Genomic DNA, 144,179 nt, shown 5'->3' on the forward strand with positions numbered 1-144,179 from the left:
AGTTAGAGGTCTAGAATAAGCTGAACTGAATAACAGCCAACCAACAAAGAAAACCACTAGGTAAAAGACAGAAAACAAGCTCCAAAATAAACTAATCAAGAGAATCAGATGCCTAGACAACTTAAGATAACAAGCCATACCAGGAAACACGAAAACATGGACCAGCCAAAGAAACAAACTAATAGCTCAGCTGAGACACAGGAGTGGAGGCAACTAATGCTAAATAAATTTGATGAAATGAAGGAAGATATAGCAAAAGAGCTGAAGGATATAAAGAAGACACTGACTGACTATAAAGAAGAATTAATAAACTTAAAAAAAACAAATGGCAGAACTCATGGGAATGAAGGCCACAATGGAGGAGATGAAAAACACTATGGAGGGACACAACAGTAGATTTGAACAGGCAGAAGAAAGGATCAGTGAACTGGAAGACAGGTCATTCGAATTCATACACACAAAAGAACAGATGGTGAAAAAAATGGAAAAATATGAGCAGGGTCTTAGAGAGCTGAGTGACAACATGAAATGCACAAATATACGTGTTATGGGTATCCCAGAAGGAGAACAGAGGGGAAAGGGGGCATAAAGAGTAATAGACGACATATTCACTGAAAATTTCCCAACTCTTATAAAAGACAGAAAATTAGAGATTCAAGAAGTACAACATACCCCAAATAGAATAGATCTCAATAGACCTACTCCAAGACACTTACGGGTCAGATTGTCCAATGTCAAAGAGAAAGAGAGGATTCTGAAAGCAGCAAGAGAAAAGCAATCCATCACATACAAGGGAAAGTCAATAAGACTATATACAGATTTCTCTGCAGAAACCATGGAGGCAAGAAGACAGTGGCATGATATATTTAAGATACTGAAAGAGAAAAACTGCCAACCAAGAATTCTATATCCAGCAAAACTTTCCTTCAAAAATGAGGGAGAGATTAAAACATTCTCAGACAAACAGACACTGAGAGAGTTTGTGAATAAGAGACCGGGACTACAAGAAATACTAAAGGGAGTGCTACAGGCTGATAGGAAAAGACAAGAGAGAGAGAGTTGGAGAAGAGTGCAGAAATGAAGATTATCAGGAAAGGTAAAAGGAGAGGAAAAAATAAGATATGACATATAAATTCCAAAAAACAAAATGGTAGTAGAAAGTACTGCCCTTACAGTAACAACACTAAATGTAAATGGATTAAACTCCCCAATAAAAAGACACAGACTGGCAGAATGGATTAAAAAACAGGACCCATCTATATGCTGTCTTCAAGAAACTCACTTTAGACACAAGGACAAACATAGACTGAAAGTGAAAGATTGGAAAAATATATTTCATGCAAACAACAACCAGAAAAAAGCGGGAGTAGCTATATTAATATCAGACAACTTAGACTTCAAAATAGAAACAATTAAAAGAGACAAAGAAGGACACTATATATTAATAAAAGGGTCAATTTATCAAGAAAACATAACAGTCATAAATATTTATGCACCAAACCAGAATGCCCCAAAATTCATGAGGCAAACACTGCGATCACTGAAAGGAGAAATAGATACCTCTACAATAATAGTTGGAGACTTCAATACACCACTCTCATCAATGGATAGAACATCTAGACAGAGGATCACTAAAGAAACAGAGATGTTTAATTGTATGATAAATGAACTAGACTTGACAGACATTTATAGAACACTACATCCAACAACAGCAGGATACACTTTTTTCTCAAGTGCTCATGGAACATTCTCTAGGATAGACAACATGTTGGGTCACAAAGCAAGTCTCAACAAATTTAAAAATATTGATATTATACAAAACACTTTCTCAGACCACAATGGAATGAAGTTGAAAATAAATAAAAGGCAGAAGGTCATAAAATTCACAAACATATGGAGGCTAAACAACACCCTCTTAGAAAACCAGTGGGTAAAGGAAGAAATTACAAGAGAAATTAGTAAATACCTTGAGACAAATGACAATGAAAACACAACTTATCAAAACTTATGGGATGCAGCAAAGGCAGTGCTGAGAGGGAAATTTATTGCCCTAAATGCCTATATTAAAAGAGAAGAGAGAGCAAAAATTGAAGAGTTAACTGCTCACCTGGAGGAATTAGAGAAAGAACAGCAAACTAACCCCAAAGCAAGCAGAAGGGAAGAAATAACAAAGATTAGAGCAGAAATAAATGCAATTGAGAACAGGAAAACAATAGAGAGAATCAACAAAACCAGAAGTTGGTTCTTTGAGAAAATCAATAAAATCGATGGACCACTGGCTAGGCTAACAAAAAAAAAAAAAAAAAAAGAGAGAGCAGATGCAAATAAATGCAATCAGAAATGGGAAAGGAAATATTACTACCGACACTGCAGAAATTAAGGAGATAATGAGAAGATACTATGAGCAACTATATGCTAATAAACTAGACAACTTAGATGAAATGGACAACTTCCTAGAAAAGCATAAACAACCAACATTAACTCAAGAAGAAATAGATGACCTCAACAAACGAATCACAAGTAAAGAGATTGAGTCAGTCATCAAAAAGCTCCCAAAATGGAAAAGCCCAGGACCAGATGGTTTCACATGTGAATTCTACCAAGCATTCAAGAATGAATTAGTACCAATCCTGCTCAATCTCTTCAAAAAAATTGAAGAAGAGGGAAAGCTACCTACCTCTTCCTATGAAGCCATCATCACCGTAATACCAAAACCAGACAAAGATACTACAAAAAAAGAAAATTATAGACCAATTTCTTTAATGAATATAGACACAAAAATCCTCAACAAAATACTCGCAAATCGAATCCAGCAGCACATTAAAAGAATTATACTCCATGAGCAGGTGGGATTTATTCCAGGTATGCAAGGCTGGTTCAACACAAGAAAATCAATTAATGTAATACACCACATCAATAAATCAAAGCAGAAGAACCACATGATCATTTCGATTGATGCAGAAAAGGCATTTGACAAAATTCAACATCCTTTCCTGATGAAAACACTTCAAAGGATAGGAATAGAATTGAACTTTTTCAATATGATCAAGGCAATATATGAAAAATCCACAGCTAACATCACACTCAATGGGGAGAGACTGAAAGCTTTTCCTCTAAGATCAGGAACAAGACAGGGATGCCCACTATCACCATTGCTATTCAACATTGTGCTGGAAGTTCTAGCTAGAGCAATTAGGCAAGAAAAAGAAATAAAAGGCATCCAAATTGGAGAGGAAGAAGTAAAACTTTCACTATTTGCAGATGGCATGATTCTATATGTAGGAAATCCAGAAAAATCTACAGCAAAGCTACTAGAACTAGTCAATGAATACAGCAAAGTAGCAGGCTACAAGATCAACACGCAAAATTCTGTAGTGTTCCTATACACAAGTAATGTACAACAAGAGGAGGAAATCAAGAAAAAAATCCCATTTACAATAGCAACCAAAAGAATCAAGTATTTAGGAATAAACTTAACCAAGGACACAAAAGACCTTTACATAGAAAACTATAAGAAACTGCAAAAAGAAATTGAACAAGACCTGAAAAAATGGAAGAACATACCATGTTCATGGATTGGAAGACTAAATATAGTTAAGATGACAATTTTACCTAAACTGATTTACAGATTCAATGCAATACCAATTCATATCCCAACAACTTACTTTACAGAAATAGAAAAACCAATAACTAAATTTATTTGGAAGGGTAAGGTGCCCTGAATAGCCAAAAATGTCTTGAGAAAGAGGAGTGAAGTGGGAGGTCTCACACTACCTGACTTTGAAGCATATTACAAAGCTACAGTGCTCAAAACAGCATGGTACTGGCATAAGGACAGATATACTGATCAATGGAATCGAATTGAGTGTTCAGAAGTAGACCCTCACATCTATGGACAACTGATCTTTGATAAGACAGTGAAGCCAAAGCACCTGGGAAAGAGCAGCCTGTTCAATAAATGGTGTTTGGAGTACTGGATATCCATTTCCAAAAGAAAGAAAGAGGATGTCCATCTCACACCTTATACCAAAATTAACTCAAAGTGAATCAAAGACCTAAACATTAGCAACAAGACCATAAAACTCTTAGAAGAAAATATAGGGCAATATCTTAAAGATCTTGTGAAAGGAGGTGGTTTCTTTGACCTCACACTCAAGGCACGAGCAACCAAAGAACAAATAGACAAATGGGATCTCCTCAAAATTAAACACTTATTTACATCAAAGGACTTTGTCAGAAAAGTAAAAAGGCAACCTACACAATGGGAGATGATATTTGGAAACCACATATCAGATAAGAGTTTAATATCCCGAATATATAAAGGAATTCCACATCTCAATAACAGAAAGACAAACAATCCAATTAAAAAATGGGCAAAAGACATGAACAGACATTTTTTTGAAGAGGAAATACAAATGGCTCAAAAGCATATGAAAAAATGATCAACTTCACTGGCTATTAAGGAAATGCAAATCAAAACCACAATGAGATATCATCTCACACCTACCAGAATGCCCATTATCCAAAAAACAGAAAATGACAAGTGCTGGAGAGGATGTGGAGAAAGAGGCACACTTATTCATTGTTGGTGGGAATGTAGAATGGTGCAACCACTCTGGAAGACAGTACAGAGGTTCCTCAGGAAGCTAAATATAGATTTGCCCTATGACCCAGCTATTCCATTGCTGGCTATATACTCAGAGGAACTGAAACTTAATACACAAACAGACATTTGTAAACCAATGTTTATTGCAGCATTATTCACAATTGGCAAGAGATGGAAACAGCCCAAATGTCCATCAAAGGATGAGTGGATAAACAAACTGTGGTATATACACATGATGGAATATTATGCAGCTGTAAGACAGAACAAAGACATGGATCATGTAATAATGTGGATGAACCTTGAGGACATTATGTTGAGTGAAGTTAGCCAGAAACAAAAGGACAGATTCTGTGTGGTCTCACTAATATGAACAGACATTAATGAACAAATTTTGGGAGTTAAAAGCTGACAACACAGGCGACCAGGAGATAGAAAGAGGGCAGAGATCAGCCATTTGATGCTGAAGGACTACAGAATGTTTAGGATTGATTGCATAGATCCAGAAATAGACAGGATAATACTGTGTGATGGTAGCACGGTATTGTAAGTACACTGAACAAAAATGTCTGTGAGTAAAGCTGAAAGAGGTGGGATAGGAGAATGTATGACACCAGAGGTGAAGATAGATGATAAAGACTGGGACTGTATAATGTGGCAAAAACTGGAGTGGCCAATGACTGTTACTAAATATACAAATATAAAAATGTTTTTGCATGTGGGAAAGCAAATGAATATCAACCATGTAGAAATTTGAAAAAGGGATGGTATTCAGGAAAAAACATAATCAAAGCAAACTGGAGTCTATGGTCAACAGTAACATTGTAATATACCTCCATTAAATATAACAAAGGCAATACGCCAATGCTAAATTTATATGAGAAGGGGATATAGGGGAGTAATATGGGATTCTTGGTAGTGGTGTTATTTGCTGTCCTTAGTAGTATATTGTATTGTATGACATGTTATTTTTCTTTTTATCATTTTTTCTTATTGCTAAAAAAAAAACAAAAAACAATTTTTCTTGTACTAATAAGTATGTTCAAATGCTGATTGTGGTGACAAGTGTACAACTTTATGATGATACCATGAACAACTGATTGTACACTGTGGATAAATGTATGGTATGTGAATATAACTCTATAAAATTGTAGGAAAATATATATATAAGAGTAAAAGTGTTGGAGAAAACATGGTGAGAGGGATGATGCCTCACCAATATGGACTAACTACAATGTGTAAACTCAGAATTGAATCTTAGAACATAGCCTAACGTGGACACAATAATTGTAATAGTCCCTAGATTGTAAGCTCTTACAGCAGTTAACTCCATCCCTGAAGTGTAAGGCCTATCTCTAAACTTTGAGATGCTGATCCCCTAGCATATGTTGTCACAAACATTGGGACTGGTGGTTTGATGTGCTGAGCCCTCGAGCATGGGACTTGCCCTTATGAAGCTCATTACCACAAAGGAGATCCTGAAGTTGTATGTAATGGTGCCTAAGAGTCTCCCCCTGAGTACCTCTTTGTTGCTCAGATGTGGCCCTCTCTCTCTCTAACTGAGCCATCTCAACAGGTGAACTCGCTGCCCTCCCGCCTACGTGGGACCCGACTCCCAGGGGTGTAAATCTCCCTGGCAACGCAGAGTATGACTCCTGGGGATGAATGTGGACCCGGCATCGTGGGACTGAGAGTATCTTCTTGACCAAAAGGGGGATGCAAAATGAGACGAAATAGTTTCAGTGGCTGAGAGATTCCAAATGGAGTCGAGAGGTCACTCTGGTGGACATTCTTATGCACTATATAGATAACACCTCTTAGGCTTTAATGTATTGGAATAGCTAGAAGTAAATACCTGAAACTACCAAACTCCAACCCAGCAGTCTGGACTCCTGAAGACAGTTATATAATAATGTAGATTACAAGGGTTGACAGTGTGATTGTGAAGATCTTGTGGATCACACCCCCTTTATCTAGTGTATGGATGAGTGGAGGAATGGGGATAAAAACTAAAGGACAAATGGGGTGGGATGGGGGGATGATTTGGGTGTTTTTTTTCACTTTTATTTTTTATTCTTGTTCTGGTTCTTTCTGATGTAAGAAAAATGTTCAGAGACAGATTGTGGTGATGAACACATAACTATGTTATCATACTGTGGACAGTGGATTATATATCATGGATGATTGTATGGTGTGTGAATGTATTTCAATAAAACTGAATTTAATAAAAAAAAGAAATTAACAAAAAAAAATCACCATCTTATAACAAAACAAGACAAAGTTTAAGAAAAACAAATAACCTGAAATTATTCCTTTGCTTCCATCATGGTACAAGTATGCATTAATGTGGTAACTTAAATGCAGTTAAGTAATGGAGATTTCTAATATTATAATCTGAATTGTTTGTACATTCCATGTATTCTCATATGTGACCTGTGTATTACAGCACAGTCCTAGGTTTCTTATTAACCTCTCTTTTCACCTAGTTCAAAATACACTAATTCATTTCCCTAATACCCACTTTCAAATATAGACTTCTCTGCTGAACCTTATGTGCAGAAAGAGCTACGCTCCAAACCAAGTGTTACTGAAGCTTCCCCATTACTCCAAATAGAAATCCATGTACACAGGTGTGCCCAATATGCAGCAGACCATCCTGGCATAAGGAACCTTGGGAAAGAAATCTCATTGCAGCTGGAAAATATGGAGACAACAGGGTCAGCCTAGGTTCCCAATGCATCTAGAATTCCTGTGTGTGTTTGGAATGTGCATGCACAATTTGCACTGAGAAGCACTGCCTGAAAGTGAGCACCAGTTTGCTAAGGAAATGCCCTCTAGCACAATGGCTGTACCTGTGTTCTGTAAAGGTAAATGGCAACACAAGTGTGCAGGCGATGGTGGAGTTACTGCCCCAGCAGGCTGGTTAAATATATGCAGACCTTTCCACAGCACTCAGGATCACATGACCACCCTTTGGATGGTGAGATTTTGACTCTCCCAGGATGATCCTATCCCAGAAGACCCAGGGCAAAACTGATTTTTATTGGGTATGGGGGGTTTAAGGGTAGTGACCCTGGACTATCATGTGCCTGCCTACCATTTTCAAGGACATAGAAGTTACTGCTGTGTCAGAGACATGGGGTTTAGCATCCTGGCTGCCCAGTGTTACCAGAGCTCACTCTGAGGCATGCCCATGTGCCATCCAAAAAACCCCTTGAAATCAAGGAAGATTTGGACACCAGCGATGTTCCTGCCCTGTCCAGAGTTCTAGCTGACATTATGTTTGGTTCACAGTTGTCTTATTGGTGGGATTTTGTGCATTTTTTCTCAACAGAAGTCTCTCTTGGGGTCTAAATGCTGAGTGACTGCCAAGGGATTCAGGTGATGCACTGCCCATATGATGATGACTGCCTGTGGTGTTAGAGATGAGTGCATTGTAGGAATGATTGGGGACATGGATTTAGAAACCCAGAGGGCATGCATGATGGTGTCCACAGAATATTTTTGGTTCTTGGTCCAGGAATTACCATTAACTTAATGCAAATCCCTGTTAAGGGAGGCAGACTCCCCTGGCCCCAGGAAACTGAGAATGCCAACCCTAAATCCCGCTTAAACATGCTGCAGGCCTTGGGAGACATTAATCACAGATGTGGCACATATTTGGTTCAAGTGAAGAATTCAAGGTTATTAGAAAGGAAGAAGACTTACCCAACCTGTCTGATCCTGAATATGCTGATGCCCAAGGGTGTATGCCCAGGTGGGACTGAATTTGACCATTCATCTCATATTCCTTGAATGCCATCAGCATAATCTCACACTGATCTGACCCTCTGACTTCCTGAGGAGGGTGACCAAATCATCTGTTGTTGCTTTATTTTATTTTACTGTAATTTCTCACCAAGCTAAAATTAGTTTCTATTCTTTGTATTATAACTCTGGGTCCTTAACCATTGGAAATTAATGTGCAAACACAATGTCTTTCTCTAATTATTCATGTAGCATTTCATCTAAGAAAAGAGGAATTCTCTTGTGTATTTACAAGAATATTATCACAATCATTGAATTAAGTTTGATGTAGTACTAATCTCTTTACTAGAGGCCTTGTCTGCACCTCATCAATTACCCAAATGTGTCCTATAGACCAAGCAAATTATTAATGCTAATAATGATAGGAATGAAGAAAGAAAAATAAAATGACAGTGTCTAGTCTCATATCAAACATGGCATTTTTCTTTCAGGAGTATTTATTCTGTTTCATCTGAATATATAACATATCACTCCTTCATCTGGATATATTTGAAAAATGATGACCACCCTTTTAAAGAATGTTCCTCAATTTGTGTTTGTTCATGGATTTTTTCAGGATGAGATTGAGTTTCTGAATTTTTAGCAAGAATGTCATAAAATTATTCTGCCCTCGGGGTGATTATTTTCTAAATGTTTAACATTTATTATATATTTTCATCTTATTTTAAACCTTATCTATTTACTGAAACAACACACAAATATCAAAAATCACCACCTTATAACAAAAGAAAGCAAAGATTAAGAAAAGCAAATAACCTGAAATAACTCCTTGCTTCCATAATGGTCCAAGTGTGCATTAGTGTGGTATCATCAATGCAGTTAATTAAAGGAGATTTCTGATATTATAAACTGTCCTGTTCACACAGACCATGTATTCTCTTATGAGTCTTGTGTCTTGCTGTAGACCTATAGGTTTGTTATTTCCCTCTCTTTTCACCTAGTTCCAAATACACTTCTTCATTTCCCTCATGCCCTCTTTCAAAAATAGACTTCTCTGAACATTACGTGAAGAAACAGCTACACTCCAAACCAAGTGTTACTGAAGCTTCCCCATTACTTCAAATAGGAATCCATGTACCCAGGTGTGCCTAATATACAGCTGGAAATCCCATTGTAAGAATTCTTGGGAAAGAAATCTCTTTGCAGCTAGAACCTGTGGAGAGGACAGGGTCAGCCCAGGATCCCAAAGTGCCTAGAATTCTGTCACACCTTTGAAATTTGCATGCACAAATTATGCTGAGCTGCACCCACCTCGCAGTGAGCTCTAGGTTGCTAAGGGACAAGACTCTAGCACAATTGATGTGCCTGTGATCCAAAAAGTAAGGGGCACCCCATGTGTGCAGGCAATGGGTGAGTTTTTGTGACATCTGTAGGCTGGTTAGGTATATGAGGATCTTTCTGCAACACTGAGCATCACCTGCCACCCTTTCATTGATGAGAATTTGACTCTTCCAGGATGATCATAGACCAGAAGACCCAAGGCAAAATTCCTGGGTTTTGTGGCATATGGGGGACTTTAAGTGTAGCAACCCTCACTGTGCATGGACCCATCTACAATTTTCAAGGGCACAGAAGTTACTGCTATGTTGGGGACATGGAGCTTAGCATTGCAGATTCTCAGTGTTACCAGAGCTCACTGTGAGGCATGCCCATGTGCAGTCCAAGAAGCTCTTTGAAATAAAGGAAGATTTGGACACCTGGGATGTGCCTGTTCTGTCCAGAGTTCTAGCTGACATGAGGTTTCATGGCTGTCTTAGTGGTGGAATCTTTGGCTCTATTTGTGCTTGGCAGAAGTCTCTCTTGTGGTCTAAAAGCTGAATGGCTGCAAAGGGAGTCAAGTGATGGAGTGCCCACATGATGATCATAGGCTGTGATATTGGAGTTGAGTGCATGGGAGGAATGATTGGGGATATGAATGGAGACTCCCAGAGGGCAGGAATGATGGCACCCTCTGAATATTTTTTGGTTCTTGGTCCAGGAAATATCATTGCCATAAGGGAAATCCCTGCTCAGGGAGTCAGCCACTCCTGGTCCTGACAGAGTGTGTGTTCCCCAGGAAACTGTGAATGCCCACCCCAAGTCCCCATTTTACATGGTGCCAGCCTTGAGAGAGAGTAATCACAGATGTGGCACACATTTGGTTCAAGTGGTGAAGGCAAGGTTATTAGAAAGGAAGAAGACTTTCCTGACCAGTCTGTTCCTGAACGTGCTGATGCCCAAGAGTATATGTCCAGGTGGCATGAACTGTGGCCATTCTTCTAATATCCCATGAATACTGTCAGTGGAATCTCACTCTGATCTGACACTCTGCCTTCATTAGGAGGGCAACCAACTCATCTGATGTTGGTTTTTGGTGTTTTACTTTCTCACTGAGTTAACATTGGTTTGTATTCTTTGTATTACAACTCTGGGTCATTAATGATTGGAAATTAATGTGTAAACAAAATGACTCTTTAATTATTCATGAGCACTTCCTCTAAGAACAGAGCCATTCTCTTGTGTATTCACAAGAATATTATCACAATCATTAAATTAAACTTGATGTAGTACTAGTCTCTCTTCTAGAGACCTTGTCCACACCTCACCAATTAGTCAATAATATCCTATAGACCAAGCAAAATATCAATAGTAACAATGATAGAAATGAAGAAAGAAAAATAAAATGACCATGTCTAGTCTTATATCAAACATGGCATTTTGCTTTCAGGAGTATTTACTCTGTTTCATTTGAATATATAACATATATTTCCTTCATCTGAATATATTTGAAGACTGCTGAACCATCCTTTTAAAGAATGTTCCTTAATTTGTGTTTATTCAGTGTTTCTTCAGGATGAGATTAAGTTTATGGATTTTTAAGCAGGAATGGCATAAAATTATCATAAAGGGGAGCTTGATAAGCTATGTAAAGATTTCTCCACAGAAACCATGTAGGCAAGAAGACAGTGGACTGATATATTTAAGATACTGAAAGAGAACTGCCAACCAAAAACTCTATATCCCACAAAACTGTTCTTCAAAAATGAGGGAGAGATTAAAATATTTTCAGACAAACAGACACAGAGAGAGTTTGCAAATAAGAGATCAATGCTACAAGAAATACTAAAGAGAGTGCTATAAGCTGATAGGAAAAGAGAGGAGAAAAAGTTTTGGAGAAGAGTGTAGAAATGATTATCTGGAAGGGTAAAAAGAGAGACAGGAAAAAATATGATGTGACATATAAAATCCAAAAGACAAAATGATAGAAAAAATATATTGTCCTTACAGTAATAATAATAAATGTTAATGGATTGAAATACCCAGTAAAAAGACACAGACTGGCAGAATGGATTAAAAAAACAGGACCCAACTACATGCTGTCTAAAAGATACTAACTTTAGATACAAGGACTAAAATAGGCTGAAAATGAAAGGTTGGAAAAAGGCATTTCATGCAAACAGCAACCAGAAAAAAGTTGGAATAACTATACTAATAATTGACACAGTAGATTTCAGAAGGAAAACAATTTAAAAAGGCAAAGAAGGACACTATATATTGATAAAAGAATCAATTCTTCAAGAAAACATAACAATCATAAATATTTATGCACCAAGCCAGAGTGCCCCAAAATTCATAAGGCAAACACTGAGAACACTGAAAGAAGAAGTAGGTAATTCCACAAAAGCAGTTGGAGAATTTGATACACATCTATCATCAATGTGTAGAACATCTAGACAGAGGATCAACAAGGAAATGGAGTTCTTGAATTGTATGATAAATGAACTAGGCTTGACAGACATTTGTAGAACACTATAACTCACAACATCAGGATACATATTTTTCTCAAGTGCTCATGGAACATTCTCTAGGATATACCACATGCTGGGTCAGAAATAAAGTCTCAACAAATTTAGAAATATTGATATTATAAAAACAACAATCTTGGATCATCATGGAATGAAGTTGGAAATAAATAACAGGCAGAAGATTGTAAAATTCACAAACATATGGAAACTAAACAACACACTCTTAGAAAATCAGTGGGTAAAGGAAGAGATTACAAGAGAAATTAGTAAATACCTCAAAACAAATGACAGTGAAAACAGAACACATCAAAACTAATGGGATGCAGCAAAAGTTGTGCTGAGAGGGAAATTTATTGCTAAATGCCTATATTAAAAGAGAAGAGAGAACAAAAATGAGGTATTAACTGTCCACCTGGAGGAAATAGAGAAAGAATAGCAAACTAACACCAAAGCAAAAAGAAGGAAAGAAATAACAATGATTAGAACAGAAATAAATGAAACTGAAAGCAGGAAAACAATAGAGAGAATCAACAAATCCAGAAATTGTTTCTTCAAGAAAATCAACAAAATTGACAGAGAGAGAGAAAGAGAGAGAGAGAGAGAGAGAGAGAGAGAGAGAGAGAGAGAGAGAGAGAGAGAGAGAGAGAGAGAGAATGAAAATAAATGCAGTCAGAAACAGGAAAGGAAACATAACTACTGACCCTGCAGAAATAAAGGAGCTAATGAGAAGATACTATGAGCAAATATATGCTAATAATCTGGACAACTTATCTGAAATGGACAACTTCCTAGAAAAGCATAAACAACCAATATTGACCCAATATGATCCAAATGACTTCAGCAAACCAATCACAAGTAAAGAGATTCAGTCAGTCATCAAAAAGTTCCCCAAAAACGAAAGCTCAGGACCAGATTGCATCACATGTGAATTCTAGGAAGCATTCAAGAAAGAATTAATAACAAAATGGCTCAAACTCTTAAAATATTGAAGAGGAGTGAAAGCTACCCAACTCATTCTATGAAGCCAACAGCACCCTCATACCAAAATCAGACAAAGATACTACTAAAAAAGAAAATTATAAACCTACCACTTTAATGAATATAGATGAGAAAACCTCAACAAAACACTCACAAATCAAATCCAGCAGCACATTAGAAGAATTTTACACCACGACAAAGTGAGGTTTATTCCAGGTATCCAAAACTGGTTTAACAAAAGAAAATCAACTAATGTAATACATCACATCAATAAATCAAAGTGAAAGCACCACATGATCATGGTGATTGATGCAGAAAATGCATTTAACAAAATTAAACATCTTTTCTTGATGAAAACACTTGAAAGGATATGAATAGAAGGGAATTTTCTCAATATGATAAACTCAATATATGAAAAACCCACAGCTAACATTGTACTCAATGGGGAGAGACTGAAATCTTTCCCTCCAAAATCAATAACAAGATAGGGATGCCCACTGTCACCATTGCTATTCAACATTGTGCTGGAAATTATAGATAAAGCAATCAAGCAAGAAAAAGAAAGAAAAGGCATCCAAATTGGAGAGGAAGTAAAACTGCCACTGTTTGCAGATTACATGATTCTATATACAGAAAATCCAGAAAAATCTACAGCAAAGCTAGCAGAGCTAATCAATGAATAAAGCAAAGTGGCAGGCTACAAGATCAACACATAAAAATCTGTAGTGTTCTTATACACAAGTGATGTGCAACTAGAGGAAGAAATAAATATATTCCATTTACAATAGCAACCAAAAGAACCAAGTATTTTGGAATAAACTTAACAAAGGCCGCAAAACATATATTTAAAGAATACTACAAGAAACTACTAAAAGGAATCAAACAGGACCTTAAAAAATGGAAGAACATACTGTGTTCATGGATTGGAAGACTAAATATAATTAAGATGTCAACTCTACTTAAACTGATTTAGAGATTCAATGCAATACCAATTAAAATCCCAACAACTTACTTTGTAGAAATAGGAAACCCAATATCAAAATTTATTTGGAAGGGTACAGTGCCCTAAATAGTCAAAAATGTCTTGAGAAAGAGGAACAAAGTGGGAGGTCTCACCCTACCTGGCTTTGAAGCATATTACAAAGCTACAGTTCTCAAAACAGCATGGTACTGCCACAAGGACAGAGATACTGACCAATTGAATTGAATTGAGTGTTCAGAAATAGACTCTTGCATCTATGGACAACTGATCTTTGATAAGACTGTTGAGCCAAATCAACTGGGATGGAGCAGCCTCTTCAATAAATGGTGTTTGGAGAACTGAATATCCATTTCCAAAAGAATGAAAGAGGACTGCTACTTCACCCTTTATACAAAAATTATCTCCAATTGTTTCAAAGACCCAAACATAAGTACTAAGAACATAATACACTTAGAAGAAAATGTAGGGAAATATCTTAAAGATCTTGTGATAGGAGGTGTTTTCCTAGACCTTACACCCAAAGCACAAGCAACCAAAAACAAACAGACAAATGGAATCTCCTCAAACTCACACACTTTTGTAAATCAATGCACTTTGTTAGAAAAGTAAAAAGGCAACTTACACAATGGGAGATGATATTTGGAAACCACATACCACATGTGGGTTTAATATCCTGAATATATTAGATGATCCTACATCTCAACAGAAAAATGAACAACCCAATTAAAACATGGGAAAATGGCGTGGACACAATTTTATGAAGGGGAAATACAAATGGCTAAAAAACATATGAAAAAGTGTTCAACTTCACTGGCTATTAGGGAAATGCAAATCAAAACCACAGTGAGTTATCATCTCACACTTACCAGAAAGGCCATTATCCAAAAAAAATAGTAAATTACAAGTGCTGGAGAGGATATGAAGAAAGAGGCACACTTATTCATTGTTGGTGGGGATATAGAATGGTGTAACTGCTCTGGAAGATAGTATGGAGGTTCCTCAGGAAGCTTAGTGTAGACATGCCATATGACCCAGATATTCCATTGCTAGGTATATACTCAATGTACTGAAAGTTAAGACAAAAATAGACATTTGTAAACCAGTGTAATTGCAGCATCATTCACAATTGCCAAGAGATGGAAGCAGCATAATTGTCCATCAAAGGATGAGTGAATAAACAAGCTGTGGTATATAAACATGATGGAATATTATGGAGATGGAAGACAGAACAAAGACATGGAATGTATAAAAACAAGGATGAACCTTGAGGACTTTATGTTGAGTGAAGTTAGCCAGAAACAAAAAGGACAAATACTTTATAGTCTCCCTAATATGAACTAACATTAATGAGTAAACTTTGAGAGTTAAAAGCTGATAACACATGCTACCAGGAGTTAGAAAGAGGGTAGAGATTAGGCATTTGATGCTGAAGGACTACAGAATGTTCAGGAAGATTGTATAGATTCAGAATTCAGTAGCATAATACAGTGTGAAGGTTGCACAATATTCTAAGTACCCTGAAGAAAGATGTCTGCGAGTAAAGCTGAAAGAGGTGCGATAGGGGAATGTATGACACCAGAGGTAAAGATAGATGAGAAAGACAGACTGTATAACTTGGTAAAAACTGGAGTGGACAATGACTGTTGCTAAATGTACAAATATAAAAGTGTTTTCACATGTGGAAGAAAAAATGAAGGTAAACCATGCAGAGTGTTGAAAAAGGGATGGTATTTTGGAAAAAAAATAATCAAAGCAAACTGGAGTCTATGGTCAACAGTAACATTAAAATATGCTTCCACTAAATGTAACAAAGGCAACATACCAAAAGTTAAATATGTATGAGAGGGGGATATAAGGGAGGAATATGGGATTACTGTTAGTGCTGATATTTTCTGTCCTTACTCTTATATTGCATTGTATATTTTATTTTTCTTTTTATTATCTTTGTTATTTGCCCAAAAAACATTTACCTAGTAATCAATATGTGCAAGTGCTGACTGTGGTGATAAATGTATAACTATATGATGATACCATGAACAACTTATTGTACACTCTGGGTAATTGTATGGTATGTGAATGTATCTCTATAAAATTGTATAAAAACTATAAATAGGTATAAAAGAGCTGGTGAAAACATGGAGAGAAGGATGTACCTATTTATTGGTGATGAAGAGGCAGAATGGTGTGTCATTTCTGGAGGTCATTGTGGTGGTTCCACAAGAACCTATGTATGTGGAGGCCATAGGATCCAGCAACCTCATTATATGGTATGCACTTGGAAGGCCTGAGAGCAGAGACATGAATGGAGAATTTCATACCTGTTTATGGAGGCAGCATCCATGATTTGCAATGGCTGGATTTGGCCTAATGGTACATCGACTAAGGATCAGAATGGTGAACGGTGGTGTATACATAAAATGGAATATGCAGCAACTACCAGAAGTGAAGCTGTGAGTCATGCAACACATTGAATGGATCCAGTAGACAGTATTTTGAGTGATATACACCAGAAACAAAGGCAAACACTATAATGCCTCACCAATATGGATTAACTACAATGTGTAAACTCAGAATTGAATCTTAGAGCACAGCATAACAGGGAAACTGTTATTGTAATGGTCCCCAGATTGCAAGCTCTTACAGCAGTCAAATCTATTCCTGAATTTTAATGGCTAGCTCCAAACTCTGTGATGCTAATCCCTTTGTTTATAACCTGATTGGTCTCCGGAACATTGGGTGTATGTGTGACACCTGAAACTCAGTGCTGGAGCTTCTCAGATATGAATGTCAGTATTAATGCATATAGCAACTGTTTAAGAATAAAAGCTGATAAAGAGTCCAAATTTCAATTAAAGATATATGCAGCAGATCTGGTTAAAAATAAGGCAGATCTGGCCAAAGGGTAAAGGTTGAAACTGACTGAGTGTTAAAACTTCAAATTCCTTTGGAGTCCAAGGGAAGAGATGTTTATTTGGTGTAAGAACTGTATTTTATAAACAATATAACATATATAGTCAGCTTGTTCAAACACCACAATTACACTGAAGTTTGAATAAGAAGTGAGATATCATAATAGGTTTGCATAGGTTAGAGTCAAACCTAACCTTACCAAAAGTAATTTGGGCAGACAATATAAACATATACGTAGGGCTCCCCTGTGGATCTGGAGGAAAATGTGGTTGTGTTGGACTTTCTCACCTGGATTGCTGCTGATGTTCTCACACACATTGAAGACCGATGGCTTGGTATGCTGAGCCCTCTGTCTTGGGGCTTGCTCTAACAAAACTTGTTACTTCAAAGGGGAGGCTAAACCTACTTGTAATTGTGCCCAAGATTCTCCCCTTGAGTACCTTTGTTGCTCAGATGTGGCCTTCTCCCTCTAACTAAGCCACCTTGGCAGGTGTTCTCTCCACTACATGGGACCTTACTCCCAGGGGTGTAAATCTCCCTGGCAATACAGGATCTGACTCCTGGGGATGAATCTGGACTCAGCATCATAGGATTGACAACACCTTCTTGACAAAAAGAGGGATGTGAAATAAAATAAAATAAACATCAGTGGCTGAGAGATTTCAAATGGATTTGAGAGGGCACTCTGGTGGACATTCTTATTCACCATACACATAACATATTTTAGATTTTCACATATTGGAATAGCTAGAAGTAAATACTTGAAACTGTCAAGCTCCAACCCAGTAGCCTTGACTCTTGAAGACAATTGTATAACAATGTGGCTTACAAGGGGTGACCATGTGATTCTTAAACCTTTTGGTTTGCACTGCCTTCATCCAGTGTATGGATGGATGAGTAGAAAAATGGGGACCAAAACTAAATGAAAATTAGAGTTGGATGGGGGGTGATTTCAATGTTCTTTTTTACTCTCATTTCTTATTCTGATTATGATTATTTCTGGTGTAAGGAAAATGTACAAATATAGATAGGGATGATGGCTGTATAACTATATGATGGTAATCTGAATAGTGGATTGTACTCCATAGATGATTGTATGGTATGTGACCATAGCTCAATAAAATTAAATTTAATTACAAAAAAAGGACAATGTACAAAGTCCTTGGCCACAATTGTAGAAATTTGGGGATGCTTGCTCCAACTCACTGATGTCACCTCCATCATTCCAATTTTTAAATCCTGGGTCAAGCAAAAAAATACAAACCAAAAAATAGCAAAAAAACAATTAAAAACCAAATGAAGCCATGCCCATCTCACCTCATTTAATGTGCAAGTTATGCTTGAACAAAGGGTGTACAACAAGTAATAATATTAGAAGTAATTCCTTTCCACAATGGAAGGGCCAAACTCATATTCCCCCTTACTGATCAACATCTGCTGGAATGTGGACAGTGAGGCCAGTATGGATCCACAAATACACACAGAGTACTTGTGCTCAAAGGGGCAATGACCTTTGTCTTCATTGTGCTGGGTCCAAGCACAGTGATCTCCTTCTGCATTCTGTCAGTAATGCCCAGAAACCTAGTGGTCCCACCCAACAGCAACACATTGGCATAGAGATCCTTGTGGATGGCCACATCACACTTCATTATGGAGTTGAAGGTAGTTTCATGGATGCCACAGGATTCCATTCCCAGGAAGGAAGGCTGGAAGAGGGCTTCAGGACAGCAGAACTGCTCACTGCCAATGGAGATGAACTTCCCATCAGAAAGCTCATATCTCTTTTCCATGGAGGTGGGCAAGGCAGTGGTGGGCATATCCTGCTTGAAGTCCAGGCAACAGCAGAGTTTCTTCTTTTATATCACACACAATATCCTTCTTGGCCATGGTGGTGAAACTGTAGCCATGCTCCATGAGGATCCTCATCAGGTAATCTGTCAGATGACAGCTGGCCAAGCTCAGACACAGGATGGCATGGGGCAGGGCATAGTCCTCATAGATTGGCACAGTGTGGTTGACTCCATAACCAGAGTTTATGATAATGCCTGTGGTGTGGCCAGAAGCATACAGGGACAGCATGGCCTGGTTGGCCACACACACAGCAAGGGTGTTGAAGGTCTCAAACATGAACTGGGTCACCTTCTCACAGTTGGCCTTCAGGTCCAGGGGGCCTTTGTCAGCAGTAGTGGGTACAACTCTGGGTCAAGATGCAGCTTGTAGTAGGTATGGTGCCAGATCATTTCCATGTCATCCCAGTTGGTGATGATGCCTTGCTTAATGGGGCACTTGAGGGTCAGTATACATCTTTTCCTCTGGGCCTCATCACCCACATAGAAGTCCTCCTGGCCCATGCCCATCCTTACATACTGGGGCCAGAGATGCCCTAATATGGATGGAAAGATGGCCCAGGGTGAATCATGACCTGCAAAGCCAGCCTTGCTCATGCTGGAGCCATTGTCAGCAATGAGAGCAGTGATATATTTATCCATGGTGAGCAATGTGGTTACAGATCTAAACCAGTGGTGGTGGTGGAGCAGTAAGAGACCTGTGTTCATGGAGTGGACACAACATCAGTGGTCTAACAAGGTGTTTTTTCTGTCATGTGACATTTAACATTTTGAAATATGGAAGCATCTTTTAAATACACTTAAGGCATTTATTTATTAAAACATTCTTTGCCAAGATTTCACATTAGCTTAAAATTCAATTCAGAGTTTCCATTTCTTTACTGAGGTCTCCACCTCAATGAATTACATAGACACCTTCTCCAGCAATCAACATTTCCAGCAACAACATGGTGAGCCCCAGAGACAGCTTCTTTGTTTCCTAGGTGGACCAACTAGATGTTAATGCTGCTCTGCTACAAGATGAAAACTCCGAACTCATATTTAATGGAAAAGGAGTGAAACTTCTGCAAAGTGCACTTTGTAAGAAGAGGTACTTTTTGCTTATGAAAAGAAACCAGTGAGTCCTCTAAGAATAATAAAACGGAGTATTTTACAGTTAAGCGCATGATTTGGAGTGAAGAATTTGGATGTTGTTCTGCTGGTCCAGGCTGTTAATACTTTTCTTGTTCCTCCTGGGGACCACCTTCATCAGGTATCACAAGTCTTCTTCTGTGGCTTAAAGAATGTCCACAATCCTCTGCAATATAGGATCATTTTCCCCCTTGTTCTCCTGACAAATCAATTCAATGTTCCTTAGTTTTCCAATGTAGAAATCTCTCTCCTTCTCCAAGTCTTCAACAGTAAGTTTCAATACATTGACCTGCTTCATCAATTCAGCTGCTTCATCATCCCCATTGCCCACACCAGGATTCTTTCTCACCACACCTGGGCCAGCCTTAGGCATTGCAGTAGTTCTCCGTGTTGAAATGGGCCTCTGTGGAGCTGCACTGTTAGAGCTGAGAGGGTTCTTTGGTTTATTGAGAGCTGGAGCAACAAGAGAGGGAGGCACTTCCATTTTTTTGACCTTTTCTAGCAGCTAGAGGATCACAGTCTTTTCTGTCATAGTTTACATCAAAAAACTTCTTGAACCACTGAACAATTCAAAATTGTCCTGAAACTTTCCTTTCACTAATTTGTCCACAGGAATTATTTTGTCAGTACTCATTCTCTTAAAACCTGCTTGCAGTATTTTGAAGTTCTGGATGTATTCATTTTCTAACTTAGCTTGGAATTTAACTTTCTTTAAAGCAATGGAGCCAGGGAACAGCATGTCCATAAACTGACAATAGGCAGCTCCTGAGCACAACTGTTCAATTTTTGTCAAATTAAACTGCAGAGACTTGTTGATCCAAGCCAGCATTGCATGTCAACTTAAGTTATCACTGGTCACTGATGTCAAGTATACATTCACTGCAACCTTCAGCTCTCAGTAGGACTGCATCCACTGCCTGTGCCCAGCTCCAGTTCCATCTCTGTCTCATTCAAACTTAATAAGGTTTTAATACCCAGAATAAATAGACATCCTACAAATCAAATACAAACAAAAAAAGAAAAAGAGAATGCAATTAAAAATGGGCAAAAGACATGGGCAGACAGTTTTCCAAACACAAAAAAGAAATGGCTAAGAAACATATGAAAAGTTGCTAAACTTCACTACCCATTAAGGAAATGAAAACCAAAACCAGAATGAGATACCATTTCACACCTATGAGAATGGTTGTTTTAATAAAAATACATGTAGAAAAAATGTATATATAAGAGTAAAAGTGTTGGAGAAAACATGGTAAGAGGGATGTACCTATCTACTGTTGATAAGCAGGTAGAATGGTGTAGCCTTTCTGAAGGTCAGTGTGGTGCATCCACAAAAATATGTGGGGACCATAAGGTCCTGAAACCTCATTATGGGGTATGTCATTTGAAGATCTGAGAGCAGAAACATGAACGGACATTTGCAAACTGTTGTTCATGGAGACAGTAATCATGATTTGTAATGGGTGGAGGTGACCTAAGGGTACATAGACTGAGGAATAGAATGGTGAACTGTGGTATGTGCATACGATGGAATATTGAGCAACTATGAGAAGGAGTGAAGCTGTTGACACACAATGAGGTGAATGGATCCTGTACACAGTTTTTGAGTGAAGTACCCCAGAAATAAAAACACTATAATTCCTCACCAATGTGGACTAACTACACTGTGTAAACTCAGAATTGAATCTTAGAACATAGCCTACTGTGGACATGATTATTGTAATTTTCCCTATATTGTAAGCTCTTACAGCAGTCAACTCTATTCCTGAATTGTAATGCCTATCTCTAAACTTTGAGATGCTGATCCCTTAGTGTATAACCTGATTGGTCTCTGGAACAATGCATATCTCTGAGACACATGAAACTCAGAGCTACAGCTCAGCAGGTATGAATGTCAGTATTAGTGCATACAGCCACTGCTAAAAAAAAAAAAAACTGAAAAAGAACCCAGACTTCAATTAGTGATATGAATGAAGCAGATCTGGTTAAGAGTAGGGCAAACTGGGCCAAAGGGTAAAGGTTGAAACTGACTGTGGTTTAAAACTTCAACTTCCATGTGAGACCAAGAGTAGAGATGTATATTTGGAGGCAGGATCTATATTTTCTAAACAGTATAACTCTACAGTTTGTTCAAACACCACAATTACATGGAACTTTGAATAGGAAGTGAGATACGGTAGGTTAGTATAGTTTAGAGTGAAATAGTGACACATCCCAAAGTAATTTGGGCAAAGAATAAAAAATATATTTACAGCCCCCCCACCCTAAGGAGCTGGGGGAAAGTGTAGAAGTGTTGGACTTCCTCATCTGGACTATTGTTGATGTTGTCACAAACATTGGGACTGGCAGTTTGATTTGCTGAGCCCTCGATCATGGTACTTGCCCTTATGAAGTTCATTACTGCAAAGAACAGGCTAAAATTGCACATAATTGTACCTAACAGTCTCCCGCTGAGTACCTCTTTGTTGCACAGATGTGATTCTCTCTCTCTCTCCAGCTGAGCCACCTCAGCAGGTGAACTTATTGTCCTCCCCCTTATGTGGGACCTGACTCCCAGGGTTGTAAATTTCCCTGGCAACACAGGATATGACTCCTGGGGATGAATCTGGACCCAGCATCATGGGGTTGAGAATATACTCTTGACCAAAAGGGGGATGCAAAATGAGATGAAATAGTTTCAGTGGCTGAGAGATTTCAAATTGATTTGAGAGGTTGCACTGGTGGACATTCTTATGCACCATGTAGATAACACCTCTTAGGTTTTAATGTATTGAAATAGCTAGAAATAAATACATGAAACTACCAAACTCCAACCCAGTAGTCCAGACTCCTGAAGATTGTATAATAATGTAGATTACAAGGGGTGACAAGGTGATTGTGAAAACCTTGTGGATCACAGTCCCTTTATATAGTGTGTGGATGGATGAGTAGAAAAATGGGGACAAAAACTAAATGACAAATAGGGTGGGATGGGGGATGGTTTGGCTGTTTTTTCTTACTTTTATTTTTTATTCATATTCTGATTCTTTCTGATGTAAGGAAAATGTTCAGAAATACATTGTGGTGATGAATGCATAACTGTATGATTGTACTGTGAACAGTTGATTGTGTACCATGGATGATTGTATGGTATGTTAATATATTTCAATAACACTGAATTTAAGAAAAACAAAAAAAGTGCTGGACAGGATCTGGGGAAATAGGTACACATTTTCACTGTTGGTGGGAATTTAGAATGGTGTACCGGCTCTGAAGGCAGTATGGTTGTTCTTCAGGAAGCTAAGTATAGAATTGCCATATGATCTGGTAATCCTGTTACTAGGTATACACTCAGAAATATGGAAAGGAGAGACATGAATAGACATTACACTCCAAAGTTTATAGTGGCATTATTCATGATTGCCAATACAAGCCAGATAAATATAACAAAAGAAAAGAAAATTGGAGACCCACACCCCTCATGATAGACAAGTTAAAATCCCCAACAAAATACTAGCAAACTGAATCCAACAGCACATTAAGAGAAATATACAACATAATCAAATGGCATTCATTCCAGGCATGCAAGGGTGGACCAACCTAAGAAAATCAATTAATATAAAACATCAGATTAACAGAATAAAGGGAAAAACCCACAATCAAAATTGATGCAGAAAATTCATTTGTACAAATTCAGCACCTTCTTGGAAAAAAACACTTGAAACACTATTATTAGAAGGAAACTTTCTCAATGTGTTAAAGGGCATATATGAAAAACCCACAACTTACATCATTCTTAATTGCCAAAAACTGAAAACTTTCCAATGAAGATCTGGAAAAAGAAAGATTCCCACTGTCACCATGGTCATTCAACATTGTATTGGAAGATCCACCCAGAGCAATTAGGTGAGAAAAAGAAATATAAGTCATCTGAATTGCAAAGAAAGAGGTAAAACATTCCCTATTTGCTGATTACATGATTCTACGTGCAGAAATTCTTGAAAAATCCACAACAAATATCCTAGAGCTAATAAATGAAACTGGATGTTTAAAGTCAACAGAGAAATCAGTACTGAATCTGCAATCAGAAGAAGTAATTAAAGGGGGTGACATCATTAACATGGCAACATAAATAGCAATTGAAAACTTCTTCCCACATATTTGGCAAAAAAGTAGGATAACCTTGAATTGCTCAGAACTTAGGAGTAGTGTATGGACATGAGAAGGACCCTACAGATGCCAAATTGAAGAAGAGAGATATCAAGTAGCAGAACTCCATTTGAGGTCAGTAGATACTCTCCCCTCCCCCTCAGTCTCATGCATTACAGAAGGAACAAATAACCAGCAGTTAAGTTTCTTCTCACTTCCCACCAGGGACACAGACTATAAAATCACTCACAGCAGTGAGACAGAGCCTCGGTTTTTGTAGAACAGGGGAATAGCAGAGGACATTTCAAGGCCCACATAAGTGAAGTATGAAGAGTCTGAGAAAACATGGGCAGAGACTCTTCAGCCCTGGATCTGAAAGCTTTCTACCACCCTTGAGGGCCATAGTATCCAGCAGCCTGATACTTGTCTGGAGATGGCAGAAAACTGTGGCAGCTGGGGGAGTCCTCTGCCAAAGAGACAGTGGGGTACACAGCCCCACATTGAGGCAGATTTTACCCAGTAAATTCAGGATGCCAGAAACCCACATCTTCAGCCCTTCACCATCATATGGGGCACCAGGATACAATTTAGTCCCGCCAAACCAGACTCAGGCAGGCTCCAAGTGATAAGCCAGTCCCAACCAGCCAGACTCAGCTGGGCTCCAAGAGATAATTCAACCCTCACCAGTTGTGCTCATTCAGGCTCCAAGAGGTAATTCAGGCATGTTCTGGTCAGACACAGACCTCAGATAAAGAAAAGAACACCTTGCAAGGACAATTAAGTCACCAAAGAGTGCCATCTGCTGGAGAGCCCAGAAAGTGCAAGAGAACTTTAGGACTTCTCAGAACCCCTCCAAACATTGTCCCAGGCCTAGTAGAGCTGGTCTAAACACTGTGCATGGAAACTGACCTTGCTTAAGTTGAGAAATATGGATGACCCAACAGTTAAGGCAGTGCTCTAAAACAAACCATGGCCTGCTGGCCAGCAGAAAACAAACACAATTTGGAGCAAGCAGACATTTTTACCCACACAGAGAGAAGTTGCTGTTGAACCCAGTGCCTACCTACAAGAAGCTGGCAGGTAGGTGCTTGATTACAGAGGAAGATGGGAGGCAGAGGAAGACTGAAAACTGGCCTGTGAGAGAGGCATACAGGTACAGCAATAACAAGAATAAGAAGAGCTAAAAATTTCTTATCAGTTAAAAGCTATGTTAGAGCTCTAGAATAAAAAGAACTGAATGGCAAAGAACAGATAGAGAACAAATTCTACAAACAAGATAGCCTGAAATAAAAGAGTGAAAACAACCTCTAGAATAAAGAAAGGTTCAAAGGGTTATTTCCAAGTGGAGGGTAGGGAGATCAGGGTCAAAGCTTTCAAGAGTTTTTCAGGGTCTAGGCCTTCTTGAGTTGGACAGAATAGTAAAGTGGTAATCAGTATTCCAGGGACCAAGCAAAGGCATAGGGCTCCATTCCCTGCAAAGATATGAGAGTAAAGCAGGGCATTATTACCATCATCCATCAGGATCCTGAACCAAAATAGAAGAGGTGAGCAGGCTATTCTCATGTCATTTCAAAATCTGTTTTACAGATGATGCTTGATTTGCAGAATGATAATATTTTTATCTTTTCTTTGATAGAAAGGATGCTATTTTTGTGTGTTCTCAAATATATTGAATTTATCAATGTACCAAAATGATATAAGCATTTCAGAATGCTTTTAAAAGAGCATAATGTACCTCAAATACATATTTTTAAATGCATGACTGCATTTTTTTCTCATCTTAGTATTATTTTCATCATTATAATTCAATATTTCACAAATAAAGTCTAAGTAAGTGGATGCTTCCTGGTTAAAACATTGAAAAACTTCAAAATTTTGAGAATCAATTTTCAAACAAGGATTTCAAAACTTTTTAAAATGCATATCTTTCTTTGTATGTCACCTTATTATTCAGAGTATGCTGATTCCTGACCCCTAAAAAATTATTTTCAGTTTAGAATGAAGTTACGCTCCTGAAAAGAGGTTTTGCAACTGTTTCTACCTTCTGGAAGGTACCAATTCCTCCCTTGAAGGGCTTTTACCTGATTAACTCTAGTTAACCCAGGGCAATCTCACTTTTGAGTAAAGCAAAATTACTGATCTGGGACCTTAATTTCATCTGCCAATTTACTTCACTTTTGCCAAATTCCAGTGGCTACAAGTAAGTCACAGTTCCCATCCACACTGTAATGGAGGGAAGAAAATGGTCATGAACAGCATCAGGAGGGAATCAGTCCTGCTGCCTGCATTCTTTCCACCATACTAGCTCACCCAGCCTCTTCATATCCACAGTGTAAATCTGCACAGAACACATATCTCTGTGTTCTCAGTAGTAGTCTATTTTTCTTTTTCTCCCTTCTGCTATATTCACAGCCAAAGCAGCTATTATTCAAATCTGCTGATGTTGAGGCAGGGGGATATGGGCTTACTAAATGACTACTGAATGATTATACAGAGAATTCTTTTTACTTTCTAGTGTGTTAGCACAGCCAGAATGAAATATCTGAAATTGTGGAACTGTAACCCCTAATATACTTTGAAATTTGCTCTGTAGATACCTCTATCTTGTAAATGAAGAATGAAGTTGGAGAACTTCCACTTCCCCATGTTAGCTCATTACAAAGCCACAGTAATCAAAATAGCATGATACTGGCACAAGGACAAAGACCAATTGAATAAAATTTGACAACTTAAAAAGCAACCCTCATTATTTCTGGTCAACTTATATTTTGCAAAGTTTCCAAGACTACTCAATTTCTAAAAAACTAGTTTCTTCAAAAAAAGTTGCTGGGAGAATTGTATTTCCATTTGGAAAAAAAAAAGGGGGGGACCAATAAAGTTCACAACATCACACCATATACAAAAATCAACTCAAAATTCATCAAAAGCCTTAACATAAGAGATAGAATTTTTAATCCCCTGGAGAAAAATAAAAAATAAGGAAACAAGTTCAGAATCTCTTGTTAGGCAGTGGCAGTGGTTTCTTGCACTTTACACTCAAAGCCCAAGAGAAAGCAGATAAATGGGACATGATCAAAACTAAAACTGGTTTCTCAAAGTAATTAATGAAGGTAAAAGGAGAGCCTATACAATGGGAGAAAATATTTGGAAATCACATATCCAATGAAGGTTTAATGTTAAGAATATTTAAAGGAATCCCTCAACTTAAAAGCAATCAAATTTAAAAATGGTAAAAGAAACTTGAACAGACATCTCTTGCAAAAGATCTAAAATTGTCTAAAAAGCACATAAAAAGATACTCAACACCATTAGCCATCAGGGAAATGCATATCAAAATCTCAATGGGAAACAATTAGCATGGTGACTACTAAGAACAATGGTATATAAGTACTGGAGAGCATGCAGAGAAACTAGAACACTCATTCATTGCTGGTGGCAATGTAAAATGGTGCAGCTGGTGTGGAAGACAATTTGGCAGTTCCATAGAAAGCTAAGTATAGAACTACCACATAACCCAGGAATCCCAGTACTGGGTATATAACCAAAAATTGAAAGCAGGGAGTCGGATATTTGCACACAGGTGTTCATAATGTTGTAATTCACAAATGCCAAAAGATGGAAGCAATCCAAGTGATCATCAACCAATGAATGGATAAACAAAATCTGGTATACACACACAGTGTTATATTATTTAGCCATAAAAAAGAATAAAGTCCTGATATACATGACAGCATGGATGAACCTTGAAAACATGTTGAGTCAAATAAGCCAGCCATAAAAGAACACATATTGTATGATCTCACTGTTCTGAAACATATTAGAATAAGCAAACTCAGTATCAGAACATAGAATATAGGTTACTAGGGGAAGGGAGTGTGGAAGGAATTGGCAGTTGAGGCTTAAAATTTACAGGGTTCCAATTTTGAATGATAGACATATTTTGGTAATGGATGGTGGTGATGGTAGCACAACATTTTGCATGCAGTTAACAGCAATGAAATAAATATTTGACTATTACTAACAAGGGAGGTTTTAGATGGTTATGTAATGGTAACATAACAAAAACTCTTAAACCTATAGAGCTATACTACACAAACTATGAACACCATGAACTCTAGTACAATTATAAAAGTATGCTAACAGGAAGAAGATTGCAGAATAGAGTGGAGTGAAAGCTAGTTTGTACCCCTGGAACAAATAATAAACAACCAGGAACAACTATAAATAATCTGGAATAACTGCAGGGGGGACAAATGTGACTGTCCACTCATCGTACATCACCCTGAATTGGAAGGAATGCCTGAGATCACAGCATAAAATCTGTAAGTAAAAACTGTGGATCCAACCTGCGAGGCCTGTCCTCCCCACAGCCTGTACTGCAAAGCTTCATGGTGCTAGAGAAAAGCACTCTCCAAGCACATGAATATACCTCAGCTGAGCCCCAACTGGGGTTTTAATTAACAAACATTGACTCCTTTATAAAAGATAGGAATACCCAACAAGCAGACACAGGCTTGTGATGATGACTGACCTTGGAGGGCCAGAGAATGGCCATATAGCAGCCCTTAATGTGGGTTTCTGTCACTTTTTCAGCTCAGAGGAGAAAGCCTCAGCCATTTTCATTTCCCAGCACTCTGACAAGACAAGGGTGGAGACAACGCAGGCAGGGAGTCCATCTAAATGTAAATGACATTGCCCTAGGGGATGTATTTTCCCTAAGAAGAAGTTGGTGCCAGGCTCTACTACCTGCCCTGCATTTGGAACCAGACTCCAGAGCCTGGAGTAAATCAGCAAAGGGCCACACCTCCTTACACCACACTGAAGCTACAGGATGACAGGTGTCACCTGCAGGGCAGAGAGGCACAGTGACTTGAGGCCTCATAGGGCATACCAATCTTCTAAGACAAACTCACAGGGAGACATGATACTATTGTCTCCTGCTGAGGTCTGAGCCTGTTCTGTTCTGGGAAAACCTGATTGAGGTAACCAGGGAAATCAGATACCAGGACAACAGAAAGCTACAACCTACACTAAGAAAAATGAAGTTATGCCTCAGTCAAAGTCAAAACTTATATTTCAACTGAGACACAGGAATTTAAATAACTAATACTAAATCAATTCAAGAATTTTAGGGAAGATATGGCAAAAGAGATGGAGCATATAATGAAAACACTGGGCATACATAAAGAAGAAATCAAAAGTTTGAAAAAACCACTGGTAAAATCTATGGAAATGAAAGGCACGACACAAAAGATGAAAGACAAAATGGAGACATATAACAGCAGATCTCAAGAGGCAGAAAACACTCAAGAACTGGAGAACAATGCACCTGAAAGCCTACACACAAAAGAACAGAAAGAGAAAAGAATTGAAAAATATGAGCAATGTCTCTGGGAACTTAAGCACAAAATGACATGCAGGAATGTACATGTCATTGGTATCCCAGAAGGAGAAGAGAAGGGAAAAGGAGCAGAAGCAATAATGGAGGAAATAATCAATGAAAGTTTCCCATCATTTATGAAAGACATAAAATTACAGATCCAAGAAGTGCAGCATACAGAAAACAGAAGAGATCTGAATAGGCCTACACCAAGACACTTAATAACAGATTATTAAACATAAAAGATAAAGAGACTACTGAAAGCAACAAGAGAAAACTGATCCATCACAAGCACAGAAAGCTTGATAAGAATATGTGCAGATTTCTCAGTAGTAACCATGGAGTCAAGAAGGAAGTGAGGTGATATATTTAAGATACTGAAAGAGAAAAACCACCAAGCAAGAATCCTATATCCAGCAAAACTGTCCTTCACATATGAGTGTGAGCTTACAATATTCTCTGACAGACAATGACAGAGTTTGTGAACAAGATATCTGCTCTACAGGAAACATTAAATGTAACACTGCAGACAGAAATGAAAGACAGAAGTGAGAGGTTTGGAAAACAATTTTGGGAGATAGTAGCACAGCAATGTATGTACACTGAAGAAAAATGACAATGAGTATCCATGAAAGAGGAAGGTTATGAGCATGTGGGACACCAGACAAAAGATGAAGTACAAAGATTGGGACTGTATAAGTCCATGAAACCTCGGGTTCTCAATGAATGTGATAAAAGGTACAAATATGTTTTTATGTGAGGTAGAACAAATGAATGTAAACATTGCAAGGTGTTAAAATTTGGGTGGGGCTGGGGCAAATTAAATCAATGCAAACTAGAGACTATAATTAACAGAAACCTTGTATCATGCTTCCTTTAATATAACAAAGGCAATATACCAAAGATAAATACATATGTGGGTCATACGGGAAGGTTATGGGACTTCTGGCATTGGTGATATTGCCTGCCACTTGACTCTACTTGAGTTTAATGCTCTCATTCCTTTTGTTTCTTTCTAGCTGCTATGATTTTTCTCTCTCTTCCTTCTTTCTTTTCCTTTTGTCTCTACATACTTTGACTCTTCCTCCTTTTTTGTGGAAGAAATGGAGAAGTCCTTATATAGATAGTGGGAATGGTGTTGAATACATAAATACATGACAATACAGGGAATCAATGATTGTTTTCTTAGGATGGAGTATATGGTGTGTGAATAAAACCATCTTTAATAAACGGGCTGATGAAGAAACCTTGAGGGCACTGTATTGAAAGAAATAAGACAGACACATAAGGACTAATATTGCAGGATCTCACTGATATGAACTTAGTATAACATGTAAACTCATAGACACAAAATGGAAGTTACCAGAATATAGAACAAGGCTAAAGAATGGGGAGTTGTTGCATATTATGAGCAGAAACTTCAACTAGTGTGAACTTAAACATTTGGAAATGAAAAGAGGTGATGGTAGCACATTGTGAGGACAACTAACAGTGCTGGAAGGTGTGTGAAGCTGGTGGAAAGTGTAAGCTCAGCATCACATATGTCACCAGAAGGAAAGTTGGAGGTTAAAAGGGGGGAATGTTTAAAACAGTGAATCTTGTGGTGGACAATGTCTGTGATTAATTGTGCAAATATTTGAAATCCATCTCATGAACTAGAACAAATATATGACATTATAACTAGAAGTGAATAACTGAGGGGCATATAGGAAAAGTATATACCTATTGCAAACTATATTCTACAGTTAGTAGTATTTTATCATTCTTTCATCAAGTGTAACAAATGTACTATACCAAATCTATGATTCAATAATTAATGGGGACTCAGGCAAGATGGTGGCATAGAGAGGAGTGGAAGCTAAGTAGTCCCCCTGGAACAACTACAAAAAAACAGAAACAACTAGTAAATAATCCAGAATAACTGCGGGGGGACAAACGAGACCATCCATTCATCATACACCAACCTGAATTGGGAGGAATGCCCGAGAACACAGCATAAAATCTGTAGGTAAAACCTGCAGAACCAGGTCGGGAGACCCCCTCCCCCATAGCCCGAGCTGCGGAGCCACGTGGTGCCACAGAGAAGCTCTCTCCCAGCAAGGGAATACAGCTCAGCTGAGCTCCAACTGGGGTTTTAAGTAGCGAGTGTGAACTGCTCACTACAGGTACGCAGCCCCAAAAAACAGACAGAGGCTTTGGGTGATGACTGACCTGGGAGAGCTGGAGAGTGACCTTGGACTGGGTCTGAAGGGGACTATCTGTTTCTTTTTCAACTCAGTGGAGAAAGCCCCAGTCATTTTCAGTTTCCAGGGCTGTGACTCTGGGAAGGGTGGAGACAGCACAAGCAGAGAGCAAGACCATTGAAATGCTAATGACCTCCACCTGAGGGGTCTGTCTTCTCTAGGAGGAAAGGGGTGGGGCCCTTTCCATTCAGAACCAGACCCCAGAGTCTGGGGGAACACGGCCATACCTCCTCACACCAGTCAAGAATTATAGGCTAACAGGTGTCACCTGCTGGGCAGAAAAGCACAGTGACACGAGGCATCAAAGGGTGGAGCAATTTTCTAAGACACACCCGCAGGGAACCAGATACTGAATATTTCTTCCCTCTGGGACCTAAGCCTGTGCTGGTCTGGGAAAACCTGATTTGGATAACCAAGGAAACCATGCCTAGACAACAGAAAATTACAACCTACACTAAGAAAAACAAAGTTATGGCCCAGTCAAAGGAACAAACGTACACTTCAACTTAGATACAGGAATTTAAACAACTAATGCTAAATCAATACAAAAAGTTTAGAGAAGATATTGCAAAAGAGATAGAGGCTGTAAAGGAAGCACTGGACATGTATATGGCAGAAATCAAAAGTTCAAAAAACCTACTAGTAGAATCTATGGAAATGAAAGGCACAACACAAGAGATGAAAGACACAATGGAAACATACAACAGCAGATCTCAAGAGGCAGAAGAAAACACTCAGGAACTGGAGAACAAAACACCTGAAAGCCTACACGCAAAGGAGCAGATGGAGAAAAGAATGAAAAAATATGAGCAACGTCTCCGGGAACTCAAGGATGAAACAAAGTACAATAATGTATGTATCATTGGTGTCCCAGAAGGAGAAGAGAAGGGAAAGGAGGCAGAAGCAATAATAGAGGAAATAATTAATGAAAATTTCCCATCTCTTATGAAGGACATAAAATTACAGATCCAAGAAGCGCAACGTACTCCAAACAGAAGAGATATGAATAGGCCTACGCCAAGACACTTAATAATCAGATTATCAAATGTCAAAGACAAAGAGAGAATCCTGAAAGCAGCAAGAGAAAAGCAGAAACCATGGAGGCAAGAAGGAAGTGGTGTGATATATTTAAGATAGTGAAAGAGAAAAACCACCAACCAAGAATCCTGTATCCAGCAAAGCTGTCCTTCAAATATGAGGGACAGCTCAAAATATTTTCTGACAAACAGACAATGAGAGACTGTGAACAAGACACCTGCCCTACAGGAAATACTAAAGGGAGCACTACAGGGTGATAGAAGACAGGAGTGTGTAGTTTGGAACACAATTTTGGGAGATGGTAGCACAACAATGTAAGTACACTGAACAAAGGTAACTATGAATATGGTTGAGAGAGGAAGATGGGGAGCATGTGAGACACCACAAGAAAGGAGGAAAGATAACGACTGGGACTGTGTAACTTGGTGAAATCTAGAGTATTCAACAATTGTGATAAAATGTACAAATATGTTCTTTTACTAGGGAGAGCAAGCAAATGTCAACCTTGCAAGGTGTTAAAAATGGGGAGGCATTGGGGGAGGGATGCAATCAGCATAAACTAGAGACTGTAACTAATAGAATAATTGTATTATGCTTCCTTTAATGTAACAAAGGTGATATACCAAGGTGAATGCAGATAAGAGGGGGGGATAGGGGAGGCATGTTAGACACTTGACATTGGTGGTATTGTCTGATTCTTTATTCTACTTTGATTTAAGGTTATTTTTCCTTTTGCTGCTTCCTAGCTGTCAATTTTTGTTTCCTCTTTCTTTTGCCTCTCTACCTTCTTTGACCCTCCCTCCTGCCTTGTGGAAGAAATGTAGATGCTCTTGCTTAGTATGAGAAGAATGTTCAATTTGGATGAACTTAAATGTTTGGAAATGAACAGGGGTGTTGGTAGCAAGATGTGAGAATAACTAACAGCACCGAATGGTGTGTGAATGAGGTGGAAAGGGGAAGCTCAGAGTCATATATGTCACCAGAAGGAAAGTTGGAGGTCAAAAGATGGAAATGTATAAAACTGAATCCTATGGTGGTCAATGTCCATGATCAACTGTACAAATACTAGAAATCACTTCATGAACCAGAACAAATGTATGACAATACAATTAGAAGTTAATAATAGAGGGGCATATAGGGAAGAACTATATACCTATTACAAACTATATACTACAGTTAGTAGTATTTCAACATTTTTTCATAAACAGTAACAAACATACTATATCAATACTAGGAGTCAACAACTGAGGGGGGTTGTTTAGGGATAGGGGAGGTTTAGAGTTTCCTTTTCTTTTTTTCTTTTTTCATCTTTCACTTTATTTCTTGTCTGGAGTAATGAAAAGTTTCTAAAAATTGAACAAAAATTAAGTGTGACGGATGCACAGCTGTATGAGGGTGCCCAGGGGCAAGTGATTGTACACTTTGGATCTTTGGATAGTTGTATGGTATCTGAACAATCTCAATAAAAATGAAAAAAGAATTGATGGGGGTGTTTAGCGGTATGGGAGGATTGGAGATTCCCTTTTTTTGTCTATTTGTTTTCTGGAATAATGAAAATGTTCTAAAAATTGAAAAACATTAATTGTGATAATGGATGCACAGCTGTATGATGGTACCATGGTCAATTTGTTGTACACTTGGGATCTTTAGATAATTGTATGGTATGTGAGCAATGTCAATAAAAACTAAAAAAAAATTAAAAATTAAAAATATCAATTGTAACAAATGTTCCACAACAAAACAAGTTGTTGTTGGTTGTGTTGTATCTGGAAAACATGTATTATATGCATGATTGTTCTGCAATCCCACAAACTTAACATTGAAAGAATCACTATGGGCTCCTATATACACACACAATTCAGCCAATATGCTTAGGAACATACATGAATTTTTTCATGAATTATTTGTAAGTCACTTGTGTTTGAAAGTGCACATGCATGTGGATAGATATGGGTAGATATTGAAATAGAATCGATAGGAAGGGGAGGGAGAGAGACAAATATTTTGAGGGACTGAGAAAATGTTAAAATTGGGCTAACTCTGGTAAATATATGGATATATATTATACTGTACTTTCAATTATTTTGTAAGGTTGAAATATTTTCATGAAGTTGACACAATTTTTGAGAAAAATTTATGTGAATTTGAGATAGGTAACATTTACTTCGTTAGTCCATTCAATATTTTTAAGTTACATAAGAGCAACTTTGCTGCCAAAATATTTAGTCCCTACATCCCCTAAATTATCTTTTTTTGATATACTGTAAGTCCAATCTTCTGAGAACCTATTTGCCTTTCTATGTAAACTTGATGTATAAAATTTCCATGAAGCCTTATACAAAGAGATAAAGTAGAAAATAGCACACATGAATCAGAGTTTAAGTATTCTTATAGTACTGAGTTGAATGAATAGTTACTCAATATTGTAGGCACCTGGCTTTATTTCCTCCCTTAAATACTATTTCTTTAAGATCTATCTATAAAGAAATTAGTTTAAAATTAGAGAAAATAAAGGAAGATGAAAATCTAATATAGAAGGTAACCTGGAGATATGAATATAATGTAAAATATACATTTGATTAACATAATTGAATATAGTCATACCCCTGAAGAATGTATAAAGCTAAAGTGTGAACAGGCATCCAAGTTAATGGAACTATCTATCAGCCAAGAATGACAGATATATGCATATACTTTTTATTCATATATCATCTCTGTACTATGGAAATAAGTATATTTTATTTGTGATATTATCAATTTATATTTTTCTCTGCTAGAAAAGTTCCACTGAAGCAACAGTGTGGTAATTTGAAGCTGTATGTCTGCCAGAAAAACAAGTTCTCTAATACGTTTAAGTAGGAAATTTTGATAAGGTTATTCAGTTAAGGAATGTCCCATGTCAAGCAGGATGGATCCTAATCCTATTAATGAAATCTTTTATAGGAGGAGGCAATTGAGACAGGGAGAACCACAGAAGCAAGAAGATGAATACAAAACCCCAAAGAGGAGGGAGAGACCAGGAGACACCACAATGTCCCTGCCATGTGATAGAAGAGCTAAGGATCACCAGCAACTGGTCTTGGGGAAGACAACATTGCTTGATTTGGACACTTTCCTGGTCTCAAACGACAGGCTAATACATTCTCTTTGCTTAAGCTGAACCATTTCATTGTATTTGTGCTGAGTAGCCTAGGAAACTGGAACAGTGCATTCTTTTGTTAAATTGCTAACCCTGTATTTTCTATGACAATCTCTTAATTTATATCAAGCACCTTAATGAACAAGCATTTTTTTCTCATTGTTGACTTTCTAATAAAGCACACTTGATATTTCATAATAAAATTTGCTATTTCACATGTCATTCTAAGTCTGTGGGTACCTCTGTTTTAATTTTCCTTATGTTTAAAATAGTATCTTAATCCATTATTTTTCTGTCCTCACTGGTTTCATGTTCCTAAAACAACTCTGTGTCACATGTTCAGTTGTTATTTGCAACAACACATTATCTAGAGATAAACAATGGGTTTAGATTTCTTAAACTGACATTCTAGGATTTCCAAAATTGATTTCTATCAGAGACAATCTCATCTTGTCTTTTACACTTTCATTCCAACAGACATTATCCTTTTCTTCCTCTTCTGTTACCAACACTATTGATTCCTAGATATCCCCTAAACTAAAACAGGAAAGAAAGAGAAACTTATAAGCCTGCCCAAAATAGTTAATATATTCAGGAACCACATATTCTTATCTAGTAGAATCCTGGGATATGGATAAAGTATAAGATCACATGTCATGGATTAGTATATTTTCTAATTTGCTAATGCTGCCAGATTGCAAAACACCAGAAATGGATTGCCTTTTATAAAAGGGGGTTTATTTGGTTACATAGTTATAGTCTTAAGGCCATAAAGTGTCCAACTTAATGCATCAACAATTTGGTACCTTCACTGAAGGATGGCCAATGGTGTTCAGACAACCTCTGTTATCTGGGAAGGCACATGGCTGGCATGTTCTCCAAAGTTCTGGTTTCAAAATGACTTTCTACCAGGACATTCCTCTCAATCCTTTAGCTTCTTTCCAAAATGTCACCCTCAGTTGATCCTGGGGTGTTTATCCTCTCTTAGCATCTCCAGAGCAAAAGTCAGCTTTTGAAGCCACCTCCAAAGTGTCTCTGTAAACTGCAGTTCCTCTATCAGCTCCTGTGCATTCCTCAAAGCTTCCATCTTGGCTTTAGCAAGCCCACTCCCTCCATCTAAACTTATATAGTTCCCCAGTGAACTAATCAAGGCCCATGCTGAATGTGGGGTTCACAATTCCATGGAAATTATCCAGTAAGTTATCACCCACAGTTGGGTGGGGTGCATTTCCATGGAAACAACCTAATCCAAATGTTCCAACTTAACCCCCACTGATATATCTGCCCCCACAAGTTTGCATCAAAGGACATCGATTTTCCTGGGGGACATGATGTATACAAACTGGTACATTATAGTTTGACATTTATCCCCAGTGTATAAGAAAGCCATTTATATGTTAAACAATGTTCATATTCTGTTTGACATTTGCAGGAATAGAAGTTTACTTTTCAATATCTTTTTATGGGACCTGTGAATTTCATTTTATAATGCAGTTTATTAATACTTTAATCCACTTAAAATTCTATTGACAACAATTATTGTAGAGATGTGGCTAAAGGATACTCAAAATCCATCCCAAGCATTTATTGTACCTTTCTATATTTCTGAGAATGGAAAGCTAAAGAAAAAATTTCAGAGTCATCAAAATCTATGTTTCTGAACATGATTTACACTCCCTCAATCAGGTTTTTTGTGCTGTATCTATGTGCTGGTTTGAATGTGTTATAAACCCCATGAAATACTATGTTATTTAAATCCACACTTGTGGTGCAGACCTATTTTGGGCAGAAATTTTGATTAGGTTGTTCCCATGGACATATGACCCATTCAATTGTGGGTGGGATCTTTTAAGTTATTTTCATGGAGATATGACCCTACCCATTCAAGGTGGGTCTTAATTCATTTACTGAAGTCCTTTAGAGTTCAGGAGGAGACAGCATTCAGAGATGACACAAACCCAGACTCTTGGACATAAGAAGCTAAGAGACATAATCCAGAGATTGCCCTTGAGAGAAGCAAGGATTACTCTCAGGATCTGAGAGAGTTCAGAGATGATTAGACAGAAATGCCCCTAGAGATACAAGGAGAGAGTCCAGAGAATCTGCAAGAGACAGATTGGAGAGAAGCAAAAATAAGTAACCCAGAATTTATCCCATAGAATCTAAGTGAGAACTCACAGATGTTTAAAGGGAAAGCCACTGGAATCAGATGCTGAAAGCAATGCAACTTGGGAGCAAAGAAATAGCAGACACCAGCCACACTGTCTTCCCAGCTGACAGCTGTTCCAGATGCCATCAGACATTCTTCAGTAAAGGTATCCTCTTGTTGAGGCCTTAGTGTGGCAACTTTTATGGCTTTACAAATGTAAGTTTCTAACCTAATAAATCAACTTTATAAAAGCTAATTCATTTCTGGTATATTGCATTTTGTCAGATTTAGCAATCTGTAACACTCTAGAATGTAACAGTAGAGCAAAAGATACCCTTTTTCTACTGTATCCATGAACCAGCAACCATGAAGTTTGCCATTTGCTTGGATTGATTGTAGCATAAGTGAATTTGGAATGGTAAATAGCTTTACTATTACTTGAACTCTCACTTTCCTCAGAAAACTACAAAGAACAAAAAGCAATTAAGGCAGGCTAATGTGTTCAAGACACTTTGTGGTGCTAATTAAGACCACTGCCTCTACAGGAAAGGAGGTACCATGATAAAAAGTCATGCTACACCAGAAAATCTGCTTCTATTCATCAAATAGTCCCATTCCTACACAAACATTATGCTTTGGCAGATTTTGCAGATTTATGGTATCCAAGGACACACTGCCCCAGAGAACTCACATAGCTCAAGTCCTCCATGCCTCCCCCTCTCCATTCTGCCCATACCCTTTCTTTGTTCTAAGTATATATACAACTGTTTCCCCTCCACTTTGTTTTGAGCAGTAACTTAGTTCTTCTCCCATGTGTGCCACTCAGCTCCATAAATTACTCTGCACCTTGGTTTTCAGAGTTTTCCAACTTACATGTTTGGCATGATAATGTAAAGACATGTAACAACTCTCAAATATGGGAATGAAGGATTGATTACCTTATCTACTTATTTGTCAATAAAGAAAATATTTATGATGTAATCTGAATTAGAAGAGGTGACACTAGGAGTCCATGACATGTGGTGATGTACTTTTAGGTTTATTACAGTAACATATCACTCATGATTCCAGCTTTCAGTCAATACAAGATAAGAATCTCCAGCAGGCCTTTGATACAGGGTGTGGAGCATTGCAACTTTGCCTTTATGACTTAATGGGATTATCTTCTGGCAGACCAAGAAAATATGAAGAATGAGTTAATCTTAGGGTTTTGGAACAAAACCATGCACAACTCAGGAAATAATATTTTTCATGAAAATAGATCTTGACTTGCTACTGATTATTAAGAGTGTCCTGTCTTTTCTTGGTTCCTCAAGTGACAGTAATTACAGAAATATTGGTCAAGAATTGCATGTAATCTGATCTCCTGAGTCATAAATTTTGGTGGGACAGCATCAATTTTCAAGTGTAAGTTGTAAATATGATATCAACCTCAACTAGATTACAAAAGCACAGTTAATTGTGTCAGCTGATGACACTTCTCTCAGTATGCCTTTTCACTGAACTGTCACCTTTAACTCAATCATATCATAATGGATTATCTCCAGTGTCCACATCATTGAACAAAATATTGATCTGCATTTAAAGATACCATGTTATAATATTTATGTTGCTAATGTTGATTCCATGTCCCCCTTAGCCAAGATAATTTAACTACTGATTAATGAAAAGAGTTGGTTGCAGAATATAGTAAATGGACAGTCCCAAACATTCCACTTGCCGGCCTGGGTATTCAAAATATCTTGAAGAAAATATTGATTTTGATTTAGAGATACAATATTATTATCTTTATGTTATGTATGCTATGAAACCAGGTGGAAATGGACTGCTGTATATTATAGCTCAATGCCTGAAGTCCTGAAAGCAAAATCCTTCAAGGGTACAAGAAAATGAGCAAATGCATATATTTGTTTAATTTTTCTAAAAAGCAATGAGGATTGCACAAAATCTGGATCAGATAATCAAGGTTGAGAGATACAATATTGAAGAATTGGCAACATAAAAGCTGTAGAAATGAAATGCCTGAGGTTAATAGATTTTTCATGTGAATTTTCTGTCAAAAGTATTCACTGAGTAAGGGGTAGGGGAACCTGCCACTAGTGGTTCCCGTTCTGATAAGCAGCTAATATTCCAGGGATTTATCCCTGAGTTCACAGCTTGGTCAGGCCACTCCATTAGGCCCAATACATCCCCTGAGGACAGAAGAATGGAAACAATGAGTTATCTTCACACAACAGAAAAGGGTAAGATAGGCAAGGGCCAGGAGATGGCTGCTAAATGTGTCTTTATACACATAAGATAGCTTCCAAACATGCAAGTAAAAGAAATAAAAGGATATATCCAAAATCATAGTGGATGACTAACACCACTCAGTCCAAAGAACAAGGCAAAAATTAATGAGTATAAAATAATCTGAAAATGAGTTTGGCAACTGATATGCATAGAACACTTCTAAAATAACCTGAGTCAAAGTTTATAACACACCTGAAATTTAAAAGTATTTTAATAGATATATCAAGATTTGTGATCTATAGCTAAACCAGGTTTAGAAGTAAATGTATAGCCTCAAATGCACAAATTAACAGGAGGCTAAAAATCAATCCCGGATGTTTCCATCATTAGGAGAAAATGGATTGCAGATCAAACATAAGGAAGTAAAGAAGAAATATAATAAGCAGAAATCAATGATAGGGGGAACAAAACAGAGAAAATCAAAAGTGAAATGGTCATGCTCTGAAGATATTATTGAAAATGCATATGTTACTAGCTAGATTGGTAAAGGAAGAAAACAGAGAAATATTAGAAATAGAGTTTACAACACTATTGATCATGGAGGCAAAGCTAATGCAAGAATACATTAAAAATCATTATGCCAATTTGGTAATCCATATCAATTGGACCAATGCCTCAAAAAATACAAATTATACAACTGAAAAATTAGAAACCTGCTTCCTATCTTAGACGGTGGAATAATAGTTACCCTTGCAGAGGATAATGACTAATTTGGTTTCCAATGGGGACTTCTGGAATATTAATTGCATACTATTTTCATATGACTATTCTAAATTCTCTTTGTGAAAATATGTAGTCATTTATTCTTATTTGTTCACTTTATCTGTGTGTGATGGTGAGGTTCATCTGTCAACTTGGCCATATTAGGGTATCTAATTATTTCATCAAGCCAGCATTGGTCTGAGAGTTGCTGTGAGGATGTTGCATGGATTTAAGTCAGTAAGTTAATTGTCTCTGTGGCTGATTAAATCTATCAACTGATGAGGATTTATTTCAACAATGAGAGGTCTCATCCAATCAGTTCAAGGCCTTACAAGGTGAAGTGATGATTTCAGCAGTCAGAAGAGAGAATTTCCATCTCTATTTCAGCCAGCCAGCTTCTCCTGTGGAATTCACGTAAAACCTTCATTGGAGTTATCAGCTTGCATCTTTCCTTATGGAATTTGGATTTGCCCATCCCAAGTCATGTGAGCTAATTCCTATTTAACAAGATTCATATTTACCTAATACATATACATGTATCTCCTGTCAGTCCCATTTCCCTAGAAAACTTTTCCTAAAACACTGTTTTGCAATTCAATAAAAATTTAGTTGACTATTTTAGAGAGAAAATATATGACAACTGTATTAGATTTTAATAAGGAGAAGTAAGTATGAGTCCATACGGAAACAAATAAGTAAATAAGGAAGAAGTATTACATATGAATTTCAGTTAAATATAGAAGGAATGAGGGAAATGGAAAGTCACCCATGCTAAAATTAGGGAGAAAGAGTTTAATAAAATACAGGATCTATGCATATTTCAAAATACAGCATTTCCCCTCTACTCCATATTCTCATCCCTGGCTGCAGTATTCTTAAACTTTTTGAAGCATTGACCCTGTTGAGTATACCCAGCCTTTCCCCAGCTGACAATGCTCTGTCAAGTCTTGCTTCAAGAGTAGGCCTTTATTATATACAGCACCTCAGGTTTATTTTGCAATGATTATGAGATCTTTCTTGAACTCCCATGAGAACCTGGGGATATTTGCTGGAGTTAAAGCCCACATTTGATTGGGTCCCTGTAAGGTGTTATCCCTAAGAATTCTTCTCACATGCTAGTCTTTACTCAACTTTTAATTTATTTATCAAAATAACCATTTAAGTGTTCCTACGAGCAGAACACTCCCGAATTCTCTGTTCCAGGTAAGTAGATCTTGGCTGTCTCTCTCTGAATGCAGGTGTTTCCCCAGATTTGGGGGTCTTTGTTTGACATGCAACCTCCATTCTCTGATGGGTCCAAGAAAATATTGATTCTATTTATCTAACTTGTTATAATTATGGTTGTGATAACTGCAAGCTCTTTACATGTTAGAACTGAAACTGGATGTCTCTTCCAACACTTTTTTCCTACTCTGTCTAGGTTTGGCTTCTTTTTGTTCCTCAAACTGGTCACTATTCTTTGTATCACAAGTTATTGCATATGTATTCCTCAGCCTCAAATTCCTTCCCCCTCCCAATCTCCATCTAGTTAGTTCTACAGGTATCACTTACCTAGTGATTTTCCCCCCTTTATGACCCCAGAACTTCTGTTCAGGCAGCCAAGACCAACTCTTTAGCATATGCTATTACAGGCTGATGTATGTGTTTAATTTGGTTGCAGTTTTGTATAAAAGCAATAAATATTTTATTATGCTGTTCCAAGTAATCCCTTGTGGAAAGCCGCCTCCCGAATCGGGCCTAGCGTATGCGCTGCAGCCTGCTCTAGAGTTACCCCCGCCCATCGAGTGAGCCAAGATGGCGCCTGCATCCTGTTTCCGCATAGTGACGCATGTATCCGCCACCCGCTCCTACCAATCGAAATCCTGTATACGCGATACTAGCCTAGAAGCTTATTGGTTGTTAATTGTGTATAAAAGGTCTTACCCGGACGGGGTAGGGTGAGACAGCCCACAAGGAGCCGTGCCTGACGGCCACATCGAGGCTGCTCTCCCACGAGGCGCCGTGCCCCGTGTGGGAACCAGTAACACAGAATGTTCATCTAGCTGTAGTAAAGGGCTTGCTTTCACAACTGCCGTGTGGTTCGAGTCGTGATTCATGACCAGGTTAGTTCGCGCAGTCTGCATCTCTCTCTCTCCTTCCCTGTTTCCCCTCGCCGGCCGGGAACCGGGGACCGAGCGGGGCAGCGCCGGACAAGTGGTGGCCCGTACGGGGAAGCTCCTCCTCCTGCCTCGCTCTCGACGGTCCCTCTGTGAGGAGAGCAGCGCTGCGCGTCGAGCTTACGGCGGACTTCCCGCGCCTGATCAACGCGAGAAGGTGAGTGCGTCTTATTACATGATAGTTAGGGCCCGTGGGTTTTCAGGTGACCCCGGGGGACTCGGAAGAGCTCTCCGAGTGACTGAAGTATAGTGCCGACTGCAATCATGGGGCAGTCCGGAAGTTCACCTCTCTTAGCTCCCTTAAAGAACCTTTTGAAACAACGGGGTATCTCGGTCAGGAAAAGCTCCCTTCAGCGTTTTCTTGATGATGTTGATACTTTTGCCCCTTGGTTTGCCTGCACCGGCAGCCTTAGCCTACCCTCTTGGATGAAGCTCGGTCGCGACATAGACCGAGCGCGCCAGACGGGCGTGTGTATGGACCCGATTCTAGTACCCGTATGGGAGACCGTCCGTGCGGTCCTTGAACTAGAATCGGCTACCGGCCTAAGCCCGTCCTCTGTCTTGCAAGAAGCACGGTGCGCGCTCCAAGAAACCCAGTCAGTTTCGTCAGCGGACGGCTCCTGTAAGGGCAAACCGCCGGAGTCCAGTGACTCTGACTCAGAGTCAGATAGCGATACTGACGAGAAGGCGGAAGCATCCCCGCTAATTGAGTGGGAGGAGCCTCCCGCCACACCCGTGCGGCCTTCCGCCCCGCCAATGTCTACCGCTGCACCCCCAGGGACACCCCAGCTCCCAACTGACGCCTTGGGCGGTCCCACCAAAGGACCTTGCCGAGAGCTCCCTCTAGTGGCCATGCCCAGTAAATGTAATTATCCTTTGCTGCCAGACCCGGAAACCCCGATGGGTCGGTCAGGGGAGGGGCAACCTTTGCCGTACCCCCCGCCCGAGTATACAGGCCCTCAGGACCCTTTGCCATTAGGTAGTGGTGGGAGACATTTCTGGAGATGGAACCCTTTCACAACATTTAGACCTTTTGGCATGCTGGGTGGCTACCAGCCACTTGAGCCGCAGCCAGTCTCAGAAATGTACCCGGTTATTATCAATCCCCAAGGTGGCAATCGGCACGAATCATATGATTACAAACTATTGAGGGAATTGAGGCAGGCCGTCCATCAGTATGGCCCCAATGCCCCTTATACCTTGAACATGATCGAGAACCTCTCTGCTCTAAATCATACACCCGCAGATATTTTTCAGCTAGCCCGTGCTTGCTTGCCGTCAGGCCGATTCATAGATTGGAAAGCATGGTTTGAGGAGTTAGCTGAAGAGCAGGCCGCAAGGAATGCGGCGGGGAGACGTGGCGGGTGGAATGCTGACATGCTGTTGGGGAGAGGCGCCCATGCCCAGAACCAAACGGGTTTCCCACAAGAGGTCTATGCCCAGATCTTCCGCTGTTTTGTGGGTGCCTGGAAAAAGCTAACAGGTGAGGGAGAGGCTCAGGCCTCACTCAGCAATATACACCAAGGCCCCACAGAACCATTTGCGGATTTTGTAGCCAGGATGCAAACCGCAGCTGAGAGAATCTTCTCAGATCCAGGAGTAGCAGAGACTGTGGTTAAGCAAATGATTTTTGAGCAGTGCAACAAGGAGTGCAAAGTTATCCTGGCACAAAACAGAGCAAAAAATTTGACAGAGTGGGTCAGGCTCTGTAGAGATGCTGGCAGCCCTTTAACTAATGCAGGTCTAGCTGCCATGCTAGCCAGCTCCCTACAGGTGGCTACAAAAAGCCCGAGAACCTTAGGGGCAAAGTCTAACGGGTGCTATGGCTGTGGCCAATCAGGGCACTTTAAGAGAGATTGTCCCAATAGACGTCAGCCCCCTGCCACTCAACGGTTTGGCGAACCAGGTGCAGCAACCAGGCCGTGTGGCCGTTGCCACAAAGGCCCCCACCGCGCAGAAGACTGTAAATCGGTTTTCGATGCGCAGGGTAGACGCCTCTCTGGCCGCCCCGAGCAGATTCCAAAAAACGGGAAGAGGGGGTCCGCCCTTTCGACGGACCCCCTTGCATGCCATTCGACAACACAGGATCCGATCAAATTCGTGCGTCCCCCGGCTCAGCAGGACTGGACCTCTGTGCCACCTCCAGACTCGTACTAACCCCCTTCATGGGTGTCCAGTTAGTAGGGACCTCCTTCAAGGGGCCCTTACCGGCTGGTACTGTAGGGCTCATATTGGGAAGAGCATCCACGGCCCTGAAAGGATTAACAGTTATACCAGGACTTGTAGATTCAGATTTCACAGGCCGTGCCCAAGTTATGGTTCAATCTCAGCGGGGCACCTTAGTCATTGCAGAAGGTGATAAGCTGGCGCAGCTCCTGCTCTTACCCAGCTTACATGCAGTCTTTCCAAGCAGAATCAGACAGAGAGGGGAAAAAGGGTTCGGATCCAGTGGAGCGATTTTTGAGGGACTCCATATGTCCCTGGAGTCTCGACCTATGCTAACCATTAAGGTGCAAGGCAGATCTTTCTTGGGCCTGCTCGATACAGGGGCCGATCGGTCTATCATAAGACAACAAGAATGGCCCCCCACCTGGCCAACGAGCAGGGCGGAAGAGCCCATTAGAGGAATAGGCCAAATTTCAGCGCCCATGCTCAGTGCAGCTGCCCTTCATTGGGCCGATGAAGAAGGACACCAAGGCAGTTTCCAGCCTTATGTATTAGCCCTGCCTGTGTCTTTGTGGGGAAGAGACATTCTGACCCAAATGGACGTTACTTTAATTAGCGGCTACTCCCCAACCTCTAAGCGACTGCTAAAAGAAATGGGGTATACCCCCGGCAAGGGTTTAGGAGCTTCACTGCACGGACGTGCGGAGCCTATACAAGCTGCCCCCAAGTCTGACAGACGAGGCTTGGGTTTTTCATAGGGGCCACTGAGGAGAGATTCCCACCCACACCTATAAAACTAAAATGGAAAACCGAGGCTCCGGTGTGGGTGCCTCAGTGGCCCTTGCCACAGGAAAAACTTGCAGCGTTGCACGCCCTAGTATCAGAACAACTAGAAAAGGGCCATATCGCCCCTTCCACGTCACCGTGGAACACCCCTATATTCGTAATAAAAAAGAAATCTGGTAAATGGAGACTGCTACATGATCTAAGAGCTATTAACGATTGCATGGAGCCTTTAGGGCCCGTTCAGATGGGACTGCCCCTCCTCTCGGCATTACCGGAGCACTGGTCGATTTTCATCATAGATCTGAAAGATTGCTTCTTTTCTATTCCGCTCCACCCTGAAGACACCCCTAAGTTTGCCTTTACTGTGCCCTCTAGTAATCAAGAGGAGCCCTGTCAACGCTTTGAATGGACAGTCCTGCCCCAAGGCATGGCTAATAGTCCTACCATGTGCCAGCTGTATGTCGCTGCGAAGCTAGCTAGCACTCGGCAGCAGTTCCCTCAAGTGAAAATCATCCATTATATGGATGACATTCTCTTAGCCCATAGAGACACAGATCTTCTTAAAACAGTTTTGTCACATTTAGTCCTTAGTCTTAGAGAAGCTAACCTAGAGATTGCCCCTGAAAAAATCCAAATGACTGACATTACCACTTTCCTGGGGGCGAAAGTCGCACCCACTCATGTTTCCCCCCAAAAGGTGTCTCTCAGGCTAGACAATATACACACTCTCAATGATCTACAAAAACTCATGGGGGATATCAATTGGATCCGTCCATACCTAAAAATACCCAATGTCAAACTAACACCTTTGTTCGACCTGTTGAAGGGGGATTCTAATATAAACTCACCTCGAAGCTTCACTCCAGAGGCAAGGCGAGCACTATGCCAGGTGGAACAGGCGCTCAGTGGCGCTGCATTGAAGAGAATAGACCCTGATGAGCCTTTTGAAGCCTGCGTGCTGCCGACAGAATTACAGCCCACTGCGGTACTGTGGCAGCGGGGGCCGCTGCTCTGGGTCCACCCTGGAGTTTCCCCCAAAAAAGTCCTAGAGCACTATCCTACAGCGGTTGCAGACTTGGCCCTAGAATGCATTAAAAGGGCTGTGCAGCATTTCGGTCAGCAGCCCAAAAATCTCAGGGTGCCTTATTCTTCCCAGCAGCTTGAGATACTCACCGGATGCATAGATCAATGGGCCATTCTCCGGTGTACATTTTTTGGTCCCATTAACAATCAGTTCCCTAAGGCTCCTCTCTTGCAGTTTGTCACCCGGCACCCAGTGATTTTTCCCAAAGTAACCTCTCCTAGGCCACTAGCAGGCGCCCCCACCGTATACACGGACGGCTCCAGCTCTGGAACAGGGGCGTATTGTGTGGAGGGGGACACTCCTAAAACAGTGCTCTTCCAACCACAAAAGCCTCAATGGGTAGAACTGCAGGTTATCATTGCAGTCCTGGAAAGCCTTTCCGAGCCCTTAAATGTCGTCTCGGATTCTGCTTATGTTGTGAACTCTGTACAAATTTTAGAAACGGTGGGCATTGTTAAACATTCCTCTACAGTAAGGACGTTCTTTGCCAAACTACAGGAGGTTATATGGACCAGGCAACACCCTTTTTACATAACCCATATTAGAGCCCACACAGGTTTGCCTGGCCCTATGGCCCAGGGGAACCATAGCGCAGATGTAGCCACTCGACAGCTGCACATCTTTCCGACGCTGGTACCGTATCAACAAGCCCGAGAATTCCATGCCAAGTTTCACATCAATGCAGGTACCCTAGCTAAGCGGTTCAGCATACCACGTGCAGCTGCTCGAGATATTGTCCGAGCCTGCAACAATTGTGCAGAGCAGAGAGCAGTCCCCTCGGTTGGGGTCAACCCTAGGGGTCTCACCCCAGGGGATACTTGGCAGATGGATGTCACTCATCATTCAGAGTATGGTAAGATCAAGTACTTACATGTGTCGGTGGACACATGCTCCCAAGTTTTATTTGCCTCTGCTGAACCAGGAGAAAGAGTCTCCCACGTCATTGCACACTGCCTTGCTGCATGGGCAGCTTGGGGTAAGCCAAAGACGTTAAAGACGGATAACGGGCCTGCCTACACTAGTAAATCCTTCCAAAAATTTTGTGACAACATGGATGTCCAATTAAAATATGGCATCCCCTATAACCCTCAGGGGCAAGGAATCATTGAAAGAGCGCACAGATCTCTCAAAGACTTGCTTAAAAAACAGAAAGAGGGTATAGGCCACGGCCTGTCCCCAAAAGCTCGACTGTCTGTAGCCTTGCTCACATATAATTTTTTAAACGAAAATTCACAAGGAATGACACCTGCCCTGCAACACACCACCCCGAGTCCTCCGCATAGAGGTCTAGTCCGTTGGAAGGATGTCCTGTCGGGGCAGTGGAAAGGCCCTGACCCGGTGCTCAGCTGGGCCAGAGGCTCTGTTTGTGTTTTTCCCCAGGAACCAGGACGTCAACCAGTGTGGGTTCCGGAAAGACTGGTGAGAACCGTGACATCACCTGAAGAAGCCAAGGAACAGCTGTCAGAAACGCCAACGAATATACAACCTGAACCATTAGACCAAGCCTCCGACCCTGCTGATGATGGCGACGACCGACAAGACGATAATAGTAGGACTGACCACCCCGCGGTTGCCCAAAAAGAGGATCGGTAACTCTGTTCTTTGCTCTCCTATAGCAATCCTTCTAATCTGCCTTTTTCTTTTTAGTGGAACTATATTTCCTCCACAAGCTTCAACGAGTCCTTCCCCCTCACCAATGACACACTGATCCTCTCTTTTGCTAACCTCTCTGTCAAGGTTGTCAACACCACAGTTGCGGCGAATGCTACTTGTGAAACTGGTAATGGCGAGTTAAGTAAGGGAGTCTTGCTTGAATTTCTTAACGTTACAGGGAAGAGCCGCCAGTCTTGTGAAGGGATCTTGAGTAAAAAGGAGACTCAAAGGTGCCTTTTCCTTCCAGGGCTTGCTCCTACAGTCTGCAACCGTTCCAAAGACCCGGATGCCTCGCCGCCCCGCTATCCTAGTGTATCGCCCAAGTTATGTCTGGCTCCCCGTCAAGGCAACCGACTGGGTTGGCCCTGTTTCTCAAGTTGTTTCACTTAACAATATCCCCTTCTCTAAGTCTAGGCGTCCAAGAGGCATAAAAGAATGGCTATCGAATGCTGCCAGTGTAGCTTCCTCTTTGTTTGTCCCAACGATCGGGCAGGCTGTGCTACAAGCATGGACAGATCGGCAGCTCGCCATAACGATGGAAATGGTAAATGGCTTGGTCAACCTTACCCGAGACGTGCTACGCCGCCACAATCAGATGCTGAACTTAAATTTCCAGGCCATTCAGAAACTCCAAGCGGAGATAGATGAACTTGGACTGGAAATAGATGGACTCTGGAGAGTGCTTCAGCAAACATGTGACACCCGGTGGCTTACGGTTAAACTCTGTGTCACTCCTGTCAGGGCCAACGTGACCGGAAGCATTTCCAGAGTCTCTGATTGGCTGAAAAGGTCATATTTTCCTGAATTTGTTAATCTCTCCCAACAGGTGGAATCTAGTTTAGACACAATTGGGGGGATCAAGTTAAAACCCGTTAAAGTCGATCTCTCCGGGTTAGGCGAGGTTCTACAGAAACTATTGCACAGTGTTTCTTCCTGGTTCTCTTGGCCCAATTTAACTAATTGGATCCTCATTGCAGTGGAATTATTGGTGGGATTAGTCGTTGTTAAATGTTTGCTAGAACGCCTGTTTCAAGCGCAGCAGCAATTGCGTGTTACCACTATGATGGCTATGACTCCCACCTCTGTTACCCCCGATAGTGACCGATTTATTAACCATACCCCTTCCTGGTCGCCTCAGGTGGGGCGCTTTGGAGCAAAATTTGTAGCGAATCGCATGGCTGTTTCTCGGGTGTAAAAGGCGACACCAGTAGTCATAATTTTGTCTCAGGTGGGTCTCTAGGGCAGAGTCCTAGTTGTGGCCAGACTGGACCCTAGCCATTGCACAGAGACACCTAGTGACACCCCCGACTCTGGTTACTGCTGTTCCTGCCCCCGTCGTTGTTCCCCAGTTGCCAGGCAAAGCACTGCAGGGAGAGTCACGTTGCTTCCAGCTTACGGACTCTCCGGTCTCCATATGACGTGAGCATTCTGGTTGGTGCTAGAGGCTCCGCCGCTGGATGGCTGAGGCCTAGTCCAGACTCCCCAAAGCACCAAAGAGGTTGTGAACCATTTGGGTTCACGGGAGCACGCTCATCACTGGAGACACTGGGTCAAAAATAAATAAGAAAGGGGGAGATGTGGAAAGCCGCCTCCCGAATCGGGCCTAGCGTATGCGCTGCAGCCTGCTCTAGAGTTACCCCCGCCCATCGAGTGAGCCAAGATGGCGCCTGCATCCTGTTTCCGCATAGTGACGCATGTATCCGCCACCCGCTCCTACCAATCGAAATCCTGTATACGCGATACTAGCCTAGAAGCTTATTGGTTGTTAATTGTGTATAAAAGGTCTTACCCGGACGGGGTAGGGTGAGACAGCCCACAAGGAGCCGTGCCTGACGGCCACATCGAGGCTGCTCTCCCACGAGGCGCCGTGCCCCGTGTGGGAACCAGTAACACAGAATGTTCATCTAGCTGTAGTAAAGGGCTTGCTTTCACAACTGCCGTGTGGTTCGAGTCGTGATTCATGACCAGGTTAGTTCGCGCAGTCTGCATCTCTCTCTCTCCTTCCCTGTTTCCCCTCGCCGGCCGGGAACCGGGGACCGAGCGGGGCAGCGCCGGACAATCCCTCAGATACAGTAAAGAAAGTATTTTGTTTGATGAATTGCATATCAATTTGAGACATTTTTTCTTTAATGAATGAATGAGTAGATGAAGAAAAAGTGAAAATTATTTTACTGAAATTTCTATAACATATCCTAAAAACAAAATAAAGCAAAAATCACCAACCTTATTGGTGGAAGCACTAGTTTCTTTTAAAAAGTAATACCATTTTTTCAATGTTTATTCTATGGGAGATTAACATTTAACTGCAATCTGCACTGTCATCTATAAATATCACACAACATCCTATCAATATTACTATAATGCATCACTCAAAATGATAATTGCTGCATATTCAGAATTGAGTAAAAAGGAAGCACTAGGACATTCATGTGTATTGTATATATTTGATAAATATATATACATAATATTTAAGTCCTGTCATTTCTTCTGTAATTGTGTTTTGAATTCATGTATATATTTTCATGAAGAGAATGACTGTTTTCTCACAATTTCAGTGATGATGCCTCTCCATTTCTCCAGGGAAGTCCCTACGTATATGCTTGCTTGTAACTTTTGTCCCTACATGAATATTATTATACTGTTGGTGCAAACAAGCCATTTGGTTGGAAAGAACAGTGAGAATTCCAAATCTATTGATAAAACTTTTGCCTGCCTTTGCCAAGCCTTTGCCATACCTTTACTTCTGCTGTTATCTGGTTCAGCTCACAGCTATTATACCAGAAAAAAAAATGCAGGAAAACACTTGTATTTTCTCATGTTGTTACATTTTCATTTGCATACAAAAAATGACTACCACATAAAAGATAAAAATCCAGAAGTCAGGATAAACAGTGCTTTGTCATAACTAGCAACAGATGAAGAGTTTCAGAAGATAATATTTAAGTCTCTGAATATGAAAAAGCATTTCATAATGCAACAAATATATACAATTCTTGGTTAGCTAAAAGTATTATGGATCATTTAATAATGAGTTTGTCTGAAAGCAATTTCTAAAGAATAGCAACTTTAAAGTGATAGAATAAACCAAAATATTAGTTTAGTTATTTTGTTGGGAAAACAATATGTACAGGTTCATAATTAAAAGACCACCTGCAAATCTCATGTGTTTCTGGATTAAACAAGGGCTTCTGAATTTCTGAGAATGAAGTGCTCACTGTAGTTTGGAATTCTCCAAATCTGTCAGCAATGTACAATTTAAAAGATGAACTAAAGTAAAATAGTGAGAGAAAAAGGATTTTCCATGGTCTGGAATGGAAACATAAGGAATGTTGGATGAACTGCATCTAGTAAGTCCAGCTTCGTGAAGAAGGGTTAACTAAAATAAGATGGATATTGCCAGGAGAAGATGCCTTTCTGATAAGAGATTTTCCAGAGGACAGAAACAATTGAGAGGTTTTCTGAGAAAAAAAATGGAACACTCGGTAGTTTTGCTGATAACACCGATGATAAAACTAATTTCAGTCCAGCTAATCAGAATAGAACAAGCATACCATACTAAGCAACGTATACTGCTCCCCACTATAATTACCCCATGTAAAATGGAAACTTAATGCCAGCCACCCAGAACATTTCTTCACTTGCTTCCACATTAACCCTATATGAACTCCCTCTTTCCACTTTCTTGTTAGAGCTCCTTCAACATTCTGAATGGGATTCTGTCTGACTCTATAAATCTGTGTGATCTGAAATTTCAGGAAAAGTTTCTTTTATCAGAGGATTTATGAAGCAAATAAAATGTAAGTGTAACAAAAAAATGGCATTGGACCACCTGAGACTGAAATTTGAACATACTAAATTAATTGTAATTTTCTCTACAGAAACATGAATCCTTTGAAGATTTTTGAACAAGTCACAACATGAAAGCTATACGTAAAGCAAAATTAAGACATGTTTACCTGTAATGATATGGTTCCTTTAGATTTACAGACAATACTGGCTATAAGAATTCAGATTTCTCAATGCAAGGAAAATTGATCTGGAAATTGTTAAAATTTCCCTTGGAAATTATTAGATTGTTGTTTCTCCCACAAACCTGTTCTCTCTTCCCTTGCTTTGTTTTGAATATTTTGGGTAAAGACTGTTAACCAGCTGTTGCTCGTTTACTTTCACAACTACTCTGACATAACAAAGACTACAAACAAGATCTGGCAGGGACCACAGATTTTATTCTTTTCCTCACCTCACAGCTCCTACAGCTCCCACACCACCATGATGCAACCCTGCTCCTCACCCTCAGTGGCAGTAAGTCACTGCTGCACCACGGTTTTATGGACCTCTGGGAACCCTCCTCACTGGAAATTCATGCCCAACACATGACCCCATGATGGACCCCGGGAGCTCCCCCACACTGCAGAGCCACACTACCATTGGTCCCTTCACCTTCACCCTGGGGTTCTATATTGCAGGGATGAGGGGTCACAAGTGCTGAGCAAAAGTGGGCATGGCCATCTTTTGCTGGGTGGATGGACACCACATCCAGTACTAAGCCCCTGTTCCTGATTGCACTTGACACCTGAGGTTAGTTGCCAAGCACACAGCATCTGTGCTGAGTCCTGATTGGCTGCCCCAAGAGCAACAGTTTGGCACAGGGACAGGGAAGGGGGCAGGGAAGGGGACACACCCAGGCAAGCTCCATCCCAGCTCTTTTTGGATTGTGAATTGTGAGCCTTGGTGGTAAACAGATGGGCTTTGAATGGTCCCCTGGGGCTAGCAGACTTGGTCCTTGGTTGACTCTTAGAATTAGAATCTATTTCATTCATCAGATGTAGAAGTGAGCTTTGCATTTTGCACTAAAAGAAAATAAAGGATGATCCAGGTGGCCATATGCATAAACATTTATCCAGTCACTTAATGGATACTTGCCTGCTTGTGGGCAAGGAAGATGTCTCCAACTTTACCTGCATCCAGATCCCATGAAGGGCTGGTCAAAACACAGATAGTTGGTCCCCAGCCCCAGAGATTCTGATTCCACATGTCTGGGGAAGGACCCAATAACCTGTTTTCAACAAGCTGCAGGTCATGGTGAGGCAGTGCTGCAGCTGGTCTTGGGTTAGATGTCATCAACAGGAGCCTATTACCTCATTGAGGCAAAAAAACAACCCAAGGACAGCAACTGGGGATACTGTAAAATAACAGTCACTTGTCAAGCTTGGAAAGGGGACTGATGCTGATTATGTTCCTACCTCACTGCAGTGGCAGTTCAGTGGTTTCAATATAAGAGGGAGTATGGGGCTTAGTGCAATACAGTTGCCTCTAGAGTGCAGTTTTTATCCTTTTTAAATGCATTTGTAAAATTCAGTTGTATTGAGATATATTCACATACCATACAGTCATCCATAGTGTACAATCAACTGCTCACAGTACCATCATATAGTTGTGCATTCATCAACCCAATCTATTTTTTAACATTTTCCTTACACCAGAAAGAATCAGAATCAGAATAAAAAATAAAAATAAAAAAGAGCACCAAAATTGCCCCCCCACTGCCACCTATTTTTCACTTTCCACAAGGTTTTCACAATTGTACTGTCATCTCTTGTAAGCTACATTGTATTACAATCATCTTCAAGAATGAAGGCTACTGGGTTGGAGTTTGGTGGTTTCAGATATTTACTTCTAGCTATTCCAATATACTAAAACCTAAAAAGTGTTATCTATATAGCACATAATAATGTTTACCAGAGTGACATCTTGACTCAATTTGAAATCTCTCAGCCACTGAAGCTTTATTTTGTTTCAGTTTGTCTCACCCTTTTGGAAAAAACAATATTCTCAACCCCACTATGTGAGATCCAGATTCATCCCTGGAGTCATATCCTTCACTGCTATTCCTAGAAGATGCAAAAATTTGAATTTCATCATTGTAACCCTAAAATGTAAAGATTCTGAAGAAAATGCAATTAGAAAGTGGAATTAAGGATGCTTCAAAAATTTCACCCTGACCTATCATTTTAGTAATTGCTTAATGGATCCCAAAGAAATTTCTTACTTTGTTCTGTGTATTTGTTTATAGATAAAATCATGTAATTGTTTGAATTTTACATAGCTATTTTTAAATATTGATATTCAAATTAATTATCATACATTAATGTTAAGTTTCTCCTCATGGTTATATCCAGTTTCATCTGTTTATAAGATCATAGGAACATAAAAACTCATTGCTCTGCTGAATTCACATTAACCTTTTAAAATTGAATCCAGTCAGATGAATTTAAAATATATCTACATGTAAAAATCTGGGACTATTTAGAAATTTTATGGTCTCTTAACTTTGTGTTTTCATAATTACAAAATCATGGGAAATTTAGGGATGCAAGCTTATTTGAATACTCACTACCAGATCATGACCTATTGGGGTCTTTCTTAAGAAATCCTGTCACTGCTATTTAATGGCCTCTACTGTTAAAAAATGAATTTAATTGTCCCCTACAGGGATTTTTTAGACTTTTAAGTTTCATTTATTTATGCTTTATATATTCTGTAGCATTCTCTGGGTGTAATAATCTCAAATTATTTGTAGATCAGGGATTTCCAATAATTACCTTTTTAGAGAGGAAGTAAAGAATCACCTTGAAGATGATTCATTATAACAAACACTTCAGTTATTGTGTTTATTTACAGTATTTACATATTGCAAATAGCTGGACTACTAATTGACATTTATTATACAAAGAAAAGTTGAAATTAGCCTTGACGTGGTTGTTCACAAATTTACACTGTCTCCAAAATAAGACTGATGTTTTCTTTTTCTCTCATGCAATTTCAAATAATACTTTGGAAATTTAATTTCAAAAGTGCCAAATCATAGTATAAACTATATGAAAATTTAGTTCCAGGTTCTGCTTATGTTTCTAAAGAAATACTCTCTGCAATTTCAACTGGTCAGGGAAAAGTATCATTTGTGGAACTATATGTTAAATGTGGAGTGTTGTTTTTTTCTAAAACAGAAAGTGTTATTACTGTAAGGTACACTAATGTACAGACATAATTGCAAACTGTCAACAACATACAAAACTCAAAGGAATTATGGAAGAATGTCTGCAAAAGTAAATCTCTTGTTCACAAGGGAATATATTTATAAAGCTAAGATCTATTTTTCTCTTGGTTTCCAAGGCACTTTGCATGGTTCTTTGTGTGTTGCTCCTTTACAATTCAGTGCTGAAAATAAAGATATTTATTGTATAATTTAAAAAAATGTGTATTAGAGGGGTATATAAGGGAGGGATATGGGATTCTTGGTAATGGGGTTGCCTGACCCTACTCTTCTATGAATTGTATATTTTATTTTTTATTATCTTTTTTATTATTTGTTTAAGAAAAAACCTTTTCTTGTAGTAATCAATATGTTCAGGTGCTGACATGGAGAACTGGTGCTTTGGTGTGCTAAGTCCTCTATCTCAGGACTTGCCCTTATGAAGCTCATTACTGAAAAGTAGAGGCTAAACCTGCTTGTAGTTGTGGCTGGGAATCTCCCCTTGAGTGCCTCTTTGTTGTTCAAATGTGACCTCTCTTTCTAGCTAAGCCAAATGGAGAGATTCACTCACTGCTCTCCCTCTGTGTGGGATCTGAACCCCAGGGTTGTAAATTTCCTGGCAATGCAGGATATGATTACAAAGGATGAATCTTTGCCTGACCTCATGGGATTGAGAACATCTTCTTGACCTAAAGGATGTGAAATGAAACAAAAAGTTTCAGTGGCTCAGAGATTTCAAATGGAGTTGAGAGATCACTCTGGTGGGCATTCTTATGTACTATGTGGATATCCATTTTTAAGTTTTAATGCATTGGAATAGCTAGAAGTAAATACCTGAAACTATCAAACTGCAACCCAGTAGCCCTTACCCTTGAAGAGGATTGTATGGCAATGAGGCTTGCAATTGTGACATTGCAGTTGAGAAAGCCTTATGGATCACATTCACTTTAATCACTCTATGGATGGATGAGTAGAAAAATGGGGACAAAAACTGACTGAAAAATAGGGTGGGAGGGGGATAAGTTGGGTGTTATTTTTTACTTTTATTTTTTACTCTCATTCTTGCTTTCTCTGGTGTAAGGAAAATATTCAAAAAATAAATTGGTGTGATGAATGCACAACTATATCATGGTATTGTGAACAGTTGATTGTACACCAGGGATGACTGCATGATTTGTGAATATATCTCAATATACCTGAATTTAAAAAATAAAAATATAAACAGAGAGATACAGGTGCTGGAGAAAATGTGGAGGGGGATCCTCCTATTGCCTGTTGGTGGGGAAGTATACTGGTGCAGACCATTTGGAACAGTGTGGTGGTTCCACAGGAAGTGAAGAATGGGTTTCCCATGTGGTCCTGTAACCCTTTCATTGGGTGTGTACTTGGAAGAACTGAGAGTGGGACACAAATGGACACTTGAACACTGATGTTTTCAGCAACAATATTCAAGATTTTCAATGGATGATGGTGGCCTAAGGTACATCAAATGATAAACACAATGGTGAACTTTGCTGTACATACATAATGGAACATTGAGCAGCTGCAATAAAGAATGAAACTGTGAGGTATGCAACTAGGTGAATGGAACTTGAGGGCAGTATGTTGAGTGGAAAAAGCCAGAATCAAAAGAAAAACAATGCCTTACTGATATGGATTAACTGTAATATGCAGACTGAGAATTTAATCTGAGGGCATAGTTTATCAAGGGAAGGCTTATTGTAAATGTCCCTAGATTGTAAGCTACTACAGAAGTCAAATCTATTCATGAGTTGTAATGGTTCTTTCTAAATTCTGAGATGCTGTGCTCTTTTATGTATATCCAGGTCAGTCCCTGGAACTTTGGGTATTTGTGTGATACCTGAGACTCAGGGCCAGAGTTTGACAGTTATCAATATCAGCTTTAACCCATACAGCAAATGTTAAAAAAGCTGAAAAAGAGATCAGACTTCAATTAGATATATGTACAAATTAGGTACATGGACTTGGTTGGGACTAAGGTAAGTCAGAATAAAATGTAAATGGTGATATTGGCTGTGTTTTAAAACTTCAACTTCTATGTGAGACAAAAGGAAGAGATGTTTCTTTGGAGCAAAATCTGTATTTTCTGTGGCACACTATATAATTTAACTAGTATGGTCAGTTTATTTAAAAAAATATAATTACCTGGGAGCTTGAATAAGGAGTGAGATCTGGCTGTATTGTACAGGTTAGTGTAAAGACCTAATGAATTCAAGTGTAATGTGAATAGAGATTAAAAAAATATTTGCAAAGCCACCTTGAAATATTAAACTTCATTACCAGGAAAATTCTTTATATTCTAACAGTTAATGAGGACTACCAGTTTAGTAGTCTGAGCCCTTGATATTGGGGCTTTCCATTATGTAGGTTGTTACTTCAAAGAAGATGTTAAGCCTACTTAAATTTGTGCCTGAGTCACCCCCATAGACACTCTTTGGAGGCTCTGAATGTGACCTCTCTCTCTAAGCCAACTCTGCAGATAAACTCACTGCCCTCCACACTATGTGGTACAGGACATACAGGAAAGTAAATCTCCCTGGCAACTTGGGACATGAGAATAAGCCTGGATGTGGCATCATAGAATTGAGAAAGACTTCTGGTCCAAAAGGGGGAAGAGAAATGAAACAAAATAAAGTTTCAGTGGCTGGAAATTCAAATGGATTTGAGAGGTCATTCTGGAGGTTTTACTTATGCATTATAGAAATACCCCTTTTAGTTTTTAGTTTATCAGAAAACTAGATGGAAATACCTGAAACTGAAGAATTACAACCAAGTGGTCTTGATTCTTGAAGATTATCATATAACTATATAGCTTACACAACATGACTGCTTGACTGTGAAAATGTTTTGGCTCACACTCCCTTCATCTAGTTTATGGATAGATGAGTAGAAAACAGGGGACAAAAAGTAAATGAATAATAGGGGTAGAAGGGATATGAAATATTTTGGGTAATTTTTTTTAAAATTGTATTGTTATTTTTATTTTAATTCTTATTTTTATTTATATTTTTTGGAGTAATGAAAATGTTCAAAATTGATTATGCTGATGAATGAATGACTATATGATGATACTGTGAACAATTGATTGTACACTTCATATGGTTGTGTGGTATGGGAATAGATCCCATAAAATTCCATTAAAAGAAAACAATCTGAACACTGACTTACAGATGTCTGCTTCATTGAAGCATCTAGGAATCAAAATATTAGTGTTGGCAGGAGAAGAAAAACTCTGATGACCTATACTCTTTATCCAGGTCAAGAAATACCAAAACTCACCACAGATGGATGGGCAAAGATAAATAAATGTGATCACAATAAGTTTTCTTTTCTGAATTGTCACAACCAATTGATAAATTAGAGCTTCATTCATGAACATTTTCACATTTTGTCATATATATATTTATATATATATTATATATTTATATATATATGACAAATGCTTCCATTATGACTGGAGGAATCAATGATAAGATAACATATAGCTCAGCAAATATCTTATGACTGAAGGTACGCATGAAATTCACCATCTCTTTGAAGACACATACCTCTGTGGGAGAATGAGTCTAGGGAGATTCAGAAAAGGAAGTCTTCAAAAGGTCTGTGTTTTCCAGGAATAGGAGTCCCACTTTCAATAGTCAGGTGTGGATTGTTTTCCATGATCTCTTTAAGCAGCATTGGGTTTCAGTATCACATTCATCCATCTTCAATCTGAGGTAAAATAAATAAAAATAAACTTTCCTGTGTCTCTGTTGTTTTGAGGAAATTCATTTCAATTCCAAGTACCCATAAGTCTCATGATTTAGGAGTTAACAGAGCAGGAGCCACCTTTGATATTGCTATGCTACAAAGTAGAGTTCCATAATGATATGAAAGGGGAATAAAGATAACAACAGATTAACAACATGATGATTTAAGGCCACTATGTGGATTTGGCTACTTGGATGATTAGCATACTATATTTGGGGTGAAAGATGAAACTACTGAATCTATCAATACCAAGAATTTCTATGCATACCTAGTTCATAATGTACTTCTACAGCTTCTACTCAAGTGGAACAAGGAGTGCCAGCTTAACAGCTGAGAAATATACGCTTGAACCCAGCTAGTCAGGCAAACATTTCCTCCATTGGTGAAAAGATTCCACCTACAAACATTTATATGACCCAAGCTGACTTCAACCTCAGTACTAGTGTTAACATTGTGACAGCCACATTCAACCGTGAACATGGGGAGATAGAATTGGGAGAGAGTGAAAGTATAATTACAGCAAAATATGCATTATAAATAAGAGGCCAAGGAGATTACCTTCCATGTGTCTTGGTATTATTGTAGACCTCATCATTAGCACATTAACTATAGTTTTTATCTTGTTTGATTCATGATACCCTCATGCAACCTTAAGTTAGTTTGAGTAGATATCTTTTTGGTGAACAAAATAACTAACTTAAATAAGGGCCAAATAGCTTCAAGACATCTTAAACATGATCCTTCAAGATCAGTTTTTTTTTTTTTTTTTTTTTTTTTTTTTTTCTATTCATGGTCATTAGAAGCTTTCCATGGTTGGTGGTAGGGGAGGAAAAGTAGCAGTTCTCCAAGGTGGTTCTATGTTCAATCAAAAGTCTTTAAGGAATCAGAAATAGAACACAGAGAACCACATCAGAAGACTTAAGTTTGTTGTTCTAAGAATGAAGTATGATCTTAATTTCTTTGGCTTCAAGTAAGAGAAAAGGAGTCTAGTTAATTTAAATTGCTTGCAGGAAGGATATTGGGGGTAGCTGAAAGAATTGAAGAGTTAAATACTGAGTTAAGAAAGGGAAGGCCAGGATTTCTCTGCATTTCTAGGATCCATGAAACTCAAAGACCAAAGAAAAAATATCTGACAGCTGGTCTAAGGAAGCAGTCCCAATGTTTTTTGGGGGGAGGGGAGTATACTGTGATTGATAGCTAAATTACAACAAAGGTGATAGGAAAGAAAACATTCCTAAACCTCTAATGTCCAGAAGGTAATGTACTCTCTGAGATTCATGTCAAATAAATATGTGATCCATGTTTCTTCTACAAGATGGTGGTTATTTTAAATCCTTGATGGTAGGTACCATCTATGAATTTTAAAAGGTATAAATAGGCAAATGGATAAACAAAATGTGATATATCCATATAATGGATTGTTCAGCTATAAAAGAACTGAAATTTTGATCTATGCTGAAACATGAATGAACCTTGAAGACATAATGCTGACTGAAATTAGCCATCACAAAAGGACAAATATTTTATAATTTCACTTATGAAATATCTAAAATAAAATTTGGAGACAGAAGGTAGATGAGAGGTTAACTGGGTCTGTGATGAGTGGGAGGAAGGGGGGTTTTTGGATAATGGGTATGGAGTTTGGGGTGATAAAAGATTTCAGTATTGGAAGGAGGTGATGGTCCTTCCAATTACGAACATAGTGTCACTGCATTGTACACTTAACCACTGAAATGCCAATTTAAGTTCTATTTGTTACCACTATACAACAAAGGATCCCCCATACTAAAAAGGCTCATTTTTCTTTGTAGCTATGGCAACAAGGAAACAGAACTCAATGATATCTTGCTCCACTAAGTAGATGAAATCCAGTGACAGCCACACATCTTGAGAACATGGCTTTAAACCTGGTGTTGATCTGCCAGGCCTCTGTAAGTAAGAAAGCCAAAGAACACAGTCTTACCCCACAAGGCACCATTTCAGGTAAGCAATTTGATTATCCCACAGAGAAGATCTCTGACCACCATAACTTTTCTTACTAAATAAGCCATTAGTCCAGCTTGTTTAGATTTCATATTAGTCCAATCATTGACTAACATAGTTAGTCTTTGACCCATCTTACCCTCCAAAGCAACAGAGAGAATTGATGGGAGAATTGCTTGATATTCAAAACCTGTGTATAAAAGTCAGATGCTCATGACAGATGCTGCTGGGAACTGAATCATTTCCCCACAAAAGATATGTTGAAGTCTTAATCTGCATTCCTGTGGATCCCCCCTAGCTCCTCCTGGACCTTTCCACAATCCAGCTAATGCCTGATGTTTGCGATTGACATACCCAAATCTTCATTTCTTTTCCTGTGGTTATGAACCCATTGACAAACAGGACTTTGGGAAAGTGTTATCAGTTAACTTGTGGCCAAACTGAATCAGGTTAGGTTTTTAATTCACATGACTTGAATACTTGTAAAGAGAGGAAAATTGGAAACAGAGAGAAGTCAGAAGTCAGAGAAGGCCACAGTAGGAGACCAGGATATCACCATGTGTTGGAGGCTGGCCAGCAAAAGAATGCTGCCAGGTACTTGAGAATGCATGGCTTTGTTGACACCTTGGTTTGGGATTACTAGCCTCTCAAACTGTGAGACAATAAATTTTCATTGTTTAAGCCAATATCTTCTGTGGGTTTATCACAGCAGCCTGGAAATTATGAAAGTTGCCAATGTCAAACTCTTGTGATTTATATTCCCCCAGAGGCTATTACTGAGAAGTAGTTGGGGATGAGAAGGATCATACCTGATGGTCTGAAGGGGGCAAGTCTGAAGTCTCAAGGCCTTACAGAGCATCCTTATTCCATTATGCCCCAAATTGTTTTAGCTCAGATCGAGAATGATCAGGCTCTTATTGTTGCTGAGAGTAGGGGAGTGTTCACTGCAACTGAGAGGACTGAGGGAGAATCCACACAGCCTGTTGTCAAAACAAATTAGTACATTAGTTCAACAAATACTTGATAGCATTCTATATGCATTCTATATGCATTCTATATGCTTTCTATATGCATTCTATATGCATTCCATATGCATTCTATATGCTTGGATGCTGGACAATCCAGAAGTGGCCAATGGGAGGAGGCAGGGCAAGATGGCGGAGTGGTGAGGAGCAGAATTTAGTCTCTCCCCTAGAGCAGCTGGCAATTACCCAAGAACTATATGAAACAGTGTTTTCGGGGTCTCCAGTAACCAGTCACACATTGGACACAAGTTTGGAATTGGAGGAAAAGCTGAGATCGCAGCGAACATTGTAAGTTCCCCAGACCAGGGGTCTGGCGCCCCTCCCCACCCAGACCTCACAGACTGTCTTGCTGCAGGCTCCCTGAATGGGGGGGGGGGAACAAAAAACAGCAATCTGCTGAGGGCAAGAAGGGAGGCTCAACCCAGCCTCAACTGCAGAATTAATTAACAAATTAATTAACTAACTTTGGGAGCTGGGGTGCTAAAGAAGGGCTGGGCTCCAAGAAGTGGGGGTGCGTAAAAGCTGGCACCCATTCCCAGACTCCAAAAAAGCCATTTTTTTTCTCTTACATTTTGTCCCTTCTGGCTTCTCACTGATCCTTTATCTTTTTGCATTTCAATAGCCCCCAGCAGGGGTGGAACTGAAGCAGTTGGAGAGTAATTATCAGACAATAGCCCAAAGCATATCTTTAAATGCTCTATTCTGACACTGACAAAACTTCCAGGCTGCGGAAAGACTTTTAAAAGAGACCCTTTTTTTTTTCCTTTTTTCTTTTTCTTGATTTCTTTTCTACTTTTTTTTTTTTTAATCTAAAAGTAATATATGTGGTTATTTTCTATCGGAAAGCCCAGGTTGAGGGACTAGGCTGGGCTTCAGGGGAGACAGAGTACCCACAGTGACTTTGAATTCCGTATTCACTACTGAAGGCCTCCAGCCCCGTATTTAATTGGCAACTCAGGCTGACCAAGGAATCTAACTGGAGAGGCCCCAAAGAGGAGAGAGGAGAAGGGAATAGTGCCCCTGAGAGACAACTGGAGTTCTGAGGATTGGGAGAGTGGAGGGAGGTCCAGCTCAACTGGCAGTCCTCCTTCTGGGAACTCAGACCCCAGGGGCTAGAATTCAGATTCCAGCTTCAGTCAGCCACGTCCCCCACAGGATCAGAGTCACCAGGAGAACTAAAGGCTCCATACCTCCTTACACTGGTGGGGGAGCTGTGGGCTTGTCAGGGCCATCTGCTGGACAGGAGAGGAAAAGCACCAATTCTAAAGGCCTCATAGGAGGGTCTCATTCTCAGGAAAACTCCATACCCTCCCAATGAGACCTGGGCCTCACTAGACTGGGAAAATCTGACTAGGGTCAACCATATCTGAGGAGACCCACTCACAAAAAAGTTACATAGAGGCAGAGCAAGAAACAGAAAAAACAAGAGGGGAAAAATTCTGATCAACTAAATAGAACCTAAGTTAGAGGTCTAGAATAAGTTGAACTGAATAACAGAGGCCAGAGAACAAAGCCAACCAACAAGAAAACCACTAGGTAAAAGACAGAAAACAAGCTCCAAAATAAACTAATCAAGAGAATCAGATGCCTAGACAACTTAAGATAGCAAGCCATACCAGGAAACATGAAAACATGGACCAGCCAAAGGAACAAACTAATAGCTCAGCTGAGACACAGGAGTGGAGGCAACTAATGCTAAATAAATTTGATGAAATGAAGGAAGATATAGCAAAAGAGCTTAAGGATATAAAGAAGACACTGGCTGACCATAAAGAAGAATTCATAAACTTAAAAAAACAAATGGCAGAACTCATGGGAATGAAGGCCACAATGGAGGAGATGAAAAACACAATGGAGGGACACAACAGTAGATTTGAACAGGCAGAAGAAAGGATCAGTGAACTGGATGACAGGTCATTTGAATTCATACACAAAAAAACAGATGGTGAAAAAAATGGAAAAATATGAGCAGAGTCTTAGGGAGCTGTGTGACAACATGAAACGCACAAATATACGTGTTATGGGTATCCCAGAAGGAGAAGAGAGGGAAAAGGGGCAGAAAGAGTAATAGAAGACATATTCACTGAAAATTTACCAACTCTTATAAAAGACAGAATATTAGAGATTCAAGAGGTACAACGTACCCCAAATAGAATAGATCCCAATAGACCTACTCCAAGACACTTACTGGTCAGATTGTCCAATGTCAAAGACAAAGAGAGGATTCTGAAAGCAGCAAGAGAAAAGCAATCCATCACATACAAGGGAAAGTCAATAAGACTATGTACACATTTCTCTGCAGAAACCATGGAGGCAAGAAGACAGTGGCATGATATATTTAAGATACTGAAAGAGAAAAACTGCCAACCAAGAATTCTATATCCAGCAAAACTTTCCTTCAAAAATGAGGGAGAGATTAAAACATTTTCAGACAAACAGACACTGAGAGAGTTTGTGAATAAGAGACTGGCACTACAAGAAATACTAAAGGGAGTGCTACAGGCTGATAGGAAAAGACAGGAGAGAGAGAGTTGGAGAAGAATGCAGAAATGAAGATTATCAGGAAAGGTAAAAGGAGAGGAAAAAATAAGATATGACATATAAATTCCAAAAAACAAAATGGTAGTAGAAAGTACTGCCCTTACAGTAATAACACAATGTAAATGGATTAAACTCCCCAATAAAAAGACACAGACTGGCAGAATGGATTAAAAAACAGGACCCGTCTATTTGCTATCTACAAGAAACTCACTTTAGACACGAGGACAAACATAGACTGAAAGTGAAAGATTGGAAAAAGATATTTCATGCAAACAACAACCAGAAAAAAGTGGGAGTGGCTATATTAATATCAGAAGTGGCCAATGGAAGACTCTGCTTTCAGGGCTTGTTCTAGTAACATAAAATGGTAGCACTTGCAGTATTCTAGGTAGAAGGAAGGAATGATGGTCAAGAGGTAAAGGAAATAGTAGGGCATGCTAGTAATGATGGTTGAAGAATACATGAGGTGGTGAAGGGAATGAATCATTGAGAGATCTGGACTAAGAACTTGCCAGGTAGAGGAACAGCCTGGGCAAAAGCCCTGAGGTTATAAAATAGTCACGACACAGATTTTCAAGACATCCAGTTTTTGAGTGGTAAGCCATGGATTGTGGTAAGAGATGAGGTCATAAGTAAGAAGGTACCAGATAAAACAAGGCCCTTGAGCCATGGCAAATTTCAGATTTTAGTTGGAGTGGGATGGGAAACCATGGAGGGCTTTGAGCAGAGAAATGTGACATGAGTTTACTTATTTTTCAGAAATTATTTTTGGTTGAAAAATGGTAGGGGAACAAAGAGATAGCATGACAGATGCATTTGTAGTCCATACAACAATACAGATGTTACCACTGGAGGTTCTATGAGGAAAATCAAGATATACAGGAAATTGAAATAGATTTGGTTTGAGGTTTGAAAGGAAAAGGCAATAAAGATAACATCAATGACTTTGTTCTGAATAAATAAGATTAAAATTTTTTTGAGATGCAGCAGGTGCAGATTTAGGTGGGGAAAAGATCAATTCAGTTTTGTACAAGTATGTGTGTGATGTCTATCAGAATTCAAAGGGGAAATGTCATGTTAGTTGCTGGATAAGTTCAGAAAAGACAAGAAAGCTTTCTTACATCTGGAGTAGGTGAAATGGCCAGAGACAGAGAAACAGAAGATGATAAAATTTCTCAAGCTATATGTGCATATGTGTGTGTGTGTGTGTGTGTATGTATTCTACATGATAAGGAAATAGGTCATGTGTTCAAGTTTGCTCTAAGGCCTAAACTAGAATAAATCTCTCAAATACTTAGCATAATGCCTGGAACAGAGCCCTGTAAAGTCAGTACATATTTCATTATCATAGTCATCTTTTGAGATGGATGAAATTAACCCTATTTCCTAGATTGTATAATGAGATTATATCCCTACTTCATTACAGCTGCCTAGATAAAGGGTAGCCATCATTCCCCATACCAGTAGAGCTTATGAATAATGGCTTCTCCCCATTAATCATACTGATTTCCTGAGAACAGGTTCATACTATGAGCTATAGGAAACAGTGTTTCCCTATCTGTGATTCTGAATTGTTGCTTGCTTAATCAACAACTTTAGTGCACTGCAAGTTGCAATTACTCTGAGATCTTTAAAAATACCAATGCCTGGTCTTAACTCTGAGATTCTGATTGATGGACCTGAGATTTTCAAACACACAAACATTTCTACTATGCAGTTTTGGTTGAGAACTACAATTCCACTATATTCTCTTCCACTGTACAGGTTGAGGAAGAACTATCTTGAGAGTCTTTTGTGGGTGCTTGATTGATGATCCCTAATTCACATAGGATTTGTAAGACAGAATAGTCAGAGACCATTTTTCTGCTCATTGTGACAAAGTTTTCTGTCTTGGTATCTAATTACTTCCCCTCTGAATGTTGGAATTTGGGAAGCAGCAACCATTTCTTGATGCTTGTGTCCCTGAGGAATTATAGGCTTAAAATTTTTCACTGGAGGCCTACTGATAACCCAGCCTCAAACCTATTCCCTTAGCCATCCGAGTGAGCTGAGAACACTCAATTGGCTATTCAAATTCTTTCTGAATTACAGTTGGAAGTATCTGCTATACTGATATATCATTTGGAACACAGATTAAAATTAAAGAGAATAATTTGCCATAGACATTTCAGGTTACACAGTGGCTCCTTCAAAGCCTCACACAGAGACTTCAGTCCAGTGATTCCTATATTTTTCAGCCCCAGATGCAAATTAGTTAAACTTGAATTTTCTTGGGGAAGCTTTGAGATATGATGGCAACCAACTTCTGTTATGCTGCAGCACCAAAGCCTAGGAGATATCCGCATGGAAAAAAATCTGTTAGTCCTTCCTGGCTTGATGCTCCAAATCCAAAACCATCCACCCTCAATCCAAGAACATTAAACTGGTTTAGAAATGGAGAAATGGAAATAAAATCATAGGGTGGTGTGGTACAAGATATTGCATGCGCACCCACCCACCACCCAAAGAAATCCATGTCTTGATCCTCAGAATCTGTGAATGTTGCTTTAAATAGCCAAAGGGATAGTGCAGATGACCAATTTGAGCATCTTGAGTTGGGGGGATTATCCTGGATTATCTGGGTTGGCCCAATGTCATCACAACCATCCTTATAAAAGAGAGGTAGGAGTTTCAGAACCAGGAAGTAGACGTGATGGAAGAAGCACAGATCTTCTAAGTTTATGGAAACTCATTCAATGCTGGGCTAATAGAAGATGGTCCAAATGAGACTAAAGTCAAGCTTTGAAAATTTAGTAAAATGGAGGCCTGGATTTAAAATGTATTGAATTGAGGTTTTTTTAAAAAAATACTTGATCTCAATTTCATGGGAGTCATACCTTCTAAAGAGATGCAAACTTGTTAAGGTTTATGGTCACAGACAGTTTTCTCACATGAAATCAGGGGAGAAAAGTGCATATATCAACTGTAAGGATTAAATAAAATCATATTTGGCGAGGCCTTAGTATGATACCTGGCACACAATAATTGCTTAATAAGAGTCAGCCATCAATATTTTGATTTTGTTTAGATGCTTTGAATGACAACAACATAATTCAATTTTTAATTGGAATATAGGGTTAGCAGGTATTATTTCCTATGGACATTCACATTATTTTATTTGGGGGATTTTAAGACAGGATGGGAAATCAATCTTTCCCTCTACTTATTTCCTACTGTAAACATAATACTCTAAATTTTAAGTGGGCACATAATTTCCAGACACTGGATGCATTAAAGTATATCTCCAGTTAAAACTACTTATTTGGAAAAGCAGTTACAAGGTTAATTCCCAGGAGGTGATTTTACAGGTGACAAGAGTCTAGGAAGTATCGACACTAAATAGAATCTCTGAATAGAAACAATGAGCACAACACTGTTTCCTTTTTATTATTGTCTTAACTACAATTTTAGTACTGAGAAGAGGATTATGTTAAGTTTGCTGCCAATTAACTCCATTTACTCTCAAATTTAGGTAGAGTTTTCCTGACACTAGCAAGAACACAGGTTAAGAATCAGATCTGGAAATGAGCTACACTCTGAAAATCCTTAGAGAATTTTGTCATTGCTTCCTTTAATTTTTTATCTTTCCTCTCCCCAGATCTCCTGGGATTTAACCACTTAACCAGCCTCATGACTTGGGATATTTATAAGAATTAAGTTTTGTTATAACATTCCTACTTGGATCCATGGTTTGTGTGTGCATGTGTGTACCTGTATACATGCATGTGCTTGTGTACACACACTAAGGCAACCTTATGGTACTTACACCAGGGTCTGTAGCTTGCATTCAGGGTAACACAAGCTGTCACACAAAAGTTTCACCCCTCCATCCCTGAGGTCATTGTTGGCAAAGCACAGGTGTGTCAGCCTCTTGTTGACAATCAGAGCAGAAGCAAGGTCCTTGCAGCAGGCTTCTGTGAGGTGACAGTCTTCCAACCTGCAGAATCATCACACAAATGATAAGCTGGTGAGAGCATTTCCAAAGTCCAGAACTCTTGGCTGCCACAATGCTAGAGAGTCTTCAGCTATCACCCTACTTTTAGTTTCCCCTCTTTCTCAAGTGCTTGTGAACACAGGCATGAAGGAACAGCAAGAAAAGAGCATTATGCAGGATCATGTACCTGGTAGCAGACATGGAAAGCACATCTTTTTATCAGTAGGAGTTTCCATGTGGGTTGCCTAGTGGACTGCCAAGGCTAGTTGTTACCACTACCCTTCTCTCAAGAGCCCCAGACTTAAATGGAGACTACCCCCAGGAAGAGAGACAAGACTTATGACAACCTTGGCAGGGAGCACTCTGGGTGGGTCAAAGTCATGCACAACAATTTCACAACCTCATCAAACAGCTCACTGGATGTGAGGTTCAGGCATGTCAGGGACTGGCTGATTTTGAGGGTTGAGGGGAGATCAGCCCATTGCTGAGTGGTGGCTGAACAGGATTCCACTCTGCAGGAGATATGGAAAAAAGCCATTTCCAAGAATCCAGACTCTGTAAGAATGTCACCCAGGTTTGCATCCCACTCACTTCATTATCTTTTACACCTTGGCTGGTGTTATTTTGAGCCATATTTCACAAAGTGTGGTCCTTGGACCACCTACATCTGCATCATCTGGAATCCAGATGGAAATGCAAATTCTCAGCTCTCACTTTGAAATACTGACTCAAATTCTGGATGTAAAGTCCAGTGATCTATGTTTTAAAATTCCCCACAATCATCTGGAAGACATGTTAAAAAGATTCCTGGGTCATGCTCCAATAATTTGATTCAGAATATCTGCAGTGGGACACAAGATTTGCTTTTTCACAGGATCCCAAATGAATCTGCTGCTGCTGATCTGGCAACTACAAATTGAGAACCACATAGAAGTCCTATTAAGTATATTATGCAGCATAATGCACACTTTATTCCCAGAGACATGTACTAATGAAACTTCATTGGAACAGTATAGATTATCACTAAGGACTCTAAAATGAGAGTTTCTCTTAAAGTTTGTTTTCTTATTACCAACTCTGTCATTTGCTATGTATGAAATCCTGGGCAATTTACTTAACTTAATTCAAGCCACAATTCCTACAAATTTAATTTGGGAATAAGTTGTACCCTCATGTTTCATGTTTAAATTTCATGATTCATGTCATATGCTAACTGGAGTACATGCACCTAGATAAAATTCACTAAAACTCTGCTAAAAACACTTAGACCCTAAACTATAACAGAGTAACAAAATCTAACTAAAAATCTTATTAACCCCTTCAAATGAAATAAGCATAGAAACATATACAATATCTCCTTCCCATACTGAGTGTCAATTTACTCATGGAGAAACACATTAGTGACCAAAATTGTAGAGTCACAGTATGCTTCTCCACCCCTGGTTAATCCTCATATGAAAAAGAAAAAAAGTCATTGATGATGGTCATAAGGAGGGGAACACATGGGTTTGGAACTTATTTCATTCAATCCCCAAATCCTTATGAGGGATGTATTATCTGTTTTAACTTATGAGAATAAAAGACCTGTTAAACAGCCAAAGGTGGTATTAGCAGAGACAGAACCAGAATTTGAGGCCAAATTTTCACAAAAACTCTCTCTGCTAGTACTCTAGTGGAGTAAAGAGAGAATCAATACAACCTCATGACTAATCATCTCTAAGCCACCAAATAGGGAACTTCCTTAAGGGAGATCTCTCAAACCTCAAGACTATTGGGGAAGTGGAAGCTGGGTACTCCTGAAGGGTCATTTCCTGGAAGGATGAGGCCAGGGGCTGCTATCCTGAATCATGACATAGGAAACATGAACTATGTATAAACACTTCCTGATATAAGATAACACCCAGACTCTGGGAATTTCATTGTATTGAATGATGTTGTGTATGCTCGTATGCACTGTTCATTGCTCAAGCCTCTTGTGACTAAACTCCAGTCCATATTCTATTCTTAGTAGCACTGTCTGGAATCAGAATAAGAGATCATTTTAATAATTCACCCAGAAATACTTTATAGGCATGTGGCAGCACTCCTTTGGTGATGAATTTTTGGTGATGGTGAGATATACCTTAGATACTGAATTTTACATTTTGGGTCTCTCAAGACCTCACACAATGATGGAATCATATCAATCTGGTCATTGCCTTGAATAGTCAGATGAGTCAGAGTCTCATGACCACTGAAAGAGAGGCAGAAGTTCTGATAAGCATCCACAGAGGAGATATTTTTGAGGCTAGGAAAAGGAAAACAAATGAGATTTTGATCTTCTGTACCTATACTATGTACAAATAGAAACAAAGGACTGCACTATGTTTAATCTTTACATGATAAAAAATGCTCTAACATTTTTAGTCACCTCAAACTTTTGCAAAAGGAACATAAATCAATCATAAGCAGTCATTTCAAACAAAAGCTGTTCTATGGCTTTTTGGAAAAAGCAAGGAATGGAATGTCTCTTTTCCCTGAAGTCTTACCAATGGGCCCATTTCATGAACATTGTTTTTGGTAGAATATTTTATGACTGCAAGGAAATTTCTTGCCCTTAAAATCAGGATCACATGGCAAATAAGCCTAAATAGAGAAGAGCTTATATTTCTCTATATTGAGGAAGAAAAACACAAGAGGATAGCTCCAGCTGGAGAAACTCTCAATGAAATGGAAATCATTGTTATCTAAGCTAACTTCAATGAGTCTGTTATGTTTAGTTCCTCCTTTCCCACCTATACAAACTAAACAGCATTTCCCAGCATGTTATCTATACAAAAATTATGTCCATGAAGACCCATGAAATGTTGGCTTATATGGACAAAAACCACTTTGTTCTGGAAGCATTTAAGTGTGTAATTAACTTATTCTGTGCTTTTTTCTCAGATCCCCCCTTCCTTACCAACTTCAACTGTTTGTTTTGTGTGTGTGTGGTCATTTTTGGATACACATATACCCAATTCAAGTGAAAGTCTACTTTTACTACTCAGTACTCAGTCTTCATCTTAGCCCAGCATGCTCTTGCCCTATCTCTGCAATGGTGCTTCTCTACTAGATGTGAGTTTGCACTCTAAGGAACATTATGTAATAAATGCAGACATTTCTTGGTTGTCACAACTGAGGGTAGGGTTATGTGGAGGAGGTGTTGCTATTGATATCTAGTGGGCAGAGTCAAGGGATACTGCTAAAACATCTTACAATGCATGGAACAGTTACCAGAACAAACTGTCCAGATCATAATGTAGTACAGGTTGAGAATCACCACCTTATATACCATTCAATTGTGGTCATAATAGAATTGAAAACATCCCTCAGAATTTTGATGGACTTTATGGTGTTTTGTGGACAAACAACATTTCATATCACATTAAATTATATAATTCTCCCACTAGATAAATTTGAAGATGGGAACCATTTCAATTACATGTGTCCTAAGAATCTGGTGGGAATACAGGCAAGGGGATCAAAAATTGCTCTAAGATTAAAAATGCAAGAAACATGCTCATGCATTATGGGATTTGAATCTATGGATTAGCTTCTACTTACACCACATCCTGGAGATTACAGGTGGAACAGGTTACTTTTTCATAAAGTATTCTCACTGATGAGTTACTAAGGAAGATTTCACTGATGTCAAGAAACAGCAGATTATTGTTTGCACCAAACATGGAGCAAAGGTCCATCCAGAAAGGATGTGTTGATCACTCTGGGCCCTGCAGGGAAGAGAAGAAATAGAATGTTTACTAAATATTGCTGGAGAGGAAGCCAATGCTTGTCCATCATTGTGAAAACATTTAGGGCTGCTCTGGAAATACACCCCTAATAAATAGGTATAACCCTATAAGTTGGATAAATCACTCATTTAGTATGACAATGGGCAACTCATTGTGTCAGACTTATCACTATAGAAAGAATTAATAATTCTTAAAACAACAGAAGGAGTTAGAATAATTAAAAATTCTAACCACATAATTCATAAAAGTTTGAGATCAATGTACAAAGCAGTAAGGAATATTTGAATACCTCATGATATATCCATTCAGATTATATTTGGCCATTTCTCTCAGGCTGGTTTACAACTATAATTGTCGACCTAAAATGATATACACTAAAATTTGAAGAAATATTAATTAGTCATATATTCATATAAACAGACACCTCAGAAAGTATTTGCTTTCTTCTGTCATTGGAGATGGTGAAATAGAGGCACAGAAGGTATCTAACTCACTATGCAGCTGGAAGAACAGATAGAATTTAAAGCCAGAACATCTGACTCCAACATCTATGCTCATTTCCCACCATCTTCTATCACCCAGCTTGTAATTGAGTAAAACCTATTTCAGAGCAAGTTAACCTGTTTCCAGAGCATGAGGATTTCATCTTAACAAATAATCAAAATTATATTTCCATCACTGCCTCTCACTCTTTTGACACTTTGACATTGTCCATTAAGCTAATCTAACTTCAGATGGATGATGGCCCCTCTTCCTGAAGAAATGCAAGAAGAATATACAAGACCAAGTTTTAGAAACTTTCACAAAGGCACAAAATGGAAGGGTAATTTGAGCCACTGTGAATCTCATCCCCACACTTAGAAAAGCTCAGAGAAGAAATGAACCATCTCTAAAGGCAGGGAGTTTCATTAGCAGTGCCGCTTTATCAGGAAAGCTATACATACTAGAAATTTTGTGACTTAATTTAGCAAAAGAAAATCAGATGGAACTCAGATTTTATTAGCTCTGGAGTCTCTTGTGGTATTAAAACTAGGTTTCATTTATTGTTTTACTAATGGAGCCTTGCACAATCAAAGCCACTTATTCAAAATAAGCAATTTTACTGTAAATATTTAGGCAAAATACATTGCAAAGATCTGTTAAGCCATAATTTGTACCTTTTCAAGGAGCATGATTTAGATGCCCTGGGTAAAATTTATCAGAAACACTTTAGGGTTATGTTAGCAAAGTTATTTCTTGATAAGGAAATCAAGCCACTAAACCAGCAAACCATTCATTCTGACTTTGCCACTGAAGGAAGTGATCTAATGAGGAAACTTTGTGATTTAAACATCTTGGGAGTTATAGTTGAGCCAGACTATGGGTCTGCTAAAAACGGTAGATCAGAAAGGAAAGTGAAAAATGGCAAACAAAAGCAAGCTTTCATGAAAAGCATTAGCTTGAGTTATGGAACAGAATTACCATTTAAACCTAAAGACATCCACAGGATTTGTTCTCTTTCGTCCCATGCAGGAGCTCAGCACCGGGTAATCAAACTATGGTTAATTAACAGACATTCAGCATCGGTGCCTTCATTACTTTTAACCATACCAAAGTTAATAAAGGAGACTATTGGGTCTTGGGAGCTTCAATGAGAGAGAGGGAAAGTTATTGCCATATTTTCTTCTTCATTCTAAACACTCTTAGATAACTCTTTCTAAGAGAGAAAATTTAGAGAAGGTATTCTGTCATTTGAGTGAGAGAAGATGAAAACTATCAGGATATGCAAGAAAGGACAATGTTTTTGGATTGCTGGTAATACTAAAGGAAGAGAAATTTTTACAACAAATTCTGATGGACCTGATATTTCCTAAGGGTACTTCAAGATAACAACTCCTGTGTGAGAGAAGAGGGACCATGAGTGAAAGTCAATGGAGTATTAGTAAAGAGACCTCCACCAGGAAAAGAGAGGGAATTTTATCCTGGCACAATAAATATGCATAAAGATTTCAGATAAGTACCTTGTAAAAGTGGTGAGTTGATAAGATTTGTAAGTTTGATGGGAAACAATACATATATATCAACATAAGATATTTGGAGTGTGACCACAGCAATTTAAAAACCAATAGACCTGATTTCTTATCCCAGTGAAACATTTTTCTGAAGATAATGTTAATCTGGAGATAGGTTGTTGATACTCAAAATACTCATAATATGATGATACTGTCTTCATCAACATCCTCCACCAATGAATTGAAGTTAATATCAAATGGTGTTGGGGTAGGGAAGAGGGACAGGGAAGAAAGAAAAATTAAGAGAGAGAGCAGAGAAAGGAATTTTTATGTGGGTGACATGAGGACAGTGTTTTTAAAAGTTACTGGAGATAATATAAGATGGTGGCTAGGTGAGACAGGGCAAAAACACACCTCTGTGAAAAATATTAGATAAAAACTAGAAGGTGACCCAGAATACTGGTTTCATTGATGCACCAGAAGGACAAGGTCTGCTAGAACCACAGGGACCATGCACTTGGTGAAACTGGGAGTCTGCATTCTGAAATAAGTGAGAAAGCCAGCTGAAATTCCCGTGGCCACATTGCAGTGTGGGGAAGCTGGGGGTTGGCATTAGGAGACAGACTAGTTCAAAAAAAAAAAGGGAAAAACCCAGGAGTGGCTGCAGTTGTGATGGTGGAGACTGCACAATGAAGAACAGCAGGAGTGGGCTGAGCCAGCCTCTCAGTGTCTGACAGGGAGGATAGCCTGCTGCAGATTCCCTCAGAGCCAGGGGAGAAGAGGGGAGATCTAAAAGGAGAAAGAAACACAGCTGCTTGCAGCTGGTTCACTGGTGGGCTGGAGACACTTCTGCCTGGAGCCATGCCCACAGCCCAGAGCCACACCAGTTGTCCCATAGCTGGGAAGGAGGAACTGTGTGGAAAGGGGGGTGAGATGCCCCATCCAGCCATCTTTGCATTAGGCTGAGAGCACCCCCACATGACCTGGTCAACCAGGGCTTCCCTTGAGGGATGGCACACACTTGGGACATAGTACAGGCTTCCCTCAGCAGAGGTCCTGGAAGATCACATCTGAGAAGGGGATCCTGCTCAGAAAACCCAGGAATGCTACATCAATGCTGGTGTTTTATGGGTCAGTGACAGAGAAAATCTGGGGCAAAACTGAAATGAAAGCTTAGATTCTTGCAACAGCCTTGAATCTCCAGGAACAACTGGGAGGTTTGAATATTAAAGCTCCCTGCCTCCCTAACCACCCAGACACATGACTCACATTCAGGGCAGAGAGCTCCAACAACACACCCAAACTGAGTTCACCAACTGAACCCCACAAGAATCATTTCCCCACACACCACAAAGACAAAGTTGAGGAGAACTGACTTGAGGGGTGTAGATGACTCACAGACACCATCTGCTGGTTAGAGAAAGTGTATGTCACCAACTTGTATTTCTGAAAATTAGATTGGTATCATTTTTACATCTTGAAAGACCAGTATCAAGCAAAGCTAATGCCAAGAGGCCAAAAACAACAGAAAATCTCAATGCATATGATAAAACCAGACAATATGGAGAACCCAATCCCAAACACCCAAATCAAAATATCAGAAGAGACACAGTACATGGAAAAATTAATCAAAGAACTACAATCAAGATATGAAAACATGACACAGGATATAAAGAACATGAAGAAGTCTATGGCACAGGATATAAGGGACACAAAGAAGACCCTAGAAGAGCATAAAGAAGAAATTGCAAGAGTAAATAAAAAAATAGAAGATCTTATGGAAATAAAAGAAACTGTTGGCCAAATTAGAAAGACTCTGGATACTCATAATACAAGATTAGAGGAAGTTGAACAATGACTTAGTGTCCTAGAAGTCCACAGAACAGAAAATGAATGAATGAAAGAAAGAATGGAGAAAAAACTTGAAAAAATTAAAATGGATATCAGGGATATGATAGATAAAATAAAACATCCAAATTTAAGACTCATTGGTATCCCAGAAGGGGAAGAGAAGGGTAAATGTCTAGAAAGAGTATTCAAAGAAATTGTTGGGGAAAACTTCCCCAACCTTCTACACAATAGAAATACACAAAGCATAAATATCCAGTAAACTCCAAATAGAACAAATCCAAATAAACGCACTCTGAGACATGTACTGATCATGCTGTCAAATACTGAAGAGAAGGCATCACAAGAGAAAACCAATTCACCACATACAAAGGAAACAACATAAGACTAAGTTGTGACTACTCAGCAGCCACCATGGAGGTAAGAAGGCAGTGGCATTACATATTTAAAATTCTAAGAGAGAAAAATTTCCAACCAAGAATACTTTATCCAACAAAACTATCCTTCAAATTTGAGGGAGAGGTTAAATTTTTCACAGACAAACAAATGTTGAGAGATTTTGCCAATAAAAGACCTGCCCTACTTCAGATACTAAAGGGAGCCTACTGACAGAGAAACAAAGAAAGGAGAAAGAGATATAGAGTATTTTAACAGACATATATAGAACCTTACATCCCAATTCACCAGGACACTCATTTCTCTAATGATCACAGATCTTTCTTCAGAATAGACTGTATGCTGGGACATAAAACAAGCATCAATAAATTTAAAAAATAATTGAATATATTCAAAGAACATTCTCTGACCACAATGGAATGCAAATAGAAGTCCATAATTTTTGAATTGTAACTCCACTATTTACTTCCTACATGATATAAAACACACAGACTATGACAAATTAGTGATTTTGAACTCAAAGTAAAATATGTAATTTTTGAAAAGAACTATATAAAGGTGAAGAATGGAGTCATATAGGAACATAGTTTATGGATCCTGTTGAAGTTAAGTTGGTATCAAAGATAAACAAGATTGTTATGGATTTAAGAGGTTAATTTTAATCACCACAGGAAACACAAAGAAATTATCAGAGAATATGACCATAGAGATGAAAAGTAGAGTATGGGTTAAGAGAAATGAAGGAAGGGGCAATGGGGAGTTAAGAAATGAATGTAGGATGGCTGTTTGAGGTGAAGGGAAATTTCTAGCAATGAATGGTGGGAAGGTGATAGCATTACAACCTTCTAAATGTGATTAATCTTGCTAATGAAATGCTAGGGAGGGATGGAATGGGAAGATTTAGGCTGTGTATGTTTCCACAAGTGAGAAAAAAGAAAAAGTCTAAATAGATGACAATTAAATGCCAAGGATGACCCTGGATGGGATCTGAGGATGGAGGAGAGGAGGCTCAAAGGGACACAGTTGAGACATAAGGAAAAAAAGGAAATAGAGAATGTTAGTTTTGTATCAATGTTGAATCTCTAGTATTTAGCTGCATTTAATGGGATTGCCTAAAAGAAAGCTCCTGTTCATGGGAATTGTATATGTGAATTATAATGTTTGTTCAAGGATGTGTGCAGCTAGCTCCCAATGTTCAGGAGACAGAGCAATAGATGATGGATATGATAGGGAGGGAGGGAGGGAAAGAAGTAGCATTGTGACAGCATGTTAAAGTTGGTGGATTGGGGTATCAGGGGAAGGGGTCAGGTTATGCTGGAGTTCTATGCATGGGGTTTGTATTGTTTTTGCAACTGTTCATATAACTTTGAATTTATTACAAAATAAAATTTAAAGAATTCACAGATCACTATAACAGATAGAATAATAATGAAGAACTTTGAAGTATTAAGAGAATTACCAAAATGTGAACCAAGACACAAAGTGAGCACATGCTTTTGGAAAAATAGCACCAATAGACTTGCTTGATGCAGGGTCACCACAAAACTTCAATTTGTTAAAAATGAAATATCTGCAAAGCTCAATAAAGCAAAGTGTAAAAAAATGAGAAAAAAAGTTACTGGAGAACTACAAGAAATACATAATATTGTACTGTAATAATAAAATACAACCTTTTATTATATCTCAGATAAAATGAGCAGGCTTGGGAAAAAAGGACAAGCACAATGAAACACATGATAGTATAGAACAAAAAGGCAATACCTGGGTCTATACCTGGATTTGGTTATAGAAACATAATATGGCTCACCTAACTGCAACACAACCAGCTACCATTAGGGCTTCCCCAAGGAAAAGCCCTCTTTTTAAAAGCCAAAACACACAACATATAACAATGTGGTAAAACAGAGAGATGAACATACAAGTGTAGATTGGATAAGTGAAGCAGCTACCTCTGTGGATCACTCAGCAGATAATACAAACCATCTTCCAGATTCTTGGTGAAAACCTGGGTGAAATTAGTAGAGGATGCAAAGATAGTAACTTGTTTCCATGTAGATATGAAAACACAAGCACATGCCATTGAAAACTTCCAGTAGTACTACAACTTCTGCTTCTGTCTCTGCTTATTCAATTGAATTTCCCACCATTCACATGTTTAACTCATTGAAATTGCTGCATTGTGTTGCTGTGGAGATTCACTTGGAATGTGGTGACCCACACTCCCGTTGCTTTGATCTCCCTGCAAAGCAGAACAAGGAGAGAAAGTGAAAAATGGAGCCAGTGAATTGAGGATGCTTAAAGAGAGAAAATTGTTGAGCTTAGAAAAGACATGAAATTGAACAACTGATTGATCCTGGTCTCAGTCAGAACATAGATGGCTTTAACTTTAGAGAAGGTATAACATGTAAGGACAAAAATTGGTGCATGTAAGCACAAAAGACTCAAGCCCAGAAGCTGAACTAGAATGACTCTAAGAGGCTTTATGTACCAACAAAGAAGAAAAAGTCTAAGAGGAAGGTGTGCATTAGAGCCAAAAATTATAGAGTTTTTCATGAGTCCATGCAGTTGTAGTGTCATGTTTTTGGTTTTCCTTGGGATTCCCTATGTCTCCACATATAGTCCAAATTCCCCAAAGGAAGAGAAATAAAGACATACAAACACTAGGCCCATTTTATCAGTCAAAACTATCCTTGAGTCTGTAAATATACATATTTGCAACCTTCTTAAATCACAGAACTATTGGTAACTAAGAAGTAAATCATCCCCATCTTACATATGAAAAGACCTGAGATTGAACAAGAGGAAAAGGAACTGTTCAAAGTTATATAAGGGATCATATCAGAGGCTTCTCTCCAAGTCTGTTTCAACTTTTGTATAAAAAGGAAATTGACTTGAAACCTCAGTAATCATTTAAGGCTTTAAGTAAAAATTTTCAAAGAAAGGTAGAAGGAATTCTACTGAAAATACTTAGCTATCTGATAAGTAAACAGAATAGGGAAATGAGGTAGGGAGCAAGCTGCCACTCACCTCCCCTGTACCCGGTCCTTCTTCCCAGCTATGAGGGCTAGCAGGTATAGACAATCTTCAATATAAGAGGGTTTCCTTTCTACCAAGATCTATGATTGGTTCCTGGGTCCTAATCTTTTTGTTTAGACCTATCTTCACCCACCATGTTTACTGGTAGGTGGGGAAAATTCCCTCAACCTGATTTTCCCATACTCTCAGCCAAATGAGTATCAACCTGGAATGCACATTAAACTCACCTGTGTCTCCTCCCCAGTGATTCTGATTTACTGGTCAGATCCAGGCTGCCCAGACATTGGGGTTCTTTAAAACTTCCTGATGACTGTAATTCCAGCCAAGTTTGAGAACATTACTGGAGGTCTTTATTTCTTTATGCTGCTTTCAACCACTGCCTGGGGTACTTTCCTTTCAGTCTGAAGAACTCCATTTGGCAGGCTTATCATTAATCTCCCTCAGCTTTTGTCTGTGAACATCTTAATCTTTCCCTCTTTTTTTGATCTTTAAGGTAAGAGGAACTATTTAATATTCATCTTTGGGCTTAAGGAAAAGAACAGTTCTGTACTACATTTCATATCTCTTAAAAATAGGATGTGTTTTAGCAGCTCAAATCTTTTCAATTACAATATAAAACTTCTTACACTAGTATTTACTTGGAAAAATAACCTACAGCTGAATCAATTATGACACACATACACTTGCACTTTAGCACAAGGGCACACTTTAAAATTAATCTGTAACATTAAATTGCTACTTTACCAAGCCTGGGGAATTCTGCCCCTTCCAGTTGCAACTGGGTATATCCCTCAAGTCTAAGTTACAGAGTATTTACAGAGCTTTTGATTTATGATACATTCAATGAAGACACATCCTATTTTTATGTTTGAATTATGGGTGGTGAAATGCAGGGGGTGAACCACAGGTGAGTCAAGATCAAAGGAGGGCATTTACAGTGTTATCAGAGATTTAAACTTAACCTTGAATGTTTGCAAAACTTTACTTAAAATATTTCTATAAATTAAGCTATGACTTCTGTAAGAGTGATATAACACAGCTTTTATTTATGTAAAAACTAGAAATTAGAAAAGATTACTTTCATTAAATCTAACAGAATAGTTTTCTTGTTTCATTCTATAGTTTATCCTTTATATCATGTTAATAATCATACATTTTATGAAAACTGTATTCAGCCTTATAACATTACTTATGACTTATCTATGATTGAAGTAAAAGCTACAGCCCTAACCTGTTTTCTTGTTACACAGAGGATAAGATGATTACATGTTATGTATATCAAAGAAGCTTAAGAAAGGCTTTTTGCTTTTCTGAAAATATTCACAGCTTCTACCAGGCTCTACAAGTCTGTCTCACCCTTCTTACTTGGTCCTGATTAGCTTCTCTTTTTGTTACAATTTTCTATTCTAGGATTGAAGGACATGAATCATTTGTTTCAGTTACTATAGTAAGACCTTTCCACTTTCTACTATTTGGAAATTTTACTTGAGTATTTCAGGGTAGAAATTCTGTTAAATGGACTTTGATATTAAAAGAAATAATATTTTCTTTATTATTGAAACTGAAAGCATTAGGTGTTATATGAGAGCAGCAAGTCTCCTCAACTATCTGATTCTTACATGGAGAGAAGTAGTCAGTGTCTTCATGTTCAGATTCCTCAGGAGATACCATCATGCAACAATAAGAAAGTAAAACTGTGCAGCTTCTGAGAGAAACAATTTTGGATCCTCACAAATTTAAACCTAGGTTACTTTCAAAGTTTCTTAAGGCCTGCCATAGATCAATTAATTTAGTGTCACTCAGTAGCAGCTCAGGTGATTTCAATGTGAGTCCCAAATTAAGGTTGAGTTCCATAGAGGGGCCATGGCACCTAGGGAAAAAGTGTGAGCAATGGGAGGGAAGGCCCTGCCTCACCCAGGGTCCCAAGGGCCAATCAGAGAACTTACACCAACAGAAGTACTCTCTTATTGGAACTTTCCTCTAACTGCAACTTCTGATGAGGTTGGGTGGGTGGGTGACCCCCAAGGGTCCTTAAACCTCCATGCCAGACCACATGAGGTACCTGGACATGATATATGGGAAGAGGGCCCTGGCACCCCCTTGACATTGGCCTTGCCAAATACCACCACTGCTCTGGGGATGCAAGACCTTAGTGGCTGCACACCCATGACCATGGGACAACCAGGTACTGCTGCCAATGACACCCCACGACACTGAGTGCTGCAATCCTCCACCAAATCTGCCTTACTGGCCAGCCATTCACACCAGGCCACACCACTGCCTTCCCCACACCCACTGATTGCAGTCACCATGGGCAGGAAATTCTCCCCTTACTTATGTGAGTATTCATTCTCCTACCTACTTATCTCCACCATCTCATCTTTTAAGTGAACAGCAAGTATTGGTTGAGTCTTCACTCAGGTCTAATTTTGCAAAATTTAATCTATAGAATGAGATAAAAGATTTTTGAGACCTCATGTTGAACTCTCCATTTATGAGAAATGAGTTTGTGGGGGACAGCTGATAATGATTCCCTATGTGGTTTATTCCTTCTAAAGCTTTTAATATTTAAGAATTTTCTTAAGGTATTGTTTATGTACCATAAATTATGCCATGTGAAGAACATAACACAATGACATTTTTGGTAGACATATGGAGTGTCCAGCCAACACCACAATCCAGTTTTAGAATATTTCCATCAACCACAAAAGATCCATCAGCCAGTATGCAGTCAACCACATTCCCACTGTGACTTTAACTGAAGTACGACTCTACACCTCAGTCTTTCATTTATAATTTGGACTGTTGTGACTCCTTGATTTTGAAAGAAGAATGCAAACACTGCAGCCTTGGAGGATAAAGGAGAGTGCCCATGGCCTTCACAGGTTTGTAACTTTTCTGCTCAAACACATGTGGTGAGAGAGCTTAAAGGAGAACTGAAAAAATAGGGGCTGCTGCTAATTGTGTGAAGAGTCTTTAAAAACTTTGTAGTTTTGGGGCTATAGTGCCTAAACTCCTCTTGGTAGATGCATTTGCCTTAATTTTGCAGTAATTCACAAAGTGACAGGACAAATTGCCCCTACAGCAACATTTTGAAGAATGCACAGGAGCTGAGAGAGGGGCTGGAAAACATCCCAGGATCAGTAGATGCCAGCCACATTCCTTCCTAGCTAACAGAGGTCTTCCACATGCCATTGGCCTTCCTTTGGTGAAGGTATACTTGTTTTGATGCCTTGATTTGAATACTTTCATGGCCTTCAGACTAAATTTGTAACCAAATAAACCTCCTTTATAAAACCCAATCCATTTCTGGTATTTTGCATAACAGCAGCATTAACAAAGTGGAACACATGCTGATCTAGTACAGCTGCAAGAAAAGACTTCACAAGGATTAACTCATCTGTGGTACTGATGCTCAAACACAATCACTGAATTTTTTTGATGCATATTCTTCTAGCACTTTCCTATTGAAGATCATTGTTTCATCTTGCTTCAATCAAAGCACTCTTAAATTTAGCTTTCCTTTTTACTTTTTTCATTAGCATCAATATTGTTAAACAGTTCCTAAGGATCATTAGTCTATAGTCAGTTGTGCATTGAAATCTTTTGCATAGTCATTCTTCTGATTGGCTATCTTCCCCTCCCCCCTTATACTTATTAACAATCTACTGCATCTTTAGAATCATCCTTAAGCTTTGCCCATTTGCCATCTGAGGGTGTAAGGAGTTTTATTTGCTTCTATATTTAATTGTTTGGCTGAGGCTGTGTGCTGAGGAATGAGAGCACAGGCTATGGGGTAAAGTTGGCTTGATTATCTTGGCTTCCACTTTAGTAGCTATGTGAACTTGGGCTTTCAGTTTCCCTCAGTTGTCCTCAAATTCTAGCTTTTGTCACAGTCACCTGGAGGGCTTGTTAAAACAGATTGCTGGAACCACCCCAAAGTTTCTGATTTGTTAGCTCTGGGGAGGGGGTTCTGAGAATCTGCATTTCTAACAAGTTCCCAGGTGATGCTGATGCTGCTGGTCAGGGTACTACACATTGGGAATTGTTGCATCAGATTCCTCATATGTATCACAGATAAGAGAACTTCCCTGGTAAGAGTTACAAGGATTACTTGTGTTTTTTGGAATAGTTTGGAATACTTCTCAGCACACAGAAGATACTCAGATGTTAATTGGCATAATACCTCCTTAAAAAGACAGGGATTACAGAAACATTTGATGGAAATCATATGGATACAGGGTTTATGTCTATAGTTTGAATATCTTATGTAATCTTATTTTGTCCTTTGTCTTAATTCTGTCAGAGCTAAGAGAACAGTATTTTCACTTAATTTCTTGACATAGTTACATTGTGTGTATATTTGTGTCTGTAAATACAACCACTGTTTGGGTATCCTATAAATATCAATATATATCAATGTATCACATTATATGAATCCAGTTAGTGACTATTTGGGTGTGTGTATCTATGTAATCACACACCACGTAATCACTAAACAGATCAATAGATGACTTTTCCAGTACCACATATATCCACTCTTGTCTTTCCCAGTCAAAACTCCCAAGCATACTCATTATTTTGACTTCAACCACCACAGATTAACTTTGCTATGAACTTATATAAATTTAATTATAGGATATTTTTTGTATGGCTTCTCTTGGATATACTGTCTTCCATATTATTGCCTGAAAAATGTCTCCTGATATTGTCTATGCTTTAGAAAATGATCAACAGAAGTGTTCTGAATAGACTGGCATGTATTTTATTATTAATAATAGACCTAAGCATTACTTTATTTGGGGTGTATATACAGGAGTAAAACTGCTGGGACATAGGGTACATGTGAATATTTAACTTTGGCAGTCTTGATGGTTTTTACTAGTGTAGTTTTCTCAACTTAACTCTTGCCAGCAATGTTTAAGGGTTTGGATTCTTCTGTATTACATACAAGGTAGTATGATGTTTGCTTAATTAACATTCTGGAGGTGTAGTGCTCCATTACTGGGTTCTTAATTTGCATTTCTCTGTTGTCTAATGAGTTAAGCACCTTTTCCTGTGCTTATGGCCATTTGGGCACTCTTTGTTGAAGCACTTGTTCTAATATTTTATTTATATTCCCATTGAAAACAACTACCATTTTTTCATATATATGTGTTGGAATTCCTTATTGATCCTCTTAAAAAATGTATCCATTACACATATTTTCTGAGATTGCAACCTGTTCTTTTGCTTTCAGTGATAACTATTCAGTGAATCCAGTTTCCCAATTTAAAATTAAATGTGGTTTGTCAGCCTTTACATTTATGGATAATACACTTTTTATCCCATTTAAATTATCTTACTTCAAGAAAATGGAGACAATATTTTTTCTTTGTAGATGCTTAGTCTTCCTTTTCACATTTAGGATCATAAACAATATGAAATTAGTTGTATGGTGTAAGGCATGGCTCAGGATTTCAAATCCTTGATATCATTCACTTATATCAACTATTTATGACAAGCCATGAAGTAGAAGGAAAATCCTCCATGACTTTTACTGGTATTGAGTGGGGGGTGTTTTCTCCCAAGTTTGTAAGAACAGCCACACTCCTGGCATCTCAACAACTGATCTTTCATATAAAGCTTATGATTCAGTGATTTCTTTTCCTTCAGCTGACCACCTGCTCCCTAATTCTTCTTCAACCATGAAAACTTAAGTCTCACATTTTGGAAAATATCACACCTTCATAGTAAGCATTTCAACTGCAACCCATTCTGGAGCAGCTGAACACTGATGAATTAAGGAAGTTCACATCTCTACTGAGTTCTTCTCCTGAAAATTGAGCTACAGCAAATGCCACGATCAGAGGTAGAAGAGGCTAGTGGCAAGCAACTGGCAGAGATTCTGTTCAAGGGCCCCTCAAACAATTGGATGATTGTGATCATGATTATCTTGGAAAAGATGAACCTCATAGAATTGTCTAAGCCAGCAAAAGGCTCAAGTCCTGGGTAATTAGAACTCAGTATACACTAGGCATTTGAAAGAAAGGATTAAGTCCCCATGGATTTAGAAACATCAGGAATATCATTGCAACTTGTAAGAGTTTCATATATGCTTGTTGAAATTTCTCTGCAGTTTAATGAGTTGAGCACCTTCCCCGGTGCTTATTGTATTGTACTGAATACAAGTGCTAGATATTCACATAGGCTAGTGGTGAGAATATACCCTGTTTGGGGATTCTATTTCTGACTTCTAATTCCTATTTACACGAACCATTCCTTTCCTTGTGCCCTCTCTGTTGGCTAGTTTACAACACTGCAAGAAATTCTGTGTCCTCTTGACTTTATTGGTTATGTATACCAGTTCCTTTCCCAGGTGGCATAAACTTACCAAATTCTATCATGTTAAAAGAAACATTCCTCAAGTCAGCAGTTTCTTCTAAGCAGGAGTTAGCAAACCTTTCCTATAAAGGGCTGTATATAAATATTTTAGGATTTGTAGGCCATATAGTCTGTGTTTCAAGTGCTCACCTCTACTGTTTTAAGGTGAAAGCAGTCATAGATGATAGTAAATAAATGGGCATGGCTGTGTTCTAATAAACTTAATTTAAAAGCAAGCAGCAGACTGGATATGAGACATGAACCATAGTTTGCCAATGCCTCTTCCAAAGCCATGAATTTCAAACTGAGCTGCTTATGAAACAACATAGAGAACTTTAAAAATGCTGCTTTTGTGTGGGTCCTACCCATAGATTCTGACTTAATTGGTTTGATGTTGACTGGGAAACTTTTTTAATTTCAAATAATTTTATTTGTGATGAATTTAGGATTTAAGAGTCTTTGAAATCCAGGAAACTCCAGCCTCTACCTATAGGAAAAGAAAGTATCTCAATTCCTTTGTTATTCCATAAGATATTGACATTGTATAGATTTAAAAATGAAGTCTGTGTGAAGGTATATTGTTTCATTGCAGATTCCTCCAGCAAATGATTGTGGCTGATACATTCATTAGAGTAAATTTGTAAAACTTCCTTTGAGATTTACTGACCTATATATGATAGCCTTTTAAAAATCATCCTTCCTCATCTTGTCTAAATTTCCAACAGATATCTAAAACCACTCTACTTCTCTTACTATCAGTTCTAAAACCAGTGCCATCAGACCATCACTGACACATTAAATGTGCTGTAGCAGATACCTCTCAAAGTTGACCTAATTTTCATGAAAATGGAAAGTCTAAATATTAGCCTTTGAGTTACTATAGAACAGATATTTAGTGTCAGCTGTCCATTTTATATTTTAATACTATATCTGGCTTCCATGTCAATTACATTGACTTCATTTTCTTCATTTCTACAGGGCTATTAATTCTCTTTTTATTTTATTTTGAAATAAATTCAAAGTTACATGAATAGTTGCAAAAACAATACTAGCCCAATACACAGAATTCCATCATACCCTGACCCCCTCCCCTGATAGGTTAATCCACCAACTTTAACATGCTGTCACATCACTATTTCTTTCCCTCACTCCCTCCCTCCCTATCATCCATCATATATTTCTCTGTCTTCTGAACATATTAGAGTTAGCTGCACACATCCTTGAACATACACTATAATTCACATATGTACTTCCCATGAACAAGAACATTGTTTTATGTAATTCCATTAAGCACAGCTAAGAAGTATAAGAGATTCAACAATGATACAAAGCTTACATTCTATATTTCCTTTTCCTTATGTCTCAACTGCGTCCCTTCGAGCCACCTGTCCTCCACCCTCCAATCCCATCCAAGTTCATCTTTAGCATTCAATTGTCATCTAGTTAGACTGCCTTTTTTTTTTCCTTTTTTTTCAATTGTGGAAACATATATACAGCCTAAATCTTCCCATTCCACCCCCTCCCTAGCCTTTCGTTAGTGGGATTAATCACATTTAGAATGATGTTATGCTCTTTTCCAGCATCAATTGCTAGAAATTACCCTTCACCTCAAACAGCAACCCTACACTCCTTTCTTAACTTCCCATTGCCCCTTCCCCCATTTCCCTTAACCCAAACTCTAATTTCATCTCTATGGTTATATTCTCTGATAATTTCTTTGTGTTTACTGTGGGGCTTAAATTTAACCTCTTAAATCCCTATCAGTCTTGTTTTTCTTTGATACCACCTTCCCTTCAATAGGGCACATAAACTATGTTCCTATACTCCTTCATTCCCCCACCTTTATATAGTTGTCTAAAATTACATATTTTACATTGAGTTCAAAACCACTGATTTGTCCTTAGAGTTTGTGTATTTTTTATCATGTAGGAAGTAAATAGTGGAGTTATAGTTCAAAAATTATTGACTTCTATTTGTATTCCATTGTGTTTGGAGAATGTTCTTTGAGTATATTCAATTTTTTTTTTTTAATTTCTTGAGGCTTGTTTTTTGTCCCAGCTTATGGTCTCTTCTGGAGAAAGATCTGTGATCACTAGAGAAAAATGAGTGTCCTAGTGATTTGGGATGTGAGGTAATATATATGTGTGTTAAAATTCTCTATATCTCTTTCTCCTTTCTTTGTCTCTCTGTTGGTACGGCTTCCTTTAGAATCTGAAGTAGGGCAGGTCTTTTATTGGCAAAGTCTCTCAGCATTTGTTTGTCTGTGAAAAATTTAAGCTCCCCCTAAAATTTGAAGTAGAGTTTTGCTGGATAAAGTATTCTTGGCTGGAAATTTTTCTCTCTCAGAATTTTAAATATGTCATGCCACTGCCTTCTCACTTCCATAGTGGCCACTGAGTTGTCACTACTTAGTCTTATATTGTTTCCTTTGTATGTGGTGAATTGCTTCTCTCTTGCTGCTTTCAGAACTTGCTCCTTCTCTTCAGTATTTGAGAGTCTGATCAGAATATGTCTTGGGGTGGGTTTATTTGGATTTATTCTATTTGGAGTTCGCTGGGCATTTATGCTTTGTGTGTTTATATTGTGTAGAAGGTTGGGGAAGTTTTCCCCAATAATTCCTTTGAATACTCTTTCTAGACCTTTACCCTTGTCTTCCCCTTCTGGGACACCAATGAGTCTTAAGTTTGGATGTTTTATTTTATCTATCATATCCCTGAGATCCATTGCAATTTTTTCAATTTTTTTCTCCATTCTTTCTTTTGTTCTTTCATTATCTGTTCTGTGGATTTCTAGGACACTGAGATGCTGTTCAGCTTCCTCTAGTCTTGTATTGTGAATATCCAGAGTCTTTTTAGTTTGGCCAGCAGTTTCTTTTATTTCCATAAGATCTTCTATTTTTTTATTTACTCTTGCAATGTCTTCTTTATGCTCTTCTAGGGTATTTTTTATGGTGCTTATATCCTGGGCCATAGTTCTCTTGATGTCCTTTAAATCCTTTGCCATGTTTTCATTCTTTGATTGTAGTTCATTAGTTAAATTTGCAAGGTATAATGTTTCTTCCAAAATCTTGATTTGTGTGTTTGGAGCTGGATTCTCCATACCATCTGGTTTTATCATATGCATTAAGATTTTCTGTTGTTTTTGGCCTCTTGGCATTTGTTTTGCTTGATGGGGTTCTTTCAAGTTGTATCAAAAAAAAAAAAAAGGGATATCAATCTAATTTGTTAGAGACAGTTTGGTGATGTACACTTTCTCTAAGTAACCAGCAGATGGTGTCTGTGAGCCACCTATAGCCCTCCAGTCAGTTCTCACATAGTGAGGGGAAATGATTCTTTTGTGTTCAGTTGGAGAGCTCAGCCTGGGCATGCTACTGGAGTCGCCCACCCTGAATGTGGGACATGCACATGGGTGGCCAGCTCTCTCTTGGTGTCCCATAAACCACTGGAGTTGGTGTAGTGCCCCTGGGTTCTCTAAGCAGATCCCTCCTTCCAGCCATGATCCTCCCTCAGCCAAGGGGGATGCCATGCTATGTCAACAGTGTGTGCCATCCCTCTAGAGAAGCCCTGGGCTACTTGGCTGTGCCATGGGGCTCTCAGCTCATTTCAGAATACAGAATGTGTGAGGCTGTCTTTACTGCAATGCCTTGTGGGCTGAGAGCAGCTGAGGTTTTCTCCACAGAGAGAGAGCGAGAGACAGAATATTTCCCCCAATTCTCCCAAGGTCAGTTGTCACCGAAAGCTTCAGTCCACTTGTTGAGGATTCGCTGTCTGTATTGAGAAGTTATTATTAAAACCTCACTTGGAGCTGGGTTGAGAAAGTGCACGGCACGGCTTCCATGTGGGAGGGGCTCCTGGGTCTAGGTTCTTGACTCTCAGTGTGGGTCCGCAATTTTACTTACAGATTTTATGCTGTGATCTCAGGCATTCCTCCCCATTCATGTTGGTGGAAGTTGAGTGTACTGTCACGTTTGTCTCCCCGCTACCATTCCAGGTTATTTACTATTTTTTGTTCATTTATGAATTGTTCTGGGGGGAGTCTAAGTCTTTCCCTTCTTTCTATGCTGCCATCTTCCCAGAATCCTCTCCTATTAATTCTTTAAGAGCTCATGTTCTTTTGCCTATTCCTCAGATTAGGTTAATCACAGTTGGCTGACCAGCTGTTTGCACATTCTACTTGTCCTGGTTGGTATCTCCTATTAAGCTTTAAACTATGCTGACCCTCCCCAAAGGGTATCAGGGAATCTCCCAGCCTGTATTCTTCCCTAAAGCAAAGTAGATAAAATGTTATCAAGGGTTGTGGTTGGGAAAGAGAGATCTATTTTTCTATAGGCACACTTCCCATTTGGGGTGATGGAAAAATTTTTGCAATGGATGGTGGAGGTGTTAGCTCAACATTATGAATATATTTAATACAACTGAATCCTAATGGATAAAATAGACAGTTTTATGGTAACACAATAGAATTTTTATAAAAGAAAACACAAACATTAACACAAGGACTTCTTGCCCACTCCTTCGGTAGAAGCAGAAGTATGTGTGTGAATTTGTGAAACAAATTGTTTTGAACTGTTTGGTAGAGAGGGGGGTTGGAAGGAAGTCACCCTGTAAACCTGGAATTGTATCTTACCACATCATTACTATTGCTGTAATGTAGAAGGAGCTTAATTGTTGGGACCCAAGGCTGAAGTCAAACCACCTTGAATTCTCTTTGTTTTCCTTGTTTCTCTTTCAATAATGCTGCTGTGACAAGACCAACTTCACTCTTTCTTCAGAGTGCACATGGTCCTCAAAAGCACTAGGAGCATACCTATGGGAGACCAGAAAGCATTCAGGTAAAATCGAAATGGGTTTGTGTCAACATCATCAGATGCTGGAGTAAGATGAGTGATGGAGGTCCCCTTTTGCTTCCCCACCCCATGATAGAGTTATTGCATTCTCTTTAAACCACTTACATCCATTGGTTATAGTATTTATTTTGCATAATGAAGGGTGGTTTCTCTTTAACAGGAGGTTTTGTAGGAGAATTCAGCTTCCTGGAAGCCTAAGTGTATATTATATTGAATATATGTCCTTGGCAGAATTTCAGATATTAGGTGAGGGTGACCCCATTGTTTCACAGCATAAAGAATGTATAACTGTTAATGGAAGTGACTAAGTTGAGATGACTCTGTTAGGTAACTTACATCAGGGTATCCTGAGCTAGGTACTATTACCCTTTTGAACTGGATAATTCATTTTGGGACATTATCCTGTTATTGTAGGGTATTAAGCAGCAATTGTGTCTGTACCCACTAGCAGCAAAACCTGTCCTCCACATTTGTATCAATAAAAAAATTCTCCAGGCACTGCCACATGTCACTGCCCAACCACTCTGGGAAGGGTTGGGAGCAAACTGCCTTCTGGCAAGAACAAGTGGTCTATGAAATTTTTTACCACTGTCCTTCAGTCTAGTGTCATTTTGATCAAGTGGCTTACCAGCAAACACTTGAGTTTCTATAATGTGTAGATAATGGGCCATGGGCCAAAATTGAGCCTCCTGCCTAGTTTTGTAAATGTTCAAATGGTAAATATTGTTATTTCTCTTAGCATAGTACAAATAAAATAGGCTCAAGGATATTAGAAACTTGCTTTATCCAAAATGTCTACCATAATAAATACAAATAGTTTGAGTCAAGCTCACATCCACATTGTTTTTTTACAGTGTGCACAGGTGTAAACAACAGATGACCCAAAGTGGGGAGAAGCAGAAGAATTGGAGGCAGAAAGGCTGGGTTGGAAAATACTGTCTTATGGGTATAAGTTTGGTGTTTGGAAGTATGCAAGTGAAATCACCTCTGCTTGGTGATTCCTCACTCCTACTACTTTTAATTGTTGAGACATCAATTTTGCATGATTATTTGCAACCCTACTTCTATTGTATATCACTACTGGCAAAAAGGGTGGAGAGAGAAGCTTAATGCAAACAGTTTCTTCCCTCTGGATGAATAAATTTTGACCAAAAGACAGTGACAGAAAGGCATATTTCTTAAAACACTTGAAAGATGAGGATGAAGCCCTGCAAGCTTTCAAACTGTTGAGGAATGCAGCTTGTTCAACCTGGGTTTGGCACCCCTTATGTACTGAATAGTCTGCTCCTGTCTAACAATACAGAAGGACATGGGGGAGGACACCACCCCAACTTGCCAGACTACCATGTTTATCTTCCAACATTTTTTCCACAGCCAGATCACACCTGCACCTGTCACCTGCCCCATCAGTACCTCCAAGCCCCAGTGAAGGCTCTGTGTCTCCTGTCTATCAAGGGCATTAGGACACAGACAATGTTGTTTGATGGAGAAGACATCAGAAGTCTTGGGATAGAGGATGGTGATCTCTGTCTCTTCCTGGACAAGGATATCCTTCTGACAGAGAGACTGTGAGGGCTGCTGCTGCTCCAACCACATCAGTATCCAGAAGTTTCTTCCTGCCATGTTATAAGTTCTGGACAGTGAGGAGGAAAAAATGGGGAGATTTGCAAATGGGATATTGGGGATGTGTAGAAACTTCTCTCCAAGGAAAAAAGGTTTAAAGTCTGAACCAGGTGAGATACTTCTTGTTGGCCTCCTGAAAGAAGAGAGAGTCAATGAGCTGAGGACAATTTTCAACTTCCATATGTCAATGGAGGTCAAACAGGAATTGCTGAAATGCAAAGGAAAGTCCAATGAGAATAAACTCTTCTCTTCAATGATGGGTATGAATGAACTCTTTCACTGTCTCCATGAAACTCAGAGGAGTTTGTGAAAGATGTAGTGGCACAATTTAAGGAAATTCCTTTTCACTTGAAAAATACATCCAAAATGATGTATTCTTCATTCTCCCTCAAGCACTATCAAAACTTACAGAAAATCTCACTGCAGGTAGGAAAGGGGATATTTCTGGAGAATGATTTGGCATCAGAATTACATTCACAGGTTGAGAAGAAAGAATTCTTTTTTAATCTCCTGGTTCTCACATCTTCAATCTTATGTCACATTGCATTAAGGAAAGCTCAGAATCACTGCTATTCTCTGGAGCTTAGGATCTGAATTCTCACTGTAGCTGGACTTCCTGTCTGCTGAGTATTCAAAGTGGGAGGCATGATGTCATGAGTATTAATGGATGCTTTTGAACTAATACTTCTTTAATGTGGGATAGGTATGGGCCATCAGGTATCCATAACACTGTCAACATTTCAAATATTTTTCCATCCATACAATTAGTTGTTATAATTCCCCCATACATACCTTTAAACAGGTGATCTTTGCTGTCTTTCTCATTGGCCCAAGAAAGATTATCATTGTCCTTGCCTCTGGAAGGATCTCTGCTGTGTGTTTAGTTCAAATGAGAACCTGAGCTTTCTTCAAGAAAGTAAAGGCTTCCTCAGTGACTTCTCAGTGAGGATACTTTGTGGGCAAACAAACCATGGCACCTAGAATCTCCAGAAAGTGGTGTAAGTAGAAGCTAATCCTGGTATGGAGAATCCCTAGCCATGGCCAGTCTTCTTTCATGTATATCATAGAAGAAATATTTGAATGCATAGACAGGCTTCAACAAAGTACTCAGGATAAAAGGAAACAAAATAGTTCCTATCCTCAAATTTGTCTACTGAGGAGACTGAATTACATCAAGTCATTCTTATGAAATATAACATAGAGTTTGGATGTTCTCAAAGTCTACTCATTGCATATTTGATTAGGGTAAGCCTTAGAAATGGATAGACTAAGTGACATGCTGAGAATTTAAATGAAATATACTTGGTTGGGAAGTGTACACAAATTCATGTCTACTTGGAATGTGTCACCATATTTGGAAGTATACAGTCTTGTAGATATACTCAAGTCATGATAAGTTTGTCTTCCATAAGAGTGGACCCCACATGTAATGACAGGTGGCCTTATAAGAAGAGGGAAATTTGGGCACACACAGGGAAAATGGCCAAGTGAAGTTGGTGAGAGAGATTGGAATGAGGCAGCTATAAGCCACAGAGTACTAAGGATTGCCACTAGTCATTAGAAGCTAGAAGAGACAAGTATTCTTCCCTAAACTCTTCAAAGGGATCATGGCCCTACTGAAACCTTTATTTCTGATTTCTAGCCCTCAGAACTGTGAGAATGAATTTCTATGGCTTAAACTAAAAGTTCATGTTAATTTGTTCCAGCAGCTATAGGAAGCTACTGTGAATAAGTTAGTAATAGTGAGTAAATATGGCCTCTGTAACATCAGTTTCTCACATATGAAAAGGAACCCAAGACATTTAAGTAACTTGTGTTGTAACAAATACTTGGACCTAGGCTGGTATCTAGATTGCAAGCTTAATAAACTGTAGTTCTTATAGTATATGATGAGTGTTCAGAATTGTGTCTGTTCCTAGTTATTACAGATCAAATGCTAGATAATCAGGTAGCATTATTTGTATGACCATTCACTAGGGACAAATAAGAACCTAATCTCTTCCTTGGGTAGATGACAATTCACAATCTACAATGATGTGAGGACATGGGGCAGTTTTAGTCTATTCTAAAACTGTAAGTCTGCATAAGGAAGAGGAATGGAGATTGACACAGAGGGGCATAAATGAGAACTGGGCATTGGACAGACTATCACGTGACATGGAGGCCACAGGTGTGCCTGAAAATGACAAAGGTCAGATAAGTACAATTAGTGTATTCATCAGCTATTGCTGTGTAACAAATCTCCCCCAAACCTTGTGAATTAGAACAATGCATGTTTTTCTCATAGCATTCGGTCAGGAGTCTATGCATGGCTTAGCTTCAGAGTCCTATATTTCAGGGTCACTCAACAAGCTGCAATCAAGCTGTTGGCCAGGGTGTAACCTTCTCAGAGGCTTGGTCCTCTTCCAAGTTTACAGCATGGCTGGAATAATTAAGTTTACTGCACACTGTCAGATTGAAGTTCCCAGTATCTCCTTGTTCCCTGCCATGTGGTCCTGTCTATAGGGAAACTTAAATACCTGAAGACTGAACTACCTTCTTCTTGGAATCTAATATAGTTTGTGTAAACCTTTGGCTATAAAAGGCCTTCAAGGTGATTTGAAAATGGAATAAACACAATTTAAATAGCTAAGTTACTGCTTTGTTTCCCAGTTAGGACTCAGTTAAGTCAAGACCTAATGCATGCTGCAAATATCTCTGGGGGTTTCATTTTCCCTAATGTGATGAGAAGTCTCTTGTTGACCTACCTCTTTATTAGCAGTGGATGTCTAAATCTCAGTGAAGGAGATTCCCTTTTGAATTCCTGTGAAATGTGTTGATGAATGTTTCTTTTCAAAGTCTAAGGAAAATATATCATCAATTTTTCCCTTTGTCAAAATGCCTTAGAGCAGAACTCATTCAAAAAGAAGCATTGTTCATTATATCTCTTTGGCAAAAGCTGAGACAACTTTTGAAACAATTTTTTACATAGTTTCTGAATCTAAAAACTGTTGCAGCATGTTGTTTGCACATGCCTGCATACAATTTAAGGATTAAAACCAACATGGAAATCTCTTCCTTTTATTACCCTATGATTAAAAATATCTTCCCTGCTGACACATATTGAGACTTCTGTCTGGCTTTCATTGGTAAGATCTGACACACCTGATCTTGGAAATTAGCATCCAGATTGATTTTCACCTGCTGGGTGAGACCCTGAAACACTCTAAATGCAGCCTGCAGAACCTAAGGTAGATCTCCTTGGCATTAGTATTCGCAGCATCCAAAGAAATATGTGAGCAACCAAGCACCACTGAGTGAATTAGAAAAAGGGAAGCTACATGACTTATATGTCAGTTTTCTATTAAGTTCTATAGCTCTAGCTTCTTACATTTAGTCTCTAATCCATTTTGAGTTTACTTTTCTATATGGTGTGAAATAGGGTTCAACTTTGTTCTTTTCTTGTGGGTATTCAATTATCCCAGCCCCATTTATTGAAAAACTTTGATTCCCGAATGAACTGCATTGTTATCCTTGTCAAATCCATAGGCTGTAAGTGCTTGGGTTGATTTTTGGAGTTTCTATTCCATTCTATTAAACTTCATTACTGTATCTCTGTAATAAATTTGAAATTGGGAAGTGTTGGGCCATGATACAAAGAGGCACATATCTGAAATAGGACTTGGATCATGTTTCAAACTTAGAAATTCAGGCATGACAACCAGCTTTTTGTGTCATCCGCAGGCCTTGGGACATAATATTTCAGGCTGCAGGTTTTCTAACATGTTATTCACAGCAGATTCTGACCTTGACTTACCAATTCATTGACATTGTAGGAGCATTAAGTGTCCTCTTTCCTGGTAGCTTACTGGTTTGAAGAGATCCACAACACCACCCATGCTCAGTTCACTTTCCTACTACATTTGATGACAGCTATTTTTATTGATTTCTGATGTATTTATGCCTGGCCCTTTCTAAAGCAATTCATATCCCATGCTTCATTCAATTTTCAAAACCTAATTTAAGGGAGAGGAAAGAGTTTACAAATCACAATAAGTATCAAATCAAGGATATGAGCTTATTTCTTATTCCCAAACCCTGTATTGCTAGCCAGTATCCTGTGGCTACTAGTTAAGTGTTTTAAAAAAAAGGGAACCTATGACCAGTAATAATAGAGTATTCATTAGGAAAGGGAATTAGGAAGGAAGGTACTAACTTTAGGATCTCCAATTTTAACTATGTGACAAATACTCAACCCATCCACATACTAAGCCTAGTAATCTCATTTAATTTCCTTACTTGTAAAGATCTTGTATTCACTAAGACATAGTGATGATTCAAACAATAAGCCTGCCCCAGAGTACTGTAATATGACATGTAATGCACACTTTACACCTTGTGAGTTTCTATAAGAAGAACTACATTGCAGAGTCCAATTTACTAGATTAAAAGGCTTTCTGAATAGTTTCCAAAATAGCCATACAAAAGTGATATTCCTATCAACAGGTATAGTTTCCAATTCTCATTTCTTGCAAAACCTAAACTGAAAACTTGGACTTGACTTCCTAGTTAAAAAGTGTATGTTTTAATTTGAATATCCTTAATAACTGATGAGGTTGAACATTTTCTGTGGTTATTGAGCATTTTTGTCATACAGAAACACACTGAAAAATTGGTATTAGGACAGACTTGGGCAGAGAAAGTGATTGTGATGGAAGGTGGCATTTGAGAAAAATTAGCAGGCTATGTTTTTGAATTCAAACACAATTGTATTACAAATATTTGGAAATGAAGCTGGATTTTTCAAGATATCAGTTGTCCATGATGGTATTTCAAGAAGCAAAAGTGATCAGATGTCCCATAATACAAGCCAGAGTTTTCCACAAATTGTAGCAGAGTGAGATGAAAGCCAAGGAGTAATCTTCAAGGAAACATAAGCACCTGATATGGCATCTGGGTCCTCCTGTAAAAATGACTTTTTCCATATCTCCTGCAGGTTGGAATCTTGTTCAACTACCACTCAACAATGGATTGATCTCTAATCAACCCTCAAAATCAACCAGTGCCTGACATACATGAACCTCAAGTCCAATGAGCTCTTGGGTGAAGTTCTAAAGTATCTATGTAAGACATTGACTCACCCAAAGTTCTCCCTACAGAGATGTTGTAAGCCTCTTCTCTCTTCTCCCCATGGAGCATTTCCATTTCAAATCTGGGGCTGTGCAGAGAAGGGCAATGGCTACCCCTGGCATTGTACCTTGGCAGTGTACCAGTCACCCATATGAAACTCCTACTGATATAAAAACATGCTTCCCATGTCTGGTACCAGGTAGACGGCTTCTGCATCCTGCCCTTTTCTTGCTGTTCTTTGTGTCTGGGTTCACTAGCACTTGGGATAGAGGAAAAGTAACAAGAAGGCTGATAGCTGACAACTCTCTGGCTTTTCAGGACAGCTGAGAAGTCTGGACTTCAGAAATGCTCTCCCCATCTTACCACTTGTGTGATGCTTCTTCTGGTTGGAAAATTGTCATCTCACACAAGCCTGCTGCAAGGATCTTGCTTCTGCTCTGATTGTCAACCAGAGGCTGACACAGATATGCTTGGCCAAGTATGACCTCAGGGATGGAGGGGTGAATCTTCTGTGTGAGGGCTTGTGATACCCCACCTGCAAACCACAGACCATAGTGTAAGTACCTGATGGCTGCCTTATGGTTGGTATACAAACACACAGTTGTATAGACTTACACACAGGCACACACATCCTGAATTCAAATAGAACAGATACAAGAGCACATAATTCCTCTAACCACCTCAAATTGAATATAACTGGTAAGACCCTGGTGGGAATTAGGGAAAGAACAGATAGAAACAAGGAGTGGTGTTATTTTTTGCATGCCCTTCAGAGCAGGGGTGTTTGTCTTGTAGCCTATTCCTTCTGTGGGGATATGGGTTAGGTGATTAGTCTTCAGATCTGGTGTTTTCTGTATGTTTTTAAAGTTCACATAAGGTATTTTTTCCTGCAATTGGGAATAAATTGAGTTATGGTAAGTGCTGCCAATATTTTTCCTGAAAAAGCTAGATAATAAATATTTTAGGCTTTGGGCCTGAGTCTGTCATAAATACTTAACTTGGCCATTGTCATATGATATGTAAAGTAATGAGCATGGGCCATGTTCCAATAAAATTTTCATAACAAAAATGGCTGGCCATATTTGGTCCATGGGTTATAGTTTGCTGATGCTTGTTATTTGGGAACGAGCCTAGCATGGGGTTCCTGTTCCTAAGTGAATCATAATTAGGGAAATATTAAAGAGAATGCATAGGATCAGAAAACTATTTCTGCTCAGAAATCCATTCTGGTTTTATTTCTCTGGGAATCTTATTCTGATGTAAAATTACCACCTGCCAGTTAGCCAACTTCTAGCTGGTCCTAGAAACTACCAATATCTTAATATAAGATGCATTTTAATCCAGACATAACCCAATAACTTAAGACTGAAGGAAAAAAAATGTTTCCTACTTCTAGTGGCACATTGTGAAAAGGAAAATATTACATCCCTACTTAAACAGTATTCATCAGAAGTACATAAGATTTTTAATATATCATGCTAACAGGTGGAAAGCCCTATCTTAAAGTTAGCATTTTTTGATTTGTTCTGATGCCTAAGTCATATAGCCAGAGCTTATTGAACACTCTCTCAGGATCAGACACTATACTGAATTTTACAAGAACTCTTTATTTCTTACAACCTTGAAATATCTATTTCATGTTTACTAATTAGAAAACTAAATTTTAGCTACTTAGTGTCCATGACAAGATGTCTATGAAGCCTAGTCAAAAACCTAAGATGTCAGTGATTATTATTTTAAACAAAGTCACTGTTTGGCCAAGCTTCCATTGTACAAGTCTGAAACAATTTTAGGCTTTGTTTAGCAACTCCCTCACCATCCTTCTTGTGTAGATATGTGACTATAACTTCAAGAATGACCTCTTTATATAGAATAATCTGGTCCACTTGTCACCTACATTCCCACAGTCCTAAAGCCTCTGTTGCTATTAGGCCATGATGGGTGCACAACGATAAAAAGTTTGGCTATGTATCCAGCTACCAAAATATGCCACCTGACCCTTCTCTTCTTTGATCTGAATTCCTAACCAGGAGGTTTTATAGAAACCTAGCTCATATGAGAATGTGAAGTATTTAAGTTAGAAAAGTAGCCAAAAGATATCAGGAGTAGGTAGCTTTAGGATGTGCCACAATTCCACTGGCCAATTTAAATCCAGAATTTGACTAGTGCATAAAAAGGGTCAAACACAGGAAGGGTGGAATTCCAATGACCCAAAAATCTATGCAGAAATTCATTGATGTTTTAGATTTAGTTATGAGTCTATATTAACCTATAGCCTGAGTTCTTGACTTATAGGACATGCTTCCACTAATGGAAAACCTTTACCTTTGACATCTGTTTCTCCATAAAAGATCAAAGATGATGCCAGCATAACCTTCTGCCACCTAGGCAGGTGGAGATAACATAATCATGATTCTATTTACATTCTTTATATATAAGCCTAATGGAAATACAGCACATTGAGGTAGCATCAAACATCCACACCAGAATTGTGTGTCACAGAGAGATAAGTGACTTGTTAATGTGATAGTCCTGCAAGTTGTGACTTTTCAACATAAATAGATGTGGCCACAAACATCTCTCATAGCTTCTCCAAGGAAACCCTAGCCTAACACACCTGGACCTGGGTCTCAATCCCATAGTTATTTGATTCTGGTTCCTCTGTGAGACCTTGAAGAAGCCAAACTGTAACCTAAAATTTTATGGAAAGTGCTAATTCATTTTCTTAAAGAGTTTTTGAAAAGAATTAATTGCTCTGAGACACTTTGCAGAGTAGAATACAGTAGAATCAGGTCTGGTCCAATTTTAGGAGAAAACCCTCCTTTTGACACCTCATAGTCACATTATCTGTAAAGCTTGAGGAACTTCCTTCCAGATACCTTGCATTTGACAACTTACTCTTCTGCTAACACCTTGATATGAACTACTAACTCTCATAAAGATTGTGGCACAATCTCTGAACTGGCCTACACATGTCAGTCATAGAATTCCTGCAGGTTTTTCTTAACCCATCAGCCAGGGGGATCTTTCAAGTTGAAAGTCAGGCCATGACACCTTTAGTTCAAGGGTGTGATGGTTAGGTTCATGTGTCAACTTGGCCAGGTGACCCAGCTGTCTGGTCAAGCAAACACTGGCCTAACAATTGCTGTGAGGATGTTTGAGGCTGGTTAATAAACCAACAGGCTAGTTTATTAAATCATCAGTCAATTGACTGCAGCCGTGACTGATGACTCACCAAAGGGCATGCCTTCCACAATGAGGGAATGTAATTGGCTGGATTTAATCCAATTAATCAGTTGAAGACTTATAAGCAAGACAGATAGAGGACCTTCACTTCTTCTTTGGCTGCGCAGTGAAGCATTTCCTGAGGAGTTCGTCGAAGTTGCTGGTTCGTTTCCTGAGGAGATCATTGAACACGTTCATCGAAGATCCCAGTTCATTTCCTGAGGAGTTCATCAGACATCTTCCTTGGAGTTGACAGTTTGTTGATGGCTGTATAGAATTTGGACTCGTGCATACCCACAGTTGCATGAGTCACTTTTACAATTTGATAATCAGAGACACCTCTCATTGATTCTGCTTCCCTAGAGAACCCTAACTAATACAAAGAGCCAAAAGCTCCCATTTCAATACAGATAATATCTGCAGGATTCAGATCAGCCTACACAGCTATATGTCTTCCACTTGTTAGCTTTAAACCAAACTCCTTCTAACTTCCCCTTGGTCTCCATCTCAGCCACACTAGTTATTGCCAAACATATCCTTTTAGGAGGGGTAATTTTTCTCTGCCTGAATAGCTCTCCTCCAACTACCATAATGATTCTCAACCTCCATTCCTTTAGTTTTTCCCTCATCTTCTTTCCCAAACACTGTAAGTGTACCTATTACCTCTGAGGCTGACCTACCCTTACCATGTTTTGTTCTAATCTCATTAATCATGCACTTCAATACAGCATGTTGGATTACTGTCACTAAAACTCCATGAGGAGAAGTATTATATTTTTTCCTACTTCATCAGTACAGGATCCACAGCAAGTAAGTGTGTAGAACCATCAGAGGTTCTCAATAAGAACATACTCTATGAATGAGTGGATTTATGTACTTCTCCTCAACAGGCTCTGGGACTGCTCCCTTGCTCCTTTTTGTTGTCAGGGTCTTCTATCTGTTCTTATCAGAAATCACAGCCTGGAAACTCTGGACCTGAGCCAGAATATCATGGGGCAGAGTGGTTTAACGGTGATCTTTGAGGCTTTTAAACAAAAGAATGGTCCCCTACAGACAGTCAGGAAAGACTTTCTGTTTCATCTCATGAATTGTCCACAAAGGGAGTAGCTTCCTGTGGGGAGCATACCTTACAGGAATTAGTTTTAGATGTGTCAAGGGTATCCCTCTAGTTTAGGGAATTTATCAGCTACTTCTCCAAAATGCTCCTTTAGCTGAATATTATCCCAAATTCTCCTGAACCATGAGGGATACAGATAGATTAAACCATCCAATTACAGGGTGTCTGTTTATGTCTGTGTGTCTGTATACACCATCACATCTTAAACAGAATACTTAATTCCTATTTCTGGGATCACCAGAGATGCCTGAAGTCTTGGTTGTTCAGAACCTGATCCTTTAGGCTTTCACTTAATTGCCTAAACCATCCTATATCTTTTCAATAGCATTTAACTAAATTTTCATTAGTTAAAATTCCTCTTGTTTTCTCTACTAAAAGAATTCTATCATCACTCTTTATCTTTCCAGAAATACCTATCTATTCTAGACCTGGAAAGAACCAGAAAATAAATAGACTATGTAGGCCATATGTTTCTACTGCAACTACTGAACTCCATGACTACCATGCAAAAACATCCACAGACCATAGGTAAATGAATAATCTATGGTTATCTCTAATATATTTACAAAAATGGGAAGCAGGCCAGATTTCACCTGTGGACCATAGTTTGCTTACCCCTGCTCTAGTGTTTTATATCTTGTTTCTGCCTTTATTTTGTTCCCTGGCAGAAACACAGTAGTGATTTGGTGAGTGAGTGGGTGGATGTTCTCTTGATTTTGTTTTCCCACCCCCACCAAAATTCTCACTAATTTGAAACATAAATGAAAAGGCCCACTGTCATATTTGCTCAAGAAATGTGATATTCAGAGTTTCTTGAGACTAAAACTCTTAGTCCAAGGGTATTTGGGGGTGTAGATAAGACTCTCACAACTGGTTTAAGGCTTTAGGATATGCCACAGAATTTCAGCAAGAGATTGTCATGCTTTTGTTAGGACCAAGGCCTATAAAACTACAAAGAGAAAAATGTGACTAATATCTACCTCTATTGTCTCTTATATCTTGGATTTATTCCCATTTTCTCTTATTTCTTCAGTGTATGATCCCCTCTCCAACAACCCTGCATTCACAACCAGAGTAGGATATCAAATTTTCTATCATTAACCCTGGTGACTAGCTACTATCTCTATCAAAATTTTCTGAAGTAGTAATTTGGCTGGCTTGTTTGGATGAGCTACATATCCATCATTTCTAGCTTGTAAAAAGTATGGCCTGCATAAGCAAGTTTGTGTAGAGAAACTGTAAGTAAGGATATATGCATTTGGAGCACTACTTGGTAAACATCAAGCCACATGCTCCCATAGTTAACATATAATCATAGAAAAAGCAGTACAATGTTCTGTCCAACTTTAATCAGATTTCTGCTTTTTCTATTACATTTATATATATCTCTATTTTGTCATTCCATATCATTATTTTTCTGCTATGGGGGCTCTAAACAGGAATTCTGATGGTTTTTAGTGATTCACTTGTATCAGCAAAACTAGGATCCCAGGATTCATTTTCTCTCTCTGATCTCCAGGTTGAAGATAGTATGCAAATTCAGAAGATATTAAAGAAAGTGAAGGAAAGCAACCCAGAACTGACAATCAAATGTAATGATGCCAGAACAAACAGAACCTCAGTTTGTGAATTCCTCTCTTGAACATCCTGAGAATTTTCTCTATTAGTTGAGTGTCCAGAAGTAGGGGAAAAGCTGATCTTCACTAGTGAGATATCTTGAGAGATAACAGAATTAAATGGGAATCACAAAAGGTAGAATTTAGTATTTTTATCTCCTCATAGTTTTGTAATAAATTCCATACACTCTCTGTCACTTTATCTTTCACAAGGGTATCAAGGACAATGAAATGAAAATTAATGGACTTTGAGTGAAACTTCGTTTATGTCCTACCATGAGGTAACTTAAAATAACTATTTTTAGTGGACTCAGTCTAGGAAAAAATATTACTGAGATTGTAGATTTCCTTCCATTCTCTTTTGTGGGTCTTACCTAGCTCAGATACTTCTTGACCGAGTTTAGTACTTGCCAAAGTAGACTACATGATCAGTGTATATTTTAGCATGGGTGTTGCTGAGTTCTAAAACTCTATTCACAAAAGTAGGCAACTGGCTGATTTGGTGTGTGGGCTGCAGCTTGCTGACTCCTGTTCTAATCTGTCCTGTGATTTGAAAATTATATATCTGATCATGTCACTGTTCTAACATTCAGTGATTCCATGTGTGTATAAAATCTATTATCGTGGAAAATACATAGCCTTTCCCTAAGCTACCCACAACTTATAGCTGGTAACTCCCAGAAAAGCCAGCAAGGCCAACTCAGAACTTTTTTAAAAACAATTCAAAACACTATTATCACTAGTACCTAGGCACTGACAAAGGCCACTGATCCACACCCTCACTTAATTTTTCCACTAAACTCAATGTTAGCTTTCCAGGACTACTGTAACAAAGAACCATAGACTTAGATGGTTTAAACAACAGGAACTTACTGCTGCACAGTTTGAGACTAAAATTCCAAAATCAAGTTTTTGGTGGGACATACTTTCCCTGAAGTCTGTAGAGTTCTTGTGGTGGCTTCCCAGAAATCCATAACTCAATCTCTATCTGCTTTGCATGGTTCTTTGTCTCCATTTGTCTCTTGCCTACCCCTCCTTCATATGCCCAAATTTCCTCTGCTTATAAGCATTCCAGTAATATTGCATTAAGGCCACTGTGATTCAAGTTTGCTTTGTCTGAACTAATAGGATCTTCAAAGATCCTGTTTAAAATGGTATCATATCCACAGGACCAGGGTCATTATGTCTTCTGCATGTGGTTGTGGGAGACATGATTCTGTGCACAACAGCAGGTGATACTTTTTCAATCTCAATAGTCATATTGATTGGTTCAAGTGGTGAAAGTTCCAGTTGAAAAAAAACACCAAACTGACCCATATGCTCATAGCTAGTGACTAACAGATAATTATTTCAATGTAGAGCTTCAATGACACAGTCATTCTTAAACTGAAGTATGGAAGTTGTTGTGGTTGAACTCAGTGACTGTGTGATACCAAGAAGGACACAGCTTCCTTTAGTGTTTAGCATGGCTATCCAAGGAAAACCATTATCAAAACAAGTGTTCTCAAATTCTCAAGACTGCTGCAGTGTGTGGGATCAAGCTAATCTATAAAGGTTCTGACACAATGACAAATATAATTTCTCAATAGATATGAACTTGACCTGGAATTTGATAACTCTGTTTAATGTGATGTGGTTGGCAAGGATTTAAACCCAAGACTACTATTTAATTGAGAGAAAAATATGGCATATGGATCCAGGATGTGATCAAGTTACTAGAGGTGATTCTGAGTTAAAATTTAGGGCTACAATTGAGTACAAAACAAACCAATAAGATTTAAAACAAAGATACAAAGAGCAGAGGAAGACTGAAAACAGACCCTCTGCTGGATGTTATAAATGTATGTTCATTAAAACATTGAAAAAAAATTACCTATTTGTAAATAAATACAGCAAGAGAATTCAATGGCTTGACATGACACACACTGTAAGAAACATACCAATTATGTTAGAACCAATATTCATCACATTATAAAGACTGCAATTTGTCTGGAAGCTTAATTTGTACAAAAATTTTAAATTATATTTTAAGGAGTTTGTAGTAAAATGGCATAGAGTTTAGAAACTTGTATCAGGAGTTCTCAACTGGGGACTAGTTTGCCTTCCAGGAGATATTGGGCAATTCCTGGGGATCATTTTTGTTTTACACAATTCTAGGCCCATGTATGGATAGAGGTCAAGTATACTGCTAAACATCCCAGAATACATAGAAGAGCCCCCACAAGAATTATCTGACTCAAAACATCTATGGTGCCAAATTCTAGAAATCAAGCAGTCTATCTATTCAATACTGTAGAATATCACACTGGTTGTCTATTGGGGATATTCTTGCCCAAAAGGGCACAATTGGCAATGTCTGAAGATGTCTTTTTAATTTTGGGAAAATACACATAACAAAATTTACTATTTTGGCAATTCTAAAATATAAAATTCAGTGTCATTTAATGCACCCACAATACTGTGCAGACATCTCAAATATCTATTTCTAAGCAATTTTCATTGCCCCATAACCAAACTAGTTTTGCAAAGTAAGTAGTTACTCCCCCTTTTCACTCTCCCCATTATTCCTAGTAACCACTAATCTACTTTCTGTCAATGAATCTGCCTATTTAGAGGTTTTCAAAATACATTTTTATTATACATTTTAACATGCATGCATACCTGTTATAACTTTCAAAGTATGATTTAAAAAGTAGAGAGCAAATTTAAAAGAATATTATAGGATACAGTTCTAAACTTTGTTATTTACTTAATGTAAAATACAACCTATATATGGAAATATGTTTCAAAGTGTAACCAAACACGTAGTCATATATGCAATTTCAAATAATATCATGGGTTACATTTAAACAGTTTCAGTTTTTTCCCTATTGTGAAATATAGGATATAATTATAAAGGTGATAACATGCAAAATATATTTTAAAAGAAGCTATAGAGCAAGTTTCAAAGAAGTTATGGTTTATTTACATTTCTACTGTGTCAGTTATTTCCTTCTAGCTACTCTAATACCCTAACATCTAAAAAAAATTCATATAAAGATTCAGTATTCATAACCCTTTGTAAATCCTATCTTGTTTGTTGCTACCCCTTCCTCTCATTTAATCACTTTCCCAATCTTCACGTGTGTCTAGACAGAGACCACCCTAAGTTGTTCATATTGAAAAGGGGTGTCAGCACTATGCCGAAGGGAGCTGGATCTGATTGCTGTTCTTAAAGTAGCAGGTGACTGTGGGTTTTAGGCCTCATCTGGCACAGGACAACTCCGGTTGATTAAATTTCTGAGAGATAAATTTAGTGATTGAAAGTTTTATATAACCTCAGATAGGGGCCTACATATTTCAGGACTACTGTTGGTTAAGGTATGGTGTAATGTGGCTATTTGAGATATCTAACTGGAGCTTGCATAAGAAATACCTTCAAGACAGCCTTGATTCTATTTCAAATCTCTTAGTGACTAACCCTATTTTGTTACCTTTCTTTCCCCCCTTTTGGTAAAGAAGGCATTTTCAAATCCTCAATGCCAGTTCCAGGCTCATTCCTGAAAGTCATGTCCCATGTTGCCATGGAGAATCACTTCCCTGGGAGACATGTACTACATAGGGGAGATGTTAATGGGTTTATTTGCCAATTTAGGCTTACAGAGAGAAAGGCTGCATCTGAGCAATAAGAGGTTCTCTGAAGATACATAGCCTCCATTTTACAGCCATAAGTTTCAAAAGAGTAGGCTTCAAATTCAAGGGCATGACATACTAAGTATGGGGTTCCTTATGTCACATAGCATATATTCTGACCCATATAAACTATCACTATCTCACAAATGAACAAACTAATATTTCAAAGAGATACAGGAGTTGAAACAACTAATTAAAGATGTTCAAACATGATAAACCAATTCAGAAATCAATCAAAGAACAATAGCATTGTAATATGTGCCCATTAAATGTGACAGGGGCAATATACCAAAGATGAACATATGGGAGGGAGGGGTATACAGGAGAGGTATGGGATTCAATGTAGTGTTGTTGTTGGCTGACCTAATTGAGGTATTTATTTTAACTTTCACTTTATCCTTTTTATTATTGTGTCAATTCTTCTTTTTAGTAATGAACACATGTAAATGTTGATTATGGAGATGAATGCACAAACATATGATACTATAAACAACTGATTGTACATTGTGGATGATTATGTTGTATTTGAATATATCCCTATAAAATTGCAGGGGAAAAATAAGCTGGGGGGCACAAGTGTTGGAGAGAATTGGAGAGAGAGAGATGTATGTATTCATTGTTGGTTGGGAAGTAGAATGGTGTAGCTTAACTGGAGGACAGTATGGTGGTCCCACAAGAAGATAGGTATGTTGGGGTTTCAAGGGCCTGCAACCTCAGTATGTGGTATATACTTGGAAGATCAGAAGGCAGGGACATGAATGGGCATTGATGCACTGGTATATATGATGGCAGAATTCATATTTGCAATAGATGGAGGTGGCCTAAGACTCTGTTGACTGCTGAACAGAATGGTGAACTGTGAAGAATGCATGCAATAGAAAATTGTGTGGCTACAAGAAGAAATGAAGCTGTGAGACATGCAGCTAAGTGAATGGATCTTGAGTACAACATTTGGAGTGAAGCATGCCAGAAAAAAGAAGACAGACATTATAATGCCTCACTGATATGGGCTAACTATAATGTGTAAACTCTGAGAACTGAATCTTAGTGCACAGCTTATCAGGGAAATGCTTATTGCAATTATCTCTACATTGAAAGCTCTTACAGCAGTTACATATATTCATGAGTATTAATTGTTATCTAAATCCTGAGATGCTGAGTTCCTTGTGTATAACCTGGTTGGTGTCCAAAACTTTGGGTATGCGTGTGACACATGAGACTCAGAGTTAGAACCTGGCAGCTATGAATGTCAGTATTACCGCATACAGCAATTGATAAAAAAGCTGAAAAAGAATTCAGACTTTAAATACTAATATGAATGAAGAGGATCTGGTTAAGTCTAAGGCAAATCAGGCTCAAGGGTGAAAGATGATACTGACTGTGTTTTAAAACTACAACTTATGTGTAAGACAATGGGAGGAGATGTTTATCTGGTAGAGGATCTATACTTTTGGTAGCTCACTAGATAATCTAACTTGTATGATCAGTTTGTTTGAAAACCATACTTGCAGAAAGCAGTGAATGGGAAGTGGGATTTTGTGAGTTTGTACAGGCTGGGGTGAAATCCTGACACATCCCAGAGTGATATGAGCATCCCCCCCCCCAAGGAGCTATGGAGAAATGTGGAAATTTTGGACTTCTCCATCTGGGCTATTGTTGATTTACTGATAATCATTGAGAACTGACAATTAGTGGACCAAGCCCTCAATCTGGGGACGTTCCCCTGTCAGGCTAGTTGCTGTAAGGGAGAGGCTACATACACTTATATTTGTGCCTAGGAGTCCCCTCCAGATAGCCTCTCTGTTGCTCAGATGTAGCCCCCTCTCTCTCTAGCCTACTCATCAAGAAAACTCACTACCCTGCCCCCATAGTTGGGAAGTGACACCCAGGGTTGTGAATCTCCCTGGAAATGTGGGAAATGACTTCTGGAGATGAGACTGGACCCAGCACTGTGGGATGGAGAGGATCTTCTTCACCAAAATGTGGAAGAGTGATGAAACACAGTAGGGTTCCAGCGGTTGTGAGATTGCAAATGTAGTTGAGAGGTCACTCTGCAGAATATTCCTAAACACTGTATGGACATCATCTTTTAGTCTTTAGCGTGTTGGAATGGCTAGAGGGAAACAACTGAAGCTGTCAAATTTCAACCCTGTGACCTTGATTCTGGAAGGTGATTTTATAACTATATATATTGCATAGTGTGTCTTTGTGATTGTGAAACCTTGTGGCATATACTCCTTTTATCCAGTATATGAACAGATGATTGGAAAAAATGGGGACAAAAATTAGATGAAGAATAGAGTGGGATGGAGGGGATAGAAAATTTTAGTGTTCCTTTCTGCTTTTATTTTTAATTTGAAGTAAGGAAAAGGTTCAAAAATTGATTCTGGTGATGAACACACAAATGTATGATGGTGCTGTGAATAATTGTACATTCTGGATGACTGTAAGGAGTTTGAATATATCTCAATTAAACTGCACTAAAAAGTAAATGAACAGTGGTAGGAGGGGCATGGGATATTTTTGATATTCTTTTATATTTTAATTATCATTTTACTTTTTGAAATAATGAAAATGTTCAATATTTGACTGTGGTGATGAAAAAACAACTATATCACAATACTGTGAACAAGTGATTGCACTTTTTGAATATCTGTATTTTATGTGATTATATCACAATGAAATTGCATAAATATCAATCAATGATTATAGGGAAGATGTGGCAAAAGAGATGAAGGATATAGAGAAATTATTGAGAAAATACAAGTGAGAACTGAAAGTCTGGAAAAACAAATGACAGAATTTATGGGAACGAAAGGTACAATAGAAGAGATGAAAAATACATGGGAGACTATAAAAGCAGATTTGAAGAGGCAGAAGAAAGGGTTAGTGGACCAAAGGACAGGACATCTGAAAACCTACATGCAAAGGAGCAGACAGGGAAAAGAATGGGAAAACATGAGCAGGGTGTCAGAGAACTGAATAACAACATGAAGCATGCAAATATATATTTCATGGTTGTCCCAGAAGGAGAAGAGAAGGGGAAAGGGGCAGAAAGTATAATAGAGAAAATGGTCACTGAGAACTTCCCATATTTTATGAAAAACAAAAATTGCAGATCCAAGAAGCATAGATAGCAAAGAGAAAAGACCAGAATAGACATACTCCAAGGCATTTACTAATCACATTGGCAAACATCAAAAACAGAGAGAGAACTCTGAAAGAAGCAAGAGAAAAAAGATCAATCATTTACAAGGTAAATTTGAAAAGATTGTATGTGGATTTCCCAGTGGAGATAAGAAGGTGGTGGTGTGATATATTTAAGATACTGAAAGAGCCAAACTTCCAAAAAAATAATTCTATATCTGGAAAAACTATCCTTCACAAATAAGACAGAGCTTAAAATATTTTCAGACAGAAACAGAGAGAGTTTGTGAACAACAGACCTGCTTTGTAAGTAATAGTAAAGGTAGTGCTGCAGATTGATAGGAAAAGACAAGAGAGGTATGGAGAAGGGTGTAGAGATGAGGGTTATTAACATGGATACAAGGAAACACAGGAAAAAATAAGATACGACCTATCAAATCCAAAAGACAAAACCATAGAAGAAATTACTTCCCTAACAGTAATATCACTAACTTTTAATGGATTAAAGACTGATAATCAACAGGCATAGACTGTCAGAATGGACTAAAAAACAGGACACATCCATCTATATGCAGTCTACAAGAGACTCATTTTAGACATAGGACAAAAGTAGTTTGAAAATGAAAGTTTGGGAAAAGATATTTCATACAAACAACAACCAGAAAATAGCGAGGTTACCTAAACTAATATCAACCAAATTAGACTTCAAATGTAAATCAATTAAAAGAGACAAATAAAGACACTATATATTAATAACAGGGAAAATTCACCAAGAAGACATAAAAATTGTAAATATTTATGCACTGAGCCAGAGAGCTCCAAATACATGAGACACACACTGATGAAACTGAAGGGACAAGTAGACACATCTACAATATTTAGAGACTACAGTACACCACTCTCATCAATGGATAGGAATCTAGACAGAGGATCAATAAGGAAACAGAGATAATGAATACTATGATTAATAAAATAGACAACAAACATTTATCAACAGGATATATATTTTTCTCAAGTGCACATGGAATATTTTCCAGGATAGACCACATGTTGCATCACAAAGAAAATCAAAATAAGTTTGAAATTATTGATAATATACAAAACAGTATCTCAGATCACACTGGAATGAGTTGAAAATCAATAGCAGGCAAAAGGCTGTAAAATTAAAACATATATGGAGTCAGCAACACACTCTTCAACAATGGGTCAAAGAAGAAATTGTAAGAGAAATTAGTAAATATCTTGAGCAATATGACAATGAAAACACAGTATATCAAGACTTATTGGGTACACAAAAGGCAGTGCTGAGAGAAATTATTGCCCTAAAGGCCTATATTAAAAAGAAAAAAAAGAAACACCGTGATTGGAAAGGGGGCAAGATAGTGGCTAGAGAGGAGTGGAATTTAGTTAGTCCCCTGGAGCAACTAGTAAACAATCAGGAACAACTAGTAAATAATTTGGAATAACTGCTGGAGGACATTGTACCTGTCCACACATCATATATCAGCCTGGATTGGGAGGAATGTCTGATATCACAGCATAAAATCTATAAGTAGAAACTCTAGTATGAGGCTGGGAGCACCCTCCCTGTATGGCAGGCTGAGCTGCAAAATCTTGCTCTGCTAAAAAGTAGCATTCCCATAGCAAGCAATATAGGTGAACCTAGCTCCAACTGGGATTTTAATTACCAAAATATGGACTGCTGACTATAAGCTACAACCACATAACAAGCAGACAGAGGCTTTTAGTGATGACTGACCTTATAGAACCCAAAGACACCACTGTCCCAGGAGGGGGAGCCCAGGAGACCAAGTGTTACCTCTGGCTGATGGGTGAAACTGGAGGACTATGGACGATATCTGAAAGAGAGTTTGTCCTTTTCTTGTTCTTCCAACCTGAAGGGCTCAGTGAAGAAAACCGCAGCCATTTTCAGTTTGTAGTTCTCTGACCCAGGCAGGCATGGAGATAGAGTCAGAGAAACAAAGGAGCTATTCAAATGCAGCTCACAACTCTCTAGGGGGTGTATCTACCCTAAGAAGAAGGAGGTGGGACCCAAACCTACCACTGGTCTTCCCTTCAAAACCAGATCCCAGAGCATGGGGGATAACAGCCAAAACAGAAACTAAAAGGGCCATAACTCCTTAAACCAGTTGGTAGCAGCAGGCTGACTGGTGCCATGTGGTGGGCAGGTTAGGAAAAGCAGAGTGACTAGAGACATCAAAGAAAATTTTGTCAATCTCTAAGATATACCTGCAGGGAGACTTGAAACTGAATATAACCCCATTCTGAGATCTGAAACTATTCTGGTCTGGGAAAATCTGATTGGAGTAACCAAGGAAACCCAATGCATAAACAACAGAATGCTACAAACCTCACTAGGAAAAATGAAGATATCGTCCAGTAAAAGGAACAAACTTATACCTCAATCAAGATACTGTTGAAATATTGTTTCACTTTAAGGGAAAAATCTATTAAATATTTTCAAAGAAATATGATAAATGAAATCCAAAACCAAATCAATGAGTTCAGGGAAGATATGGTAAAAGAGACAAAGACTAAAAAGAAAGCACTAAGCAAACATAAGGTATAAATGGAAAGTTTGAAAACACAACTGGCAGAATCTATGGAAGCAAAAGGCACACACAAGAGATGGAAACCACAATGGTGACATAAAACAGCAGACCCAAAGAGACAGAACAAAACACTCAGGGGCTGGAGAACAAGACACCTGAAATACTACACACCAAAGAACAGAGAACAGAACAGAAAACTACAAGCAACATTTCAGAGAATTAAATGACAACATGAAGCACATGAATGTACATGTCATGGGTGCCCCAGAAAGAGAAGAGAAGGGAAAATGGGCAGAAGCAATATTACAAGATATAATCACTGAAAGTTTCCCATCTCTTATTAAAGACATAAAATTGCAGATCCAAGAAGTGCAGTGTAGCCCAAACAGAATAGATCTGGATAGGCCTACACCAAGACACATAATAATAATCAGATTATCAAACATAAAAGACAAAGAGAGAACCCTGGAAACACCAAGAGAAAACAATCCATCACATACAAAGGAAGCTTGATATGACTGTGCAGATTTCTCAGTAGAAACCACAGAAAAAGGAAGGAAGTGATGTGAAATATTTAAGATAAAGAAAGAGAAAAACTGTCAACCATGAATCCTATATCTGGTAAAACTGTCCTTCAAATATGAGGGAGAGTTTAAAATATTCTCTGACAAACAGACAATGAGAGAAATTATGAACAAGTTATCTACACTACAAAATATACTAAGGGGAACACAACAGGCAGATAGGAAAACATAGGAGTGAGAGGTTTGGGACACAATTTTTGGTGATGGTAGCACAGCAATTTAAGTACACTGAACTAAAGCAAAGCTTAGGGGCATTCAGGACACCAGAAGGAAATATAGAAGATAAATACTGGGACTGTGTGGCTTAGTGAAACAGAAAGTGATTGGATGGCAGTCTCCTCAGGCAGACTGGAGGTCTGGAATCTGTTTCCTCCAAGCAGACTAGAGATTGTGTAGCTGTCTCCTCATGGCAGACTGGAGGTGGTGGGCTTTTTCCTAAGGACAGCCCACTGCATGTATATCTAACAAGCACTCAGCAAAATCCAAGGTTCCAATGGCCTCACTACCATTATTATCAATCCACATTTCCCCACCCCAAGTTTCAGGATCCCATTCCTTTCCAATCAATGTATTTACTTTAACAGCAGATACCCTGTGAGTTTGAGATTTTAGTTTACATTGTAAATCTGCTACTCACACAATGAGAGTCTGTGTCTGGTTTTCAGAAATCTCAAGCCTGCAGCCACAGGAAATAAGATTTTCTTTCAGAGCACACATAGAAATCTTTGTATGACTCATAGAGTGCTTAAGTTTGAAATTTGAAGCCTTTAGCTTATCCCTTTCTCTTATAACTTTATCCAGCATATCTAAAAGCAGCCATCCAACATTATTATACCTCTTAACTTTGCAAAACTCTGTGAAGGTTTTGAAAACACTGTCACCCAGAGCCTTGCTTCATTCAAGAGTATGATTAGGAGAATCAAATGGAGCTATTTTGCATATCTCAATTGCCAAATCATTCCACAGACTGTCAGTGGCATATTGATTATTGGAAATGGAGTAATTAGTGCCTTTGAATTTAATCAGAGTAGAAAACAAATTGTAAAAGCCCATTTTAAGATTCTGTTTCTCAGAAAACACTCCTGGTACCAAGTTGTATTACTGAGGGTTCTTTAGGGTAGTATTTTAGTATAGAATCAACAAGAGATATCTATAAATATAAGATGTATAGAAGTGTCTCATGCAACTGTGGATATGCACAATTCCAAATTCTGCAGGGCAGGCAGAAAACTGGCAACTCCAATGAAGATGCTTGATGAACTCCTCAGGTAGTGAACTGACAACTTCAATGAACGTGATTGACAAACACTTCAGGAAACAAACTTGCAACTTTAACTCCTCAGGAAATGCTAGGCTGTTAGGCAAAGAAGAAGTGAAGCTCCTCTGTTTCTTAAAAGTCTTCAACTGATTGGTTTAAATCCAGCTGATTGCATTCTCTCATTGTGGAAAACATGCCCTTCATTGATGTCATCAGTCACAGCTGCAGCCAATTGACTGATGATTTAATAAACCAGCCTCCTGGTTTATTATCCAGCCACAAATATCCTTGTAAAAACAGGTCAGTGCTTGCTTGGGCAGACACATGGTACCATCACCTGGCCAAGATGACAGATGAACCTAAACATCACAGATGCACAGCTCTATGATGGTACCCTGAGCAGTGATTGAGCACTTTGGATCTTTGGATAACTGTATAGTATGTGAACAATATCAATAAAATTAAATTTAAATAAAGAAGAATGAGCAAATATCAAGGAATTAACTTTCTCTACAGGAACTAGAGAAGGAAGAGCAGCCTCTTCAAACAAATGTTGCCTGGTGAACTGCATATCTGTATCCAAAAGAATGAAACAGGACCTATTTCTCACATAGCATATAAAAATTAGCTTAAATGGATCAAAGGTCTAAACATTAGACCTAAGATCATAAGAGTATTATAAGTAAATATAGGGCAATACATTTAAATATTTGTTATGGGAGGTGGATTCCTAGACCTTACAACCAAATCATGAGCAATAAAAGAAATCAATTAAAGGTTTTTCCTCAAAATTGAACAATTTTGTGCAAAGATCTTCATTAGGAAAATAAAAAGGCAGCCTGTGGAATGGGAAACAATGTGTGGAAAAGACATATCAGATACGAGTTTAATATGTGCAACATATTAAAAAAACCTACAGCAAAACAAAAAAAGACAAAGGACCCAATAAAAATCGATAAAAGACATGGATAGACACTTTACCAAAGAGGAAAGACAAATGGCTCTTAAATATTTAAAAAGATGCTCAACTTCATTAGCTATCAGGGAAATGAAATTCAAGTCCACAGGGAGATGTCATCTCACAAGTACTGGAATGGGCACTTAAAAAAAAAAAAACAGAAAACTGCAAGGGCTGGATAGGATGTGGGGAAAGATGAACATTTATTCACTGTTGGTGGGAATGTAGAATGATACAACCACTCTGGAAAACAATATGGCAGTACTTCAGGAAGCTAAGTATAGAATTACCATATAATTCAACTATCCCATTACAAGGTATATACTCAAACAAACTGAAGGCTAGAACACAAATGGACATTTGTATGCCAAAGTTTATAGTGGCATTATTCATGATTGCCAAGAGGTGGAACAGTTCATATGTCCATCAAAGGTTCAGTGGATAAAGAAAGTGTGGTATATGCACATGACAGAATATTACACAGCTGTAAGACAGAATAAAATGCATACAACAACATGGATGAACCTCAAGGACATTAAGTTGAGTGACACTGGACAGAAACAAAAGGAAAAATACTGCACAATCTCATTAATATGAGCTAACTATAATGAGCAAACTATGAAAGTTCAAGTTAAGAACACAGGTTATCAGGTGGTAGAGAGTGGTGATTGGGTATTTGATGCTCAAGGAGTACTGAATGTTCCAAAAGACTTACTGTAAAAATCTGGAATGGTATAGCACAATAATATCTGATAGTAGCAAATTACTGTAATTAAAAACAGCAAAGCTGAGTATGAGTACAGTTGAAAGAGGAAGGCTATAGGCATCTATGACACCAGAGTGACAGCTAGAGGATAAAAACTGGGATTGTATCACTTAGCAAAATGTAGAGTATACATTGATGGTGATTAAATGTACAAATATGAGAAAGTTTTTATGTGACAGAGAGCAAATGAATGTCACCATTGCAAGGTGTTGAAATGGGATGGAATATGGGAAAAATACAATCAATGCAAAATAGAGTCTGTAGTTAACAGTAACATTGTAATAATCTTCCATTAATTGTAACAAAGGCAATATACCAAAGCTAAATGTCAATAAGAGGGAGATATAAGGGAGGGTTTTGGGATTTTTGTATTTGTTATTTTTTCTCAGTTTTCATTTTTTATAATTTATTCATTTATTTTTTTCTCTTCTTTGTGGAAAAAAATCAAAATGTTCTCAAATAGATTGTATTGGGTAAAGCAAGGTGTTGAAAATGAAATTGCATATGCAAAAAATACAATTAATATAAACTAGTATCTATAGTTAACAGTAAGATTGTAATATTCTTCCAATAATTGTAACAAAAGCAATATACCAAAGCTAAATGTCAATAAGAGGGGGATGCAAGGGGAAAGTATGGGATTATTGTTGTTGTGGCTGTCTCTGCCTTTATTTTTTATTCTTCATTTTTAAAATTTTCTTTCCTCTTTTTGGAAGAAATGGAAATGTTCTCATACAGATTGCGAGGATGTGAATGCATAAATGTAATTAAAATGGGAGTCATTGATAGTTCACTTGGGATAGATTGTACAGTGTGTGAATAAAACTGTTTAAAAATAAACAGAAGGATACAAGTGCTAGAGAAGATTTGGACAGACAGAAGTCCCTATCCACTGTTGGTAGGGAAGTAGAACAGTGCAGACACTGTGACCCTGTGGATAGCAGTCTAGTGATACCACAAGAAGCTGGATTTAGGGCTGCCATATGATCCTGCAACACTGTTACATGGTGTATACTTGGATGTACTGAATTCAGGGACATGAATAGACATTTGAACACTGATATTATGCTGGCATTATTCACAGTTTGAACTAGTTGGAGGTGGCCTAAGTGTACATTGATGAATGGAGGGGTGACCTGCGATGAAAACATAAAACAGGATATTGAGCCATGCAAGAAGGAATGTAGTCATGGGACATGCAACTAGGTAAATGAACCCTGAAGACACCATGCTGAGTAAAATAAGCCAGAAACAAAATGACAACTATTTTAAGGACACACCAATACTAATTAACTATAATGAGCAAATGATGAGAATTGAATTTGAGAGCACAGTTTGTCAGAGGATAGAATGGGGGCAGAGATTGGGAAATTTCCAATAAAGGAGATTAGAAAGTTCAAGTATGCTTATTGTAAAGTTTCCTAGATGTTAAGCTCTTCCAGCAGTCACATCTATTCCTGAGTTTTAACTGTTAATTCTAAATTCTGAGATGTTGAACTCTTTGTCTGTAACCTTCTAGTTCCCTGGAAACTCGGGTGTCTGCGTAATACCTGAAATACAGGGTTAGAGTTCCACAGCTCTGAAAATCAGCATAAATCTGTACAGCAACTGTTAAAGAAGCTGAAAGAGATGAGACTTTAAGATATGAATCATATGGACTTTGTTAGTACTAAGGTAAATTAGAATTCAGGGTAAAGGATGAGATTGACTGTATTTTAAAACTTTAACTTCTGTGTGAAACCAGAGGAAAAGAGGTTTATTTGGTACAAAATTTAAATGTTCTCTAGCACACTATCTAATTTAACATGTATGATCAGTTTATTTTAACAATGGAATTACAAGGAACCTAGAATAGGGGATGAGATCTTGTTATTCTGTACAGGCTAAGGTAATATCACAATACTTGCCAGAATATTTTGGGCTGAAAAAAATCATTTGGTAACTCCTCTTGAGGAACGGGAAGAAAGGGTGGAACTATTAAACTTCCACACTTGTGGAATTCCTGCTATTTTCTTAAGAAATAGTGGCTCCCAATTTAATAAGCCAAGTGTATGATCTAGAGCCTGTCCCTTATGAAACTTATTTCTCCAATCATGAAGCTAAGCCTACTTTTAAATAAGCTTGAGAGTCATACCCAGAGAAGCTCTTTTGTTTCTCAGATGTGGCCTGTGTCTATAAGCTGACACTGCAAATCATTACCCTCCTCCAATATGAGTCACCATGCCCAGGGATGTAAGTTTCCATGGCAATGTGGGACATGACTCCTAGTGGTCAGCCTGGCCCTGGCATTGTATGTTTGAGAATGCCTTCTTCACCAAAAGGGATAAAATAAATGGAACAAAATAAAGTTTCAGGGATAAGAGATCTCAAATAGCATCAAGAGGTCATCTTGGAGGTTTTTCTTATGCATTATATACAGATTCATTTTTTATTTTCTAATGTATTAGGATAGCAAGGGGGCAATACCTGAATCTTTTGAACTGTATTCCAGTAGACGTGATTCTTGATGATTGTATAAATATATAGCTTTTATCATGTGATCATGTGATGGTGAAAACACTGTGAATGACACTCCCAGAATCCAGTGTATTGGCATATGAGTGATAAAATAAAGTAAATATAATAGGAGGCAATAAGGGATATGAGATGTTCTGGGTGGTCTTTTTAAATTTTATTTTAAAAAAATCAATTATTTCAATTTTCCATATTTTGGATACTAAAAATGTCCTAAAATTGATTGTAGTGATAAATGCACAACTATATGATGATACTGTAAGCCATTGATTGTATACTTTGGATTAGAGGGTACAAAAATATATATCTCAATAGGATTACATCCAAAACAAGAAAGTGTAATCCCATATTTATGTCACAGGGTTAATGGGACTGGAAATAAATATATGAAGATGGTGTAGAAAATATGATAAAAGCAAGGGGAGTTCAAGCTTTGCTCTTACCCACTGTTCTCACATATCTGCCTTCTGCCTAGAGTACAGATACATTTTGAACAGAGTAAACATATTTACCTGGAAGAATTTTCTGACAATTCTTGCATTCCCTAGGTTAGATGTCATAATATATTTTTCTGACCTTGTGCCACATTGTTCAAATAGTGGTAGTCATGTGGTAAACTGAATGTTGTCCTCCACAAAAACATGTTTGGGTCCCAACCACCAGAACTGAGGACACAGACTTGTTCATAAACAGGAAATTCAAAGGTCATTTTTGAATGAGGTCCAATTGATTCATGTTGGGATTTCATCCATTGACTGGAGTCCTTGTAAGGAGAGGGTATGTAGTACTGTAGGATAATATCTTTACTAAGAAATGTGATAATGAGAATGCTGATTCCTTCTCTCCGTGATGCTCTCATATGCTACCTGATGTTTTCTCTCCTGAACAAGAAGAAGCAGTTATTCCTTCTGATATAGAAGTACATTTAACAGAATTTTACCTGAAACCACTAAAGTACAATTTTCCAATGATAAAATGTGGAAAAGCTTTACTATAACAACTGGGACAGATGATTCATATCCTTCAACTCTCTTAACAGTTTATACTAAAGGATAAGATAAACAGTTAAAAAATGTGAATATTTTCAAGAAAGCAGAAAGGCCGTCTCAACTTTCTTAAATAGAGATAACATGTAATCACCTAGTCCTCTATGAAAACAGAATTGAGCTGCAGCTGTTAGTTTAACCATAAATAACTCATAAAAATGTAGTAAGGTCAGATACAGTCCTAATCAAATGTATGTTTAACAGTATGATTAAATGGCTAAATAATCATAGAATGAAATGGAAAAAAATTGTACTAATAAGTTAGAAATAACAAATAGAAATCTCTTTTCTAATTTTTGGTCTTTGTGCAAGTAAAGGTATGTTATATTGCTCCGAGAGAAATCATAGGTTAATTAGTAAAAATATAATCAGTAGAGTTTTTCAGGCATTCAGGGCTAAGTCTCTGATAATGTGGATACCCTCCTTTGCTCTTGAATGATCCATGGATCAAGATGATTTGTTTTATGAGACATTCACATTTGTGAAGCACCATTTAATGTAAAAATAGAATATAACTAAAAGTTACTCTAAATCAAGATGCCTTAAAATTTCTATAACTCAAAGGAGAAGGAGACCTGTCTAATCTCATATCCAGCTGCATCTGGAGGAATGGGGCTCCCAGGCTTGGTATTGTATCAATTATTTTTTACCTTGTAAACTGGTTCCATTTACCTTAAGTTCTCCTTTGGTATAAATGTGCTAAATGTGAATTCTTGACTTAAGTATTCTTTACTTTTTAAATACATTTTTATTGAGATATATTTACATACCATACAATCATCCAAAGTGTACAATCAATTGTTCACAGTACCATCATATAGATGTGCATTCGTCACACCAATATATTTTTCAACATTTTCCTTGTACCAGAAAAAGTGAAAAAAAATAAAGTTAAAAGTAGAAAAGAACACCCAAATAATTCCAAGTGACACCCTATTTTTCATTTAGTTTTTTTGTCATCATTTTTCTACTCATCCATCTATACACTGAATAAAAGGACTGTGATCCATAAGGATTTCACAGCTGTATTGCTATATAATTGTCTTCAAGAATCAAGGCTACTGGGTTGTAGTTTGATAGTTTCAGGTATTTATTTCTAGCTATTTCACTGCACTAAAATCTTAAAAGCATTATCTATATAGTGCATAAGAGTGCCCACCAACATGACCTCTCAACTCTTTTGGAATCTCTCAGCCAAATAAACTTTCTTTCATTTCATATTGCATCCCCCTTTTGGTCAAGAAGCTGTTCTCAATTCTATGGTGTTGGGTCCAGATTCATCCCTGGGAGTCATACTGCAAGTTGCCAGGGTGATTTACACCCCTGGGAGTCAGATCTCATGTAGTGGGGAGGGCAGTGAGGTAAACCACTGAATTGGCTTAGCTAGAGAGAGAAGGCCACATCTGAACAACAAAGAGGTACACAGTGGGAGATTTTAGGCACAATTATAAGCAGGTCTAGCCTCTCCTTTGTAGTAACAAGCCTCATATAGGCAAAGCTCATTATAGAGGGCTCAGCATATCAAACTGTCAGTCCTCAATGTTTGTGAAAACATCAGCTTCAATCCAAGTGAGGAAGCCCAACACCTCTGCATTTTCCACTGGCTACACAGGGGAGCCCTGCCTATACATTTTTATTCTTTACCACAATTATTTTTCAATGTGTCATTATTTCACACAAACCTATGCAAACCTATGAGGTCTCACTTCCTATTAAAAGTTCCATGTAATTATGATATTTGAGAAAACTCTACCAGTTAAGTTGTTTAGGAAATATACTGCTTGCACCAACAAACCATCTCTTTCCTTGGTCTCACATGGAATTTGAGGTTTTAAAATGTAGTTGGTATTGTCTTATACCATTTGGCCCTATTTGTCCAAGTCCTAACCACATCTGCTTTATTCATATCTCCAGTTGAAGTCTGGACTCTTTTCCAGCACTTTTAACGTTTGCTATGTGTTCTAATACTGACATTCATTTCTGCTGAGTTCTAGCTCTGAGTTTCAGGTGTCACACAGATACCCAATGTTCTAGAGACCAATTAGGTTATACACAAAGGGATCAGCGTCTCAGAGTTTGGAGATAGGGATTACAATTCAGAGTAGATTTGACTGCTCTAAGAAATGCTCTTTACTTCTAAACTATTGTCTGTCCCTATACTCTTAACTCTGTGAGAGGTATCATGATGAAGCCCAAACCCATCTGTTCTGGTTTGCTAATGATTCCATTATGCAAAACACCAGAAATGGATTGGCTTTTATAAATGGGGTTTATCTGGTGACAAATTGACATTCTTAAGCCCATTAAAATGTCCAAATTATGGCATCAGCACAAGTACACCTTCATTAAAGGAAGGTCAAGGGCATCTGGAAAACCTCTGTCAGCTGGGAAGACATGTGGCTAGCATCTGCTGATCCCAGATTGTGTTCCAGCTCCTCTCTCAGCTCCTTGTGTTCTTCAAAATGTTGCTCTTGAGGTGTTTTGTCCTCTCTTAGATTCTCTGGAACAAAAACAAGGCTAGCATCCACAAAGCATTGGCAAAAGTCTGCTTTCTGTGGACCTCTCGAAATTGTCTTGGCTGTCACCAATATCAGCGATCCACAACTCCAAGCATGTCTAGGCATAAGCATCAGCAGTATCTGGGCCTGTGTGGCTCTCTTTTGAAGTATTCCAGTGATTACATCAAGACACACATTGAATGGGTGGGGCCACACCTCCATGGAAATTATCTAAACAAATGTATTACCCAGAGTTGGGTGGGTCACACCTACATGGCAACAACCTAATCCAAAGAGTCCAACCTAATCAACACTAATACACCTGCTCCACAAGATTGCACCAAAGTATATGGCATTTTGGGGGATATAATTTGTCCAAACCAACACACTATTTAATCATGACCTGATTAGGCTCAGGCCTTTTCTAATGGACACTATAGGTTTGAGGTTTAAAGAGATGAACCCATGACAATTTGCATCCAACCTGGGGTAAAAGACAAGAATAATTTTGACTTTGTATCTTGAGTAATTTTCCCTAGGGACTTTAGGCACTATCTGAAGTAATGGCTCAACCTCAAAATTTAGATGTTGCAGAATTACAAGCATTAAAAGGGCTGTCAGGTTCTAGGATGCCAGGGCATAATGATATTCTTACTGTAAGGGTTGATGTAGGGCCATGGGGAGAAGGCAGCAGGTTTTCTAGGATTCAAATTGATCTTCAGGATTGAAATGGACAGCTGTTACCACAACCTACCTGTACATCAGCAACTAGACCTGTGGATTTAACTACAGATATCTTACTGAATGTTTATTGTGAACAATTAATGGCCAAACTAGGGGATGCACCAATTTTTACTAGAGAATATAGACAAAGACCATTATATACTGATCATTACCTTCCAAAAAATGACTTAGGCCATCATTTCCCACCCATTACAATGTCTGAGTTAGCACTATTAAATAACCAGCACATATAAGAAGAAGTAGCACTTCTGAGAGAAATAATATGTAAGTTTCAACAGTGGCAAGATATGAGGGCACCTCAGCTACAAAATCCTCCCCTGCAGCCACAGGTTATTATACAGCCTCAACTCTGGACATTAGCTTTGCCTATGAATCATCTTTGAGCTGTAGTAAGAGGTATACCTAATTACCCACAGGCCATAGCTTTATGGCTTGGATGAAATGTGAAGATTGTAGGAAGGGTAATGCCTATTAACAGTCAACTTAAGTAAAAGCAGGTTAATGCTTTATTAACTTCAAATGCCACATTGCATGGCACAGACCAAGAAGCACAGGATGGGAATAGCACCATAGATGCTATTTATCAAAGAGCCCTTGGAACTTTGGGATTACAGCATTTGCCCAGTGTGTTAAAGGATATTGTTAATTCTGATGTTGTTAAAGCAGTTTTACTATGGGGATGATGTTCTTTTATGATAACTATGTCCTAGTAAGGGGCATAACTCAACTTTGCTTCCAGGGCAAGCAGCAGTAGTTTCTGTTCAAGCCCAGTTAGATATACTTCCAGATGATAATGCTAAAGCAAATGCTTTTCCTGAAACTGTCACTGAAGTATATCAATCACTTCAACTTAACATTCTTGGACAACCTATGCAAAATCCAATAGGGTCTCAACAACATTCTAATCAACAGAGAGGCAAAAAATAAGGTACAACTAACAGGGAATCAACATAAAGGAGGCTTCAGAGACTCTCATCCCCAAATCCCCCACAGTTGATCTCTTTTCCTAGAAATAAAGGAAACTTTGGAGGTAATAGAGGAAAACAGGACTAAGAAGGATCACAAGGCCAAAACTATCAACAATCTCAGAATCATGGAGAAGATCCTTCCAAACAACTGGTACACTATAATCTGAGACCCAATGTAAATCATACTTGATTGTTTAATAAACCAGAGAGAAGCTTTCCAAATCCCTACAGAGAACAAGAATGTCAAAAACAACCACAAGACCAGTCAAAAGACAGAGGATTTCAAAGTAATTCACAGCCCCCAAGGCCAGGAGGAAATAATAGGACTGTGCACTTCATGCAGCAAGTACATTCACTTCCCTCTCCTACTTCATCTTGTGATGTATCTTCAGGTCCAGCATAGTGCAAACTATTTAAAGGACATTATAACTCAATGGCATTGTTTTCGTGTCTTTCAAAAGAATTTTTAAATGATGATATAGAAGATTATGAGGAAATACAAACTATTCATGTTGTGCTAGTTTTGATATCTTATGTCTCACCAAAAGTAGTATTCTTTGATGCAATCTTGTGGTGGCAGATGTATTATTGTTGATTAGATTGGAATCCTTTGAGTGTTTCCATGGAGATGTGACTTAATCAACTGTAAGTGAAATGTATGATTTGATAATTTCCATGGAGATTTTATCCCCCATTCAGGGTGGGTGTTAACTGGATCACTAGAGTCCTATAAAGGAATTCACAGATGCAAGCACCTCAGAGCAACTGAGAATGAGATTGTGAAGAGGAGCTGCAGCTAAGAGATGAAAAATTACCCCAATAACAACACTTTGGAGAACACCATTTTGAAACAGAACCTTGGAGCAAGCAGACACCAGCCACATGCCTTACCAGCTAACAGAGGTTTTCTGGATGCCAATGGCCTTAGAACAGTGAAGGTACCCTTTGTTGATGATTTACCTTGGACACTTTATGGCCTTAAGACAGTACCTTTTTAAACAAATAAACCCCCTTTATAAAAACCAATCTATTTCTGGTGTTTTGCAAAAGAGCAGCACTAGCAAACTGGAACACATGGTAAACAAAAAATGCCTATGTACAGTTTAATTTTAAAGTGGGTTGACATAAATTTATAGGGCAATTCATCCCTACAGAATTATATTATGCTTTAATAACTGCTAAGGTTGTGCTTTGGACTAAACTAAAAATTTGTGACATAGAATTTACTATTAAATTGCCAATTGAGGAATACAAAAATGACATTATTAAGATTTCTAACATCTCTGAACAAAGCAAGGATAAACTAAGGTTACTTTTACATTAACATGATTCCTTATGGCAAAAGAGGGAAAAACAGGTCAGTTACAGAAAAATTCCTCCTCATCACACTGCAACAGGAAATGTTGCACCAAACTACAGAAGCAGTATAAAATAAATCAAAAGGCAAAACTTGCCATGCAGACTGTAATAAATGATTTAATAAAACAGGGAATGTTACTCCATCACAATTGTTCTATGAACACTCCCATCTATCCAATTCCCAAAACTAATGGATTTTAGAGGATGGTTTTAAACTTTAGGGCAGTTACTAACGTTATTCCTTTAATAGCAGTTAAAAACTGGTATTCAATAGAGATATTAACACAAATGCAAAGAGAACAATGCAAAACTATACTGAATCTATCAAATGGATTCTGTGCAAATCCCATTAGAAAAGAAAGTTCCTGGTTAACTCCAGGTTTTGTTAATATTCCAGCATCATTTACTGCTAATATAGTAGATATATTTAGAAAATACCGGATGTAGAAGTTTATGTGAATGATATATATTTTTTCTAATGTAACAGAAGAACATTTACTACACTAAAACAAGTGCTTAAAAGCTTATTAAGGAGTGGGTATATGGTTTCTTTGAAAAGTCTGAGATAGCAAAATAAGTTGTTACAATTCTCCATTTTAATATTACTTGGGAAGGTCATGGTTTAACTGCAAACTTTAGAGAAAATTTTCTAAGTATCTCAGTTCTAAAACCTTAAAACAAATGCAAAGTATATTGAGCTTTTAAACATTGCTCCCAATGTTTTTACAGATTTTGCTGAATTGACTAAACTTTTGTATCTGGTTATTAGCAGAGCAGAGGGGCAGCATTTAATGGATGGAGAAAGAAGGAATGACATTACAAGTAATAATTTAATAAATAAATAATACCTTTTATTTAGAAAACAGGGATATTCAGAAACCCTTAATAATTAAACTTGACAGTTCACCAACAGCAGGATATATTTGAATGTATAATAAAGGAGGTAAAAACCTATTCAATATGTTAATTTTATATTTACCCCTGCTGAAATAAAGTTTAAGCCTACTGAGAAGTTACTCACAAAAATGCAGAAAGAAATAATTAAGGGTCTAGACTTGTTACAAGGTACACAAATACACATTTACTCACCTTTAGCCTTATGCACACATCTTCAAAAAACACTCTTGCCAGAAAGAAAAGGTTTGCATTCCTGATGGATTACTTGGATGACACTTTAAAAACCCTCAGCTAATATTTCATCATGACACTACACTTCCAGAATTCATAATTGACCACAGCCTTTGTCAGAAGATAATATGCAGATATCCCCAAAATATGCTTTAACTTCACATACAGCAGTATGTCATACTGATGGTTCAGCCATTAAAAATCCTACTCCTCAGAAGCCACACTCTGCAGGTATAGGAATAGTGAAAGATAAATTTCACTGTAATTTTTCCATTCTTAAACAATGGAGATTTCCCTTAGGGGATTATACTGCACAGTATGCTAAAATAAGTGCCCTAGAATTTGCTGTCAAAAAAGCTATGATGGACAAAGGGCCAATTTTAGTGGTTACAAACAGCATGTATTTAGCTGAAAGCTTTAATGAAAAATTGGATAGTTGGATATCCAATAGGTTTTTTAATAATAAGACAAAATCTCTGTGTCATATAAGTAAATGGAAAGTTATTGCTAATTGTAAGCAAAATAAGCCCATTATCCATGTGGTGCATGAGCCAGGGCACCAAACAAGGTACTTCTATTCATACTAATGGTAACCTTTTAGCAGACCAGTTGGCTGTACAAAGCAGTCATATGTTAGGCATGGTTACAAAATTACCAAGCCTGGAGAAAGAGCCAAAACAAGTCTTGGATTTAAAGAGTCCTACCCCTAAGAGGTATCCTTTAAATATATATATATATATATATATATATATATATAAAATAGTAATATTATTGTTGAACAAGAGGAAGGGAAAATGATTATTCCTCCAGACATGGAAAGAGTAAAATTGACCCAACAGGCCAGCAATACATTTGGAACTATTCATAGAGGATGGGAAGTCACCATTAATTAATCTAAAAAATAAATACTGGTGACCTAATATCAAAACAGTCAGATATCTTGTAGCCAATTGTGAGAAATGCCAAAACTAATGCTTCTCCCAAAGTCCTACTGCTCCAAAAACAATTATTCATCCTAGTAAACATTTTGAAAAGTTTTATATGAATTATATTGGTCATTTACCCTCATCTCATGGCCATAAACACATTCCTGTTTTTGTTGATGCTAAAATGAGATACTGTTGGTTATTTCCAACCAAGGCCCAAAATGCTAATGCAGCTGTTAAAACACTCAACTTTTTATCAGGTACTGCAATTCCTGAGGTGCTGCATTCCAATCAAAGATCAACATTCACTTCTGCCACCTTGCAACTGTGGACCAAGGACAGAAGTATAGAGTTGGAATTTAGTACCCCTTACTACTGCCAAAGTTATGGAAACATGGGAAGGAAAAATGGTAAAATAAAATGCATCTTAACTAAACTGTTGTATGGATGGCCTTGAAATTGGTATCCACTTATTCCTTTTGTTCAGCTTTCCATCAATAATATACCATCCTCACAGACACATCAAACACTTCATAAGCTAATATTTGGTGTACATTCAAATTTGCCTTTTGCAAATGTAGGTGATGTTAATTTGTCTAGAGAAAAACAATTATCTTTCTTCAAGAACTCAGAGAGTCATTTATACCAGCTTAATCATCTTCCTGCACTTCTGGTTGGAAAGTCTTCATTTGCTAATTCATTCAGGAGATGGTACAGAAGTATACTCCTTTATGTCCATGATGAAAATAGCCTACTAAAATTCTTACAGTATTTGATGATTGTACTATCCAGTTATTGAACCCTGATGTACAATTACAAAAGGTTAGTATTGATAATTTGAAACCCACTGCTCATTATGGAAATATATATACCCATCTTCAACCTTCAGGATTGAATGGTTTGGAATAGGGCAAAATATACAAAATTTTTTATGAGGCAACATCCAAATATTGCTCTAGAGGACCCAGGTTGGGAAAGTGAAGAAATTTCAAAACCCACTGCACAAGTGAGGATCAGATATTTTTTGTGTACTTTGTGTGACATATCTACACAAATACTTTTATGGTTCTTTTTTGGACTAATAATTATTGGAACTATCCTAGGGTTTAATCTATCAGCAGTTTTTAGATTGCAATGGAAAAATCCTATAAATCATCCTGGTCCAATAGTTTCTTGAAATTTAACTAGTGTCCCACCAGTGAGTGATATTCCTGTCATTCTACAATATCATTGAGAATGATCCTTTCCTCCTGCACCTATGAATGTTCATTTAGAAATATATGGTCTTCAACAAGGTATGTTTTGGGAAAATTTCCCTAAGACAATTATACACAAAGAATGAACACTGGGTGTCTCACAAATCCTCTTGGTAGATACATCTCTAGTTTAGCACAAGACAATCAGATATAACACTCAATGACAAAAAAGTCTTGAATCTGTTGATAATGAATTTGCCCAATTGCAAGTAATTGTCTTGCCTTTTACTTTACCTCTATACAAGCTCTACACTCAGGAACAATAGCAGAAAAATAGGGGCATTTTCAAGAATTTGGGCATTGCTATTTAGTAAAATATAATTCAGAAAGAATTTGGCCATCTTCTGAAATTATCCAGGATCATTGAATTATACCTCCATCTAGTGACATCTCTGATACCACCAGACTGAATGCCTGGAAATATTACATTCAAACATAAATAATGAGAGCAAGAAATTGGACTGTTACTGATCAAAATTATGCATTTTCTGATGTATAAGTCTGGTGGTAATGCAACATGTAAACAGGCTATCTTTTTTTCCACCAATATGTATAACAGTTGATGGCAGGTTGTTAGAACTACGACTGAACAAGAACAAGTTCTAACTAATAAATTATTTCCAATGATTTAAAATAATATATCTGGCCTATTGAAAGATTGTGCCCAGCCTTCAGAAAGCAAACAGAATAATAGTTCTAATAGGGGCCATTTAGATAGGTTATTCAAATCTCCCATTATTACTCAACTTTGTAATCATCCAGAGTTAGCTTATTTCCTAAATACACTTATAACTTATTTCCTAATTACAACTGAGGTTACTACACCTGGTTGTAATCTTATCTAAGCTGAAGAAGATTGAAGAAGATTGAAGTCAAAGTCACTGATACATATACTACTTATTCCTTATGGGAAGGAGATTCTGGATATTTATAAATTAATAGAAGCAGCATATTACCTGAATGTGATAACTTTACTAAAGCTAAGAATATTCACCCTTAAGCAAGGCAATTTTGGAGGCAATTCCTGAGCCAAACAATATACAAGTAGAACAAGTTAAATGTCAATATGAATCAGTCTTCTCCAGGTGAATTCTGCCTTTATTAGCCAAAATGGACATCTCTGAAATTAAAAGTGATTGGAGAAAGTAAGCATACTCTAAAATGTTCCTTGCACCAATATGTAAACAGGAAGGGGAAACTGTAGAGCCTAAATATAAGGTACACTCACTATATCAGAAATGCACAGCAGAAGCTAAGAACCATCATGTACAGAGTGTGTTTAGCTCATTAAATGAACATTTTAGAACTCAAATAGAGAGTAAAGCTATTACTATTAAAGAACTTCCAACTGAAGATAAGATGGGGTATTAGTTAATGAAGTCAATATTTCTAATATACAAATTAAGAGTAAACAAAAGGAAGTAAATCCTTGTCCCTTAGAATGATGATGAAAAATCCTAACACTCAAAGACTTCAGAAGGTAAGCCTTATGATAGCTAATTCAATAGCAACACTATCTAAACTTTCTGACTTAAATGATCTTCTGTTAGCTGGTGGATTGCATATATTAAAAGACCATGTGGTGACCCTCATGGAAGCCAACATGAAAGACACTCAGCATATAGATGAATTAACTACAGCACGTTGATACTATGTTATATAGAAAATTTCAGAATACTCTCCACAGAAGGGAGAATTGACTGGAGAATATTAAATGGAACATGGATTAATGAAGATCTTAATCTTCCTCAACTTGACATGCAAATAGTTAAGTGAACAGCCTGCAGCAATATATATGCTATAAAGAAACTTGCACATCTCCAATAAAATTTACCTGGAAAATAGACATTTGTTATCAAATAATCTACCTACAAAATATTCTGTAACTAATGGCAGGTATTAAACATTGGACATTTATTAAAAACAGGAACTCAGCTACTTTAATAAAGATACATCAAACTTATACACATCTTAGCCATGAATGTGAGTTATAGTATTTTTAACCTAGAGCATGTGAAGAAAGAGATTATCTTATTTGTGAAGATATTAAGCTACATCAAACTTGTGGCAGTAAACATGGAAGTAAATGTCCAGTAACCAGAAAAGCACTTTGTCTCCTTACTTACAATGTATTTCTTTAAAGAATGGCAGTTATCTCATATACTATAGATGTAATGTACCTCTATATAAATCCTCAATTGTCACTTTCAATGATGCAATAACATGCTTTGAAAAATATTAAAGGAACCTTTGCCTAAAGAGTAAATTGTTGTTTTGGGTAACTATCATATACCAAAAATACAACTGAGGTTACCACACCTGGTTGTAATCTTACATAAGCTGAAGAAGATTGAAGTCAAAGTCACTGATACATAGGCTGGCATTGAAGAGCAGATAGAATATATAAAGTCTGACCTTCTCAGGCAGGATTTACATGAAGGGGACATTCCACAGTGGATCAAGCAATTAGAAGCATTGGAGGACATTTGGCCTGCTGCTGCCTCAGCACTAAAACAATTGTCAGTTTTGTGAGTACTGCTACCAAAGATGTTTTTGGTGGAATAACTGATATATTAACTTATGCTAAGCCCATAGTCATCCTAATAATTATTATGATACTTATAATATTGATTTTCATGATTCTTACATGGCTTACAAATTCTTGGGAAAACAAGGAACAGTAAGTGACTATGGACAGAGACAAGGAAATACTGCTGTTTTACAGCATATTCATAAAATCTTACTACAAGGCATTAGTAGGGAACAATGTAAGTGGAAACTTCAGTCTGTTCTATTAACTCTGTACACTCCTCATACTGTTAGGAATGTAATACATAATTTTGACATTATCTTTATTGCAACTATGACTAACCAACTTAGTCTGAAATATATGTGTAAAATATGTGCAGAAAATTTCCTGAATAGAAAATATTTGTTTTATGATACTGATCCAAATTCTGAGTGCTTCCTTCCAATAAAAACAGAATATAGCCCCCAGATTACTATTTAAGAGTCAAAAAGACATTTAATGAATTTTAATAATGTACACTTTGCCTTGCCATCACCAATTTCTTCTAGTAAGTGCTCTAGGAGATATAAGAACATTCAACCTGGCACAGAGCTTTGCTAATGAGCACAACTGGCACCTGATATCTAGCACATTTATCCTGCAAACAACTCTGTTTCCTCTGCTGAGCAAGCTACCATGTCTGGGAATCTGCCAGAACACCTATGCTGCCATGAAGGAGATACTACACCCATTGCCATGGAGGAAATCTTCCAGGATGACCACCTCAATAACCTTCAACTCACTATATGGGATATGGTAATGACTTTGACCCCACATGGAACTTTAATTTTCCTTTGTTGCAAAAACACCATTTGGTGTGAAAGTTTATAAATAAATGTAATCCTAAACAATGTTTCACTGTATACTATAATTACTGGTTTTGGAGCTTCCCCAAACAGGGGAACAAACAATTATATAGCATTTGGATTTTAATCACTCTGAATTAAATAAACCAGTCAGAGAATACTATAAATATCCTTTAGACTTTAATCCAGGTGTAAGAATTCTACTGTCAGTACATATGGATAATGCAAGTATATATTTTGTATACATGGGCTACTGACCCTAATTGAATACATACTACACACAGGTATGGCCAATTCCTGAAAGGGGAAGAATTTCAGAGAGCAGTGTTGATTAGCCTTATGGAATGAATATTGGAGAACAAGGAGAGCCAGTTATTAATCAAATTTATGATAGCATGAGTTATATAGAATTTGGAGACAGAAATCAATGGGAAAGGGTATCACAGGAAATATCTTTTCTAAGAAATCTGATGAGAATGCTGATTCTTTTGTCCCATGATGCTATCATATACCACCTGATGTTTTTTGTTCTGATAGTGAAGAACAAGTTCTTTTTGATACAGAAGTATATTTAACAGAATTTTGTTTAAAAAACTCTCAAGTACAGTTTTCAAATGATAAAAAGTGGAAAGGCCTTACTATAATAACTGGGACAGATAATTCATATCCTCCAAATCTCATATTAGAACATGAAGGAAAAGCTACAGAGTTAAAAAAAAAAAAGCTGTGAATATTTTCAAGAAAGCAGAAAGGCCCTTTAAACCTTCTTAGATATAGATAACATGCAATCAACTAATCCTCTGTGAAAACAGAGTGGAGCTGCAGCTGTTACTTTAACCATAAATAAGTCATAAATAATGTAGCAAGGTTAGATACAGTCCTAATCAAATGTATATTCATCAATATGATGTATAGTTAAATCATCATAGAAAGAAATGAAAGCTATGTTAAGTTGGAAACAAGTAATAGTAATCTCTTTTCCAATTTTTAGTCCTTATACAGGTAAAGGTATGTTATATTGCTCTTACAGAAATCATAGCTTAATTAATAAAAATATTATCAGTAGGGTTTTAAAGGCATTGAAGGCTAAGCCTCTAATAATGTGGACAACATCCTTGACCTTGAACCACTCATGGATTAAGATGCATTCATGAAGCATCATGTAAAGTAAAAATAGAATGTAAATTAATTAAAGTTACTCTAAATCAAGATGCTATAAATTTTCTGTAACTCAAATAAAGGAGCTGTCTCTAATCTGATATCCAGCTATGTCTGGAGTAGGGGCTCCCAGGCTAGGTAATGTATCAGTTAATTTCTACATCATAAACTTGTTTCTTTTAGCTTAAGTGCTCCTTTAGTAAAAATGTGTTAAAGGCGAATTCTTGTCTTAATTGATCTTTACTTTTAAATTATTGTCTGTCCCTATACACTTAATTTAGCGGGAGGTAACTTCATGAAGCCCAAACCTATTGAATCAGGACCTGATTAGGCTCAGGCCTTTTCTAATGGAGATCATAGGTTTGAGGTGTAAAGAAATGAACCTATGACACTAGACAGTGACACAGATGACTGAGCAGGAGAATTAGAAGCCAGAGGTAGAGACAGAGGAAGACAGATTGCCATGTGACATGGTTCAGAGACTGAGATATGCCTGTGAGTTACCACCAGGACCTTACAGACTTCAGAGAAGGCACAGCCTGCCAATACCTTGATTTTGGACTGTTAGCCTCCCAAACTGCCAATAAATTTTCTTGTGTCAGCCAACCAGTCTGTGGTATTTGTTATAGCAGCTCTAGTAAACTAAGACAGTATTTATTACTCTGTATGGTAGCATTTTTATATAAACTAAACTCCTTCAATGGAATTATGAGTTTAGGGACCCTTGTATATTGTACAGTAAGGCATCATCCTCAGTGTATAAGATAAAGAACAGCACTATACAGGGAATAAAAGATGCAATGATATACTTCTGAAGAAATGTCTGAAATTTAATAGGATCCTTTCTACAAGAGTGATAAGGTATTAATGAGATTTTAGATGCTCTATTATCCTAGTATCAAATTTTTACCCTAGGGACTTCTCCCTCTAGGAACTCATTCTTTACATCTCCAGAGTTTCAAAGTTGTAAACATATGTTTTCTAGAGTCCAGTATATTTATTCTGTAGTTGATTGCACATCACTACTACACTTATGGGAATAAGAGCAGTCAAAGCTAGCTGAGCCTAAAACACAGAAGAAAGGGTGAGATATTAGATCCTTATATTTTTTTCTCCTATTTCCAGTTATTCCCCAAGCCTTGAAACATGGAACTCACAATCCATGCCTATTCTCCAATCTTTAGCTAATCCTGGTTGGAATACAACTGCAATGGATTCTTCCTTACATTTAGGAAATTTTATGAATCTCCTTAAACATGAATTTCCTCATCTATCTATTAAGATTACTATAAAGTTAAAATTCCATTTTCTGTCTAAAAACAGCACAGTGTCTGGAATATAAAAAAGAATCCAAAGAATGTAAGCTAAACCAAAAAATATGACCAGTTACCTGTGGAACAGAATAATTATTTATTTTCTCCTATTTATTCTTTCCTCTTAAATCTTTTTCCTCCTTTTTTATCTGAATCCTATTAAGCTTTTCATATTTTGTTAGAAAAGTTTTATAGAAAAATCATGCATAAGATACAGTTTTTCCCACACACCACATTATTTAAACTATACATTACAGTGGTATATCTGTAGCAATTCATGAAAGAACATTTTATAATTGTACTATCAACTATAGTCTATTGTTTGCATTAGGGTTCATTGTTTGTGTTGTACTGCCCTGTTTTTCCTTTCTTAAATTTTTGTTCTAGTAACAGATACAAACATATAAGTCCCCTTTTTAGCATTAAACTAAATAATTCATTGCTGTTGATTGTATTCACAATGTTGTTCTATCACAACCACCATCCTTTCTTAATCTTTCCATCAACACAAATAGAGACTAGTTTTAATAAGGCAACTCCTCACTCTTGCTCCCAATCTCACTATCTTTTTCTCTATCTCTCTATATGTTTATCTATCTATCTCTTTCTCTATCCCTTCCCCTCTCTCTCTCTCTTGCATTGTCTACTTTTAATAGCTACACTTGCTTGCTCTACTCTGAAGCAAAATTTTCATAAACTCTGGGAAAATAGCTGAAGATAGGGAGGAACCTGGGGTCTACTTCTATAAAAACATATCTAGAGGGAAGAGGGGCAAGATGGTGGCATAAAGGGGTGTTGAATTTAGTCAGTCACCTGTAGCAACAAACGGGAACAACTAGCAAATAATAGGGAACAATTGCCAGGGGACGATTGTGGCTGTCCATACATCATACACCAACATGAATTGGATAGAATGTATGAAATCACAGCACAAAATCTGTAAGTAAAAACTGGGAAACTGTGCCAGGAGTCCCTTCTCCCCATGGCAGACTGAGCTGAAAGACATTGCTGTGGGAAAAATCAGCATTCCTAGAGCAAGCAACTATAGATCAACCCAGCCCCAACTGGGGTATTAAAAAATGTCTGCTGAATAAATGCTACAAACACAGACAAACCCCTAAAAAGCAGCAAAATATCATGATGTCATTTCAAGTGTAGGGGAGGAAGGACTGATGGGAAAAAAATTTAAAAAAAGGAAAAATATGGGGGCTTTTAGAGATGACTGATCTTAAAGAGCTTGAAAAATACCTGTGACCTGAGAAAGAGAGCCTAAGAAACTGGGTGTTCTTTCTGAATGAGGGGCAAAACTGGGGGACCATGTACTGGCTCTGAAAGGAAGCTTTCTTTCCCTTTTTGTCTCTCTCAACCTGAGTGGATCAGTGGAGAGACTCTCAGCCATTTTCAGTTTGCAGTGCTGTGATCCAGACAGGGGTGGAGTTAACAGAGTCAGAGAGAAAAAGGAGTAATTCAAATGCAGAAGATAGCTCTCTAGGGTATATGTCTTCCCTAAGAGGAAGGAGGAGGGACCCAGCTCTAGTGCTGGCCTTCCATTCAGAACTCAGATTCCAGGGCCTTTGAAAAATAGCCAAAACAGAAACAACCTAAGCTGAGAACTAAGGTGGACAAAACTCCTTACACAAGTTGAAGTAACAGGCTGACAGGTGCCACATGCTGGGCACATGGGGAAAACACGGTGGATAAAGGCCTCACAGGAAAGTATGCCAATCTTCTAAAACATGCCCTCAGGGAAAATTGGCACTGAATATAGCCCCATTTTGAGATCTGAACACATTCTGGTCTGGGAAAATCTGATTGGGGTAACCCAGGAAACCAGATGTCTAGACAACTATAAAACCACAAAACACATTAGAATAAATTAATATATGGCCCAGTCAAAGCAGGAAAACTACAGCTCAATTAAGATACAGTTGAGATATTGCTTCACTTTAATGGCAGAAACAATTAAATATATTCAAAGACATATACTAAATCAATTCAAAAACCAAATCAATGAATTCAGGGAAAATATGGCAAAAGAGAAGAAGGATATAAAAAGTAAACTGGGTGAATATAAGGTAGAAATTGAAAGTTTAAAAAAACAACTGGCAGAATCTATAGAAATGAAAGACACAAGAGATGAAAAAGACAATGAAGACATAAAACAGCAGATTTCAAGAGGCAGAAGAAAACACTCAGGAACTGGAGAACAAGACACCTGAAATCCTACAAACAAAAGAACAGATAGGGAAGAGAATGGAAATATCTGAGCAATGTCACAGGGAATTGAATGACAACATTAAGCACATGAATGTACATGTCATTGGTGTCCCAGAAGTAGAAGACATGGGAATAGGTTCAGAAAGACATAAAATTATAGATCCAAAGAGCGCAGCATTCCACAAACAGAATAGATCTGAATAGATCTATGCTAGGAAACATAATAATCATATTATCACTGATCAAAGACAAAGAGAGTATCCTGAAAGCAGCAAGAGAAAAGCAATTCATCACTTATGAAGGAAACTTGATAAGATTCTGTGGATTTTTCAGTAGAAACCAAGGAGGCAAGAAGGAAGTGGTATGATACATTTATGAAACTGAAAGAGTAAAACCACCAAGGAAGAATGCTATATCTGGCAAAAGTGACTTCAAATATGAGGGAGAGCTTAAAATATTCTCTGACAAACAGAAAATGAGAGAGTTTGTGAACAAGATATGTGCTCAACAGGAAATACTATAGGGAGCACTGCAGGAATATAGGAAAAGACAGGAATGGGAGGTCTGGAACACAATTTTGGGTGATGGTAGCACATAAATGGAAGTGCACAGAACAAAGATGACTGTGAATATGGTTGATAGAGGAAAGTTAGGAGCATGTGGGACACCAGAAGGAAAGAGGAAAGATAAAGACTGGGACTGTATAAATCAGTGAATCCTAGAGTGTTCAACAATTGTGATAAAATGTACAAATATGTTTTTTCATGAGGGAGAACAAATGACTATCAAAGTTCATAGGTGTTAAAAATGGGGTGATATTTGGGAAAAATACTGTCAATACAAACTGGACAATATGGTTAACAGAGACATTGTATTATACTTTCCCTAAAGTAACAAAGGCAATGTTCCAAAGCTAAATGCCTATAAGAGGGCAACATAAGGGAGGGGTAAGGGATGCTTGACATTGGTGAGCATACCACTTTGTATATATTATGTCCCATAGAAAAAGCTATGTTCTTTGATGCAATCTTGTTGGGTTAGACATATTACTGTTTGATTTTTGTGATACCATCACCGAAAATTTTTGGATTAGGTTGTTTCCATCATGTGCCCCACCCAGCTGTGGGTGATAACTGTGGATAATTTCCATGGAGGTTTGGCCCTGCCCATTCAGCATGTGCCTCAATTAGTTTACTGGAGCACTATGTAAGTTCAGACATAAGGAGTGAGTTTGCTACAGCCAAGAGAGACACTGAAGAATGCACAGAAGCTGAGAGAGTACATACAGATGAGAGACTTCTTGAAGACTTCCATTGAAAGCAGACTGTTGCTCTAGAGAAGCTAAGAGAAGACAAACACCCCAAGAGCAACTAAGAGTGGCATTTTTGAGGAACTGCAGTCTAAAGGGGAACATCCTGGGAGAAAGTAACTTTGAAACCAGAGCTCTGGAGCAGAGGCCAACCACAGGACTTCTCAGCAAACAGAGGTTTTCCAGACACCATTGGCCATCCTCCAGTGAAGGTACCCAATTGCTGATGACTTACCTTGGCCACTCTATGGCCTTAATACTGTAACTTTGTAATCAAAAAACCCCCCTTTGTAAAAGCTGATCCATTTCTGGTGTTTCGCATTCTGGCAGCATTAACAATCTAGGACAGTGATGTTGCCTGACTCTTTTATTCTACTTTAGTTTAATTCTATATTTTCTTGTGTTGGTTTTAAACTGTCATATTTTTTCTTTCTTTTTTGTTTTCTTTTATCTCTCTACCTTCTTTGACTCTTCCTCCTTCTTTGAAGCAGAAATGGACATGTGCTAATGTAGATAGTGGTGATGGTGGTAAATGCACAAATATCTGATTATACAGGGAACCACTGATTGTTTACTTAGGATGGAATGTATGGTGAGTGAAAAAAACAGTGTTCAAAAAAATGAGTTGATGAAGAAACCTTGAGGGAACTATGTTGACTGAAATGTCAGGTACATAAGGACAAATACTGTATCATCTCACTGATATGAAATAATTATAGTATGTAAACTCCTAAACATGAAATATAAGTCACCAGGATATAGAATGGGGCTTAAGAACGGGGAGTGGTTGCTTATTATGAGCAGAAAGTTTAATGAGGTTCAACTTAAATGTTTGGAAATGGACAGAGGTGATGGTAACATGTTATTGTGAGAATAACTAACAGTGCTGAATGTTGAGTGAATGTGGGGGAAACTGGAAACTTAGAGTTACATATGTCACCAGAAGGAAAGTTGGAGGTTAAAATATTGGAATGTATAAAACAGTGAAACTTGTGGTGCACAATGTCCAAGATTAACTATACATATATTAAAAATATCTTTCATGAACTAGAATAAATATATGACACTATAACTAGAAGTGAATAATAGATGTGTATATGGGGAAAATATACCTATTTCAAAAAAGGTACTACAGTTATTATTTTAACATTCTTTCATCAACAGTAACACATATACTATACCAATATTATGAGTCAATAATGGAGGGGGGATAGGTAGGGGTATGGGAGGATTTGAGTTTTCTTTTCTGTTTTCATTTCTCTTCTGGAGACATGAATATGTTGTAAAAATTGAAAAAAAATGTGGTGATGGACAAAGAGCTCTATGATGGAACTGTGGGCAATTTATTGTGCAATTTGGATGATTGTAAGGTATGTGAACAATCTCAACATAATTTAATTTAAAAAACCCAATTGGAATTTGGGCAGAGAATATATACATTTTTGGTGTTCTTTTTCACTTTTATTTTTTATTCTTATTTTTACTTTTTCTGGTATAAGGAAAATGTTCATAAAATAGATTGAGGTGATGAATGCACAACTATATGATGGTTCACTGAACAAGTTCATTATACACCATGGATAATTGCATGATATATGAATATATCTCATTAAAACTGAATTAAAAGGTGGGGCAAGATGGAAGAGTGGTAAGGAGCAGAATTTCATCTCTCCCCTAGAGCAGCTGGCAATTACCCAAGAACTATATGAAACAGTGTTTTCTGGGTCTCCAGTAACCAGTCACAGATCGGATGTAAGTTTGTAATTGGAAGAAAAGCTGAGATCACAGCAAAAATTGTAAGTTCCCCGGACCAGGGGTCTCGTGCTCTCCCCACCCAGACCTCACACCCTGTCTTGCTGCCAGCTCCCTGAAAGGGGGGAAAAACACCAAAAAACAGCAATCTGCTGAGGGCAAGAAGGGAGGCTCAAACCAGCTGCAGCTGCAGAATTAATTAACAAATTAATTAACAAATTTTGGGAGCTGGGGTGCTAAAGAAGGGCTGGGCTCCAAGAAGTAGGGGCACATAAAACAGGGCACCCATTCTCAGACCCCAAAAATGCCATTTTCCCCTACATTTTGTCCCTCATGGCTACTCACTGATCCCTTATCTTTTTGCATTTCATTAGCTCCCGGCAGGGGTGGAACTGAAGCTGTTGGAGTGTAATTATGAGACAATAGCCCAAAGCATATCCTTAAATGCTCTATTCTGACACTGACAAAACTTCCAAGCTGGGGAAAGACTTTTAAAAGAGACTTTTTTTTTTCTTTTTCTTGTTTTTCTTTTCTATTTTTTTTTAATCTAAAAGTAATATATGTGGTTATTTTCTACTAGAAAGCCCAGGTTGAGAGACTAGGCTGGGCTTGGGGGGAGACAGAGTACCCAAGTGTCTTTGAGTTCCATATTCACTACTGAAGGTCTCCACCCCTGTATTTAATTGGCAACTCAGGCTGACCAAGAAATCTACCTGGAGAGGCCCCAAAGAGGAGAGGGGAGAAGGGAATAGTGACCCTGAGAGACAACTGGAGTTCTGAGGATTGGGAGAGTGGAGGGAGGTCCAGCTCAACTGGCAGTCCTCCTTTTGGGAACTCAGACCCCAGGGGCTGAAATTCAGATTCCGGCTTCAGTCAGCCATGCCCCCAACAGGATCAGAGTCCCCAGGAGAACTAAAATCTACATACATCCTTACACTGGTCGGGGAGCTGCAGGCTGGCAAGCACCACCTGCTGGACAGGAGAGGAAAAGCGCCAATTCTAAAGGCCTCATAGGAGGGTCTCATTCTCAGGAAAACTCCATACCCTCCCAATGAGACCTGGGCCTCACTAGACTGGGAAAATCTGACTAGGGTCAACCATATCTGAGGAGACACAGTCACAAAAAGGTTACATAGAGGCAGAGCAAGAAACAGACAAAACAAGAGGGGAAAAATTCTGATCAACTAAATAAAACCTAAGTTAGAGGTTTGGAATAAGTTGAACTGAATAACAGAGGCCAGAGAACAAAGCCAACCAACAAGAAAACCAGTAGGTAAAAGATAGAAAACAAGCTCCAAAATAAACTAATCAAGAAAATCAGATGCCTAGACAACTTAAGATAATAAGCGTTACCGGGAAACATGAAAACATGGACCAGCCAAAGGAACAAACTAATAGCTCAGCTGAGATACAGTAGTGGAGTCAACTAATGCTAAATAAATTTGATGAAATGAAGGAAGATATAGCTAAAGAGCTGAAGGATATAAATAAGACACTGGATAACTACAAAGAAGAATTCATAAACTTAAAAAAAAAGTAGGAGAACTCATGGGAATGAAGGCCACAATGGAGGAGATGAAAAACACAATGGAGGGACACAACAGTAGATTTGAACAGGCAGAAGAAAGGATCAGTGAAGTAGAAGACAGGTCATTCGAATTCATACACACAAAAGAACAGATGGTGAAAAAAATGGAAAAATATGAGCAGGATCTTAGGGAGCTGAGTGACAACATGAAATGCACAAATATACGTGTTATTGGTATCCCAGAAGAAGAAGAGAGGGGAAAAGGGGCAGAAAGAGTAATAGAAGACATATTCACTGAAAATTTACCAACTCTTATAAAAGGCAGAAAATTAGAGATTCAAGAGGTACAACATACCCCAAATAGAATAGATCCCAATAGACCTATTCCAAGACACTTACTCGTCAGATTGTCCATTGTCAAAGACAAAGAGAGGATTCTGAAAGGAGCACGAGAAAAGTGAACCATCACATACAAGGGAAGGTCAATAAGACTATGTACATATTTCTCTGCAGAAACCATGGAGGAAAGAAGACAGTGGCATGATATATTTAAGATAATTAAAGAGAAAAACTGCCAACCAAGAATTCTATATCCAGCAAAACTTTCCTTCAAAAATGAGGGAGAGATTAAAACATTTTCAGATGAACAGACACTGAGAGAGTTTGTGAATAAGAGATTGGCACTACAAGAACTACTAAAGGGAGGGCTACAGGCTGATAGGAAAAGACAGGAGAGAGAGAGTTGGAGAAGAGTGCAGAAATGAAGATTATCAGGAAAGGTAAAAGGAGAGGAAACAATAAGATATGACATATAAATTCCAAAAAACCAAATGGTAGTAGAAAGTACTGCCCTTACAATAACAACACTAAATATAAATGGATTAGACTCCCCAATAAAAAGACACAGACTGGCAGAATGGATTATAAAACAGGACCCATCTATATGCTGTCTAAAGGAAACTCACTTCAGACACAAGGACAAAAATAGACTGAAAGTGAAAGGTTGGAAAAAGATATTTCATGTAAACAACAACCAGAAAAAAGCAGGAGTAGCTATATTAATATCAGACAAGTTAGACTTCAGAAGAGAAACAATTAAAAGAGACAAAGAAGGACACTATATATTAATAAAAGGGTCAATTCATCAAGAAAACATAACAATCATAAATATTTATGCACCACGCCAGAATGCCCCAAAATTCATGAGGCAAACACTGCGATCACTGAAAGGAGAAATAGATACCTGTACAATAATAGTTGGAGAATTCAATATACCACTCTCATCAATGGATAGAACATCTAGACAGAGGATCACTAAAGAAACAGAGATGTTGAATTGTGTGATAAATGATCTAGACTTGACAGACATTTATAGAACACTACATCCAACAACAGCAGGATACACTTTTTTCTCAAGTGCTCATGGAACATTCTCTAGGATAGACCACATGTTGGGTCACAAAGCAAGTCTCAACAAATTTAAAAATATTGATATTATACAAAACACTTTCTCAGACCACAATGGAATGAAGTTGGAAATAAATAAAAGGCAGAAGGTCATAAAATTCACAAACATAAGGAGGCTAAACAACACCCTCTTAGAAAACAAGTTGGTAAAAGAAGAAATTACAAGAGAAATTAGCAAATACCTCGAGGCAAATAACAATGAAAACACAACTTATCAAAACTTATGGGATGCAGCAAAGGCGGTGCTGAGAGGGAAATTTATTGCCCTAAATGCCTATATTAAAAGAGAAGAGAGAGCAAAAATTGAAGAGATAATTGCTCACCTGGAGGAATTAGAGAAAGAACAGCAAACTAACCCCAAAGCAGGCAGAAGGGAAGAGATAACAGAGATTACAGAAGAAATAAATGCAATTGAGAACAGGAAAACAATAGAGA

General features: G+C 38.2%; 3 pseudogenes; all 3 read right to left on the reverse strand.

The window, feature by feature from the left end:
• Positions 1 to 18,436: 18,436 nt before the first annotated feature.
• LOC119525741 lies at positions 18,437 to 19,554 on the reverse strand (annotated as a pseudogene).
• A 569-nt stretch (positions 19,555 to 20,123) lies between these two features.
• On the reverse strand, positions 20,124 to 53,993 carry LOC119525724 (annotated as a pseudogene).
• An 8,456-nt stretch (positions 53,994 to 62,449) lies between these two features.
• On the reverse strand, positions 62,450 to 93,161 carry LOC119525725 (annotated as a pseudogene).
• Between the last annotated feature and the right edge of the window lie 51,018 nt (positions 93,162 to 144,179).

The sequence above is a fragment of the Choloepus didactylus genome (genome assembly GCF_015220235.1).
Source record: "Choloepus didactylus isolate mChoDid1 chromosome 26 unlocalized genomic scaffold, mChoDid1.pri SUPER_26_unloc1, whole genome shotgun sequence".
In the NCBI taxonomy this organism is placed as follows: Eukaryota; Metazoa; Chordata; class Mammalia; order Pilosa; family Megalonychidae; genus Choloepus; species Choloepus didactylus.